At 45.3% G+C, this 144,179-nt stretch overlaps 1 protein-coding gene across 1 annotated transcript; it reads right to left on the minus strand.

Annotated features, from left to right (window-relative positions):
- Positions 1-2,313: 2,313 nt before the first annotated feature.
- GAK (cyclin G associated kinase) lies at positions 2,314-109,745 on the minus strand. Its single transcript, XM_040417606.1, has 28 exons — positions 109,475-109,745; positions 96,105-96,166; positions 94,233-94,292; positions 83,906-84,020; positions 83,660-83,802; positions 79,131-79,256; positions 78,594-78,683; positions 73,610-73,745; positions 72,766-72,878; positions 71,638-71,728; positions 58,237-58,360; positions 55,775-55,824; positions 53,043-53,191; positions 52,441-52,563; positions 51,238-51,371; positions 49,655-49,849; positions 48,888-49,005; positions 45,316-45,395; positions 44,733-44,926; positions 41,998-42,135; positions 33,553-34,044; positions 30,910-31,065; positions 30,439-30,573; positions 29,200-29,322; positions 17,974-18,174; positions 9,321-9,469; positions 7,962-8,138; positions 2,314-3,583 (listed from the first exon to the last, which is right to left on the minus strand). Exons 1-28 carry the CDS (start codon positions 109,614-109,616, stop codon positions 3,482-3,484), a joined length of 3,918 nt encoding a protein of 1,305 aa, XP_040273540.1. The 5' UTR covers positions 109,617-109,745; the 3' UTR covers positions 2,314-3,481.
- Positions 109,746-144,179: the final 34,434 nt, after the last annotated feature.

A 144,179-nucleotide genomic window follows, 5' to 3' on the forward strand; every position in this document is an offset into this window, starting at 1 on the left:
GATGGATCAGTGATTGATGGTGAATGGGAGAATGATAGATAACAGACAAATCAGTTTCTACATTTCAATAGTATCCACCCCTTTAGTGTGAAAACTGCTGTCCCTTAGGCTACTTTCACACTAGCGTTGTTTTAATCCGGCGTTCAATTCCGAACTGCCCGCCGGATCCGGAAAAACGTGTGAAAACGGATTACATTTGAATCCTGATCAGGATTTTGATCACAATGAAAAAATGCATTGGAAAAAACGGATCTGCCATTTATGGACTAACTTTTTTTTTACATTTTTCGGGTTTAACATGCAAAAGCCGGATCCGGTTTGACTGAACACACAGCGCCGGATCCGGTGTTAATGCAAGTCAATGGGAAAAAGACCGGATCCGGTGTTCAGGATTTTTGGCCGGAGGTAAAAATACAACATGCTACGTTTTTCTGAAAAGCCTGATCAGTCAAAAAGACTGAACTGAAGACATCCTGAACGGATTACTCTCCATTCAGAATGCATTAGGATAAAACTGATCAGTTATTTTCCGGATTTGAGCCCCTAGGACGGAACTCAGCACCGGAAAAGAAAAACGCTAGTGTGAAAGTACCCTTAAAGGGCATCTGTCAGCAGATTTGTACCTATGAAACTGGCTGATCTGTTACATGTGCGCTTGGCAGCTGAAGGCATCTCCTGCATTGCTGAGAAAAATTAAGTTTTAATATATGTAAATGAGCCTCTAGGAGCAACCGGGCCATTACTCCTAGAGGCTCAGCTCTCTCTGTAACTGCTGTGCCCTGGCCCCATCAAAGTGCAGAGGTACAAATCTGCTGACAGATGCCCTTTAAGGAGGACCAACAGAAGGTCATAATACAGTGATACCAATTTTTTGTTTTATAACTTTTGCACAAAAGAAAACACTTTTTTTTTGTGCTGCAGCTTATAAAACCCATAACATTTCTATTTATTTTTAGGGAGCTGCACGAGGACCCTTTTTATGGGATAAGCTGTCTTTTTATTCAGTTATTTTTTTAGGCAGGCAGAATAAAACAAAAGCAATTTTGTCATTTTTTAAAATGTATTTATTTTACAGAGTTCACAGTGTGGTTAAATAACTTTATAGTTTAAGCCATTAACTCATTACGGATGCAGGTAAACCAAATATGTGCAGTTTTTTTTACATTTTTTTATTTTTATATAATAAAGCAGGAAATGGGTGGTTTGTGTTTTTTTTCCCTTAAATGCTAAATGTTATATTATTTTTTTTTTTTTTTTTTTAGCCCTAATTGAGGACATGAACATGCAATTGGAACACTTCTCTACACTGTAATACTTCAGTATAAGGTGATGGGCATCCAATTAGGACCATGTTGGAGCAAAGTCTTAGGCCTCTTTCACACGGGCGTCCCGGATTTGCTCCGGATGCGTCAAGTGTGCATTGCGGGAAACTGGCGCAAGTGCGCACGCAATTTCAGTCAGTTTTGACTGCGATTGCGTTGTTTAGTTTTTATCGCGCGGGTGCAATGCGTTTTGCAAGCGCGTGATAAACTGAATGTGGTACCCAGACCTCTTCCATGAAGTTCGGGTTTAGGTTAGGTATTCTGTAGATTTTATTATTTTCCCTTATAACATGGTTATAAGGCAAAATAATAGCATTCTTAAAACAGAATGCTTACTAAAATGTTGATTGAGGGTTTAAAAAAAAATAAAAAATGAACTCACCTTATGCACTTGATCGCGCAAACGGCATAGTCTTCTTTCAGGACCTGCCAAAGGACCTTTGATGATGTAATCGCGCTCATCACGTGGTGAGAGTGGTGACGTCAGCGCAGGTCCAGCTGAATGAAGACAAAAGATCCTTCTATCTTCATTCAGCAGGACCTGCGCTGACGTCACCACGCGGTGAGCGCGATTAAGTCATCGTAGGTCCTTTGGCAGGTTCTGAAAGAAGAAAAAAAGAAGACGATGCCGGCTACACGATCAAATGAATAAGGTGAGTTAATTTATTTTTTAACCCCTCAATTGACATTTTAGTAAGCATTCTGTATGAAGAATGCTATTATTTTCCCTTATAACAAAGTTATAAGAGAAAAATAATACAGTGAATAGACTTTAATGGGGTCCCTCATCCCTACCATCTCCTAGAAACCATGCGTGAAAATCGCACCGCATCCGCACTTGCTTGCGGATGCTTGAGATTTTCATTCAGCCCCATTTATTTCTATGGGGCCTGCGTTGCGTGAAAAACGCAGAATATAGAACATGCTGCGATTTTCACGCAACGCACAAGTGATGCGTGAAAATCATCGCTCATCTGCACAGCCCCATTGAAGTGAATGGGTCCGGATTCAGTGCGAGTACAATGCGTTCACCTCACACATTGCACCCGCGCGGAATTCTCGCCCGTGTGAAAGGGGCCTTAGGCCTCTTTCACACGAGTGAGTTTTCCATCCGGGTGAAATGCGTGAAGCAAACGCATAGCATCCGAACTGAATCCTGACCCATTCATTTTAATAGGTCTGTGTACATGAACGTTGTTTTTCAAGCATTATTTCTGCGTTTAGGAAAAATCGCAGCATGTTCTATATTGTGCGTTTTTCAAGCAGCACTGGTTCCATGAAGTTAAAAAATGGACGGCATCCAGATGCAATGTGTTTTTTTTGATGATTGTTGCGAGGAGATGTAGATTGTATCCGCATCCAATCCAGACGGAAAAACTGCCAGTTTTTCCCTGAACAGACCCCGACACAATCCGTATCACTCGTGTGCAAGAGGTCTTATCTCTGTTCACACCACCATTGGCCATACATCTCCAGTAAATATCTGACAATGGAAAAATGTAGGCACGCTTCTATGTTCTATGGGAAAGACATATGGTAAAATCTGAACAATTGGATACAGTTCATTTTTTTTTTTTAACAGCATACTGTTACATTTATATAATTTGTTGGAAAAAAAACAACCGATTATTAATAATCAGCAGAAATGAAACAACCTCACACTAATATATACTGGCTGAAAAAGATGTGGTAGGAATTGAATGTTCATAAACAAAAATGCAATTTTGAAGAAAAGTGTTTAATTATGTACACAATGCAATGGTAATGATTACATATTTACTATAAGTGAAAAATTTACATCTAGCAGTTTTTAAACAAATGCATCAAGTACATTAGAGTCCATCACTGAAAGTAGTAGCAGGTTCCCGGGTTTGGTATGTGAACTGCAATTCACTGCTCACTGTCAGGCAAGTGTAACAGCTTGGTCTGAATGGTGGTATAAATAATGCCCTAAAACACATGGATCTGGAATGCAATTACATCATAGGATAAGGTGCCGGTCAGTAATGAGAAAAAATAGCACTTTGTAAACTATCCTACTTTATGTACAAATAGATTGTGTTCTGGAATTTGGAGAACAGCATAAAATCAGAGTGGAATAGTCTAAAACAAAGCAGACCAGGTACACAATGGATGCAGGTCTTTTAAGTGGTTCTATTTTAAAAAAGGGCTTTCGATCCTTGGTTTTCAAATTCTGACCAGGCATCATTCAGCTCCATGAATATCATTTTGGCATACTGTTCATAAGGTTGTCCTGTGGCCTACAAAGGAAAAAAATATATTTTTTTCTTATGATTCACTTGCATATCTGTATACATTACACATCCTAAGGCCCAAATTACAAGTGCAGGTTCCACACCAAAATCAGTGTCAAATCCAATGACAATGTGCATCTTTTCCATGAGAATGGGGTACAGAAAATATTTGTTTGCACTGTGAACATTCTGCATGGAAAAGCCAAGGATTCGCCAACTGACTGACCGTGTATAATCCTTGTGTGGATCTGCTGCACACCAGCAGCACATCCACAGCAGAAATCCAAGTGTAAGGCCTCATGCACACCACTGTTATGCCAGGGCTTGACAAATTTCCTTGGAATCTAGGAGCCAGCTAAAAAAGTTAGGAGCCAGGCGGAGTCGCGTCATAAAGCCCCCAGTAGGTGCCCCCCCCCCCCCCACTTTTCCATAAAGCCCCCCAATAATGCTGTATACCATGTTACATATACCACCGCTCTGTCCCCGGACCCTATTGACTATAATGGGGACGGGGGTGGAGCTCCGGCGCAGCACGGCAGTTCGCGGCCGCCGGACTAAAAAGTTGGACATGCAGTACTTTTAGTCCGGCAGCCTTTCACCATGCACTGCCGTGTTGCGCCAGAGCTCTGCCCCCATTACAGTCAATGGGGGACGGAGCGGTGGTCCGGCGAAACAGCGGAAGGACGGATCCGACAGGGTGAACAGCATGCCGGATCCGTCCTGCCGCAAGTGTGAAAGTAGCCTTAGTTATATAGCTACTGAATGAGACAGAAGAAGGGATGCCTTTAACATATATATGTCCTTGAGAAGCCAATTTGATCCTAAAGGGTTAATTCAAACTGTAATCTAAACTGTGTCCTGTCACTTTTATCTCTCTGCTCCTGTCCCTTAATCTTATCACTGCTGCAACAAAAGCATCAGCCTCAGTGTAAACTGTTCTAGAGTCTGACTCATGGTTCTTAACTCAAAGAATCGAATAAGTCTCTAACTAAGTCGGATCTTTGGATTCTTTCTAGACTCCCTCCTGTACTTGTGTCAGTGACCCAGAGCTGCTAGTGCTTGCATTGCCTCAGCTCTGATTGGTTGGTGGGCGGGGAGGGGAGGGGCTGGCAGAAGCAGCTTCCACTCTAGGATCAGATTACACTCCTCCCGAGTCCCTCCCCTCCCTGCTGCCAGCGTCTCACTCTCTGTGTGTGCTGTGACGGAGCTGACTCAGACTGAGGAGCTGTTTCAAACGGTGCTGCCTCCGGACGGCAGCTCCGCACCCATCGCCCGGGCACCTTTGAAAACGGGCTGACAAATACCCAAGCGCCAGGACTAAATTCCTGGTCGCCATGGCGACCTGGCACCTGGGATTTGTCGAGCCCTGTCTTATGCAGTGCGGAAATTGCAGATCCTCAAAACATGGATACCGGCCGTGTGCATTTAGCATTTTGCAGGAACAGAACGGCCGGCCCCTAATAGAACAGCCATATCCTTGTCCGTTATGTGGACAATAACAGGAGATTTTCTATTTTTGTTTGTGGAACGGCCATGTGGACACGGAATGCACACGGGGTCGTATATGTCAAAAAACATATATGATGCATTGAAGGGGGACGTTTAGACTGGCTCCCAACACGGCTGGCACCACCACAAGAAAGGTTTCATTTTTTCGTTGTGCTGCTATAAACATTTCTTTTTCCACGGAATGCACACGGGGTCATTTCCATTTTTCTGGCCCCATTGAAGTGAATAGAACGAAATGAACATAGGGAAAAAAGTTTGTGTGCATGAGCCCTAAACCACAGACTGCTGCTGAGGAAATACGCGCCAGAAATAAAGGGGTTATTCGCTATCAGGATAGGTCATCAATATCAGATCGGTGGGGGTTCGACTCCCAGCACCCCCGCTGATCAGCTGTTTGAAGAGAAAGCAGCGCTGGTACAAGAGCAACCTTCTCTGCTGTGTTTACCTGCTCACCGTAACAACTGCAGCAGCGAGCAATGTAATTAAACTATGGGATGGCTCCTGTCTGTTCATGTGAATATGACGGAGCTGTCCCAAAGTAGTGAATGGGGATGCCATAGTTGTAATTACACCGCTTGCTTCTGCAATTGCTGCACCGAGCAGGTAAAAAGAGCAGAGAAGGCATCGCTCGTACGAGTGCTGCCTTCTCTTCAAACAACTGATCGGCAGGGGTGCCTGGAGTTGGACCCCCCCAATCTGATATTGATATTATAAATATGTGGCACACGGAATATTCTTTTCAATTTAAAGGTAACTTTATTTAGTGATTTTCACAATAAGAGGTTTATTGATCCAGTTTATAGGAAATGAAATGCTGCGGAACCACTATCCATATATGAGTCGGACGTTTTGGTCCATAGGGACCTTCTTCAGCGGCTTGAATTTCTGTGGTCAGATATAAAGGGATATCTGGATCGCGATTTATACTATTGTTGGACGACCGTTGGGTCTTTGCTGGCACCAGGAAGAGTAAAACAGTGTGCGGTACTCCATTCTCTAATATAATCGGATATTGATGACCTATCCTGACGATAGGATAGGTCATCAATAGTAAAAAGCAGACAACCCCTTCAACAACTTGTGGACAAAGCCCAAGGCTACATTGACAAAATGGAAAAACTGTCAGTTTTTAACAGACATTTTTTTCACTGATGCCTTTCTGAGAAACGGACGTTAACATACATACAGTGAATATAAAAAGTCTACACACCCCTGTTAAAATGTCAGGTTTCTGTAATGTAAAAAAATGAGAAAGATAAATCATTTCAGAACTTTTTCCACCTTTAATGTGACCTATAAACTACCACTCAATTGAAAAACAGAGTAAAATATTTTAGGTGGCGGAAAGAAAAAATAGAAAAAGAAAATAATATGGTTGCATAAGTGTGCACACCCTTAAACTAATACTTTGTTGAAGCACCTTTTGATTTTATGACAGCACTTAGTCTTTTTGGGTATGAGTCTATCAGCATGGCACATTTTGACTTGGCAAGGTTTGCCCACTCTTTGCAAAAACACTCCAAATCTGTCAGATTGCGAGGGCATCTTCTGTGCACGGCCCTCTTCAGATCACCCCACAGATTTTCAATCGGATTCAGGTCTGGGCTCTGGCTGGGCCATTCCAAACCTTTTATCTTCCTCTGAAAGCCATTTCTTTTGTTGATTTGGATGTATGCTTTGGGTCGTTGTCATGCTGAAAGATGAAGTTCCTCTTCATGTTCAGCTTTCAATATTGACTGGTATTTGGAACGGTTCATAATTCCCTCGAGCTTAACTAAGGCCCAAGTTCCAGCTAAAGAAAAACAGCCCCAAAGCATCATGCTGCCACCACCATGCTTCACTGTGGGTATGGTGATCTTTTCGTGATGTGCAGTATTGTTTTTGTGCCAAACATATCTTTTGGAATTATGGCCAAAAAGTTCAACCTTGGTTTCTTCAGACCATAACACCTTTTCCCACATGCTTTTGGGAGACTTCAGATGTGTTTTTGCAAAATGTAGCGTGGCTTGGATGTTTTTCTTCGTAAGAAAAGGCTTTTGTCTTGCCACTCTACCCCATAGGCCAGACATATGAAAAATACGGGAGATTGTTGTCACATATACCACACAGCCAGTACTTGCCAGATATATCTAATGCCTTGGAAATTCTTTTGTACCTTCTCCTGACTGATACCTTTTAACAATGAGATCCCTCTGATGCTTTGGAAGCTCTCTGTGGACCGTGGCTTTTGCTGTGGGATGCGACTAAGAAAATTTCAGGAAAGACCAACTAGAGCAGCTGAACTTTATTTGGGGGTAATCAGAGGCACTTTAAATGATGGCAGGTGTATGCCGACTCCTATTTAACAGGATTTTGAATGTGATTGCTTAATTCTGAACACAGCTACATCCCCAGTTATAAGAGGATGTGCACACTTATGCAACCATATTATTTTAGTTTTTTTTTGTTTTCTTCCCTCCACCTAAAAGATTTCAGTTTGTTTTTCAATTGAGTGGTACAGTTTATAGGTCACATTAAAAGGTGGAAAAAGTTCTGAAATTATTTATCTTTGTCTAATTTTTTTACAGCACAGAAACCTGACATTTTAAACAGGGGTGTGTAGACTTTTTATATCCACTGTATATAACATGCTGCCCTTAATAGCACAGCATGTCTGAATAATGGAGGCACTTTAAAAGGATTGTCCCTTTAGGTCAACCTGTTTCCATATGTGGCTCTAGTGGACAAGGCAAATGGTTCCCCGTTTATTTTGACAGGAAATTACAGCTTTTCTTGGAATTATCTACTCGCACACTTTTCTTTAGCTGTAATCGCTGGCACGACTTCATTAAAAGAAGGGGTTACCCAAATGAGTCAAAGCCCTTTAAAGTCTTACCTTGTCAGGATGAACCACAAGAACTGCTCTCCGGTAGTACTTCTTCACTTGGTCTGGTGTCACCAACTCAGACATGTTCACTGGTTTCCATTTTGTTTCTCCTTCCCAAAGCACAGTGTGAAGTGTAGATATTAAAGCTCTTATATTTCTTTCTTTTCCTTCAATCCAGTCGAAAATCTAGGATAAAAAAAAAAATAAAAAAAAAAATCAATGTTTAATAAAAAGGTTGCCAAGAAAAACATGGCTGCCTTCTTCCAAAAACAGTTCCTGTCTACCAGCTGGGTGTTGTATTGCAGCTCAGCTCTATGCACTTCAATCAAACTGAGCTGTAATACCAGACAGCAACTGTCCGTGCGTTATGTGTTTGCTTTCTTCCAATGTTTTTCAGGTCCTTGGCAAAACCTTTAAACAGTGATTCCCATCTTATAAAGTGATGGCATAGTGCTAGGAAGCAGACGTGTTTTTCAATCATGTCTTTACAATCCCTTTAACCACCTGTTTTGCCCGAGTCCAGCTCGGGCAGTGGGAAAAGTAGCAGATTTCTCCTGAATGGTAGCAGCTAGAAACATGCAACTGGTCTTTTTTGAAAGCTGACATTCCAGGCTTTCATACAAGACCAAAGCAACAGAGGAGAAATCACTGTTAGAAATCGAGTCGGGAATATTAGAGGGAAAAACCTGCTTTTACTTCAACTTTCAGCTGCATTCACAGCATCACGATTTTTATCAGTGATATCTTCCCCTGTACTGAACATATTCCTGTCATTCTGGTATGGTCGTCTGAAAACCTGGGAATGTCAGCTTTCAAACAAGACCAGTTGCATGTTTCTAGCTGCTACCATTTAGGAGATAGCAGCATCTAAAGCAGCCCCCCCCCTCCAGTTAGCAATTTTTTTGGATCTGCTAGGGTGGTATAATGTGCTGCAATATGGTATTGCTGGCCCCACCTACTTGTATTGACCCCGACTTCTGTCAATTTGGGCCTAAAATAGAACTACTTTTAGTTTTATTCCAGGGCCACTTTAAGTTCCCAAGTCCACCCCTCCTGCTCCATGTGCAAACATTTAAAACATGGATTATTATGAATTGCATTACTGCTATACTTAATGTACATGAAAATTTGATCTTGTCAATGGTGGGTGGGCTCACATAACTGATTAAAAATGTGCACAAAGAGTTTCATATTCAAGAGCCCTGAGAGAAATCATGAGGTTGGCTCCAATGCTCCTATGAAAATTTACAAGGAGTTCAATAAAATGACTCCTTCCCTGTAAATCACCATTTTAGGCCAAGGAGAAAATTGATGTTGTGTTATTCACTGGGATGATGATAAAAAAAAAAAGCCTAGAAAAGTGCTTACTTTCAACTTTAGGGGATCCATGTCTCTAGTCATTTCTTGTCTTCTCATTTCAGCGATTGTCTTTGGACCCTTCCTGTCATTTTTTGCAGAAAATCCCTGGTTGGTGAGCAGATCCCCAAAGTCACTCTCTGTCACTTTTGGTTTTGGTCCTTTTAAAATTGATATAATAATTATTAAAATTTAAAGGGAACCTGTCACCTCCTAAATGCATGTAAACCCGCCAGCAGTACCTCACGGTAGCCCGCAGTGTGATACTAAGGGCTCTTTCACACTTGCGTTGTCCGGATCCGGCGTGCACTCCATTTGCCGGAGGTGCCCGCCGGATCCGGAAAAACGCAAGTGAACTGAAAGCATTTGAAGACGGATCCGTCTTCAAAATGCGTTCAGTGTTACTATGGCACCCAGGACGCTATTAAAGTCCTGGCTGCCATAGTAGTAGTGGGGAGCGGGGGAGCAGTATACTTACAGTCCGTGCGGCTCCCCGGGCGCTTCAGAGTGACGTCAGAGCGCCCCATGCGCATGGATGACGTGTCCATGTGATCACGTCATCCATGCGCGTGGGGCGCCCTGACGTCACTCTGGAGCGCCCGGGGAGCCGCACGGACGGTAAGTATACTGCTCCCCCGCTCCTCACTACACTTTACCATGGCTGCCAGGACTTTAGCGTCTTGGCAGCCATGGTAACCATTCAGAAAAAGCTAAACGTCGGATCCGGCGATGCACCGAAACAACGTTTAGCTTAAGGCCGGATCCGGATTAATGCCTTTCAATGGGCATTAATTCCGGATCCGGCCTTGCGGCAAGTGTTCAGGATTTTTGGCCGGAGCAAAAAGCGCAGCATGCTGCGGTGTTTTCTCCGGCCAAAAAACGTTCCGGTCCGGAACTGAAGACATCCTGATGCATCCTGAACGGATTTCACTCCATTCAGAATGCATTAGGATAAAACTGATCAGGATTCTTCCGGCATAGAGCCCCGACGACGGAACTCTATGCCGGAAGAAAAGAACGCAAGTGTGAAGGGGCCCTAAATTATACTTTTCATCCTGCAGTCCGTTTTTTGACCTTATGCAGCATCGATCTTTTATCCTCCGTCCGTGCTAATTTGCATGTCAGCTTGAAGTCAAGGGGGCAGCGGCCTCCTTGCTTCAAGTCAAGGTAACCACGCCCTCTCTTGCCTTTGAGTGACAGCCCGCAATTTGGCTTCGCTTTCCCAAGTCTTGCACGTGCGGTGCCCTCTATTGTACTGCGCAGTAAAACAGAGGGCACCGCACATGTGCGAGACTTGGGAAAGCGAAGCCGAATTGCGGGCTGTCACTCAAAGGCAAGAGAGGGCGTGGTTACCTTGACTTGAAGCAAGGAGACCGCTGCCCCCTTGACTTCAAGCTGACATGCAAATTAGCACGGACGGAGAATAAAACAAGATTTTTGTGAAACTCCCCTGTAAAAACGAGATTTTTGTATAACTTACCAGTAAAATCTCTTTCTCGCTCTTTCCTTGGGGGACACAGAAGACCTTGGGTATAGCTCATCTCCATAGGAGGCGTGACACTAAGTGAAAACTGTTAAGCCCCTCCTCCACAGCTATACCCTCAGCCTGGAGAGAGAGACTGCCAGTTGCGTGTCCAAGTAGTGAGAAAAGGCAAAGTCCAACAAGGAACCAACAAGCCAACTACTCAACGGGTAACAAAAACTCGGAAACCGTACAGAGAAAAACAATGAATGGGTGGGTGCTGTGTCCCCCAAGGAAAGAGCGAGAAAGAGATTTTACTGGTAAGTTATACAAAAATCTCGTTTTCTCGCCCAGTTTCCTTGGGGGACACAGAAGACCTTGGGACGTTCAAAAGCAGTCCAAAAGGGGGAGGGACCACAGCACCAAGGTGAAGCACCCGAAAGGCATCAATGAACCGCCACCTGCAAACCCAGGCGGGCCAAGGCAGCATCTGCCAAAGTCAGAGTATGCACCCTGTAGAACTCGGTAAGGAGTGCAAGGAAGACCTGTGGCCGCCTTGCCCAAATGCATGGCCGAAGCCCAATGCCTCCGGCCCAGGAGGCACCGACCGCTCTGGTGAAATGAACGGTGACACCAAAGACAGAATCCTGCCCTTGGTGCGGTAACCTCAGCAATAGCCAATCTGATCAAGCAGAGGAAAACCACCCTGGAGTCCGTCAACCCTATGCACGGACCTCCTGGAAACCCAATAGGCCGAACGTCGACAAGAGTCGGAGATCTCCAAGTAAAAACGGCAAGGCCCAAACAACGTCCAAATCGGTGAAGTGTTGAAGCGAAAGGCAAACACCACCTTCAGAAGGAACGAAGGAAGAAATGGGATGTAGAACAGCCCTGTCCTGGAAAAGACAGAAGGCTCGTAACAAAAAAGGGGCTATTCAGGCACCCGTCAGAGACACGAATGATACGGAAAACAACCGTACAGGACAGAAGGGGTAGAGAGAACTTCTGTAACGGCTCCAAGGACAAGATTGGAGCGCCGAGAGCTCAGTATATAGTCCCCAGGGCGGTACCGAAGGACAGTACAGAGGAACCAAAGAGCCACTCCGAGGAAGAAGGTCTTGACAGGCCCAGAGGGCCAGGGAACGCTGGAAGAGGAAGAACAGCGCCGACACTTGACACCTCAAGTAAAAGGAGTCCCAGTCCCAGGTCCAGGCCGGACTGGAAAAAAGACAGAACCATGGGGAGAGAAATTCAGAGTGGGGAATGCACAGCTTCCCACAGAACCCCAGACAAAAAACCCTAAGTCTTACGACAGATCCTGGACGAAACACAGCCAGGAGCGGACAGTAGCGAACCCGCTGGAGTCGCCTGGCAAGCGGGCGAAAACCCAATGTGATCAGGCGCAGACCAGTAACACGGGCAGAAGGGTCGACAAAACTAGTCCCGTCGGCCCTCGAGCAACGTTGTCCCATATCCATCCGAGTGGGGGAGCAGAAGGACAGACGGAAAGGAACCAAAGGATCCGCCAGATGCCAGGACAAGACAGGCTAAAGTCTATGCTGATGTAACCACGTTGTACAGTCCCGGTGTGGGAGATCAATGGACAATCTGGACCGAAAGGTAGTCCCCCCAAGTTACCGAGAAGGTAAGTCTACAGCAGGACCATTGTCTTAGAATGGACCACGCAATCTGCACTCAGCGGGAGGACAGAACGCGGTAGACTCGGTAAATAGGCACACAGCTAATACAGCCAGTGTGAACAAGGGAGACAGTACGAGGCCAAAAGGAACACCGGAACCATCCACATGAACAACCATGCTCTCCCCAGAGGGGAGGACAGTGAAAGAACAGCCTCTGAAGTCTGGCGGGAAGCCACATCGGAGTGATCTGTACCGAGCGGGAGCCAAACAAAGCCGGCGAGATAAGGTAGTCGAGACAGAGGCCGGCATAACACCCTCCACCGAAAGGAGGAGGAGTGGGCAACAGGGAAGCCATAGGACAGCTCAAAAGCAGAACCCGCTACACTGTGAGACGCCCGGTTCACTGCCTCGCAGAAGGCGAATACCCTGAAGAACCCAAGGCGGAGGTCCTCCGGACCTGGGTAATCGAGCACCCAAGAGAAGTTGGGTGACTTTCCCGAGAAGAGCGGCCCAATCCTGGTAGCAGATCAGACTGAAGCGTAGAGGCGCCAAGAGGAAGGACTCATACCACACTGCATCCGAAGTGGAGGAAATTGCAGCAGGAAAGGGAACCGCAGTCCTGCCAGAGCCAACGAAGAATTCGAGAGGCGCTGCAGACACAGCACTCTCGACCATGTGACCACTAGCGCAGGGAAGCAATGCCGCGGAAGGACAAATGGGCATGCATCTAGGACCCACGAACACTCCCTGGAATGAAAGGCCAACTAAATGAATGAGTACCACCCAGCTCGGTGCAGCAGAGAGCAATAGAGCCTGTCCGGTCAGGTGGACAGAATGAACTCCTTAGAGACGAGTGCAAGGCTTGCGGCAAGCATCGTATCCCAAGAAAACAAAAGTATGCCGCAGGAAGCAGGTGAGGTATACGTACGAGCAGCCCCGTAAGCAGTGAGAAGGCCAACCCACCTAGAAAAAGGGGGGCTCGCCCCAGAGTGCCACAGCATGTACGGAATTGCAAAGTGCAACCTGAAAGGGAGTTATGCACAAACCTAGTATAGCATGCGATGGAACGCAATCAGTCCGCCCCGAAAGGGGGGAAATTGTACCTGGCCAACTGCAGACGGCAAGAGTGCAAAGGCCCGTCCCAAAAGGGAGTGATGCCTAAGGCCGTACCTACTTCAGAGAAGCAGGACATACCCTATAATCCAGCAGGAATGCAGGAGGTCCACCTAGTGAAAGGGGAACATGCACAGGGGTATCCTAGCATTAAGTGAGTGTGCAATAATACACCCAACACTGAACTCAGCGAGAGTGCAACTACTCTGCCAATGAAGGGGGACATGTACAAGTCCAGCACAGCCATACAAGGACAGCCGTGAATCTCATGAGCGTGCCAAATTCTGCCCTTGAAATGAGGGGTGGTCACGCACAAGGCCAGCACCGTATCCAATGGAAGTGCAAGCGTTCCACCCATGTTAGAGGGCCATTCTCATGGCCAGCAATGTATCCGGTGAGAGTGTAGCATGCCGCCCAGAAAAAGGGGGGTAAAGCACATGGCCAGCATCTCATCCAGGGAGAGTGCGAGCACACCGCCATGTATGGGAGTCATACACATGGCCAGCAACGTACTGGCGAGAGACAAACACAGTCAGTAAGAATGTGTGTATGTCGCCTGAGGAAGGAAGGCATGCCCCTGGCTGGCAGCGAATCCAGCAAGAGTGCGTACACCGCCCACGGAAGAGGGGTCATGCATATGGCCGACAGCGGATCCAGCGAGAGTGCAAGCACCCTGCCATGTATGGGGTACATGCACATGGCCAGCAACGTACCTGCGAGGAAACAACCACAGACAGAGGGATGTATGTATGCTGCCTGAGGGAAGGAGGCATACCCAAGGCCGGCAGGGAATCCAATGAGAGTGCAGCATACCACCTATGAAATGGCCGGCAGCGAAACCAGTGAGAGTGCAGCATAGTAACATAGTACATAAGTACATCAGTGAGAGTGCAGCATTTCGCCTATGGAAGGGGGTCGTGCACATAGCCAGTACCGTATCCGGTGAGAGTGCAGTATTCCGCCTAAAAAAGGGGGTCATGCACATGATCGGCAACAGATCCAGTGAGAGTGCTGCGTTCCGCCCAGGAAGGGGGTCACGCACATGGCCGGCATCGAATCCAGTGAGTGCTGCGTTCCGCCCATGGAAGGGGGTCACGCACATGGCCGGCAGCAAATCCAGAGAGAGTGCAGCGTTCCGCTTATGGAAGGGGGTCGTGCACATGGCCAGCACCGTATCCGGTGAAGGTGCAGTATTCCGCCTAAGAAGGGGGTCATGCACATGGCCAGCCGGCAGCCAGGGAGAGTGCAGTATCCCGCCTAGGAGGGGGGGGGGGGGATGCACATGGCAGGCACCATAACTGGAGAGATGATGAATGCTGCCTACGGAAGGGCCGCATGCACTTGGCCAGCGCCGTATCCTGGAAGAGGCAAGAAAACCGCCTAAAAGGGGAAATGCCCTAGCAGCGACGCAGGCTGGGAGCGCAACACCATGCCGCCTGTGGAAAGAGGTCATGCAGCACTACTGATGAGGCTGCAGCGTCCTGCGCAGTCCAATAGAAATCAGTGATCTATTATTATTTATTTTATTATTATTTTTTTTTTTTTTTTTTTTTATTTTATTTTAAGCACAGCCTCTCTGAGGCTAAAGGGGAGCCACCATATAGGGGCACCTGAGAGACAGGAAAAAAGGGGGGCCAACTATACAGGCCCATTTGGGAGCCGGCCTGTACCCAAAGGGTTAACAGGGATCCGGCCTGGAGGGCGGCGTGCGATCCCCTGGGGGCGGAGGAACCTCCAGGCGGGAAGAATTCGCGCCTGGAGAAGTTCCCGCCCCCTCCACCAGAGACCGGAATATTGCGGCCTAGTAGGCCGCGAAGCCAGGGGCTAAATTTGCGGCGCCCGGCCCGTTATACCGCCGGGACCTGAGGCGGAATGGCGCTTCAAACCGGCCGCGGGAGCCCACCCCGCGGCCGGTCGGAATTGCGGCCCAGCAGGCCGCGAAGCTTGGGACCAAATTTGCGGAGCCCCGCCGACCGGCACCGACGGTCGGACGGGGCCTGCTGGGGCATAGTCAAGCCCAATGCCGGCCGCGGGAGCCCACCCCGCCGGCCGGAAGAGACAGGGACCCGGAATGGCGGCTTGCCGGCCGCGGGAGCCCACCCCGCCGGCCGGAAGAGTAAGGGGCCCGGAATGGCGGCTTGCCACCTCGAGCCCACCCCAAGCCGCGGAGCCTAAAATTTTTGCGGCGCCCGGCCGCACCGGAATATTAGTGCTGGCCGGAGGCGAGGCCTTACTCCACTGCAGCGTCCTGCACACTCCGGTAAGGCCCAATGTGATCAGGCGAGATGGGGGGGGGGGGGGGGACCCAGAGACGGGGTGCCCGAGAGGAGAAGGCAGGCGACGGCAAAAACTATGTCGCAGCTTCTGCAGCTAGCTGTGGGGAGACAGCCACTAGCTGCATGTCCTATGAGGGCCAGGAAAAAGGGGGGGGGGGGGAGGCAGGGAGCAGATTGCCGCTCTGCGGCACCCCAGGGGCCAGCCTAGGTCCAGCAGGGGAAGGGTCCAGAGGCCCAGTATGGGGGGTCAGGCACGCAGGAGACCATTGGGTGGGGGGGTGGGGGACGTAGGGCTGGAGAAGCCACTCTCTCACCATAGCCGTCTTCACCCTCGGTCCATTCCAGCAGGGTCGCCCCTTCAGCTACTGGCACCGTAGTGGCAGGACGCTGGAAGAGGGACTTGGCGTGCGGGCGACCCTTGCGCTGGCGGGATGTAGGGGAGCTAGGCTGCCCTGATCCACCTTGCCTTCTGTGGGGGAGGCAGCAGTGCGGGTGACCGGCACTGGCGCAGCTCAACCCCGGGAGAAACAGAGAGGTCTAGTGCGACTCTGTTGTCCCTGATGATCTGGAACAAAAAGAAAGAAAAAAGTAAAAATCTAAAATTTAAACAAGGAGAAAACAGCCCTGCAGAGCAGGGAGTGTCTTGCCTCCTTGGACACTAAGCAAAAACTGGCAGTCTCTCTCTCCAGGCTGAGGGTATAGCTGTGGAGGGGGGGCTTAACAGTTTTCACTTAGTGTCACGCCTCCTATGGAGATGAGCTATACCCAAGGTCTTCTGTGTCCCCCAAGGAAACTGGGCGAGAAATCTCTTCTTTCTCGCTTAGTTCATTGGGGGGACACAGGACCGTGGCTATAGTTGCTTGCTGCCACTAGGAGGCGACACTAGGCTGAAAAGTGATAACTCCTCCCCTGCCGGCTATACCCCCTTCAGCCCGGACGGAGCATATCAGTTTGTGCCCAAGCAATAGGAGTAGGAGAAAAAAAAACAAAAAAAAACAAAAACATACGGTAAACAAATAACTGACCAACGCCAGTCGGATCGAACCAGAACTGAGGGCCATACAGGCTCCGCAACCGCCATCATTTACGGCAAACAGAAGTTACTGGGTGGGAGCTGTGACCCCCAAGGAACTAAGCGAGTAAGAGATTTTACAGGTAAGTTTTCTAAGTCCTAAAGCAGTCCACGGGTGGGGAAACAAGCCACACGCCCATGGAGAAAAACACCCTCGAGGATGCGTAACTCACTGCCGCCTGCAAGACTTTGCTGCCTGGAGCAGTATCCGCCGATGCCTAGGAAGGCACCCAGTAAAACTTGGTGAACGTGTGCCCGGAAGACCAAGATACTGCCTTCCACACTGGAAAGCTACTGCATGACGGAGATGGACCCAAGAAGCGCCGACCGCTGGTCTGGTGGGCCAAGACTCAGCTGGGCGGTGTCTTAACCTGGGAGCGGAATGCCCGAGCAACTGTTGTACAGATATATCTGGAAAACATCCTTTGGAGACAGTCAGCTTTGACAAGGACCCCAGGAAAAAATTGGTAAAAGTCTGTACAGCGGTAAGCGCTAGTCATGGACAAGCAAACCTCAGAGGCCAAATCACATGGCCGAAGGAGAGCTCGGTCTGTATAATGCGAGGGAGAAAGAAAATAAATCCATGTCTGATGACGTGGAAGGGCGACAACCTTCTGCAAAGAAAGAGGATACTGGCGGAGCACTGCCTTATGTTCATGATAAAAGAAAAAAGTACGTACAAGAAGGCGTATCAACTCCGAAAAAAAAAAAAAAAAAAAAGATGAAAAAAGCCACCCTGCTTAGCAGGGAGGTCTGCCTCCTACGACACTAAGCTAAAAACTTATATGCTCTCTCCAGGCTGGAGGGGGTATAGCCGGCAGGGGAGGAGTTATCACTTTTCAGTCTAGTGTCGCCTCCTAGTGGCAGCAAGCAGCTATACCCACGGTCCTGTGTCCCCCAATGACACGAGCGAGAAAAGATTGTTTTCTGACCTTATGCAGCATCGGACTGCAGGATGAAAAGTAGGATTAGTTAGTATCACACTGCGGGCTACCCTGAGGTACTGCTGGCGGGTTTACATGCATTTAGGAGGTGACAGGTTCCCTTTAAAAAGGAAAAAAATATGAAAATGTAAAAAATAAAAAAATAACATTTTGCTTACCAAAACCTGGAGCCCTTATGCCTCTTTCTTCTCTGCCACCAATCACACTAAAATTTGCACCGTAATTAGGCTTAGATTGGAGGCCTGCTTTAGGCTGAGACTGCCATGATGTATTTGTGGTTTGTGGTTTGGGCGCTGGTTTGGAGTTGATTTTTTGAAATGACTTGTCATTGGAACGGGCAGAAAATTGTGAGGAGGATCCTAAAAAGAATTAGAGAATCAATTTATAGCTTTCAGACCCTCCAGGCTACACCTTACTAAAGGCCTCCATACACATTAGTGTATTGTCAGCCAAACCTGCCAGTTAATCTAAGGGACAGAAGGGTCTGTCCCCTACTAAACTGAACTTGTTTTTCTAGTCTTTCCCTCGTGAAAAAAAATGGGCTGAAGAGAATGTGTATACAATGCATTTGGAAAGTCTTCAGGCCCTTTCACTTTTCTCACATTGTTATGTTGCGGCCTTCTACTAAAATAAAACAAGTTTTTCTCATCATTCTGCACTCAATACCCCATAATGACAAAGTGAAAACAGAATTTTAACAAATTTGCAAACATTTCTATACAGGAAACAAACATTTTGCATGGACATAAGTATTCAGAGCTTTTGCTAGGACACTTGAAAATTGGCTCTGGGGGCCTGCCATTTCTCTAGATCATCTCTTAGATGTTTCTGCAACTTGACTGGAGTCCATCTGTGGTAAATTCAGTTGATTGGACATAATTTTGAAAGACACACTCCTGTCTACATAAGTTTTCACAGCTGACAATGCATATAAGATCAAAAAAAATTAAGCCATGAGCAGTAAAGAACTGACTGTAGAGCTCAGAGACAGGATTGTGTGGAGGTACAGATCTGGAGAAGGATATAAAAAAAATTCTTAAAGAGTAACTAAACATTTGAGTAAAATTTTAATAAGATGTCCCTAATAATAAAATTTCTAATATACTTTATTAATGGATTTTCTATTTTTATTAGACTTTTCTCTACCTAAAGCACACCATGCCGTGTGCGCTTAAAATTGACATTTCCGTACACCGCTGACTGCTCAACAGTGAACGGAGTACAGGCATGACATTTTTATGAATGGGGCCGCAGCAGCAGTGCGCAGTAGCAACATGCGCTCCTGCCCGTGCCCCCCTGAGGTTTACCCATTCCTGGCATAGCACATAGGTACCCTGTACCATGCCAGGATTAGCTGAGCAGAGTAGGCTCCTGCCTGTTTCACCAAGCCAAGAGCTGACATGCAGTTCTCTTAGCTTAGCGAAGCAGGCAGCGGTGTAAGGAAATGTCAGTTTTAGGTGCACAGGGAATTGTGCGCTTTAGGTAGGGAAAAGTCTGATAAAAATAGAAAATCCGTTAATAAAGTATATTAAAAAAAGTTTTATTAGGGCATTAGGGACATCTTATTAACATTTTAGTCAAAGGTTGAGTTACTCTTTAAATGAAAGAAGTTTGAAATAACCAGGACTCTGGCCACTCAACCAAACAGTAATCGGGGAGAAGGGCATTGTTAAGAGTTGAGCAAGAATCCAATGGTCACACTGGCTGAGCTTCAAAGATCCTGTGTGCATGATGGGAGAAACTTCTAGGTGGTCAACCGTCATTGCAGCAATCCACTAATCTGGGCTTTATGGCAGACTGGCCGGAAAGAAGCCTCTCAGTAAAAAATAAAATAATAATTACACAATAGCCCGCCTAGAGTTTGCACTGAAATGACTCTTAGGCTCCATTCACACGTCCGTGGTGTGTTGCGGACCCGGCAAATTGCGGATCCGCAAAACACACCCGCCAGGCACCCCTATAGAAATGCCTATTCTTGTCCGCAAGCTGCGGACAAGAATAGGACATGTTCTATCTTTTGCGGAGCTGCGGACCTGAAGATCGGGGCCGCGCTCCGCAAATGCGGATGCTGACAGCACACTGTATGCTGTCCGCATCCATTCCGTCCCCATAGAAAATGAATGGGTCCGCACCCGTTCCGCAAGATTGCGGAACGGATGCGGACCCATTTGCGGACGTGTAAATGGAGCCTTAGACTGTAAGAAACAAGATACTGTACTTTGGTCTGATGAAACAAAGATTTAACTTTTTGGCCTTAATTCTAAGCATCATGTCTGGATGAAATCAGGCACTGCTCATCACCATCCCTATAATGAAGCACGGTAATGGCAGCATTATGCTGTGGGGGTGTTTTTCAGTGGCTGGGACAGGGAGACGGGTCAAGGTTCAAGGAACACTGAATGGAGCAAAGTATAAAGATATTCTTAAAGGGGTTTTCTGAGATTTACCGTAAATACTGATGACTTGTTCTGTAGATAGTTCATCAGTATCTGATCGGTTGAGGTCTGACACTCGGGAACCCTGCTGATCAGCTGGCACCAGTGCACATGTGAGTGCTGTGGTCTTCTCACAGCTTTTCCTTGGCCAGTGACGACACTTTCATTGGGCACATGGCCTAGGAGCAGCTCAGCCCCACTGAAGTGAATGGGGCCGAGCTGCAATACCAAGCACAGTCGCTATACAATCTAGCAAATAAATATATAAAAAAGCTTTAGTACGTTGCCTCTGATGTCAGCGTTGCAGGTCCCAATAGTGAAGTGGGTACAGTTCACATACAAGAGTTGAGTGTTTGGTTGGACTGCGCTGCTTCAGGAGATCACTGAAGGAAATTTCTACTCCAGAACCATTCAGCAAAGTTGGATATGGGAAAGCCCCCAAGTCACACTAAGCCTCCCTTTCCCCTTCCACCGAGCTTCTGTGTAAAATCAAAGGTTGCAACAATAGTGAAGCACCTTCACAACAGTTGAGTTAAAAGGGTTTATTATACTCACAGATTTAGTTCGGTAACAAGCAGTGTAAAACATATATGTGTGCTTGTTACCGAACTGAGTCTGAGCATAATAAACCCTTTTAACTCAACTGTTGTGAAGGTGCTTCACTATTGTTGCAACCTTTGATTTTACACAGACGCTCGGTGGAAGGGGAAAGGGAGGCTTCGTGTGACTTGAGTGCTTTCCCATATCCAACTTTGTTGAATGGTTCTGGAGTAGAAATTCCCTTCAGTGATCTCCTGAAGCAGCGCAGTCCAACCAAAAACGCTATACAATCTAGGGCGCTGTGCTTGGTAAGCACGGAGAAGGCAGCGGCACTCACAGGAGAGCAAGTGCCATCTCAAACAGCTGATCGGCGGGGGTCCCAGACCTCACTGATCAGATACTGATGACCTATCCAGAGTATTTTTTTATTTTTTAAATCAGATCGTTTTTATTAAACAGATTTTCCAAAATTGTACAAACAATGATGACGCCATCTTTACAGATAGTAATACAGCCGATCATATAAATGACAGAGCCATTATTTAAACCCCACAAAACTAAAATAAATAAACCCTCCCAATCCACCCCACTGCCTACCGAAGAGACGGTCCACCATTTGTAATAACCGTATCGCATCTCATCATACTGTCCATCTGACAGTCCGTAAGAACATAACCCTTCCATGTGCGTGCGTAGAGCCTATCAATAATTATACCCAACTCTCAAATCACTCCTTAATCCCACCTGGCTCGATTCTTGTCATATCAGACTCCTACACAAATACTGATTTCCAGTCACTCATCCCAGCCTGCCCCCAACAACATAAGGGGAGTCTAGACAGACCCTGGGGGAGGAGGACTCGGCCCCAGTGGAGAACCACTTATACCATATTGCCGCAAATTTGGCTTCACACTTCCTCTTAACATATACCCCCCTTTCTAGACTGAGTATATTATTCATCCTGTTAAGGAATTCAACCACCGAGGAAGGCTGTGGGTAAATCCAGTATCGAGCTATCAGTTTCCGGACCTGGAATAATAGGCGTTGCACCCCAAGACGTACCTCATGATTCGCAATGTTTACCACCCCCAGTAGACAGGCCCTAGGAGTAAGCAGCTCCTCAATTCGGTATGCATCTTTAATACTTTTTAACACCTCTGCCCAGAAGCTCGAGAGCTCATCGCACTCCCAAAACATGTGTATTAGAGATGCAGGTCCTCGCTCACATCGTGGGCAGGAGTCCTCCATTCTAGCCCTAATTTTGTTCAGGAAGGATGGGGTTCTGTATACTCGATGGATCAGCAACAATTGGGACATGCAATGTACCTCACATACCGACAGTTGCGGTGTCAGAGCCAGTATCTCATTCCATTGTTCATTCGAAATAGGGCCAACATCCTCCTCCCACCTCCGCCTAACCGGGAATGTTCCCTCTCCTGGACTTTACAAAAAGATTCCTATATATTGAAGAGATCAGCTCCTTCGTAGAGGACCTAGTAAGAATCTGTTGCAGGAGTGGAACCCTCACACAGGTCACTGGGATAGATTAAGCCCGAGACTGGAACGAGTGTCTCAGCAGTAGAAATTGATAGAAGGCGGTACGAGGAAGAGAAAACTCCTCTCTAAACTGATCAAATGACTTAAATTCCCCATCTCTCTGCAGCTGATGTAAGAATGTCACTCCCTTCTCCCACGGGGAGAACCCTTCCAGGTGGAATCTCTCAGTCAATTGGGGTTTTTTCCAGAGCGGTGTAGCCTGGGTGAAGCCAGTTATGGACAGCAGCTCCCGGCACTTGTGCCAAACCCTACTGATTAAGTTAATTGTAGGCATTGGGAGGCCACCCTCTTCCAATACGACTATAGGGGATCTACACTTATAATGTGGGCCACTAATCTTGCCAACATGCTTCCTCCAGGAGCCTGTCCCCAGCCCCCCAGGTGTTGTATCTGCGAGGCGATAAAGTAAAGCCAAGGATTGGGAAGAGACAGTCCCCCCAGAGTCCTTTCCCCTCTGTAAAGGTTTCCAACTTTATTCTGGGAGATTTTTACGCCAGATCAAGCTCCTAAACAGGCCCCGTATTTAAAAAAAACATCCTCTGTGGGATCCACACCAGGGAATTGTGCAGAACATACATGACCTTCGGCATCAATATCATTTTAAGGAGATTACTCCTACCAGTCATATTTAGTGGCAGCTTACACCATGCAGTCATTTTATCTATAATACTTTTTAGCAGCGGTTCAATGTTGTCTTTGACATAATGACCGATATCAGAACAGACGGTAATACCTAGATATTTAAAGCTCTTAGTAACTTGCAGCCAGGTGGACAGAAGGGAAAAAAACAGGGGCAATCAGGTCCAATGGAAACAGAATGGATTTATCCCAGCTTATACGGAGACCCGATCTGTCACCAAAATCATGTATAGGGGACATTATGGGACCGAGCGACTCCTTTAAATCCCCAATATGGATTAGCATATCATCCGCATATAGTGAGACACGTTCTTCACCAATGCCCGCTAGAAACCCTACAATCCGTCTGGACGACCTCAGTAGACATGCGAACAGTTCAATTGCTATAGCAAAGAGAAGGGGAGAGAGGGGACAACCTTGTCGGGAGCCCCTTTCCAATTCAAAGAGCTCTGAGGTAGTACCATTGGCCTTAATGCACACCACTGGGCTTTGATATAGCAACTGTACCCAAGAAATAAAAGTATCCCTAAAGCCCATAGCCCTCAACACTCCCTATAAATACTGCCATTCAATGCTATCAAAGGCCTTAGCTGCATCCAAAAATAGTATTGCCAGACACCCGACCGCCTCTGATTGCCTCTGAATATTAAGAAACAGCCACCCAAGATTAACTGATGTTAATTTATCAGGCATAAAACCAGTTTGGTCCTCATGAATAATAGTAGTAATTACAGTTTGCAGCCTGGACCTTTGCTAGAATCTTAACGTCAGAGGTCAGTAAGGAAAAAGGTCTGTATAAAATCAGGACGAGACAGGTCTTTTCCAGGTTTTGGCAGAACCACGACTATTGCTTCCCTCACTGAATCAGGCAGTCTCCCTCTCCAAGGCCTCTATAAATACTTCCAAAAGCTGAGGTAGTAGGACAGTGCTATATTTTTTAAAGAGCTTGGCTGGTAAGCCATCTACATCATTCGGGAACGACTAGAGCGCCAACTCCAGCTCCTCCAAATCTAAGAGGCTGGTCCAGACAGATCGCATGCTCCCTCGAGAGCCTGGGGACAGAAATGCCAGTGAGGTATTGCGCTATGTCTTCTGGGCCCTTTGACAGTTTGGACTTGTATAGATGTTTGTAGTAAGAGTAAAATATTGACAGTATGTCAATATAAGCAGTGACCAATGAACCTTCAGCATTCTGGATAGCCAACACTCTGATGGTCCATCTTGCGCCCATAATATTCTAGCTAGCAACCTACCCGAGCCCTACCCAGCCTCAAAGTACTGTCTGAGAAAGAAGCGTTTATTATAAGCGGTATGCAGTAAATGTTCCTTTAAAGCTACTTGCTCTGCCAACCATAAAGTCTCATTCTCACAGATAGAAGACTCGACAAACCGCATTTCCGTCTCCACAACTGATTTTTGAAGCAGCTTTAAGGAGTTTCTAGACTTTATGTCGGCTACCCCACTGGATATACAGCCCCCTTAAGAATACCTTATAGGCATCCCATACAACTCCCTTAGGTGCCGATCCTACATTGGTAGCAAAGAATTCCTGTAATTCAACCTTGATTTCCTCTCCCCACTGTCCACCAGGTGCAGCCAAATAGTGTTGAGCTTCCATGTACCGAGACCAGAAGGGTTCCTGACACCCAGTTTGAGAACCAAGTGTATAGGGGAATGATCGGACAGGCTCCTGGGTAAATACGCAGCGTCCACCACAAAGGGCAAGAGATCTGACGACCCTATAGCCAAGTCAATCCTGGAGAGAAAGTGATGTGAATTAGAGAAGCAGGAGAATTGACGCGCCTCTGGGTTTCTCACCCGTCAGATATCAACAGATCTAACTCCTTTAAAAGCCTAGCAAATACAGTGTCACCATTCGCCCCTGCTGAGTCTGTCACCCCCAACCTACCCCGCCGCGGTGAGGGGCATGTGTCACCTATTAAAAGGAGCGGACATTCGCAACTATTTATCATACATAGGGTTTACAAAACTCCAGTGTTTTAACATCGTATTCATCAGAATGGATGCAAAATGTCCAAGATCGGCAGATTTATTACACCTGCTATGGCAGTGCTTAAGAATGGATAGTTTCTGGACGGGTGTACTAGAGTTAATTCAAAGAGCCTTCTTAATAAGAGTTCCTCGGGAGCCTAAAATATGTTTTCTGGGATATATGACTGAGATTGGAGTGGATGAGACAGATAGGATAGCAGTGGGACGGCTACTAAATGTAGCCAGGAAACTATTAGCATTACATTGGATCCAAGCATGTTCCCCAGGATTGGAAGAGTTCCGAAATAAAGTAAACACTATGCTGACGTATGAGAAAATAGTTTTCTTGAAGCGGGGTTGTCCTCAAAAATTTGAAAAGCTCTGGAACCGATGGCTGAGCAATATTGGTTGACCCTTAAATTGTCGGTCAATGCTGAAGTGTGGGGGTGGGGGGAGGGCGTTTGGGTATGTTGGGAGTTAAATCTCTTGCCTTGTTTGTGTACTTTTACATCAAGGAAGGTAATTTGTTCCTCCTTGATCTCCTGAGTGAACTTCAAACCAATTTCATTGACGTTCAGGGTATTAATTTGAGAAATTCATCCCTACTGCCCTTCCAAATCACAAAAATATTGTTGATATAGTGTGTCCAGAACAGAATCTTCTCATTCGACCAGGTGTGGTGGTCTGGAAACACGATATTGTCCTCCCACCAGCCCAGGAAGAGGTTGGCATAAGTGGGGGCACCCCTGAGCTGGTGGTAGAACCGCGAGTTAAATAGGAAGACGTTAGCGTAAAAATGAATTCCATTAATGTCAGAATAAAAGGATTATGTGCCCCATAGTGTGTGCCCCTGGTACTCAGATAATATGTTACCACGGCCAATCCCTTTTCATGCAGGATTTTACTGTAGAGTAACTCTACATTGATACTTGCAAGTATGCAACAGGGATCTACAGTAAGAGTCTCAATTTTATTCAATAGTGTAGATAGTGTAGAATGGAAGGATTGTCCCACCCATGGTCTGCTAAGCAGGCGGGTAGTGGCAGGCACCAAATGCGTCTCAGACAAGCAAATAATGGCCGGCTGACATTGCTGGAGTGAGATATATATTTCTGCGCGTTTCATTGCCTCCCCCAGTCCTCTAACATTTCATCCCACAACTGTAAGCTTTTCAGACATAATCTAGGTGTTGACATATTGCAACAGGATAGACACGCCATTAACAGTGTAGCATTAGCCACCACCGATCATTGGTCCAGATTGTTAGCCCAGCAGTCTCTTCGCTAGACCCTCCTAAACCCCCCAGGCAAACATAAATTATAAACATAACAGTATTTCTCAGGCATGCATGTATCCCATAAAAAAAAAAAAAGAAGTAATATAAATGAGGCAAAAAAGCTTCCTGAAGCCAAGTAGTGGCTAAGTAAGGAAATCAACAGCAAAAAACTCTAATCAGACATATAATAAGGTATCACCACTAGCCTACCTCCCAGAGAATAGATCCTGCAGTGGACATCATACAAAAAAAAAGCGCCAATATAGAAATAGGGCACCTAACCTGTGCTATATACACATTAGTACTCCTGTGCCAAACAACAAGATTACATTACCCCGCACATGAAGAGAACACTCAGTATAACATTCCAGTAAGTGGGGAAAATGAGAGTAGAAAAAAGCAGGAGAAAATAGAATATATATCATACAGTGAAGGGAGGCGAAAGAGGAAAAAGGAAAAAAATTAATAAAATATGTGACACTTATCCGGCGCATCCATTTAGCATTACGCCAGTTTTGTAAGTTTCCCGCCATGGTAGAGAGGTGTACATTTCATCCAGTGTTTTTTAATGCCTTGAGGGAGTGTTAGTTAGTCTCCAACCATTGCGCAGCATCCAAAGGAGTATCAAACATACAGACTTCTTCATGAGCAACCACTCTCAGCTTGGCAGGATATAGCATAGAGCAGGGAAGTTTAAACTCCCATGGGGGCATTTCACATCCTGGAACTTTGCCCTCTTTGCGTTGCACTTCAGCGGAAAAGTCCAGGAGGATGGATATTTTGTTCCCATTGATGAGGAGGTCAGGGTGATCCCTGGATTTCCTGAAGTGTAGAAGCTTTATCAAGACTGGACGCGGGAGGGCGCGGAATGGCACTCTATGTGCCTGTTCAATGGCAAATACATGAGATAATGAGTCCTTGCCAAACTTGTGTGTCGGCCAATCTTCAAAAAACAACACTAGGTCGGACCCCTCTGCCTTCTCAGGGACCCCCACCAATCAGATTATTTCTGCGCAACCTATTTTCGAGGTCATCAGTTTTGAACATCAGTAAAGACACATTATGTATAATCCTGCCAAGATCCCGTTTTACAGGGGGTAGTTGGTCCTCCACATTGTTTACTCTTTCCTCCACCTCTTTAATCCTCTCATTGACTTTTCTCAGAAACAGCCTGATAAGAGACATTTTCCTGTAGATTGCCCATGTGAGAGTTAAGGATGTTTAATGAGCTGCTGCAACACTGTACAGCAGCATATATGTCCTTTATAGTAGGCTTACCAGCAGGTATATGACCATTCCCAGTGGAAGCACCTTCAAGTATGCAGGATGGTGCGTGCAGGTTGATGGCGTTATCTGCCTGCAAGGTCGCCATTTTGGAGGCCACTTGCGCTTGGTCAGGGCCTGCAGGAGGGCCCACGGGCTCAGCCACCGTGTCTGTAGTGGCGGCAGTTATCGCAGCAGGCGTGGGGGAGCACTGAGGATGAATAGGCATATTTACCCAAGCGGGCCGCAACCTCCGCTGCCTGCGCTTCTGATGCGGCGCCATCCTGCCTTGGAGTGGCCGGAGACCCGGCGTCCTTCTGATCCTTCTCTCTCTTCCTTGTTCGCGTCATATCGACACAGGAGGTATCCGCTTGTTTGCCGGCGATGTCTGGTGGCACCCAGGACTGTTTTTGTCCAATGCAGGAGGAGGATGGAGGAGAATTGAAGGAGGTAGGACGGGAGCATCTCAGTGCTGCGTCCTCTTACATGCTCGGCCAGGCCACGCCCCCCAGAAAACCCTTTTAATGAAAACTTGATCCAGAGTGCTCTGGACGTCAGACTGGGCCAAAAGTTCACCGCCTTCTAACCAGGCAATAATCCTAAGGACAGAGCCAAGACAACACAGGAGTGGCTTACGGACAATTCTGTGAATGTCCTTGAGTGTCCCAGCTAGAGCCCTGACTGGAACCCAACTTAAACATTTCAGGAGAGACCTGAAAATGGCTGTCCACCGAAGTCCCCATCCAACCTGACTTAGTTTGAGAAGGTCTGCAGGGAAGAATGGCAGAAAACTCCCAAATCCAGATGTGAGGCTGTAATCACTGTCAAAGGTGCTTCAAATAAGTACTGAGTAAAGCGTCTGAATAAATCAATGCAAGGATTTTAGTTTTTCTTTTAAAATAAATTAGCAAAGATTTCTAACATACTATTTTCACTTTCTCATTATGTGGTATTGAGTGCAGAATGAGAAAGAAAAGCTTGGATTTATTAATTTTTTTTTCGCACAAGGCCACAACATAAAATGTGAAACCAAGCCTGAAGCCTGAACCAAGGATGAGACAGGTGGTGTGTCTCAGACTGCTAAAACTAGAATCAACAATCACAGCTTTGTATTAATGAAGCTGAGCATAAAGGGTTTGCCTGGCATTTTTTGATATACAGTAGATAGACCTCAGGATGGGTTATCTGTATCTGATCGGTGGGGGTCCAACTCCTGGGACATCTGCTGGTCAGCTGTTTCTGCTCTGGTGAGTGTCGCAGCCTCCTCACAGCATACCAAGCACAGTGCTGTACAATTTTTAGTGGCTGTGCTTGGTATTGCAGCTCAGGCCTATTCAGATGTATGAGGTGAGTGCTGCATGAGGTTAGTGCTGCGGCCTCTTCAGGCTGGTTGGCAGGGCTGCCAGGAGTCAGACTCCCCCAGCCCTCCGATCAGATACTGATGACTTATCCTGAAAATAGGTCAATGTCAAGCAGCAAGATCTCAGGAAAGAAAATAGCAGATAAGCATCCCCTTTAGGGTAATAACTTACAAATCTTTTTTAAGCTCCTGACTGGACAGGACTTAGAGGACATACATGATGGCTACTGAATGCTGGCCACCACTTGGATAAGTCAAGCTCAGCTCTTTCTTTGGACACATCTAAAAAACCCTGAAGTCTTACTAAAAAGCACCATATTACCTTTGTTCTGGAGTGAAGAACCAAGACTATTAAGATCAGCAAACGGATCAAAACTGGAGGACTTTGCTTGAACAAAGGATGAACTTGAAGACGTAGTCATCTGGCTAGATGTAAAGGCTAAACCTAAGACATCAATGAAGAACAATTGAAAACCAAATAGAGGAATTTACTAGTAACACGTTTTCTAGAAATTTAAATACCGTATATTGTATGTGTCTGAGGCTGCAGCTACACTTTAAAAACATGTATTACATGTAGTAAAGCCAGAAATCTTGTAAAGTGTTGGCTGCTTATTTCAGGCCTTTCCTGCACCATCAATGTAAATGTTCATTTTTCTTTGTAAGAGGAGTCAGCTGGCTCTTCCAATACACAAGGAATAAAACTACAATAAACCAGACAGACTGTCATTGCTTTCCTATTTGCTGCATCACTTAAGGCTACTTTCACATCTGCGCTTTCCCTTTCCTCTATTGAGATCTGTCACAGTAAAAAACGCTTCAGTTTTGTCCCCATTCATTGTCAATGGGGACAAAACTGAACTGAATGAAACGGAGTGCACCAGAATGCATTCAGTTCCGCATGGTTGCGCCCCCATCGCAGACAAAATTACACTGCAAGCAGTGTTTTTCTGTTCGTGATGTGGAGCAAGACAGATCCGTCCTGACACACAATGTAAGTCAATGGAGTTCATGATGGATCCGTCTTGGCTATGTTAAAGATAATACAACCAGATGCGTTCATAACAGATGCAGCCGGTTGTATTATCAGAACAGAAGCGTTTCTGCTGATCCATGACGGATCCAGCAAAAACACTGGTGTGAAAGTAGCCTTAGATGTATTTCGTCACTTTGAAGGTATATGAACATTCATAGGAACAGAGGGACTACAGGCTGCTAGAAGGCAAGAAAGATTTCTAAGGATGCGAGCACTGCTGCTTCTTCAAAAGTACCTGCGCGTTGTCTCCTTTGTAGAGGCTGTACAGTGTAATTACAACAGCTCCATCCCATTAAAATGAATGTATTGTAATTACACTGCGCCGCTGCTGCAAAGGAGACAACTTGCACAACTGCCGCAACCTCTACAAAGAGCTGATTGGTGGGGTGCCGTCAATCTGATATTCATGACCTATCCTGAGGATAGGTCATCAATATTGTAGCACTGCACAACCCTTTTAACTGACTGTTTTGTTATCTTGTATAGGTATATAATTTTACTAATATAAATAATATCACTGTATACCTTCATAGTCCGATTTGTTGGATTTTGGAAGAAACACATTGGGTTTAGCAGGTTCATCCCATGAATTCCATCCTCCCAAAAGGTCTGGATTGCTTGCAGAAGAAACTATTTTTGAGTGAGTTGCTGGGAAATTATCTTAAGAGAAAGAAATAAGTAAATTATAAAACAATACATGGAATACTATAGAACAACCATCAATGTGATTACACTGAAACCTGCATTCATAATATAGATTTTTTTATTTTTATTGACAGGGGGTACACTTTAAATGGAAAACGTGGTTACAAAGTTTAATATTTAAATCAAGTTTTTTATTTTAAACATTTTTGCAGAAATTGTGTAGCGACTTCACAGCAGTCACCTCATTATCATCACAGGAGGGATTACAACAAAAGAAGTCCAATAACACATGGCCACACCAGTGATATTGTTCTTGACGATAAGATATAAGCCCCATCAGGAATCACTTACCTAGGTTTAAGAAGTCCATGCTTGAAGCGGGAGATGGAGCACTTTGTGTGGAAGGATACACATTGGGAGTGGATGCAGAGTGTGGGCTGATTAGTCCTTCAAACAAATCTGGACTGCCTGACTTATTTTCAGTGGTTGCAAATGGGTCAAATGGATCTGTTGAAAATATTTGCAGGAATTGCAACATTAACACAGTTGTAACATACAATCAATAAAGGCCATGTACACTTTTGGGGCATTTATATATTATTGAATTGTACTCCTTTTGAGCTAAAAATAACTTTTTAAATTGGTCTATTAAAAATATGGCGTCCTTTTTTCTGTACAGAGCTGACATGCTGTAGTAGCACCCTTTGGATTTTCTCTCTTTTCCGTCAGACTAAGAGCAGATGGACTCCTTATCTCTGCTCTCTGACATTATAAACATTAAAGCTCAGTTCTTTTCTTACTGATCAGAATGTGGCTTAAATAAGTGTTCATGACCTCTCAGTAGTTTAGAGATGAGGTTTATTGGATGACCTGGCACAAAGTGAAAGAGTACCAGTCACCCAGCAAGAAAAACAGTGACAGAATAGCTCAATAATTTGAATAAAGGACAATTTAAAAAATTATTTTTAGCCAAAAATGAGTAACATCCAATCATAAAAAAAATTGCCTCCAAAAGGTGTACATGGCCTTTAAATCACTACAAGAACAGAACCCATCACTGTAGGTTCAATTAAATGGATCAGTAAACAAAGGAGGAAAATATTCAATATATAGGATGCAGAAATCTCTGTACAAGCCTCTGTAATAATAATCATAACCTGACTGAAGGAAACACATTTTGCACTCTTCTTTTAATACTGAAAGTTTTCTACTCCACTAAGGGTACTTTCACACTTGCGGCAGAGGACTCCGGCAAAACGTATGCAAACTGATGGCATTTCTCAGATGGATCAGGATCCTGATCCGTATGACAAATGCATTGAAATGCCGGATCCGTGTCTCTGGTGTAATCCGGAAAAAACGGATCCGGCATTTATTTTTTTCACATTTTTGAAAAGGTCATTGGGAAAAAATGCCGGCATGTGTTCCGGAATTTTGGACAGAGATAAAACTGCAGCATGCTGCGGTATTATCTCCGCCCTGAAAAGTCAAAAAGACGGAACTGAAGACGTCCTGAACGGATTGCTCTCCATTCAGAATGCATTAGGATAAAACTGATCAGTTATTTTCCACTATTTAGCCCGTGTGACGAAAATAAATACCAGAAAAGTTTACGCAAGTGTGAAAGTACCCTTAGCTACTTTCTCTTGCATTTGGACCAGAAAGCCTGGCAAATTAGCTACAAGGGAGCAGAGATCTGTCAGTATAAAGTGCAGAGTGCATGCTGGATGTAGGTAAAGCAGTAGGTTGGTTAAGTGAAGCCAATAGTTGCAGAGCATTGACGCATGTCAGAAAACAGGGTGTTGTGTAGGAACTTCTCTACAGCGCATTATCATGGGGCCATTGTATTATTTCCTGGGGTGTTAAGTACCTATATTATACAGGACACATGAGGGACCAAAGCGAAGGTATCTACATGTATTAAAGCAAATTTCTATTTAACACTGTGTGTGAATCTAGTCTCTAAGGGTACTCTAGCATAAAATCCACTTAAAGGGGTTATTTAATATCATTCAACAGTCGTCGTCGTTCCCCCCCCGGGCCCCTCAGAGGTAATATACCGGTACTTACCACACTCCCTGCGCTGCTCCTGGTCCCCACACCGCCGCTGTTGCTTCTCCCTGTACACAAATGAAAATATCCGGTGTCTGTGGCGGGCAGTTATGGAGCAGCCAATGGCAGGCGGGGATGCTCCATAACTGGATGGTTTCATCTGTGTACAGGGAGAAGCAGCAGAAGCGGTGTGTGGACCAGGAGCGGCGCAAGTATATTGAAGGGGCCGACACATGGGGGGGAATGTTGTATGATATTGGATAACCCCTTTAAAGAGAACCTGTCACCATGAAAAGCAGTACAATCTGCAGGCAGCATGTTAGATATTCCTTGGAGTGTTGAAACTACATCTTCAGTATAAGGTTATACACTCAGGCCTGGCATCCTCTGTTGCATCCAACCAGGAATGCCATGGATCTGATGGTAATGGTAAGCCGATTGTATTTTATGGCTGTAGCATATATATTTATTGGAGCATGTTATAGAAGCCATGTGTGCGATCCTACTCCGTGACTGACGGCTTTCTCTGTATGCACAAAGCATGGAAAGAACAGAGATACAAATAAATAATGAATATATAACTATATACCAATCTGCTCAGCTCCTCCTGCGCTATAACATGTTGCAGTGCAGTGTGCAGGCATTATCATGGTGACAGGTTTACATTACAATCAACGTCTGTCCAGATGATCATAAGCAATCCGCTCATAGATTAAAGGGCAGAGTAAAATGTAAGAAAACATGTTAGGGAAAGCCTCGCTCTCCTTTGTTGTCAAGCGCTGATCATGCATGTAAGAGCGGATCTTGTGAAGTGGATGGGAAATGGACCCAAAGCTCTACAGTATGATAACTGTATAGGAGATGAATTTCAGCAAAGGCCAACATGACAGTCTGTATAACATTTACAACTCTGGCTCTCTGCAAAGAAACTATATATATTACCAGAAGCGGAAAATGTGGTATTATACGATGATCCGGACCCTGCAGATGTTTGAGCTGTGCCACTGAAAAATAAATCCTCCCCAGTACCTAGTAAGTTTTCAGTTTTGCAATCATTAGTAAATGGGTTGTCTGAAAAGAGATTGTCTAATAAAACGGCATTGCTGGAAGAATTCTTCATTTGGGAAGGTATAGGACTGGTGTCTTTCATGGGTGATGAATTAAGTCCCAATAAATCTGCTTCTACTTCTTCATCTTTAGGTTTTGGAGTGTCTGCACCAGTTTCGGAATCAAATAAATTATCTGTAGATTCTGTTTCGTGCGATGCAATGCTTGTGCCTCTTTCTTCCATTTCAAGTGCACTGTGCACTTGACTAAATTCATAGAACTCCTCATCAGAAGGTTCACTTCTGTTATCATTTGTGCTTCCATTGTGCTCTTCCCTAGGGGAATGCTCCTGGACTCCAGCGTGAACTTCTCTTCCTTCCATTTGATCTAAACATCAAGAACAATAATGATCAATACTTTAATGTAATAAAATATTCAAACAAATGGAAAGAATCTGCTCTGTACAGGGTGCATTTTTTTTTTTACAAAAATGGGTGGATGTTTTTCTGGCTATAAAAGTATATTCTGCTTCCTGCCCCTCTTTAAATGGGTTGTCTCACCTCGTCACTTCTGCACTTCAGTCCAGGACTTCTGGCACTCTAGGGGGTGGGGGGGGGGGGGGGGGGGGGGGGGCCTTGTAGTATGACTGGGAGCTCAGTAATCCCATCCCACCCCATGTCTGTCCAGAGGCTGCTAATGATTCAATAGCAGCCTCGGTCTGCTCAGGAGAACAGTGGCAGCCTCAGTGCAGCACTGGTGTGGCTTCACATGCCTGCAGCCCTATTTTATTCTCTTGAACTGCTCCCAGGTTACTGCCATAGCCGGGTGAAGCTCACAGGTGGCCGGAACAGGGGGGAGCTACTGCGCACGAGTGGCTATGCGTGCTCGCTCCAGCGATCCCGGCCACCACAGACACAAAATCTCTTTACTACCAACTGAGCAGATGCAGCCACCCCTGACAGCAAGCACTCAAAAAAAAAAAAAAAAAAAAAACGACTATAAAATGACACTTTACCAGGAGTGGAGGCAATATTGTATAAAGAAGTATAATTAGTATGTTCTTTATTATTTCATTCTGTTTAACCTATAAATGTTCCAAGTTAGACAACCCCTTTAACTTCATTTTTGTCTCTACTTTTTCTTTATTATTGTATTCTACTTAGTCTTTATTATAATTTTCAACAGTTTGACAAACTCTATCTAGGAAGCCCCTGAATATATTAGAAAGCTTGTCTACAGGAACTGAAGACAAAAAGAAGACGTGTGATGCTGCAGGCTGTGCCCCAGCTCTTGTGGAAACTGATGCTGCGGGAGGAGACAGCTGTTTGGATATATTTACATGTGGCAGATTTGATGCAGAAATGAATGCCACTGGAAATCTGTTCCACTCATCTGAATGAAATTGTTTTGGTGGCAACAGTATCGGTTTCTACAAACCCCATTTACATGGATGGGACAGTAAGAGAAATTTCTGCTTCACGCTGGGTTCACAAGTGACAAAACAAAAAATCCAGCAGAAAAATCCACGGTGGTTTTTGCTGCAGAATATCCAGCAAAAAACGCATTGCAAAGGGTGAAATCCGCAGGAGACATCTGCAGTATAAATTGACATGCTGTAGATTTCAAACCCACAATGCTGCAACTTTTTCTCTGCATTTTTCAAGGAATGGGCGGATTTAAAAAAATAAGATGTTCTCCGCCACTTTGCTGGTACTGCACAATGCTGTGGATTCACTGGTATTCAGACACGTGTGAACCCAGCCTCACATGTCTGTATTTTGGCCAGTATTTTTTTTACATCAGAATTTGTAAACCAAAAGCCAGAAGTGGATCCAAAACACAGAAAATGCACAATTTCTCCAATACCTTTTTTGTTCCATTCCTAGTTTTGGGTTCCAAATACTGCTAGATGTCTGCAGAGGGGATGTCATGTATCTAGACAAGGAATTCCTCTGCTGGTTTTCCCGCCTGGAGTATCCTAACTGCGTCCAGAAGCATACTATGAGGATATATACATCACTCTTTGCTAAACCACCATTGGCTTACTTTTATTTTTAGGTTGTAAGGGTGACACCCAGGACTTTGCCAATACAGAGAGGCTTCTGCTGTTTGAAGTTGGAAGAGGTAGAAGACTCAAATACCACCATGAGTCATGTCTTCTCATTATTTTACCCCTAGACTAAAAGTTTAAGATTTAGATCCTTTGTTTAGGGACCATACACATTTTCTACCATGACAATACTAACCATATGCAAGCGTAGATTAGGCCTTATAAAACAGAAATGAGTGAATGGTATGGAAAAATGAGATTTTTGTGAAACTCACCTGTAAAATCTCTTTCTCGCTTAGTTCATTGGGGGACAAAGGACCGTGGGTATAGCTGCTTGCTGCCACTAGGAGGCGACACTAAGCTGAAAAGTGATAACTCCTCCCCTGCAGGCTAAACCCCCTTCAGCCTGGAGAGAGAGCATATCCGTTTGTGCCCAAGCAATAGGAGTAGGAGAAAAAAAAAAAACATACGGTAAACAACCAACTGACCAACGCCAGTCAGATCAAACCAGAACTGGGGGCCATACTGGCTCCACAACCGCCAACAATTATGGCAAACAGAAATTACTGGGTGGGAGCTCTGTCCCCCAATGAACTAAGCGAGAAAGAGATTTTACAGTTAAGTTTCAGGACCGTGGGACGTCCTAAAGCAGTCCACGGGAAGGGAACAAATCACATGCCCATGGAGAAAAACGCCCTTGAGGATGCGTAACTCACTGCCGCCTGCAAGACTTTGCTGCCTGGAACAGTATCCGCCGGTGCCTAGGAAGGCACCCGGTAAAACTTGATGAACGTGTGCCCGGAAGACCAAAATACTGCCTTCCACACTGGAAAGCTACTGCATGAAGGAGATGGACCCGAGAAGCGCCGACCGCTGGTCGGGTGGGCCAAGACTTAGCTGGGCGTTGCCTTACCCAGAGAGCGGAATGCCCGAGCAACTGTTGAACGGATATATCTGGAAAACATCCTTTGGAGGCAGTCAGCTTTGACAAGGACCCCAGGATAAAAATTGGTAGAAGTCCGTACGGCGGTAAGCGCTAGTCATGGACAAGCAAGCTCAGAGGCCAAATCACATGGCTGATGGAGAGCTTGGTCTGTGTAATGCGAGGGAGAAAGAAGAGAAACCCATGTCTGTGAGGGCGTGGAAAGGCGACCACCTTCAGCGAAGAAAGAGGATACTGGACGGAACACTGCCCTATGTTCATACTTAAAGAAAAAAAAAAAGTACGTACAAGAAGGCGTATCAACTCTGAAAAAAACGCCACCAAACAGCTGGCTCCTGGCCGCAACTGTGGAAGTAGAAATAAAAGGCCAAGTCCGCAGAATTCACCTCTGGTCAAGAGAACTCCCCCTAGGGAGCGGAATATTGGTAGACCAATGCCCTTATAGCCGTAGAGACTTGTGGTGAGATTTCTAGTGAGAGAAGCTGCCTGAAAAACCACCAAGAAACAAACGCCTGAGCCAGGCGTGCCCCACTGCAGGCCAAAGAATCAATACCGCGCGAGAAAGGTAAAGTAAAGCCAATGTGAGCACCACCATTGATGAGAAGCCCCGTCAGTGACCATATATTAACAAAGTGGCGACCCTGCCTGGAAGGGCAGATGATTGGAACAAAGATGAGAGAAATACTCTTGCCGGGTGAAGTTCGATTACAACGTCCAACTCCTGCACCGTACCCGAGGAACCCTGGGCCCGTGAAAAAATAGAGATGGGCTTCCAGAGTCGTACAACCCATGGCTACTGGTCAGCTAGACAGAAGGATAAGGTGATCAGTTATCCAACTCGAGGAGAGACCGGAAAGGAAAAGTGTGATCCGTTCCAGGGATGAAACCCCTACTAGCGGGGGACGTCGTGACAGACACCCGCTCTACCCGTCTTGGGAAGGCTCTCCGTCCACCCCCGGAATGAGCAGTGAAAGAACAACCACCATTGGCTTGAGGTGCCGTAGACATTACTAATATCTGAAGAGAGGTAGCACCGATGGCGTTATGGCATGACTAGTAGAATCCAAGTCCCGCTTAGAACGGCAATCTAGTGGTTGACGAGTGCCATAGGGACTGAGCTACCCAGTAGAACGCACTCGAAGGTAGGTGCTGATTAGCCATGGCAACTACGCCATCACCACGCCCGAGTCAACGACAGAAGGACAACAGTTGTCAGAGCCACGGACCCTTATCGGTAGTGTAAACCAGAAAGAGGCCAGAACTAAAGCCCATTCCCATCTGAGACTGGCGCTCTACAGAATCTAGTGGTAATGCGACACTCCGCCTGAAGATGAGGCCATACAAGGGAAGCCCCAAGAGTAATGCTCACGCCATACTCCAGCTGAGTAGGCCACACCGTAGAGGTCACTGATTCTCGTGTTAGAAGAATCTGTTACCTGACGAAAGAACTGTGCAGTAGGAACCTTAGCATGTAATGGTGACGCAAACACCCCTTGTGCGGTAGGAGCTACCGCATGCTCCGCCAGCGTGGACATGAGGGGAAGGCCTGAGGACATCCAGTAGAAGTCATGGTATCAAGCTGGCCCAGTTAGTAGAGCTAACCTTAAACCCTCCACCTGAAAAGGGCGATGAACAGGAGCAACTGCCGAAGTAGTACCAGGGTAGAACCCCTACCTGAGGGGGGCTGTCCCACTACAGCGATTACGAGCATCTAGCCCTAGCGTGAAGACTACCCTGCGAAGGAGAACCCGTTGTAGTAGTCACTGCAGGGTGCCAGCATAACACCCTCGCCTAGATAAGCATGAGTGGTGGACGAAGCATCCTGAGTCAGTGGAATATTCTGCTTGCTGGATCTTGATCACAGTATTCTGTGCAGTGTGACTGACCTGAACGGTGGAGGCTCATGGGGATGGGGGGTCTTTAGGAGACATAAGTCTGGGTGACCCCCCTGAGAGCACAAAGGTCGACATTTTTGTGTCCCCAATCATTGCTGGAAGAAAAGAGGGATACAATATGGGAGTATCCATAGTATCCAGTGGCAGTATCTATATGCCACTAGATGGAGAATATCATGCACCAGCGGGTACCGACTGTTGCCACGGACCACCTGTGAAGGAAGCCAAGGCATCTAGAGTCGTGGCGTAGTTGAAATACAGCATGCAAAGATGCATAGGGATTCCCCCGTTAATGGATCATTTGTAGAGGGTAATGCCACAGGAAGTATGTGATGGCAAATGAGAAATGGAATAGCAACCAATGGTAGTGCAATCCCCCGGTTAGGGAAGGGGGTAGCGCGATAGTCAGAACCGCAATCTACGGAAGTGTAATTACCCACTCAATGGTGGAGGGAAATGCCTACTGTAAGCACTGCGCTCAGTGGCAGTGCAATCACTCCACCTATTATAGGGAGTAACATATCCAGTAAGTACTGTAACCCGAGGTAGTGCAAATACATCACCCATCGAAGGGGGTAACGCACCCAGCAGGAACTTGCATATGACGAGTTCTGTACTCGATGGGAAGTGCAATTATCCCACCCCAGTAAGGGGGTAATGGGTACGTAAACACTGCGACAGCAGTGAGAATGCCATAATGCCACCTATAAAAGAGGTTAATGTATGCTGACAATACTGAGTGGAACTGCAATTCTGCGACTCACAGAACGAGGGACACCTATGGCTGGCATTGAGACCAATGCTAGTGCGGTCAGTCCACCTCAGGAAGGAGTTAATACCTAAAGTAAGCACTGTATATAGTAGAAGTGTAAATAGCGCCTAAGGAAGGGGGTAATGCATACACCAGAACCGGCTAGCACGGACGTAATCTTGGAAAAATGATCCGGATTCATGTCAGAGTCCGAATAACTGTCCTGCTTCGGCCCGCTCGTGCGCAATTCCACCTCTCAGCCTCTAGCCCATGGCTGTTGCAGGCTGTGCCGGTGTTGACATAACAACCAAACTACCCCAGAGGTGGAATGGAACTAAAGGTCTGCTTACCGGATTGCGCAGATGGTGCTCTATTAACCAAACGACCCAGGAGGGTGGATTGGTAACTTCCAGAGGTCCTCCTTTGTGTTGCGCAGGAGGAGAAATTTCAATCAGACGCCCCAGGAGGGTGGATGGGAAGTTTCAGTTGTCCTTAACCAGATTTGCGCAGTTGGAGCATTATCAACCAACCGGCTTCAGAGGGCGGATTGGGAATCCTTCAGATGTACTCCACTGGATTTGCGCAGTTGGAGCATTATCAACCAACCGGCCTCAGAGGGCGGATTGGGAATCCTTCGGATGTACTCCACTGGATTTACGCAGTTGGGGCATTATCAACCAAACGGCCCGGAGGGCGGATTGGGAATCCTTCAGATGTACTCCACTGGATTTACACAGTTGGAGCATTATCAACCAAACGGCCTCAGAGGGCGGATTGGGAAACCTTCGGATGTACTCCACTGGATTTACGCAGTTAGGGGAATTTTCAACCAACCGGCCTCAGAGGGCGGATTGGAATCCCTCAGATGCACTCCACTGGATTTGCGCAGGTGGAGCGTTATCCACCAACGGCCCCGGAGTGCGATTGGGAGAACTGAGAGAAATCCTCCACTGTCCGGGATGGGGTACAGGCCCAGTTGGTACACCAGACAGGGAGATCCTGCGGTGATGTGGGCTGAGGAGGGCAGGATCTGTATGGCGCATAATAATTTTTTTTTGGTGAGGACCTAGCCTCATATGGAGAGGAGGCAGGAAGGGCTGTATACTGCAATATTAAGGCACATTGTGCTTGCAGATAGAAACCTAGAGTAAACAGGGGCCTTAAAGAGGTGGCTGTGCAGCAAGGGTTAAGCCGCCCAAGGACCGGGGCGGAGCCAGTGGGCTCCCGGGGAGATTCGCGCTAGAAAAATGGACCCGCCCTCCCCATACCTGAGGGTGGAAGTTGCGGCCTAGAAGGTCGCAAAGCCGGGGGCTAAGTTATCACGCAGGCCGACCGGGACTCACCGCTAGTCAGAACACAGCGTACCAGGATCGATGTCCGGAATGCGGCTGCCTGTGTCCACTGACCGCGTAAGCCCATCGGAAGAGAAAATAGCGCGGCCGGAGGGAAAATAAAAAAAAATAAAAATCGGTAGGCCCGAATAAGCCGGGGCCTAGATTTTGCGGCGTCCGGCCGACTAGGGTATCTGTTCTGCCTGCTCTCCTGGGACGCCATTAGCGGGCGCCCGAGAAGGATCCGCTGAGAAGGTGCGTCGCTTGGCCGACCGGGAAGCCCACCCGGTCGGTCGGAGAGCGGGGGGTCCGGAATAGGGCGCAGAAGGCGCCTGTTTGTTGAGGAATCCCCTTGAATGTCCCCTGTCCTGATATGTCTAGATCGGGGAGGGGAGACAGAAAATAAGATGCCGCCGCCATGGAATGGGATTAACCCTTTCATTCTGAGATGAGATGGGCGACGGGTGGAGGATTCGCTACCCCCTTAAGAAGGGGGCCATGTGTGAGGGGGACATGGAGGGACAGTAATACTCACCTGTCTTCATCTGTGTTCTTCACCCTTAGTCTTGTACCAGCAGGGCCGCAAGGCTGCCCTGGTCTGCTTTGTCTTCTTGGGGGAGGCAGGGCGGTGGAACAAGCAACACCGGCCAGCCTCCCAGGGAGACAGAGACGGATGCGAATCTGTGCCCCTTAACCTAAAGAAATAAAATAAAATAAAAACAAAATTGTAAAAGAGCCACCCTGCTAAGCAGGGAGGTCTGCCTCCTACAACACTAAGCTAAAAACTGATATGCTCTCTAGGCTGAGGGGGGTATAGCCTGCAGGGGAGGAGTTATCACTTTTCAGCCTAGTGTCGCCTCCTAGTGGCAGCAAGCAGCTATATCCACGGTCCTGTGTCCCCCAATGAACTAAGCGAGAAATAGATTTTACAGCGAGAAAAAACATTATGCAGGTTATACACAACATCTAGGACTATTTTTTTAGTTATTCTTTAAAGACCTGTCACCTCTTCTGACATGTCTGTTTTAGTAATTACTTGCATTCCCCATATCCAAAAACAATTCTGGAGCATCGTTTCCTAGAACTGTATGTTGTGCTCACCCTCTATTATTCCTCCTGGATAAATGAGACTTCTTCCTGATGCTTTGGAGCTACCATGAAGAATCCAATGGTTCACAATAAATGTTAATCAGGAAAATTCAGTAGTCCCACAGATGCCAGATAATAGGAATTTACGGTATTAAGATTAAAAAGTAACTGTCATAGGCAATGTATTTAAGGGGAATTGAAAGACGTTCTGTGAGAAACATATGGTACTTATATAACTACAATGGCCTAATCGAATATAATATTTTTTACAGTATAACTACCTTGCCAGTCAAGAGTTTGAAAAAAGTTATTCTGCGTATGTTCATCGGAGCTTGGGGGTTCTGGGGAATGTTCTGCTGGGGAGACATCTGCTTCATACTGTGCTGTTGACCCTGGTTGCCTGGGTAATTCAGGTTTTCCTGCAAAACAAAAAAAAATAAATATTATATATACACACACAATATTGTGGCGTAAAAAAAAGTTGCACATTATGTCGCACACCATATATGTGCTGTAAGTTTTTAGGTTTCTTTTTCAGAAAAGTGGCGAGAAAAGGGAGTGGAGCTTCACAAAGCCCACCACATTTACTGTAACTTACGCCAGAAACTGGCGTAACTTCAGTTTCTGGCACACAGCAGGGCAGAGGCACCTAACTTAAGAGTTCCATGAGGTCTGCAAGAATAAATTCATATAAAATGATTAGAAGAATTTTCCTTCTACAGATTTAATTCACAACATCCTTTAGGCTGGGTTCAGACCTGAGCGTATTTGATATGCGCGTTTAACGCGCGTTTTTGTCGCGCGTTTTTAGCGTTTGACGCGCGTTTGTGTGATTGACTGCAGTGTCCTATGGCCACAAACGCGCGTCAAAACGCCCCAAAGAAGCGCAAGAACTTGTTTGAGCGTAGGGCGTTTTTCAGCGCGTTCAAACGCGCTGTAAAACGCTCAAGTGAGAACCAGGGCCATAGGGAAGCATTGGTTTTCATGTGTTGAGCGTTTTACAGCGCGTTTGAACGCGCTGTAAAACGCTCAAGTGTGAACCCAGCCTTAGTGTTCATATCCTATAGTGGCTTTGTCAGCAAGATCAATCCTATACAACTAAGAAAATATCCTGGTGGGGTTGATAAAGCTGATTAAAAGGATACCTTTCCTTTCTCTGTAGGAACCTGCGTTCTTGAGAAATTTGAACTTTGATTAATATGCAAATTAGCTATTGGAGCTCCAGGAGGCGGACTTATGCCGTTTCAGCACTGCTCCAGCGAAGCACCCGGTGCTCCATACTGATGCCCCTCCCCCCCTTTAGATTGACAGCACTAGACCAGAGGCGCATGCATGAGGTTGCTACTGTACACTGTGATTTGGGATGAACGAAGCAAGCTTCAGATCCTAAATCCGAAGTCGCTTCGCTCAAAACTTCTGGTTAATGCTGTACGGAGATCCGTCCCCGTGCAGCATTCAAATGTATGGCCTCTGACGAGACTTCGGTGAATAACTAAAGGTATCCGATTTTAAAACTGAAAAATCATTTTAAAACTTTGATCTGAACTCTGCTTCAGTTCCGAGGTACTAGGATAAATTAGGATCCAAGTTTTAAAATATATTATTTTTTTTTTCAGTTTAAAAACTAAATACCGAAGTTATTCACTAAAGTCTCGCAAGACTTCAGGAGTAACTGACTTAACCTAGTCGGTGGACGTACATTTTAATGCTGTACAGAGACTAATCTCCGTACAGCATTAAACCAAAGTTTTGAACGAAGCAACTTTGGATCTAGGATCCGAAGCTCACTTTGTTCATTTCTAATTGTGATATCATCGGCGGCAGTGTGCAATAGCCACACATCATGCATTGCGATCCTAATGCAGGATGTTGCTACTGTACTATGGTAAAGTTTTTTTTAATGCTCCCCGTTCTCATTGGTGGCAGTGGAGACTCAGGGGAAGAGACAGGGCTGGAAAGGGAGGCGAGAATACTCACCAGTTGATCCTCCCAGCAGAAAAACGACTCTGCTTCAGCTGAAGATGCATACTGCACATATGCCGTCACGTCACTGAAACCAGAAGTGGCGGCACGGTCGGCTTCAGCTGAAGCGGAGAAGCCTGGCTGCGGGGAGGATTGAATAGTAAATATTCTCACTTCTCTCTCCGCACCTATCTCTTCTACCTGAGCCTCCACTGCCACGAATAAGAATGGAGAGCAAAAAAAAAAAAAAAAAAAAAAAAAAAAGTTACCATACTGCAGTACCAACATCCTGCATTAGGATCGCATTGCATGATGTTGCTATTGCACACTGCCACCAATATCACAATGTACAGTAGCAACATCATGCATGAGGCTCTGGTCTAGCGCTGTCAATCTAGGGGGAAGGGGGGCCTGTTTTAAGGGAAAGGGGCATCAGTATGGAGCACCAGGGACATCGCTGGAGTAGTGCTCAAACCGCATAAGCCCGCCTCCTGGGGCTCCAATAGCTCATTTGGATATTACTAAAAGTTCAAATGTCTCATAAACACAGATTCCTACAAAGAAAAGTAATGTATCCTTTTAGCTTCATCAACCCCACCAGGCTATATGTGTGGTTGTATAGGGTTGAGCCTGGTGACAGAGCAGCTTTAGAAAGGGGTTGATATGGCCATTACTAAGGGAACATGGGACTAAGCCTTGGCCACCAAGTGGCCAGGGAACAGCAAGCAGGCTGGCGCTCTGCGGGTTTCAGTAGCTGCCATTGCAGAGCATGAGAGCTACAGACACAGCGTAGCACAGTAAGCTATGCAATTTCCGAATTATGGAAACAGCATAGCTTACTGTGCTGCGCTGTTTCCCTAGCTCCCGTGCACCAAAATGGGAGCTACTAAAACAGCAGACCATTGGCCTGCTCATTGTTTCCTGGCCACCTGGTGTTTAGGGATCAGTCCCATCTTCCCTTAGTAACAGCGAGATGAGACAACGCCTTTAACATGTCTGTATCCCAGCTGCCCCTCCCTCATGCTCCCACTTAAGCCTCAAGTAAAAGTATTACCAAATTTAGACAGCATTTCCTGTTGTTCTTCTCGGCTTGAAAAGAGAATCTTAGGAGTCAACCTCTTGGTGTTAAGATTTTCCCAGGGTGGAGTGATGTTTGCCGGCTTGTCTCGCGGAGAGACTTCCACCTCCAAGTTCACTTGAAATAAATCAGGGTATTTTTCTTGTATATCACATGCATCCAGATCATACCTAAAAGAGTGGTAAAGTGAAAATATCAAGTTTAGCTCTCGTTTCCATGTAATTATTTTTGCTCTCACTGCTTTTGCAGCTATATAGAGTACATGATTAATACAATGGCATAATCTGAAAAATATTCATACGCAAACAGTATTTCGGGTACATGAGGGAACAAAACAACAGGAAACAAGGCAGTCTGCAGAGAGCAGGGTCAGGAGTACATGCACAAAGTTAATGGAGGAAATATTTAAGCAGTACATGACTCCTAGGAGGGGGGGGGGGGAAGGTGCAGAAACATTCTGTCCACATTTTGCTGTAAAAGCACTTTTGTACATTCCTAACGAGAACTTAGCTTTAAGGCTTTATTAATATGAAATAATGCTGCATATTTAACTACATACTTCGCAAACTTCACAGTTGTGGCATTTCGGGGTACAAATCCAGTATGAAATTGTATTTGAAACATCTTCATTGAAGTCATCTGAAACAGAAATAATTTGACATATTAAAATGTCACTGTAGAAAATTATAATTAGGAATCAGGCTGGTCTTTTTCAGCTAGCAAAGTGGGTAATAACGTGGGTTTTTGATGGTGATTTAACCTGCACCATTGATACAAATGCTATTCGTTCAAGAAGGAAAAGACAACACTTTTGCCCAAGTGTTGTACGGGTTGTGTGGCTGCAGACAGGGAGCCAGCTTATGTGGGCTCTTGCTTAGGCTACAACTGAACTAGAACCATGATCTTGGTCTGGTCTTAAAACTGACATCCTAGGTTGTATCTCCTGTTTTATGGCAGCTAGTGCCACTGGAATAAAGGCTTAGATTGTCCGTTTTAAAAACAAGATGAAGACTGTAGCCCTATTGTAGCCTGAGATAATAAAGATTAAATCAACCCTCTCTCCTTGAGTTGGTTTTGATCTCAGGTAGCATGGAGTAGGAGAGGAGGGGCAAGAGGGGGACACGCAGACATATTCTCTCCCTCTTTGTAACTGTACTCGCCATTGGGAAAATGTAAAGTTACAACTTCACATGTCATCAGTCCCCTTACTCCATCAGAGATCATGACTGCTCTGTCACATATGAAAAGGGGGGGGTTTGTCATTCTTCTAGAAAAGGAATGAGAAGATGCTGCATCTTATTAAACCGTTTAATGATCGCATGAACCAGACATTTACCAGCATCATCAAATAAGTCACACCAAAAATATGTACCTCATGCTCCTCTATAAGAGCTTATTCAATAAAACCTGTTCACACAAGGCATCATTTTGGCTGCATTTTATTTGGAGTCTAATAGCCCCATGCTGAGCCGTGCCCCTATCACTCATGTAAACTTGGCCAGTATTTTTGCTGGGAAAGTTTGCAATCCTAGATACGCCCATCCAGAATGTCTCATACTAATAGAATATAAACTTAAAACATTGTTTATGGGTCACAAAATACACAGTAAAAAAAAAAAAAAATACAAAAAACAATACCAGAATCACTGTTCTACCGAAAACAGAATAAAAAGCAATCACAAATTATACCAAAAAAAAAAAAGTCCTCACATGTTATGCTGTTTAAGAATAATAATTTTCCGGACCGTAGAATGCAGCAGCCCAAAAACTAAATTAAGTTATTTTCCCTGATGAAGCCCTCTTCAGACTGTTTGAGACATCTGGAAAATTGATTGTCCGGAGAAGCTAAGGTGATCAGGACCATGAGTCTTGTGTGAAATTTTGGGTCCATGGCCAGGAAACCCCAAACCTCAATCCTATAGAGAACTTGTGATAAATCCTCAAAAAGCAGGTGGACAAACAAAAACCCAGAAATTCTGATAAACTCCAAGCACTAATTAGCAGGAATGGGTTGCCATAAGTCAGGATTTGGCCGATAAGCTGATATCCAGCATGCCAGGTTGAACTGCAGAAGTCTTGGAAAAGAAGGGTCAACTCTGTGAATATTGAGTCTTTACACAAACTTGATGTATTTGTCATTAAAAATAAAAAACGTATGAAACCCTTATAAAATTGTACTTAAAGAGGACCTTTCACCGATTATTACACTATGAACTAAGTATACAGACATGGAGAGCGGCGCCCGGGGATCTCCCTGCACTTACTATTATCCCTGGGCGCCGCTCCGTTCTCCTGCTATGCCCTCCGGTATCTCCGTTCCCTAAGTTATGGTAGGCGGAGTCTGCCCTTGTTCTTCTGTAGCGCTGGCCAATCGCATTGCAGAGCTCACAGCCTGGGAGAAAATAACCTCCCAGGCTGTGGGCTCTGCGCTGCGATTGGCCAGCACTAGAGCAGAACAAGGGCAGACTCCTCCTACCATAACTTAGGGACTGGAATCTCCGCCTACTATAACTTAGTGAGCGGAGATACCGGAGGGCATAGCGGAAAAACGGAGCGGCACCCGGGGATAATAGTAAGTGCACCTGACCATCACTTGACAAAGCCTTCGGCAAAACACATCAGATGTGGGTCAACTCGTGTCCAGTAATTTACTATGTCTGGCTAAGGTGCTTTGTTATTAAAATAGTTTAGTTTCTTTGCTTTTTGGTGGGTAGAATAGTTGACCATCAACATTTTTGATTATATGCTTGATATATGGATTGCATGCACCTATTGTGTGTTGCTGGCCACTATATGTCCCTCTTGTATTATGTGTGTTGCTGGCCACTAGATGTCCCTCTTGTATTATGTGTGTTGCTGGCCACTAGATGGCCCTCTTGTATTATGTGTGTTGCTGGCCACTAGATGGCCCTCTTGTATTATGTGTGTTGCTGGCCACTAGATGTCCCTCTTGTATTATGTGTGTTGCTGGCCACTAGATGTGCCTCTTGTATTATGTGTGTTGCTGGCCACTAGATGTCCCTCTTGTATTATGTGTGTTTCTGGCCACTAGATGTCCCTCTTGTATTATGTGTGTTGCTGGCCACTAGATGTCCCTCTTGTATTATGTGTGTTGCTGGCCACTAGATGTCCCTCTTGTATTATGTGTGTTTCTGGCCACTAGATGTCCCTCTTGTATTATGTGTGTTTCTGGCCACTAGATGTCCCTCTTGTATTATGTGTGTTTCTGGCCACTAGATGTCCCTCTTGTATTATGTGTGTTGCTGGCCACTAGATGTCCCTCTTGTATTATGTGTGTTGCTGGCCACTAGATGTGCCTCTTGTATTATGTGTGTTGCTGGCCACTAGATGTGCCTCTTGTATTATGTGTGTTGCTGGCCACTAGATGTGCCTCTTGTATTATGTGTGTTTCTGGCCACTAGATGTCCCTCTTGTATTATGTGTGTTGCTGGCCACTAGATGTCCCTCTTGTATTATGTGTGTTTCTGGCCACTAGATGTCCCTCTTGTATTATGTGTGTTGCTGGCCACTAGATGTCCCTCTTGTATTATGTGTGTTGCTGGCCACTAGATGTCCCTCTTGTATTATGTGTGTTGCTGGCCACTAGATGTGCCTCTTGTATTATGTGTGTTGCTGGCCACTAGATGTGCCTCTTGTATTATGTGTGTTGCTGGCCACTAGATGTGCCTCTTGTATTATGTGTGTTGCTGGCCACTAGATTTGCCTCTCGTATTATGTGGATCATTTTATAAGTATGCGTTTTTAATGTGACTATTAATAAAGTGCGGTCGTTTTATTGGATTTTTCTAACATGTGTCTGTGTTTATTGATGTTTACTAATTTGCATACAGATTAGAACATAAATTGCTCCACATTGAGGGAACGGATCTGGCAGCTAAAGTAATTGTATAATGACAAAAGTCATCCCTACCAGGATTTTGCTCAATTGGAAGTGCTGACAGTCTCACTTTATTAGGATGTTTGCCCTTCCTTACCCAAAGTGGCTCAGCATCATTGCTCATATTTGGAAGTGGCTCACAAGCTATAAAAGGTTAGAGGTTCACACAATGCTTCCAAACAATAGCTAACATGCCTGTAAATTGATTTTACAATAATCACACTATTCATTACCTTTGCCTGTAACCTGCCTCCTAATGTAGATCTAGCATGGTATATGACAATTAAGACATCGCCTTGCACTGTTACATCTAAAGGAATTTCAGCTTTGCCATCTTCATTTCTGAAATCCCTATAAAAACAAACAAAAAACAAGTGATATATTTCAGTAGCCATGAAAAGCAAACAGAGCAAGAGAGCTAGAAAAGGAGGCAAAGAAGAGTAATTGCTTTCAAATGCTGAGGATGGCAAACGATCTTCATTTAACAATTAGACTCTGTTCCCATCACGACTTACGAGGTATCTTTCCATATGCAAACAAAAACTCAAACTACAGCTTCATATAGTTGCATACATTGCCCACTCACTCCTATTAAGAGAAGAAAAAAAAAGTATCCCATATTGTACTTGTTTTTTTCAGAATGCCTCTGCACTAAAAAGCGAATTTGACTATGCTTTACAATCCAGTTTTTACTACGGTTAGCATGCACAAAACCCTTTGCTCGTGGCCTAGTGGCCCAAACCAGATGACAAGTTCTCTGTAAGAGCCCTAGAAATAAGTGTTCAGTTTACCTCTTATTGGTTATGTAGTGTGGCTGAACAGTTACATGTATGGCTGACTATATTTTAACCTTTCAGTTACAGTTTCTTTTTTGCAATCGAGATGGAGGACAAACCCTAAGCAAGTGCGCCCGGAAATGGAAAGCCCAAGGAATATGCCTCACAAGAAGAATACCTCTGGGAAACTACATGTATTTATTTAACTACAGTAACATGCTTACCTCATTTTATCGTATTCTTGAGATGTAGACGCCACTCTCTCGTCACCAACGTACACTTCACAGAAGGGCCGGCAGCCATTGCGCAGCTTGCTGAATAGTGGTACTGGAGTCATACCTATGGCCTTGATGAGAATTGGCTTACTATGGGGAATTATTGGCTCCTCTGCCATCATATCACACATGTATTCTATGTATCTGGAAGAGGAAATCAGAGCAGAGAATTTATCATGAGGGGATTTTTTGATACCCCTTTTGCAGTAATTTGCATTGATGTGATTTGCACAAAATGTATCAAACGCCTCATGATGTCGGATAAATATGGTGCATCTAATCTTACACTTATGTCTTGAGATGTTACTCCACTTTCTTCACTACCCCTTTACTGGAGTAAAATTGCAACAATTTTTGCAGCTTTTTAAGAAGTCACATTTGATAAATCTGGTTTAAGGGAACGTCTACACGCCAATATTTGTTGTGCGACAATAAATTGCGCGACAAAAGGGGACAACTGCACCGCGACGTTGCGACACATTTAAGTCACGTGACTTTTTTTTTTTAATGACAGTCTAAGGTGACTCACTGTGACATACTGCGTGCAAGAATGACAGTCGCACAAAAAATCCAACTTGGCTAGATCTTTATGCGACTGTTGTATCACAGTATGTCGCATAGACAGTCATCATAAAAAATGTTGCGCAACATTACTGCAACTTATTGTCGCACGACAAATGTCATCGTGTAGGCGTACCCTAAATCAGCTCGACAGGCTAACCATGCCCACATTAACATCTACTTTTCTAAATCAGAGTGGTGTCAAAATGGAAAATGTAGCAATATTTTGGCACAAATAAACTCAAAAAGTCACAAAGCCTTATTTCATGCAGTTTGCATTGTTAAATCTGTTGACAGATCCTTCAGCCACTCCCACTGCAAATATGTACATAAAATCAAGCACACAGCCATGCAGTCTCCATAGAGAACCATTAGTATGGATCAAACTGAAAAGCTCAGTGATTTAATCATAGCATTCCCAGAGGATGCCACCTTTGTAAACTTTCTGCTCTGCTAGATCTGCCTTGGTAAACTGCTATTATTGTGAAGTGGCATGTTCAGAGAATGCTACCTATTGGAATGCATCGTTTAAAGAGTAACTAAACCTTTATATAAACTTTGTCCCTAATAAAACTGTCTCTTATATACTTTATTAATCAATTTCCTATTTTTACTACACTTTTCCCTGCCTAAAGTGTACCATTTACTGCGCTTAAAAACTCAGTTCTCCATACACCGCTGACAACTCAGCAGTGTACGGAGGACACATTTTATGAATGGGGCCATTGCAGCGCTGTGAGTACGGGCAGGAGCGCATATTGCTGCTCCTGCCCGTGCTCCCTGGAGGATTACTAACTCCCGGCATAGCACATGGGTACCCTGTACCCATGTGCTATGCCAGGATTAGTTGAGCGGAGCGGGCTCCGGCCTGTACCTGCTCCGCTAAACTAAGAACTGCATGACAGCAAACCACATATAGCTGTGAAATAACCTGGAGCAGTCTCTCTATCACACATCATAGAAAAAGATACCTTTTATGAGACGGCCAGATGCCAGGCGGACATCTCTTCATGCTAAACATATACACAGCGGCTTCAGCTGTGGTAAAAAGGCGACAAAAGCACAGAAAGGAACACACCACAACGGCTGAAGCAGCTCGTCCATCCTAAAAGGCAAAAATATGGTACAGAACTTGACGCAATGAAGAAGAAACTTATCAAGGCTAGCATTTTTTAAGCTGATGTGAATTATGCCGGAGGTACATACCCCTAATTTATTAATGAATTTATAATTAATTTACCTCTGTGCTACAAAGTCAAAGCAAACTATAATTTACTGCAGTTTCTGATCTAATTTAAGTAATATGCCGCAGGAGACACTGGCCGCTTCCACTAAGCCCTGCACCATTTTCCCCAAGTGGAAAGCATGTCATAAATATGTGCTTGAAAAAATGGAAAGCACCAAAGTCTGAGACTTTTTTGCACTATAAAGGGACTTCATAAGTCCCTCCTATGATTTCCTGGGCAGGCCAAAACACAGCCCCCCTGCCCCAAAATAGAACGGATGCATGGATATAGAAAGAAGAACATGACAGGAAAATTACAGTATACTCCACTTCGATATCTGTTCTACCAGGTCATTTAAAAAATAAAAGACTAATAAACAGCAGAGAAGCCGTCTATATGAAAGATAAAGTATTGTGGTTTTACATTATACTTAGGCTGCATTCACACGTCCGTGTGTGTGGATCCGCAAAAAACGGACATCGACGATGTGCATTCCGCATTTTGCGGTCCGCACATCGCCAGCACTTAATAGAAAATGCCTATTCTTGTCCGCAAATGCGGACAAGAATAGGACATGTTCTATATTTTTCGGGAACGGAAATGCGGACCCGGAAGTGCGGATCCGCAATTCCAGGTCCCATAGAAATGAATGGGTCCGCAATTCCGTTCCGCAAAAAGCGGAACGAAAATGCGGACGTGTGAATGGAGCCTTACAAGAACTGTACATGTCAGAAGAAAGCTAAATCTAAAGTGAGAGGGATAGCTACTTCATTATTTATGCAGGATTCTACAGCTACAACCCCTAAAGTATCCCTGTGACATCAGCGTGTTGTCCTGCCAGAGACACCATAGGCCACCCTTTCATCTGTTGCGGGATACAAAGTTGCTAGTTATGAATTCTTAACTAATGTATAGCCCATCCCAGAAGTACAAAAAATATCAACTTACAAGACAGTGTACAATGCAGACATTCTTGGGATTTTGTTTCAGCCATAAGTGCATATTTTTACAGATGCTGTAGAGGTTCATGAGATTTGGGGCACGTCTTCCAGGCCACCCACACTCAGACACCTATTAATGGAAAATATGTCATTGAGATGCTTACATCTACTTTGAATAATGTCTTCAATGCACAGTTTCCACTAAGGATGGGTGTCCACAAGGTGGCCAACAACACCACTAATTCAAAAGGAATACCTCGGTTAACCCCAAAATGTGTGTGCCCATTGGCCATTGCAGGGGGTGAGGTTGCAGCCTGTGGAAACCCAAACTAAAGGATTCATAATATAAACCATGACATGACCACCATAAGGTGTGAAATAACTCCAGTTATGGCCCACATGACTATGATCATCATAGGTTCAGTATAGAACTGATTGGACATAGCAATAAATCACTGACTCCCCTTGACTGCTTTTCATATGGATACCAGCAAGGTCTTAGAGCGTTAACTTGGAGGTAGGTATTTTTAAGTTGTGTATTCCTTTAAGATGAGAATGGCGTTTTAAAACTCATGGTCCAATGCTAATCATATATTTGGTGCTTCTTACCCGGTTATGAAACCTGGAAGGCCGGTATTTCCTCAAACATAAATTATAAACAGCATAAGTCCCAGGATGTTTTGCATCCAGATACAAACGGACATCTTCAATGTTATTCTTTAAGGCAGATTCCACACCCTCAGCAGGAAAAGACATAACTAGGACATAAAAAGAAGAAAAATGTTTGCTACTGATTTAGGATTAAAAAAATAAATAAATTAACTTAACGGATTATATGAAGAATATGCCTATATTCATACTGTAATAATGGAGATACAACTCTACATTCCTGAATGTCCAAGACCTTCACAAGAGCAGAGGAAACCTCAGTATTAAGATGACCAAATGATTTCATCTGCACTTGTGCAGATCCTGGATGTCCAGAAAACTAGCTATCGCATGCATAGTGTTAAAATAGAGATTCTTGGTGGATGTGCCTCACCAACCTGTGCCATTTCCTGGACAGGAGGTAAAGGGTATATTAGACAGGCAGATTTTTTGCCAGATGACAGCTAACCAGTGCTCGTATGAACGCTCGTTAGCAATCATCTTGCAGTGTATTTATGCCGCCGATTGCACGATGAACGAGCAAACTTTCTAGAGTGAAAAAAAGACACAGAAATAATGGGTATATAACAAGCTGTATCGCTGCCTGCATTAGACGGTTCTGTACCAATAGTTGTTAAAACATTATGCAATTCATCCCATTAGTAGGAAACAGGCAAGAAACTAGGACTACTGCCTATACCAGCAATTAGGTGCTAAAAAAAGAAAGGAGCTTAATCCTGTTAAATGGAGACAGATCGGGCAGGTGCGCACAGCCATTTGAGCGCGTGTTAGATTGCACGCAACACGTGCAGCACCGCTCAATTCCTTTTAACTAGCTACAGTAACAATAGTGCCCATCTGTGTAAAGCTTCAGACGAGGCGTTTGTGATATGAGTGCACGAAACCCGTAGAGCTAGACGGGCCAGAGGGCTGCAACAGACAAGCAGCCACAGAGAAGCGGTGTTATTTGCCTCTCTGTATCCCAGACTTTTGCAGAAAGAGTACAGACGAGATTGACCAGGTGTCTGACAAGTATTACCCGATCGATGTAAAGGAAGGGAGATGCATTAGCCCTAGAGTAACTGTCTAGCATCAGGGACTATAGTGGTGAACATAGCTATTATTTCCCGTTACTGGTTGGACAGAAAGTTCCAATAGGTGTCTATAATATTTCCCCCCCCCCGCCCCCCCCTTTCTTGGAACCCTCTAGGACGAGGGTGTGCTTACCCTGCTCAAATAGACACCAAACAAGTCTTTGCAGTGGGCCACCCGACATACTTTGTGGGAGAATATATCTATACACTTCCACACCCATGCGTTATCTAGGTCTATCGGAAAGGGCACAGGGAGATCACGTTTGCCCCTAATAGATATACACCATTGCCAGCAATAGACAGAAGCGCTTCTCTCTTTTTTTAGCACCTAATTGCTGGTATAGGCAGTAGTCCTACTTTTTGCCTGTCTCCTACTAACCGGATGAATTGCATAATGTTAACATATTAATAAAGCTATTATTATTTTCTTTTTTTAACCGTTTATTGCAGGCAGTGATACATTTGAATTCATATAGACGGCAACAAGTCTATTTTCAGTTAGTGTATATAACAAGCTGGAAATAGTTCTGTTACCCACACATTTGCAAAGATTAAACCGAAGACGGCCATTCCCTTTAACATAGAATGTGTCGGCAGATAAGAACCATTTGGCCCATCTAGTCTGCCCAATATACTAAATACTATGGATAGCCCCTGGCTTTATCTTATATGAAGGATGGCCTTATGCCTATCCCATGCATGCTTAAACTCCTCCACTGTATTTGCAGCTGCCACTTCTGCAGGAAGGCTATTCCATGCATCCACTACTCTCTCAGTAAAGTAATACTTACCGTATATGCCGTCGTATAAGACGACTGGGCGTATAAGACGACCCCCAACTTTTACACTGAAAATATAGAGTTTGGGATATACTCGCCGTATAAGACTACCCCTTTTTCAACACAGCAGTACATTACTGCATCCCACCACCATCCCTGGGTACCTCTGCCATCCCTGCATCCCACCACCATCCCTAGGTACCACCGCCATCCAATGGTATCACCACCATCCCTGCATCCCACCACCTTCCTTGTCCTCCCTCCCTGCCTCCCAGACCCTAAACATGTGCCACCTATACCCTGAACATGTTTTTGTTATGTTATTCTTCATATTCACATTCACATATGCACATCTGCGCCGCACTTAGATACGCCGCACGGAGATCTCGCACATGCGCAGGAGCGAGATGCGAGCGGCCGTGAGGATCCTGTGTATCCACGCTCACCGCATGAAATCTCGCACATGCGTAGGAGCGAGATGCGAGCGGCCGGGAGGATGGCGGTACAAGGAGCATACAAGGTACAGAGCAGGGGGAGGCATACAAGGTACAGAGCAGGGGGCGGTATACAAGGTACAGAGCAGGGGGGGCATATGCCGTGGGTTACATCGCAGCTCTCAGCTGCTGGGGATACAAGGCAATAGCCCGGGCTCTCTCTGTTGATAATTCGGGCGTCCCGGCACTGCTGCGCCCGCCATACCCGGCGTATAAGACGACCCCCGACTTTTGAGAAGATTTTCATGTGTTAAAAAGTAGTCTTATACGCAGGAATATACAGTAAGTATTACGTATTAAGTATTATGATACAATTTGTGACATACCTGCAATTCTAGAAGTGATATAAGATAAATCCAGATCTCCTTTTGCATAACTGAAAAATCAGAAAAAAGTTTTAAACCAGTTAATATTCTTCTAGATTAAATCATTTTTAGCAAATTCATAAAAATATTAAATAAATAATTACGTTTAAATGTCTTTTTTTTTTTTATCTATACATTGTGGGAGCAATAAATGGATAAAGAATAAAAGGGTCTGTTTGAGGATTACTGTAACCATTAAGAAAAGTACCAAGCAACCTACTGTATCTATCATTATGTACTAAAGGGGTTTCCGAGACTTAAATACTGATGACCTATCTTCTGGATAGGGCATTAGAATGTGATCAGGGGGAATCCGACACCTGAAACCCTTTCCAATCCGCTGTTTGAGCAGGCACCATCGCTCGCAGTAGAGCCGTTGTCTTCTCGCTAGTTTCTCTAGGCCATGTGGAGTCGTATTCATCGGTCAGGTGGCGTAGGCGAAGCTCAGCCCTGTAGAAGTAAATGGGACTGAGCTCTGATACCAAGCACAGCGCTGTGCTTTGTGAGCTGAAAGAATGCCACGGAGCTACTGCAGCACCGGTGCCTTTTCAAACAGCTGTTCAGCGGGGGACCCCCGACTTGTCTTCAGTAAGATAAAAGATCCCCCCCACCCCTCAAAAAACACTGCAGACCGACTGTGGAGACAAGATTAGCTTAAGTTTATTATATCATTTTTTGTATGTTTAAAACTGGATGAATGTTGGTCGAACTCCAGATTTTGGTGGCTATGGCCAACCATCGAATGTATGGCCTCCTGATGCCAGATGTTGAGGTGGGAAAGAAGGAATGGGCAAGTTGGATTTCAATGCCCAATGCTTTTATAACTCAGAGATAAGTCGTCAGCAGGGCTTTTTGGCAGTGGCGTATTCCCCTCTCCAAGGGCCAAATTACCTAATGTGTATGGCATACTCAGGGTCAGATTTTCTGCCTGAAACGAGAGCTGTTCAAAAGATATAGCCAAATCTGCACTTGTTCAGCTCCATTTAATGGAGCAATCATGGGAACTCATACAATCACTCAGACACAGTTCCATGCTGCAAACAACCGATTATTAAAACATTTGCATAAAAGATATCAATGACAAATGAGCGTTTGACGAGTGGACAGTTTACACAGGTCAGTTGTTGGAAGCGAATGCTCATCTGTCAATCATTTTCCCCATGAAAAAGGACATTTAGTGTTCCCTTTACACAAATTCTGTTGTAAGACGACAACTTATTTCTGTATCTTCAGGCCCAATACAATAAGCTGCTTTGTCTAGGGCAGGGATGGCCAACCTGCGGCTCTCCAGCTGTTGCAAAACTACAACTCCCAGCATGCACAGACTGCCTACAGCTATTAGTCTACAGCAGGGCATGGTGGGAGTTGTAGTTTTACAACAGATGGAGAGCCACAGGTTGGCCATCCCTGGTCTAGGGTTTCAGTCACTAGGGAGAAACTGGTATAGAAAAAATTTGTGGAAAGTTCTTAGGATCCATTGACATGTGCAACATTTCTAGAAATCTTTTCAGAAAATGTCATCCCTAATTTGCCTGCTCTACCAGATTGCACATTTGAACTTTTAATGGATCCTAAGAACTATCATTACATTTTTTTAATACCGTTTCTCCCTAATGACTGAATGCTTAGACAAGGCGCTTGTTTTATTGGATATTAGACAGAAAGATCCAGAAATAAGTTGTCTGGTCACCAGAATCTTTTTGAAGCAGCACTTAAAGAATAACTGTCATATTTTTTTTGCTAAAGTGTAGGGCAAGATATAGGTAACAATTTTGCAATAGACTTTATTTAGCCAAAACATTTATTTTTGGTAGAAAACTGGGGCTGAAATGGCCCTTAGCTGCACTCTTCAAATGTGCGTTGCTAAGGGACATCCGTCTCCTATAAAAAAAAGGTGAGACAGGCTGTGCGGATGCTGTGCTTCTGCCTCGTGCTTCCCTGGGAGACAGAAGGCTCGGCACAGGAGTCTTAGGAGTTAAAATGACATTTATATTCCCTCTTTCTATGCAATCTAATGCTCCGTTACATTAACTGACCTGCGATCCCTGTGATAATAATTCATGACGGAGCCTCCGGAAGCAGAAGCACTGTGCGCAGTGAGCCGGCTGCTGCTTCATGAATTATTATCACAGGGATCGCAGGTCAGTGAATGTAACGGAGCATTAGACTCCTGTGGCTCTTTTGAAGAGTGCTGCTAAGGGCCATTTCAGCCCCAGTTTTCTACCAAAAATAAACGTTTTGGCTCAATAAAGTCTATTGCAAAATTGTTACCTATCACTTGCCCTACACTTTAGCAAAAAAATTAAATATGACAGTTATCCTTTAACATGGAGCGATGATCTGACGGATGGACATTTACATTTTACATTATAGATCATAAATAACATATAAACCATACATGCATTTAAAAGATGCTTTCTTACTTGGTAACTGATTGTATAACCTTTGAAGAAGTGTCTTTAATATTACTTAAGAATCGTTCTGTGCCTCCCTTCAAGATGTCAAAAAATCCTCCAGAAGTCTGGTCCTCATCTCCAGCAGTGAAACCTGTTTAATGCAAATGCTTATTCTTGTAATTCAAGGAGAAATGAGGGAGAAGACCGGAAAATAAACAGGTTTGTCATCTAGCCAGTCTGCCTTAACTGTGCAAAATGTAGTTCTTGAGGGGGAGGGGGATGTACTGATCAGGACTGGAATATTTGAAGTCCGAATTGACGTAATGTGCAACAAATTTATAGAAAATTGCACACCATTTGTGTGCATCTTTTCAAAGAACACTTTAGTCTTGTCATGTCACTGCAGGTTTTTTTGTATTGCTATTCCTACTGGAATAAGATTGCACTGTTTTATGAAAGTTTTAAAAAGTTGCAAATGATAAATCTGCTGAACACTTAATTAAGATGGCTAACCACATCCAAAGGGCAGAGAAAGGGGGTTTAGTAGGAGGGGTGGGCTTTGTACCATCAGCAAGATTTACTAAAGCTTTCGCCAGAAAGTAGCAGAAGTTATAGTTGAAGTCTACGTCAGCTGACTTCTGTATCTGACGGACAGGAAAGGCAGGGATGAGCCTAATTTATAATAAATCTTAATAAATTAGGTGCATCTCATGCCAGCTCAAGGAGATCAAGACTGGCGTATGGATACACCAGTCTTGATTAAAGTCCCTCATGGTGTCATCCAGTTGTTGCTGTTGCCCTATGCAATCTCTAATGGCTGCTCCATTACATTTTCAGACGGTACAACTAACTGCATTGCCTAGATACATCATAGGGTGCAGTATCTGGTGATAGGATAGGTACGGTAATTAGCCTGGCAAGAAGGCACTGTTGACCATGTAGTCATATGTGAAGTCCAAGTGGGTAAGATTAGAAAAACCAAGTAAGACCTCCAAAAAAGGATAGCAGATGACAAAATTGATGACCTTTGCTTTATATAAGTCAGAAATATCATTACAGGCACCCATGCCGATCAGCTGAGCAGGCTGCAGTATTAATCCTTTTACTACCTGAGGTTTTTTTCGTTTTCATTTTTCTTCCATATCTTCCTTGGGGCATAACTTTTTTATATTTCTGATCACATAGCTGTATGAGGGCTTATTTTTTGCAGGACAATTTGTACTTTCCAATGCCACCATTAATTATGGCATACAATGTAGTGGGAAGCAGTAAAAAGATTCCAAATGAGGTGGAATTGGAAAAATAAAACGCAATTTCTTCACCGTTTTACGGGTTTTGTTCCCACTGCATTTTGTTTGCGGCAAAACTGACCCATGCCCTTCATTCTCTGGGTCACTACGATTACAACGATACCCCATATGTATAGGTTTTGTTTTTGATGTCTAAATAGTGTAAAAATAAATTTCAACTTTGAAAAAAAAAAAAAAAGGTTTTTTTTATGGTTATGTCTACTGAGCTGCATAGGGGCTCAGTTTTTGCAGGACAATCTGTATTTTTTATTCATACCATTTTGGAGTGTGCGAGACAAAAAAAAAAAAAGGCAAATTAGCCATTTTGACCCTTTTTCAGTTACGCCATTCGCCATATTGGAAAAATATTTTTATATTTGATTAGTACGGGCGTTTTCATTCCGCGGTGATACCCATGATGTTTATATTTTCTGTTATTCAGGTAATAATTTTTTGATTATACAGAAAGGGGGGTGATTTAAGCGTTTATAGTTTTTTTTATATATTTAACATAAAAAAATAAAATAATTTTGTAATGATTTTAAAGCTCATATATTAGCCTATAAAATCTGTTTTTTAATTTTTAATTTTGAACCATCATGTATTTTTAAAATAAGCGGGCACCACGTTTGCCTATCGCTCCAGCGCCATACATGTACGGAGCTGGGCAGCGAGGGGTTACTGCATACATAGACTGTTGTTTCAGGGTTGTATTAAGGACGATGTCTTGTGCACATCAGTCCTGCAGTGTAGTCTGGACTGCTTGCTCGCAGTGACTAAAAAGCAACTAAGGGATTGGGCTAGATGTCCTGTCTTCCGCCATATACAGTACAAAGTAAGTCTGCAAACTAAGGGGATCCTTTACAAACTATATTTGACCACTGAACTACTCTTAACTGGCTGTGCTAGGGGTGTGTATACGGTATATGTGAGAATGCCGATGCAGTTAGCTTCATGAGATTGGTGTGTATCTGTGCAAGATATACAATAGAGCTCCCCATTTCATTGTGGGAAAACTACTCATCTGTAACTATAGCCAAGTGTCATTTCATTTATTACAGTGACTCTCCAGTTCAAGAAATGTTTTTTTTTTTTTTACATTAACCACCTCCGGACCGCCTAACGCAGGATCGCGTTCCGGAGGTGGCAGCCCTGCGCACAGTCACGCATATACGCGTCATCTCGCGAGACTTCCTGTGGACACAGGTAGCTCAGTAAAGTAGCACCAAGCACCACTACACTACACTACACCCCCCCCCCATCACTTATTAACCCCTTATTAGCCCCTGATCACCCCTAATCACCCCTGATCACCCCATATAGACTCCCTGATCACCCCCCTGTCATTGATTACCCCCCTGTCATTGATCAACCCCCTGTAAAGCTCCATTCAGACGTCCGCATGATTTTTACGGATCCACTGATAGATGGATCGGATCCGCAAAACGCATCCGGACGTCTGAATGAAGCCTTACAGGGGCGTGACCAATGACTGTGGTGATCACCCCATATAGACTCCCTGATCACCCCCCTGTCATTGATTACCCCCCTGTAAAGCTCCATTCAGACGTCCGCATGATTTTTACGGATCCACTGATAGATGGATCGGATCCGCAAAACGCATCCGGACGTCTGAATGAAGCCTTACAGGGGCATGATCAATGACTGTGGTGATCACCCCATATAGACTCCCTGATCACCCCCCTGTCATTGATTACCCCCCTGTAAAGCTCCATTCAGACGTCCGCATGATTTTTACGGATGCACTGATACATGGATCGGATCCGCAAAACGCATCCGGTCGTCTGAATGAAGCCTTACAGGGGCATGATCAATGACTGTGGTGATAACCCCCCTGTCATTGATTACCCCCCTGTAAAGCTCCATTCAGATGTCCGCATGATTTTTACGGATGCACTGATAGATGGATCGGATCCGCAAAACGCATCCGGACGTCTGAATGAAGCCTTACAGGGGCATGATCAATGACTGTGGTGATCACCCCATATAGACTCCCTGATCACCCCCCTGTCATTGATTACCCCCCTGTAAAGCTCCATTCAGACGTCCGCATGATTTTTACGGATGCACTGATAGATGGATCGGATCCGCAAAACGCATCCGGACGTCTGAATGAAGCCTTACAGGGGCATGATCAATGACTGTGGTGATCACCCCATATAGACTCCCTGATCACCCCCCTGTCATTGATTACCCCCCTGTCATTGATCAACCCCCCTGTCATTGATCAACCCCCCTGTCATTGATCACCCCTCTGTAAGGCTCCATTCAGATATTTTTTTGGCCCAAGTTAGCGGAATTTTTTTTTTTTTTTCTTACAAAGTCTCATATTCCACTAACTTGTGTCAAAAAATAAAATCTCACATGAACTCACCATACCCCTCACGGAATCCAAATGCGTAAAATTTTTTAGACATTTATATTCCAGACTTCTTCTCACGCTTTAGGGCCCCTAGAATGCCAGGGCAGTATAAATACCCCACATGTGACCCCATTTCGGAAAGAAGACACCCCCAGGTATTCCGTGAGGGGCATATTGAGTCCATGAAAGATTGAAATTTTTGTCCCAAGTTAGCGGAACGGGAGACTTTGTGAGAAAAAAATAAAAAATATCAATTTCCGCTAACTTGTGCCAAAAAAAAAAAATTTCTATGAACTCGCCATGCCCCTCATTGAATACCTTGGGGTGTCTTCTTTCCAAAATGGGGTCACATGTGGGGTATTTATACTGCCCTGGCATTCTAGGGGCCCCAAAGCGTGAGAAGAAGTCTGGTATCCAAATGTCTAAAAATGCCCTCCTAAAAGGAATTTGGGCACCTTTGCGCATCTAGGCTGCAAAAAAGTGTCACACATCTGGTATCGCCGTACTCAGGAGAAGTTGGGGAATGTGTTTTGGGGTGTCATTTTACATATACCCATGCTGGGTGAGAGAAATATCTTGGTCAAATGCCAACTTTGTATAAAAAAAATGGGAAAAGTTGTCTTTTGCCAAGATATTTCTCTCACCCAGCATGGGTATATGTAAAATGACACCCCAAAACACATTCCCCAACTTCTCCTGAATATGGCGATACCACATGTGTGACACTTTTTTGCAGCCTAGGTGGGCAAAGGGGCCCATATTCCAAAGAGCACCTTTAGGATTTCACAGGTCATTTACCTACTTACCACACATTAGGGCCCCTGGAAAATGCCAGGGCAGTATAACTACCCCACAAGTGACCCCATTTTGGAAAGAAGACACCCCAAGGTATTCCGTGAGGGGCATGGCGAGTTCCTAGAATTTTTTATTTTTTGTCACAAGTTAGTGGAAAATGCTTATTTTTTTTTTTTTTTTTTTTTTCATACAAAGTCTCATATTCCACTAACTTGTGACAAAAAATAAAAAGTTCCATGAACTCACTATGCCCATCAGCGAATACCTTGGGGTCTCTTCTTTCCAAAATGGGGTCACTTGTGGGGTAGTTATACTGCCCTGGCATTCTAGGGGCCCAAATGTGTGGTAAGGAGTTTGAAATCAAATTCTGTAAAAAATGACCTGTGAAATCCGAAAGGTGCTCTTTTGAATATGGGCCCCTTTGCCCACCTAGGCTGCAAAAAAGTGTCACACATCTGGTATCTCCGTAATCGGGAGAAGTTGGGGAATGTGTTTTGGGGTGTCATTTTACATATACCCATGCTGGGTGAGAGAAATATCTTGGCAAAAGACAACTTTTCCCATTTTTTTTATACAAAGTTGGCATTTGACCAAGATATTTATCTCACCCAGCATGGGTATATGTAAAAAGACACCCCAAAACACATTCCTCAACTTCTCCTGAATACAGAGATACCAGATGTGTGACACTTTTTTGCAGCCTAGGTGGGCAAAGGGGCCCACATTCCAAAGAGCACCTTTCGGATTTCACAGGTCATTTACCTACTTACCACACATTTGGGCCCCTAGAATGCCAGGGCAGTATAACTACCCCACAAGTGACCACATTTTGGAAAGAAGAGACCCCAAGGTATTCGCTGATGGGCATAGTGAGTTCATGGAAGTTTTTATTTTTTGTCACAAGTTTGTGGAATATGAGACTTTGTATGAAAAAAAAAATAAATAAAAAAATCATCATTTTCCACTAACTTGTGACAAAAAATTAAAAATTCTAGGAACTCGCCATGCCCCTCACGGAATACCTTGGGGTGTCTTCTTTCCAAAATGGGGTCACTTGTGGGGTAGTTATACTGCCCTGGTATTCTAGGGGACCAAATGTGTGGTAAGGAGTTTGAAATCAAATTCAGGAAAAAATGAGGAGTGAAATCCGAAAGGTGCTCTTTGGAATATGGGCCCCTTTGCCCACCTAGGCTGCAAAAAAGTGTCACACATCTGGTATCCCCGTACTCAGGAGAAGTTGAGGAATGTGTTTTGGGGTGTCTTTTTACATATACCCATGCTGGGTGAGATAAATATCTTGGTCAAATGACAACTTTGTATAAAAAAATGGGAAAAGTTGTCTTTTGCCAAGATATTTCTCTCACCCAGCATGGGTATATATAAAATGACACCCCAAAACACATTCCCCACCTTCTCCTGAGTACGGAGATACCAGATGTGTGACACTTTTTTGCAGCCTAGGTGGGCAAAGGGGCCCATATTCCAAAGAGCACCTTTCGGATTTCACAGGTCATTTTTTACAGAATTTGATTTCAAACTCCTTACCACACATTTGGGCCCCTAGAATGCCAGGGCAGTATAACTACCCCACAAGTGACCCCATTTTGGAAAGAAGAGACCCCAAGGTATTCGCTGATGGGCATAATGAGTTCATAGAACTTTTTATTTTTTGTCACAAGTTAGTGGAATATGAGACTTTGTAAGAAAAAAAATAAAATAAAAAAAAATCATCATTTTCCGCTAACTTGTGACAAAAAATAAAAAGTTCTATGAACTCACTATGCCCATCAGCGAATACCTTAGGGTGTGTACTTTCAGAAATGGGGTCATTTGTGGGGTGTTTGTACTGTCTGGGCATTGTAGAACCTCAGGAAACATGACAGGTGCTCAGAAAGTCAGAGCTGCTTCAAAAAGCGGAAATTCACATTTTTGTACCATAGTTTGTAAACGCTATAACTTTTACCCAAACCATTTTTTTTTTACCCAAACATTTTTTTTTTATCAAAGACATGTAGAACTATAAATTTAGAGCAAAATTTCTATATGGATGTCGTTTTTTTTTGCAAAATTTTACAACTGAAAGTGAAAAATGTCATTTTTTTGCAAAAAAATCGTTAAATTTCGATTAATAACAAAAAGGAGATTTTTGTGAAACTCACCTGTAAAATCTTTTTCTCGTAATTTCCATTGGGGGACACAGACCATGGGTATAGCTTAGAGATATTACTAGGAGGGACACTATGCAAAAAAAAAAAAGAAGCTCCTCCTCCTCGGGCTATACCCCCAGGCACCTCCAGGAGAACTTCAGTCGTTGCAAAAGCAGTAGGAGAAGGAGAACGGAAACAAAACATTATGGAAACCATCACACAGCACACCCTAAGGCGTAAACCAAAAAAGGGGGCGGGAGCTGTGTCCCCCAATGGAAATTACGAGAAAAAGATTTTACAGGTGAGTTTCACAAAAATCTCCTTTTCTCGTTCATTCCATTGGGGGACACAGACCATGGGACGTCCCAAAGCAGTCCATGGGGTGGGAAAAAAGAACAAATCCAACACCGCCAGGAATAAACGTCCAGTAGTCAAACCGGAACCACAGCCTGCAATACCCTGCGCCCAAGAGCAGCATCAGCCGAGGCCAGAGAGTGTAACTGATAAAACTTTGTGAAAGTATGTAAGGACGACCAAGTGGCCGCCTTACACAACTGGGAAACGGATGCGCGATTGCGTCTAGCCCAGGAAGCACCCACTGCCCTTGTGGAGTGAGCGGTAATCCGCGACGGCGGAACGTGGCCGCGAGCGCGATATGCCGCAGCAATAGCGGAACGGATCCACCGCGCCACGGTGACCTTGGAAGCCGCCAGGCCCCTACGGGACCCTTCAGGAATCACAAAGAGAGTCTGAACGCCGGAAGGAAGCGGTAGCCCCCAGGTACACCTTCAGGGCCCTGACGACGTCCAGGGAGTGGAGAGCACATTCTTTGGGGTTCACCGGAGAAGGACAAAAAGAGGGCAGGACAAGATCCTCGTTAAGGTGGAAGGGAGAAACCACCTTGGGCAAAAAAGAAGGCACCGGCCTGAGCACCACCTTATCCTGGTGAAAGACCAGAAAAGGTTCCCGGCAGGAAAGTGCGGCCAGCTCCGAAACTCGCCTGATGGAGGTTATGGCCACCAGAAAAACTACCTTCCAGGTGAGTAAAACCAGAGAGATCTCCCTCAGAGGTTCAAAAGGCGCCGCCTGAAGGGCGCGCAGAACCAAGTTGAGATCCCAGGGGGGCAAGGGAGGCACATACGGAGGAACCGAATGCGCCACCCCCTGCAGGAAGGTTTTTACAGGTCTCAAAAAGGCAATGGACCTCTGAAAAAAGATAGCCAAAGCAGAAACCTGACCCTTTAAAGAACTGAGCGACAGACCCATGTCGAGGCCGGACTGGAGAAAAGACAGCACCACTGGGACAGAGAAACGTAGGGGCGAGTAGCCCGATTTCTCACAAAACACCAGGAAGGCCTTCCAGGTGCGATAATAGATTCGTGAAGAAGCCGGCTTTCGAGCCCTGATCATGGTTCTTACCACCGCATCAGAGAAGCCTCTCTTCCTCAGGATGGCGGTCTCAACAGCCACGCCGTTAAACGCAGCTGCCGTGAATTCTGGTGGAAGAGCGGCCCCTGAGACAAGAGATCCTCTCTGTCGGGCAGAGGCCACGGGACGTCCGCCAACATACGAGCGACGCTGGAGAACCAGGCGCGACGAGGCCAATCCGGAGCGACGAGAATGGTTGGTATCCCCTCCGCCTCGATCTTGCGCAGCACCTTCGGCAACAGAGGAATCGGAGGGAAGACGTAAAGGAGGCTGAACCGCTGCCATGGAAATACCAGCGCGTCCACCCCGTCCGCCCGTGGGTCTCGAGCGCGGGCAAGATACACCGGCACCTTGTGGTTGAGCCGGGAAGCCATCAAATCTACGTCCGGACGGCCCCATCGGTGGCAGATGTCCTCGAACACCTCCGGATGGAGAGACCACTCTCCCGGATCCACCTTGGTGCGACTCAGAAAATCCGCCGTCCAATTGTCGACTCCCGGGATGTACACTGCCGACAATACTGGAACATGAGACTCCGCCCATAAGAGGATCCTCGCTACTTCCCGCATTACTGCCCGACTGCGAGTCCCGCCCTGATGGTTGACATAAGCCACAGCCGTGGCATTGTCCGACTGAACCCGCACCGGGCGGGTCGCCAGGAGAGGAGTCCAATGGGAGAGGGAGTGGAAAATCGCCCTCAATTCCAAAACGTTTATCGGGAGACGGGATTCCTCCGTCGACCAGACACCCTGAACTGTGAGGTTCCGGAGAACACCTCCCCAACCGATGAGGCTGGCGTCGGTGGTGACTATCGTCCAGGAGAACGGAAGGAAGGACTTTCCTGACGATAGGTTCAGGGGAGACTGCCACCAAGGGAGAGACGCTCGAACTTGCCGGGACAGACGAACAGGAGTGTCTAGACCCCGAGGGTTCTTGTTCCAGAGGGCAAGGATCATCTGTTGTAGCGGACGAGTGTGAAATTGGGCGTACGGAATCGCCTCGAAAGAGGAGACCATAAGGCCCAGCACCCGCATGCACTCCCGAATGGTGGGACGTGGAGAGCGTAGAAGGAGCACCATTGCCAGACGAATCTGGGAAGCCTTGGAATCTGGAAGAAACACCCGAGAAATCGAGGTGTCCAAGATCATCCCCAGGAACGAAAGTCTCTGGGAGGGGTGCAGAGAGGACTTGGGGAGATTGATCAGCCATCCGAACCGTTCCAGGGATTGAACCGTGATTCGGATGCTGTCCTCGGCCTGTGGAAGAGACGGAGCTTTTATCAAGATGTCGTCTAGGTATGGTAACAAAGAGATGCCCCTGGTGCGAAGAAGCGCCATGAGAGGCGCCAGAATCTTCGTAAAAACTCGAGGGGCGGTTGCCAACCCAAAAGGTAGGGCGACGAACTGGTAATGACGCCCCCCTATGGCAAAGCGCAGAAAGCGATGGTGGGACTCTGCAATAGGGACGTGCAAGTAGGCGTCTTGAATGTCCACAGACGCGAGAAATTCTCCTGGAAGCAGAGAAGCAATAACGGAGCGAAGGGACTCCATGCGAAACTTCCGCACCCGTAGAAACTTGTTGAGAAGTTTTAGATCCAAGATTGGACGCACTGACCCCTCTTTCTTTGGAACAACGAACAGGTTTGAGTAAAAACCTGTCCCTTGCTCTTCTGGGGGAACGGGGGAAATGACACCACGGTCCAGAAGAGAGGAGACCGCAAAAAAGAGGTCCGAGGCCCTGGCTGGATCCCCCGGAACGCGAGAAGGGAAAAAACGTTCCGGCGGGCTGGACGCGAACTCCAACTTGTAGCCGGACGTCACCACTTCCAGAGCCCAGGCGTCCTGAACGTGAGCCCTCCAGACCTGTTGAAAGGAGAGCAGACGGCCCCCCACCACGAGGGGTGGGGGCACCCCTTCATGCGGAGGGTTGCTTGGGAGCAGGAGGACGGGCTGACTGCGCCCGAGGCCGCCAAGAAGGCTGGGGCTTGAAGAAAGGCTTCTTGCGGGAGTCCTGGGACCCCCCTGCCGATGAGGATGACGGCGTCCTGGCAGTGGAGAAGCGACGAAAGGACTGGCCCCGGAAACCTGAAGGCCGAGACCGAAAGGGACGCTTGGTCCTGGGCTGGGGTAGATGAGTGCTCTTGCCCCCTGTTGCGGCAGAAATGAATTCATCTAGTTGAGCCCCAAAGAGCCTGGACCCTTCAAAGGGAAGGTTAGCGAGGGATCGCTTGGATGAGGCATCAGCATCCCACACCTTCAGCCAGACCTCCCTGCGCTGAATGACAGAGAGGGCCGAAATACGGGCAAAGAGGGAGCCGATGTCCATTGAAGCCTCACAGAGATATTTAGACGCTTGAGACATCTGGATGATAAAATCCAGAGTATCTGCAGAGGCGTCCTGCTCTGACAGATCCTGGTGGTGGCGCTGCAACCACGTTGTAAGGGCTCTGGCGACCCAAGCCGACGCAAAGGCCGGTCGCAGGGAAGCGCCCGCCAGCGAGAAGATGGACTTGGAAAGTGAATCCAAACGTCTGTCCACCGCATCCTGCAGAGAGGAACCGTCTAGGACGGGAAGGGCCGTGTTCTTGGCTAACCTGGCCACCGGAGGATCTACCTTAGGGGAAGAAGTCCACTTTTCCACTGTGTCAGCTGGAAAAGGATAAAGCGTATCCATACGCTTGGTGGCCGAAAATTTTTGATTAGGTCGATCCCAAGCTTTTGATAGGACCGCAGTGAATTCCTCGTGAATAGGGAACACGGCGGACTCCTGTTTCTTGGGTGGAAAAAGGGAGAACTCCCGACTAGTGGAGGGAGGAGAATCCCCTTGTATATTAAAAGTGTCACGGACAGCTGCCACCAACTCGGTTACCATGGTGGAAAGCTTAGGCAGGGGTTCCCGCTCCGTGACTTCGTCCGATCCGGACAATTCCCCATCGGATTTGCGCTCCCTGCGAGGGGGAGAGTCAACCGGGTATGCCTCAAGGCGAGGGGGAGAAGCGGAGTCATCCGAGGAGGAATGCTGCCGCTCACGCTGCCTTTTAGAAGTCAGACGCCCTCTGTGAGAGTCGCTGAGAGGGGATGGAGTGGTGGATGCCACTGGAGTAGTAGCCGCCATGCGCTCCATGAAGGACATGGCTGCCTTGGCAACTAAGGCCAGATCAGCTGCCGCATTAGACATGGCGGAGGCCCAGGCGGGTACCGCTGGATCCGCAGGGGCAGAGGGAGGACCGGGCTGAGCAAGAGAAGGAGGCTGATCCTGTCCGGGAGCAGGGCATGAGTCACAGGAACCAGTGACAGAAAAAGGCCTAAGGCATATTTTACATGACTCCAGTGGAGCCTGAGAGGAAGCCTTGGAAGGCTTAGGGGCCCCAGGTTTAGGCATGATGGTATTCCAAAAAAGATTTCCTACCAGGTTGCTGCAATTCCTACCACCCAGGCAACAGCAGAAGTCTCCGGTCACCGAGAACTGAGGAGCTGCACGGCCGCAATCCAGCAGAGTCTCCGGCGTAGGGAGAGACAGAGCTGGACGCCGAGGCTCCGCCCCCTTGGACGCGTCATTGCGGCGCGAAATAAGCGCGCGAAATAAGCGCGCGCGCGCGCGCGCATTTCAAATACACCCCTTCGCCAGAAACGGCGCAGCGGGGGTTAATATCGGGAGGAGCAGGCCGGCGGGAACTGCAGAGAGCGCAGCGGCCATAAGATAAAATACACTCCTTCAGTGCCAAGATTGCCGCCGATGCGGCCATAGTCTGAGCTGCAGGCAGGTATCAGTGGAATCACCAGCCCTCCCCAGAAAGGCCCCCTCCCAACGGGAAAAAATGCCCCCAGCCGGTCCTTCTCTAGCTCACCTCAGGTCACAGAGCGCCAGACAGACGACATGAAGGGGTGGGGGGAGGGGGGGGAAAGGAGGGAGATTGAAGCAGGCAATACTTATCTGCACAGCATGCTCCCTCGATGTCCAGACCAGCAGGGATTCACCTCTTCAGACGTCTGACTCCAATCAAGGAGAGCAGTGCTCTGGTGGAGGGTAGGCAGCAGGTGTCCCAGCAGCTGGTGGGATGCCAGAGCTAACATGTCGAGCCTGGATCCACTTTTCTTCTGTGGGGGAATGGGAGGTAGCCAGGAACCTTCAGAAGACCGTGGCAGACCCTCCACAGGGGCCAGGAAAGCGCAATGCTGACCTGCGTCCCCATCTGAAACCAGAAAAAAATAACAAACAGGAGAAGAATAAATGTCAACCTCCTTGAACGGACACTAAGCAAAGACTGAAGTTCTCCTGGAGGTGCCTGGGGGTATAGCCCGAGGAGGAGGAGCTTCTTTTTTTTTTTTGCATAGTGTCCCTCCTAGTAATATCTCTAAGCTATACCCATGGTCTGTGTCCCCCAATGGAATGAACGAGAAAAAAGTAAAAATGTCAGCAGCAATGAAATACCACCAAATGAAAGCTCTATTAGTGAGAAGAAAAGGAGGTAAAATTCATTTGGGTGGTAAGTTGCATGACCGAGCAATAAACGGTGAAAGTAGTGTAGGTCAGAAGTGTAAAAAGTGGCCTGGTCTTTCAGGGTGTTTAAGCACTGGGGGCTGAGGTGGTTAACCATCAAGTAGTCCGCTCCTCCACTGGGCATTTAATAGTCCAAAGCACTTCCTACTGAGTAGTGCTGGCCAATCCGGATGCAGGGCTAGATAAGCAGAGAGCGTCTTGGACTAACAAATGGATACTGTGCATCAAGTAGTCTGAAGCATTACGGCCATCTTGGATGACAGAACAAGAGCCTAGTAATCAGCAACTTTGCAGCAGAAAAGATAAAAAGAAGGTCACCAGGTAAGGGTTCTGTTTGCTCCCCAGTTGTTCATTTTTTATTGAACCAGAAAATTGATTTAAACCTCATTTTTATTTATATAATCTATGCTTGTAGTCATATAATTTTTTTTTTAAAAGTACACATACATTTAATCCCTTCAGGACCTCCGATGTATATGTATGGTGGAATATCAGGGAATTAAATATGGCTCCTTCTCAGAAGCTGAGTGGGTGCCATAGTGGTCAACTTGTCCCCCACCAACAACCCTTCATACGTCTATGTGAACAGAAAATGTAAAAAAAATATGTTTTTGAGAGGCAGGGATTAAAAAACAAAAAATGCAAAGTCATAGGGTAGAAACAAGAGTTTCACAGCCATGTCATAAGGGGTCTTAGAGGATGGCAATCTCCTAAATTTCTGATAGGACATTTAAATGCACAGTTCTCCATATCTAATAAACCAGCAAGGCAATACATGGCCTTTCAATTATCTTGGTCAAGCAGAAGTCATTCAGATTTCATTTGGCACCAGTCCTTGTTTGTACAATTTGGAATGAAGATAGTTTACAACTTATTTTATACAAACCTGAGGGACCCTGCGGCTTGGAGCCTTGTGGTATCACATTGAAAGGTTTCAGATTCACAGTATTGCCATAGCCACCATTTTGCTCTAGAAGCTAATAACATAAAATATTTGTTAAAGAGGACCTCTAACCTGTCCTGATATGTCTTTTTAGCAACTACTCACATCCCCCTTGTAATAATTTTGGAGCATCTATTCTTATGACTCTATGTTGTACCTTTCCTCTGTTATTCCTGGTAGAAGTCTATGAATAAAGGTCCAGATAGGTGTTGGGGAGGTGTCCTCCACAGTGACACCCCCCTCCCCCCCCCCCCCCCCCAACACCCATCTAGACCTTAATTGCAGAATGCTAGGAAAAATAACAAAGGAATTGCACAATATGGAGTCCTAGGACTACTTAAGAATTGTTATTATTTGGGGAATGCAAGTAGTTACTAAAACAGACATGTCAGGTGAGGTTACAAGTTCTACCAGTTGTTTTACATTATAGAATATACATTAAATCCAATTCCGTAACTTATCAAGGTAAGTTATATACAAGTATACTTTTAAGGCCATGCCCGTTACAACTCAACAGAACCACTTTGTTTTATAGTGTATAGCTGATAACGAATATGTGTTGTAATTGACTGTGAGAAATGATACACACCTTTAAAAAGCACAACTACTGAGAAATACATCTCTAACAGTAATAACTAAAACAACAAGGCACAACTGTTCAGAAAATACCGGCTCAGGTTGAGCTAGTACAGACGATTACTTGAAGGGGTTTTCCTGGGATGTACACTTTGATGACCTACCCTCAGTATAGGTCATCAATATCTGATAGACTTTTGGTCTGAGTCCCATCACACCTGCTGATTAGCTGTTCGAAAGGCCCACAGGACTCGTGCAATCATAGTGCCCTCTTTCTCGGCCTTTGATGTCACATCCATTGGTGACATGGCTTTTCTGCGGCAGCTATGTAATGTATGTCACTGATTGGTAGGGGTGGCAGGAGTCAGACCTTCACCAATCTAATAGCGATGACCTATTTTATATAGTCAATAAGTGATCGGCACACAGTCACAGCAAGTTTATTCTTTAACTGGGTAAAACAAATCATTAAACAGGTCCTTTAATACTATATACCTCAGTGATGGGAGATTTAGGATTCACATTTCTTGCTGCTGCAATGTCCTGTAGATGACTGACCACTTCTGTAATGGACAGTCTCTCCTCGGGATTCACCTTTAACATCGATTCTTTATTATAATAAAAAATATATATAATTAAGTCGATTTTACATTTAAACGCAACCTAGAAGTAGTAACTCACACACCTTCTACTAAAGCTGGCCATCCAGACACCACTCTGCAGGAACCCTGCTCTACAGCAGATGGTAATGATGCAATCCTGCCTATGATAAGCTGTCATGGCTGAGCAGCCTGAGACAAACGGGGAGCAGGATCCTTGCTCATGTCAGGCTGCTAAGCCATCACTACTTGCATAGGATTGCATCATTACCCCCTTTTGTACAGCAGAGTTCCTGCTGTACAATAGATATCAATGGAGCAAATCGAGCATGAGATACGCCATCAGGCTGAGCAGCCTGAAAGGAAAGCTCTGCAATGCAAAGTCAAGGCAGGCGCTGGTGAGCAGTGTATAGCAAGGTGCGGTTTCCCTTCACACTACCCCGGCAACTTTGCAAACAGACACAGCCCATCCTATTCACATACTAGAACAGGTTGCTGGAAGCTATGTTCTATAATTCCTGAAGAACCCACAAAAGCCCTTGCTTTATTTGTGCAGCACCACCAAAGAAGAAATTAAACATTATAACAGCAACTCAGGACAGGCTAGGTCCTCTGCTTTTTGCAGCCACCCTCAACTAAATCAGGGTTCCATAAAAACAGACAATACATTTAACCATTACTCTCCCAAATTGGTTGGAGGTAAACAGGCCATAAAAGTCTGGTGTAATTGGCTCACTTACTAATAAGGCTATGGAAAACCAGATATTTTGTATCATCTTCTGGTATTGAATATTTCCCATTGACAATACGAAGCTTGGCTCCATCTTCAAATGGATGTTGCTTGAAGCACAATAAGTACAGAATACAGCCAAGTGCCTGCGGTAAAGCAGAGGATCACAATTTAAAAACTGTCAAACAATACTACTACTTTTAGTAAATGATGAAGACCCTGGGATTTTCCATTTTTGCATTTTCGTTTTTCACTCATTTTTCGAGTCACATAGCCTTATGAGGGCTTATTCTTTGCGGGAAAAGTTGTACTTTCTAATGGCACCATTTACGGTTGCATACCATGTAGTAGGGAGTGGGAATTTTTTTCTCCAAACAGGGTAGAATTGGGAAAAAACGCAATTTTGATAAAGGTTATTATTTATTTTTTACACTGTACACTATGCGGTAAAATTGACCTGTTCTCTTCATGCTCCAGGTCAGTACGGTTCCAATGATACCACACTTGTATAATTTTTCTTGCGTTTTAATACAAAAAAATAAAAAATTAAACCCTTTGAGGAAATTTTTTTTTTTTTCATAACCATATTCCGCCCCCTATAACTTTCTTGTAGCTATGTGTAAAGGGCTGTGTGAGGGCTCGTTTTTTGTGGAACGATCTGTTCTTTTCAGTTATACCAATTTTAAGTGTGTGCGACTTTTTGATCAACTTTTTATTTAAAAAAATTATTGGGTAGTTGAAGTGACAAAAAAATTGCAAATTGCCATTTTCTTTTTTTCCCCGCTACGCCATTTGCCGTATGCCATTAATATTGTTATATTTTAATAGTATGGGCATTTTCGCACGCGGTGATGCCCATGATGTTTATTTTTTATTGGCTAAGTATTTTTATTTTAAGGAAAGGGGGGTTGATTTGAACTTTTAGTTATTTTAATTTTTTTTATATTTGTCACAATAACTGCCAATCATTTGATTGTCCATAGTATTCAGTAATGGCTAAATAGCCATCATTGAAGACTTCATTTGCACTATATCAATACAAGGATGCCACCTAGTGGCCTGTATTGATATATACATCTAATTGATTGAAGCCTGCTGTGAAGCGCAAGGTAACAGGTTCCCCGATCTCAGCCGGGGAAAGCTGTTACCGGAACAGAAGCGCGCGATATCCGGTTCCGGTCTGCACAGATGCTGTGGTCACATCTGAAGGGTAAGATGTATGAGATCAGCCTTATGGCTGATCGCATAACATGTGCCGCGGGTCTCTGCTATTAAAAAAAGCAGAAACCCCATGGCTAAGGCGCCCGCTGCACGTGCGAGCGGGTGCCATGTTTAGGGATCGCACCTATGACGTACAGCTACGTCATGGGTCCTTAAAGGGTTAAGATGAATTAGAGGGGTTGGCCACTTTGCAGTGTTTTTCTGTTACTCACAGTATTATATTTTGGGTGGTACTATCTCTCCTCGGCGTGAGGAGACTTATAGGCCATACATGCTCTTCTAGAATTCTGGGAAGAAAGGGATGCAAATGAGCTCTTAACAAGCTCTGCCTCTAATGCCACCAGATGCAGACAGCTGCTTCGGGGTGATTGGCCCTCATCAGTGCAGAGCAGAGAGTACTGGCTTAACTGGGTGAGAGATAGTACCCCCCAAATCCTGACTTACGCCTCTCACCCAGTTAAGCCAGTATTCTCTGCACTGCACTAATGAGGAGCAATCACCCCGAAACAGCTGTCTGCAGATGAGGTGCTGGCTTATTTAATATCCGAGTCATGTCTCAAGGCCTTTTTAACCCCTTAGGAACACATGACGTACCGGTACATCATGCGTTTAAAATGAGATTGCGGTGCGGGTAATCGGAACAGGATGCCCGCTGAAATCATTCAGCGGGCATCCTGTCACAACGCCGGGGGGGGGTCATGTGACACCCCCCCCCCCCCGTATCGGCGACCGCAGCAAACCGCAGGTCAATTCAGACCTGCGGTTTGCAGCGCTTTCTTCAGTTTCTGATCCCCGAGGTCCCCCCCCCCCTGCACCCCTGAATGATTTTATGCCGGCGGGTGGTGCAGGGGGGAGGTTGCAGGCGGTGCGGGAGGTGCGCAGCGATCCCACGCCCGCCTCCTCTTCAATATTCATTGGCGTCCAGTGGGTATACCAGAGTGTCAGCACATTGCTGACACTCTGGTATAAACGGTTGACATCTGTGCTGTGATGTCAGCCGTTTAACCCTTTCCATACCGCGGTCCGTACGGACCGCTGTATGGAAAAGGTTAACAGTCAAGGTTAACATTTATCACTGAATAAAAATTTAAAAAATAAAATACACTACACATTAGGTATCGCCGCGTCCGTAACGACCTGATCTATAAAACGGTCATGTTACTTTCCCCGCACGGTGAACGCCATAAAAATAAAAAAAAATAACTATGAGGAAATTGAAATTTTGCCCACCTTACTTCCCAAAAAAGGTAATAAAAGTGATCAAAAAAGTTGCATGTACGCCAAAATAGTACCAATAAAACAGTCACCTCATCCTGCAAAAAATTAGCCCCTACATGAAACAATGGCCAAAAAATTAAAAAAATTATGGGTCTCAGACTATGGAGACACTATAACATGATTTTTTATTTTGTTTCAAAAATGATATTATTGTGTAAAACTTACATAAATAAAATAAAAAAAAAAGTATACATATTAGGTATCGCCGCGTCCGTATCGACCGGCTCTATAAAAATATCACATAACCTAACCCCTCAGGTGAACACTGTAAAAAAAAAAAAAAAAAAAAACGGTGTAAAAAAAGCCATTTTTTGTCATCTTACATCACAAAAAGTGTAATAGCAAGCGATCAAAAAGTCATATGCACCCCAAAATAGTGCCAAACAGTCTTCTCATCCCACAAAAAATGAGACCCTACCTAAGATAATCGCCCAAAAACTGAAAAAACTATGGCTCTCAGACTACGGAGACACTAAAACATGATTTTTATGGTTTCAAAAATTAAATCATTGTGTACAACTTACATAAATAAAAAAATTGTATACATATTAGATATCGCCGCGTCCGTGACAACCTGCTCTATAAAATACCACATGATCTAACCTGTCAGATGAATGTTATAAATAACAAAAAAAAATTAAAAAGGTGCCAAAAAAGTTATTTCTTGTTACCTTGCCTCACAAAAAGTGTAATACAGAGCAACCAAAAATCATATGTACCCTAAACTAGTACCAACAAAACTTACACCCTATCCCGTAGTTTCTAAAATGGGGTCACTTTTTTGGAGTTTCTACTCTAGGGGTGCATCAGGGGGGCTTCAAATGGGACATGGTGTAAAAAAAAAAAAAAAAAACAAAAAAAAAAACTGTCTAGCAAAATCTGCATTCCAAAAACCGTATGGCATTCCTTTCCTTAAAAGCCCTGCCGTGTGCCCGTACAGCAGTTTACGACCACATATGGGGTGTTTCTGTAAACTACAGAATCAGGGCCATAAATAATGAGTTTTGTTTGGCTGCTAACCCTTGCTTTGTAACTGGAAAAAAAAAAAATATATAAAAAATGGAAAATCTGCCAAAAAAATGAAATTTTGAAATTGTATCTATTTTCCATTAATTCTTGTGGAACACCTAAAGGGTTAACAACGTTTGTAAAATCAATTTTGAATACCTTGAGGAGTGTAGTTTCTAGAATGGGGTCATTTTTGGGTGGTTTCTATCATGTAAGCTTCACAAAGTGACTTCAGACCTGAACTGGACCTTAAAAAGTTGGTTTTTGAAGATTTCTGAGAAATATCAATATTTACTTCTAAACTTCTAAGCCTTGTAACGTCCCCCAAAAATAAAATGTCATTCCCAAAATGATCCTAACACGAAAAAGACAAATGGGAAATGTAAAGTAATAATTTTTGTAGGTATTAATATGGATTATAGAAGTAGAGAAATTGAAACTTGGAAATTTGCTAATTTTTCCAAATTTTTGGCAAATTTTTTATTTTTTTATAAATAAAAATGACTTTTTTACTCCATTTTACCAGTGTCATGAAGTACAATATGTGACGAAAAAACAATCTCAGAATGGCCTGGATAAGTCAAAGCGTTTTAAAGTTATCACCACAAAGTGACACTGGTCAGATTTGCAAAAAATGGCCTGGTCCTGAAGGCGAAAATGAGCCAGGTCCTTAAGGGGTTAAAAGGTCAAACACGGACTTATAGGATAGCTGCCCTACATCTGGGGGCATTAGAGGTAGAGCTTGTTAATAGCATTTGCATCCCTTTCTTCACAGTATTATAGTCACTGTTCCTGATATGTTTAATAACTTCCATCCATATTCTGGATGGGAAAGAGCAATTCCGGCTGGACGGGAGAAGCCACACAGCCATTTTCAGTGATGTTATATGTAGGAGCCACAGCAGCAAACACACACTACAGGCGCACACACTATGATGTCTCTCATACACAGCCCACATAGAATAGAAGATGAGATCCTGCTCCCCTATCTCTCTAACACAAAAGCTACCCTACAAAGCAGCATGGAGGAGTTCTACAGCAATAATGAGCAGTGTAGCTGCGAATCAAACATTAATGTGAGATAAAACCTTTACTAGAACTAGCAGCAGTATCTATCAGTGCCTGTTTTTCATCTCTCAAAACAGATTTTAGCTTTGATTTGAGGGTGAATGATCGGCTCAGGAGGTGTAGGGAGAAGAAATGGATCATGAGTGGAGAGACATTTTCATCTAAGGTATATTATAAAGTTTCTTACAGTCACTTGTACTACTGATTCATGCTTTGGGAGTTCCAGCGCCTATCTAAAGTTTGAAATCATTACCAAATGAGTGTAAAATGAAAATAAAATATATATTAGATTAGCTATACGAGTACCACCTTTATCTACATCCAAACATACAGTATTATATTTAATTAATTTTATAATTAAAGTCAATATAAACATCACAAACAGATGAAGAGAATAATATTTTGTTTTTCAACATTACCCATATGTCTTGCTTTTCTCCAATTGGAAAATTTGAGTACAAGTCTATAATTTCTGGAGTCCTATACATTGGTGTTGTGTTTCTAATCATCTGAAAAATAACAATGGAACCAATGCTGTTAGTTTTATGCAAGAATCTAAAGTGACCAGTGCTGGCGATTCAAAGCCTCTGTACATGGGCTGACACAGGAGGCAATTATTGTGAACGAACCATTGGTTACCCATAATTGCCTGCTTGTTACAAGAGGTTAAAGCTGCATTTACATGCATTGGGATGGTTAATTGCTAGAGTGATCAGCTGTCCCCATACACATTCATTTTTACTGGCCAGCAGATGCCTGTTTAGAACAATGATTTAGGTAACTGCAACTGCTGAAGAAGCGCTTGCGCAACCATCTGCTGACTGAAAGCTAATTTTCACTTGGCCATTATCCGGAAGGAGCATCCCAACTAGGTCTATATGAAAACTCTTAATAAAACTAGGTCTATATGTAAACACTGAATAAAATCTTAGTGGGGTTTTCAATCCACTACTCACTTCATCTTCAACCAATGCTCTCCTCTGCGCAGTCCAGTTATAATCAGGGTAATGTGCTATTGTGGTTGCACTACCAAAGTCACACAGTTTAATAGTTCCTTGGTTACCTATCAGCAAATTTTCCACCTGTAAAACACAAAAATGTTTTAAAAAAATGTTAACACACTATAGATCTTTTGCAATTAGCTAATGCTGCATCTCCGTACCAAGTTGTTAAAGGTTAATTGTTACATACAGGTTACAAAAAACAGTACATTCATAGATCATTTATTTGTATGTCTATGTAAAAAGACCCTGAAGAGTAAGTATAAACCCACTCAGTGTACATAAATACACCAAATACCGAAAATGAACGGAGATTAAACGGAGGAAGGCATCGCCGAAACGCGCGTCGGTGTACACGGCTCTCCTGAGGTGGATATCCCCAATACAATGGGTATGCATTTATACTATGTCTTTGTGAGTTTTTAGGGATGTGGCTATCGGCCCTGGTCTTTGATTATACCTACTTAGGTCATTTTTAGTGGATGTTGCTACTGTGCCATGGCCATATAACTATGGATATGGAGTTTCAGTTGTTATCATGCACTTGCACTTTGCTGTGTTGTCTGTGACCATTTATTGATAAGGTGATCTATCTTTCATTACATTCTGTACATGCATTTGCACTTTACATCCTTTTGGATGTTCTATGTCTTTATACATACATATCAATTGGGGTCACGGATTTATACACAGCATTAAGTCAGCTGCTTTACTTTTTTGTCTCCATTCCTCTACTCCACTCCCTTATTCTCTTTGATTTACTAGTGCTGACATACCTCCTCAGGTGTAATCATTTTTTATCTGTTGTATCATGTTCTCATTTTATATATGTAATTTATATTCAATAAAGGATTTATTTTTTGATGGTATACCCATTTAATCTCAGTTCATTTTCAGTATTTCAAGTTGTTAAAGGGTTACTTACTTCAGCAAATGCCATCTATTACCCAATACAGGGGTGCACAACCCGGGGCCCGCATAAGGCCCCCAGAGCCAAGGTTTGCGGCTCCTGTCCTCCTGGACGTCCACGTGCGATCAGCTATGTTTCTGCCCACAGCGCCTGCACTGTAGCAGGAGCAGGACGGTCCCGGATGGTGAGAGCAGGGGAGCCGAGGAGAAGGCAGGGGAAATAGTTACAGTGGAAATAGTGCAAAAAAATTCTGTGTCCCCAAAGGTCTTTCATTGACCTCTTGGTGACAAATTATGTGGAAAAAATATATTAAAAAATAAGCTAAATTTTTTTTATAAAAAATAAATAAAATAAAAATATAATAAAACAAAAAAAAATAATAATATGATGTGGCAAAAAAATGGAAATTTATAAAAAAAATATAAAAATAAAATGAAATACAAATAAAAAAAAAATTGCAACATAGAGCGTTCACTGTCCCCTAACAGTCTTTTTATGATCCCTTGGAGGGACATTATGTGGTAAAAATATATAAAAAATAAAAAATTGAAATAAAAAATAAATCAAATACAAACAGAAAAAAAATATATAAAGTACAAAACAGTAGAATGTTGATTGTCCCGCAACAGTCTTTTTATGACCTCTTGGGGGGACTTATTATTTAAATATATTTTTGCCACATAATAAGTACACTGCTGACAGCAGGATGAAGAGGATCGCGATAGTGAGGAGAGGTAAGTGAGTTTTTTTATTTTATTTGTGCTGGGGGCCGATAAGATGGCCGACATATGGGGGCCAATAAGATGGCTGAAGGTTTGGGGGGTCGATCTGAGGCATTGGGGGTCTGATCTGAGGTCTTATTGAGGTCTTATTAACACTGATTGGGGCTGTAAGCTAAGGTCTGATTAACATTGGGGGTCTGATTGCTGGTCTGACCTGAGGTGTACTGGAAAAAAATTCTTTTTTATTGTTTTCCTCTAAAACCTAGGGGCGTCTTATGGGACGGTGCGTCTTATAGGGCAAAAAATACGGTAATTATAATAATTTATTTTGGTGTCAGTTTTTAAAAATGTTTTGTACAGTTTCCCCCAAATAAAACAAAAAAATATATTATAAGACCCTATGTGTCAAGTGAAAAATTGTTGCAAAAATTATTTTGGTAGTCAAAACACAAAAAAGTTACAACCGTTCGAATCACCACGTGCGCTAAATCACAAAAGAAAGTGTCAGTTCAGGCCTGGTTATTAAAGGGAACCCGTCATCAACTCTATGCTGATCTCACTGTGGGCAGTATAAAGTAGTGACAGAAATGCTGATTTCAGCGGTGGGTCACTCATGTGCTAAAAGTCAGTGGTTGCTGAGAACCAGCATCATAATCATTACAGCCCAGGCCTTGAGAAGAGTCAAATCTCCCTGAGAAGAGTCCTGGTTATTCCTAATCTCCTGCCCCTCTGCTGATGGTTGGCAGTTCTTTCCTAGAGAGAAAGGGAGAAAACTAGGTAGAAGACTGTCAGTCATCAGCAGGTGGGCAGGAGAGCAGGGATTCATGAATAACCAGGACTCTTCTCAGGTGGCCGGGACTCTTTTCCAGGCCCAGTCTGCGATGATTGTGATGTTGGTTCTCGGCAACCACTTACTTTTAACTTAGAAATGACAGACCGCTGAAATCAACTCACCTGTCTCTACTTTATTCTGCCGTTAGTATGGGCAGCATAATGTTGTTGACAGGTTCCCTTTAAGTGTTAACCAATAAGCGCTTCCCCCCCTAGTAAGGGAAAAATCTTACTATTTATTGCATGGCGTCTGTAACTGGCAGGAGGTGGTAATAACAAGTGAGCGCCATCCTCAGCAGTGAAGGAAATCGCTGATTTATGAATAGGTGGCAGGAAGGAAATGTCGCCACTTTTTCTGTAAAAATTACTTTTAACAAGTTCCCTGAAACAGAAGATTCATACTTACCTGCTTCATGCCGCCCTGGCCCCCTCTGCCTCCATCTTCTGGTCCCGGCACTGTTTACACCTGTCAATGCATGGACATGGTCACATACGCAGCTCCAGTCAATGACTGGCTTCAGCAGTGACACGCTGCTTGTGGCCACATCACTGCTGAAGCCAGTAATTGGCTGGAGAGTGCACGTGACCATAGCCATGCACTGCCAAGTAAAAACAGCGAGGGGAGCAGGTAAGTATAACTCTTCGGTTTCAGGGGCCATGCTGCAAGAACTTGTTAAAAATTCATTTTTACTAGGAAATCCCTTTAAGCCCCTATTACACTGCGAGATATTCAGGTCAATTACTGTTCATAAGAGCGCTCATTCATGATAACTGGCTGGTATGATCGTGCCGCACACCTCTCTGTGTAATCGGATGTGCTACTGATAATCAATATAACTAAATTATGGAGGAATGACTGTGATAGCGATCATTCCTCCCCAGTCACTTTACATTGGCCTGTGTAATAGGCTGATGCAAATGAGCGCCAATCAACTTTTTTATTTTTATTTGCGGCCCCTTGAAATAGAGCAATGTGACAATGCGGCCCTCAGACCAAAAAAGGTTGTGCACTCCTGACATATCATTAATATTCCCCCAACCAATCAGAGGGGATATGTCACCTCTGTCTATCAAAGGGTCGGGGTAAGGATTGGTTTCTGCACTTCTGGTGAAGATATGCATTTAGACATAGGAATAAAGTGGCATGTACAAACTCTGCACACGTTGATTTTTTATTTTTAGGAGACTTTGTGCATATCAGGCTTTTTGCAATGCAATGAACAGTTAACTGTATACATTTTAAGGGAATATCCCACAAACAGCAGTTATCACCTACACACAGGATAGGCGTTACATTTCAGGTCGCGGGCCGTCCAATTGATCAGATGACAGCATTTCCAAGAACAGGGTCCATAAGTGCACTGTATGAATGTCAGTCCAGCACTCCATTCACTTCTATGGGACTCATAAAACGTTATCTATGTCAGTCCCATAGACGTGTACAGAGTAGGTATTCATACTTTCTAAAACACATAGATAATGTACATGTGTCAGGCTCCGGTAAAGTATGTCAGTTACACTCGTGTAATATCTATCCCTTATCTAATATGTACAGGCCTGTTCCTGGAAACGTCAGAACAAAGGAGGGTAAAGTATAGAAAATGCAAGAGTGTTGACTGTAAAAGGTAATACATATATAATAGGTAATACATATAACAGCAATATTTTACAAACATCTTGGACTTTAATACCATCATGCAGCCACATGTTTGATATGTTTGGTTTACATATCTCTTCCAGTTTTATTTTGTACTCAATAGCAGAAATTGGGTACATTTTTGGTAACTAATTTACTCATGAGATTTTTTTCCTTTTATATGTGTTGCCTGTCCACAGTAGTCTGTTCCCCAACGAATAGGACATCACCCAACTAGTTTTTACAACATTGTAGAATAGACGACATGTAAAGGCCACTTACCTGATTTCAGCTATGGAGTATAAAACAAGGCAAAGAAATACATTACAATGTTCTGTAGAATAACTTGAAGGAACTGCATTATTATGACTGGCCATGTATTTACCTTGAGATCTCTGTGGATTATAGGAGGTTTCTGCTTATGCATATGCTGGACTGCTCGACAGGTTTGGTAAAAAATCTTCAATATAGTATCACATGACAAAGGACCTTTACTTTCAGCTTTGTTTAAGAATTCTACAAGTTGTCCTATAAAAAAAACACATAAAAAGAGTGAAACAAAAAGTGCTGCATGATGTACCGTGTTCTCCGCCAAATCCCCAGCACCCTTCTGATGGAGGGATGTTCTCACCTTTGCATAATTCTGTAAGAAGCAGAAATTCCCCTTGGCCTGTATCAGATTCCTCTTTTCCTATCGATGCAGCCGAGCAGAACTGGACGATGTTTGGGTGGCCAGATAACTTTTTCTATGCACAATATCTTAAGGAACATATATAGTGAATAAATGCACTTTTTTAGAGCCTCCCTATGACAGAAGACCTTAAAGGGCTAATATGGATAGGTTAAATTATTCCCCATTACATCGGTTGGGGCCCTACCACTGTACTTGGCTTTCTGTGGAACTCACATACGCCCATAGTATAAAAATATATTCCCCATATGGCAAACAGCAAAACTGAAAAAAGTGTCCAACTGACCGATTCGCAGTTTTTGATCGGTTCAATTGCTAAAAAAATTTATTTTTATAAAAAGTGATCAAAAAGTCATACACACCCCAGAATGGTAATAATGAAAAGTTCAGATTGCCACGCAAAAAATGAGCCCCCATACAGCTCCGTACACAATTACAAAAAAGTTATAGGGGTTAAAATATGGCAAAAAAAAAAAAAAAACAGATTTTTTTTCCCCCCACTTTAATTTTTTTATTACTATCAAAACGCAAGAAAAAAGGAGATTTTTTGTGAAACTCACCTGTAAAATCTTTTTCTCGTCTTTTCCATTGGGGGGACACAGACCATGGGTATAGCCTAGGTCATTACTAGGAGGAGACACTATGCAAATAGAAAAAGAAAGCTCCTCTCCCTGGACCCCAGTGCATGCAAAAGCAGTAGAAGGAGACCAAAGCCATAGAGACCAGAACAACGAAATACCGCCATCGGACCGAAAACCTTCAGGACCCGAAGAACTAAACCAACCCTTCCTACAACAGGTAAGAATGGGAGGGAGCTGTGTCCCCCAATGGAAAAGACGAGAAAAAGATTTTACAGGTGAGTTTCACAAAAAATCTCCTTTTCTCGCACATTCCATTGGGGGACACAGACCATGGGACGTCCTAGAGCAGACCATTGGGAGGGAAAAACCGGCACCTCCAGGAGAAAACGCCCAGCGGTCAAACAGGAACCACCGCCTGGAATACCTTGCGCCCAAGGACAGCATCAGCCGATGCAAAAGAGTGCAACTGGTAAAACTTTGTAAAGGTATGCAAGGAAGACCAGGTGGCCGCCTTACAAAGTTGAGATGCCGAGGCGCGATTACACGTAGCCCAGGAGGCCCCGGTGGAGTGCGCGGTAACCCCGGCTGGGGGAACCCTGCCACGGGCACGATAAGCCGTGGCAATAGCCGACCGAATCCATCGGGCTACGAGACCTTGGAAGCCGCCAGACCTTTACGAGGCCCTTCCGGAATCACGAAAAGGGAATCTGTATGGCGGAAAGAGGCAGTCACCGACAGGTACACACGCAGAGCCCGGACAACGTCAAGGGAATGGAGAGCGCGCTCCTTGCGGTTTGCTGGAGATGGACAAAAAGAGGGCAGGACTATTTCTTCATTAAGGTGGAAGGCGGAGACCACCTTGGGCAAAAATGAAGGGACCGGGCGCAGCACCGCCTTATCCTGATGGAAGACCAAAAAGGGCTCCCTACAGGAAAGCGCGGCCAGCTGCGATACCCTCCTGATCGAGGTGATCGCCACCAAAAAGACCACCTTCCAGGTGAGAAGATTCAAAGAAACCTCCCTCAAGGGTTCAAAGGGAGCCGCCTGGAGGGAAGACAGAACCAAGTTCAAGTCCCAGGGGGGCAGGGGAGGAACATACGGAGGGACCGAATGCGCCACCCCTTGTAGGAAGGTCCTCACTGGACCGAGCAGAGCCAGGGATCGCTGAAAGAAAATGGCCAGAGCAGAGACCTAACCCTTCAGAGAGCTCAACGACATTCCCATCTCAAGACCCGACTGGAGAAATGGAGATGACCACCGGAACCGAGAAACAGAGGGGAAAAACGCCCAGTTTCTCACAAAAGGCAAGAAAGGCCTTCCAGGTACGATAGTATATCCGGGATGAAACTGGTTTTCTGGCCTTGATCATGGTCTTCACCACAGAGTCCGAGAAGCCCCTCTTCTTCAGGATGGCGGTCTCAACAGCCACGCCGTTAAACGCAGTGACCGTAAATTCTGGTGGAAGAGCGGTCCTTGAGACAGTAGGTCCTCCCTGAGAGGAAGAGGCCACGGCACGTCTGCCAGCATCCAAGTGACGTCCGAGAACCAGGCGTGGCCAATCGGGGGCGATGAGAATGGTCGGAATTCCTTCCAACGTGATCTTGTGAAGGACCTTCGGTAGTAGAGGCAGAGGTGGAAAGACAAAGGAGAGGGAAGCCTCGCCACGGAGACACCACCGCGTCCACCCCGTACGCCTCCGGGTCGCGAGCACGGGCCAGATACGTGGGAACTTTGTTGTTGAGCCTGGACGCCATCAGGTCAACATCCTGGCGGCGACAGATGTCCTCGAAAACTTCCGGATTTAAGGACCACTCTCCTGGATCCACCGTGTTGCGGCTGAGAAAGTCCGCCTTCCAATTGTCGATCCCCGGGATGTACACTGCCGACAGTACTGGAAGGATCCTCTCCGCCTCCTGCATCACCGTCCGGCTGCAGGTCCCGCCCTGGTGGTTGACGTAAGCCACAGCAGTGGCATTGTCCGGCTGGACCCTTACCGGGAGACCTGTCAGGAGAGGAGTCCAGTCCATTGCTCTGAGCTCCAGCACGTTGATCGGAAGGCGGGCCTCTGCCGCCGACCAAAGCCCCTGCACCATCCGGGTCTGTAGAACACCACCCCAAACTTTGAGGCTGGAGTCGGTGGTGACGACTGTCCAGGAGATCGGAAGAAAGGACCTCCCTGAAATCAAGTTTTGGGGGGAAAGCCACCACAAGAGGTCCGCCCGAACCAGAGGAGGCTGACGGACTCGAGGCCAGACCGTGCGACGTCCTGTCCCAAAAGGACAGAATCGCCCGCTGTAGAGGCGAGTGTGAAAGTGGGCAAAGGGGACGGCCTCGAAGGAAGCCACCATCAGCCCCAGAACCCTCATGCACTCCCGGATAAAGAGTCGTCGAGAGCACAGTAGGAGAGATACCGACTCCTGAATTCGAGGGGACTTGGAACTCGGCAGGAATATCCGAGCTGCCGTGGTGTCCAGAACCATCCCTAGGAATGTCGACCTCTGTGAGGGGAGAAGAGATGACTTCTGGACATTGATCAGCCAGCCGAACTGCTCCAGAGTCTGAACAGTGATCTGGATGCTGTCCCTGGCCAGGGGAAGGGAGGAAGCCTTTATCAGTATGTCGTCCAGGTAGGGCAACAGAGATATGCCCCTGGTACGTATGCCCTGGTACGGAGGAGTGCCAAGAGCAGCGCCAAGATCTTCGTGAATACCCGAGGGGCCGTAGCCAGCCCAAAGGGCAGGGCGACAAACTGGTAATGCTGTCCGCCAACAGCGAAGCGTAGAAACCTGTGGCAAGATTCTGCTATAGGGACATGCAAATAGGCGTCTTGTATGTCCACCGACGCGAGGAATTTCCCCTGGAGGAAGAGAAGCAATAACGGATCGGAGGGACTCCATCCGGAACCTCAGGACCCGCAGAGACCTGTTTAACAGCTTCATATCTAGAACAGGACGCACCGATCCCTCCTTCTTTGGCACCACGAATAGGTTGGAGTAGAAACTTGCGCCTTGCTCCTCCAAGGGGACTGGGATAATCACTCCCCTGTCCAAAAGGGAAGAGACCGCCTGCAAAAGAGCCGAAGCCCTGACCGGATCCCCCGGAACCCGAGAAGAGAAGAAACGCTCCAGAGGCCTGGAAGCAAATTTTATTTTGTAACCAGATGTTACAATTTCCAGGGCCCAGGCGTCCTGGATATGATCTCTCCAAACCTGTTGAAAGGAGAGCAATCGCGCCCCCACCGTAAGAGGTGGGGGCGACCCTTCAGGCGGAAGACTGCTTGGGAGCAGCAGGGCGGGCTGACTGTGGACGCGGGCGCCAGGAAGGCTGGGGCTTAAAGGCAGGTTTCTTACGGGAGTCCTGAGAGCCACCCGGGAAGGGGGCCGCCGCAGATCTGGAAGAGGAGAAGCGACGAAAGGACTGGTTCCTAGAACCGGAGGACCGACCTCCAAAAGGTGCCCTTGGATCTAGATTGGGGCAGGTTGGTACTCTTGCCCCCCCGTCGCATCTGAGATGATCTCGTCCAGCTTAGCACCAAAAAGCCTGGAACCCGAAAAGGGGAGGTTAGTGAAGGAATGCTTAGAGGAAGCGTCAGCGTTCCAAACCTTTAACCAGACTTCTCTACGCTGTGTGACCGAAAGGGCCGAGATACGCGCAAAGAGAATGCTAACATCAAAAGGAAGCTTCGCAGAGAAACTTCATCGGCTGCGACATCTGGAGGACAAAATTCAAGGTGTCCGCAGAGGCATCCTGCTCCGCCAGGTCCTGATGGTGGCGCTGCAACCATACGGAAAGCGCTCTGGATACCCAGGCCGAGGCGAAAGCGGGCCGCAGGCCAGTGCCTGCCAGAGTGAAGATGGCTTTGGACAGAGAATCCAAACGCCTGTCCACTGCATCCCGTAGAGACGAACCGTCCAAGACAGGAATGGCCGCATTCTTAGCTAATCTGGCCACCGGCGGGTCAACCTTAGGAGGAGAAGAACCAGCTGGCACAGGGAGGGGCAGTGATCTGGAGGACGGCAGGAAGGTGACCCCGAATCTGGTAGACCGCCTGAGCTGCAGATCGAGCCCGGTTCCACTTAACTTCTGGGGGAGGGTGGGAGGTAGCCGGAGACGTCAATTCGACCCTGGCGCATGCTCCACCAAGAGACCAGGGAAGCAGAATTGCAACCCTGCGTCCACTGCAGAAAAAAAATAAACGGGAGTAGAGAGAATGTCATCCTCCTTATCCGACACTAAGCAAGAACTGGGGTCCTCCCGAAGGAACATGGGGGTATAGCCCAGGGAGGAGGAGCTTTCTTTTTCTATTTGCATAGTGTCTCCTCCTAGTAAGGACCTAGGCTATACCCATGGTCTGTGTCCCCCAATGGAATGTGCGAGAAACTATACATATAAAAAGGTATCGCCGGATTCGTACTGACCTGTAGAATAAAAGTAACTGGTCAGTTTTATCGCACATCGAACATCGTAAATAAAAAACCTGTAAAAATGTGGTGGAATTGCATTTTTTTTTGCAATTTTAACCCATTTGGAATTTTTTCCCCGCTTCCCACTACATCATATGCAATATTAAATGGTGGCATTGGAAAGTACAACTTGTCCCGCAAAAAATAAGCCCTCATATGGCTATGTGTACAGACAATAAAAAAAAAGTTATTGCAGGGAGAGCAAAAACGAAAATGCAATAATATATAAAATATATATATATATATATATATATATATATATATATATATATATATATATATGGAGTGCAGAATTATTAGGCAAGTTGTATTTTTGAGGATTAATTTTATTATTGAACAACCACCATGTTCTCAATGAACCCAAAAAACTCATTAATATCAAAGCTGAATATTTTTGGAAGTAGTTTTTAGTTTGTTTTTAGTTTTAGCTATTTTAGGGGGATATCTGTGTGTGCAGGTGACTAATACTGTGCATAATTATTAGGCAACTTAACAAAAAACAAATATATACCCATTTCAATTATTTATTTTTACCAGTGAAACCAATATAACATCTCAACATTCACAAATATACATTTCTGACATTCAAAAACAAATCAGTGACCAATATAGCCACCTTTCTTTGCAAGGACACTCAAAAGCCTGCCATCCATGGATTCTGTCAGTGTTTTGATCTTTTCACCATCAACATTGCGTGCAGCAGCAACCACAGCCTCCCAGACACTGTTCAGAGAGGTGTACTGTTTTCCCTCCTTGTAAATCTCACATTTGATGATGGACCACAGGTTCTCAATGGGGTTCAGATCAGGTGAACAAAGAGGCCATGTCATTAGATTTTCTTCTTTTATACCCTTTCTTGCCAGCCACGCTGTGGAGTACTTGGACGCGTGTGATGGAGCATTGTCCTGCATGAAAATCATGTTTTTCTTGAAGGATGCAGACTTCTTCCTGTACCACTGCTTGAAGAAGGTGTCTTCCAGAAACTGGCAGTAGGACTGGGAGTTGAGCTCGACTCCATCCTCAACCCGAAAAGGCCCCACAAGCTCATCTTTGATGATACCAGCCCAAACCAGTACTCCACCTCCACCTTGCTGGCGTCTGAGTCGGACTGGAGCTCTCTGCCCTTTACCAATCCAGCCACGGGCCCATCCATCTGGCCCTTCAAGACTCACTCTCATTTCATCAGTCCATAAAACCTTAGAAAAATCAGTCTTGAGATATTTCTTGGCCCAGTCTTGACGTTTCAGCTTGTGTGTCTTGTTCAGTGGTGGTCGTCTTTCAGCCTTTCTTACCTTGGCCATGTCTCTGAGTATTGCACACCTTGTGCTTTTGGGCACTCCAGTGATGTTGCAGCTCTGAAATATGGCCAAACTGGTGGCAAGTGGCATCTTGGCAGCTGCACGCTTGACTTTTCTCAGTTCATGGGCAGTTATTTTGCGCCTTGGTTTTTCCACACGCTTCTTGCGACCCTGTTGACTATTTTGAATGAAACGCTTGATTGTTCGATGATCACGCTTCAGAAGCTTTGCAATTTTAAGAGTGCTGCATCCCTCTGCAAGATATCTCTCACTATTTTTGATTTTCTGAGCCTGTCAAGTCCTTCTTTTGACCCATTTTGCCAAAGGAAAGGAAGTTGCCTAATAATTATGCACACCTAATATAGGGTGTTGATGTCATTAGACCACACCCCTTCTCATTACAGAGATGCACATTACCTAATATGCTTAATTGGTAGTAGGCTTTCGAGCCTATACAGCTTGGAGTAAGACAACATGCATAAAGAGGATGATGTGGTCAAAATACTCATTTGCCTAATAATTCTGCACGCAGTGTACACACACACACACACACATATATACACATACATACACACACACACACACACACACACACACCTAAAGAATTATTAGGAACACCATACTAAGGCTACATTCACACGTCAGTATTTTTCTATAATCCGATTTTCTGTCCGTTTTTTGCGGATCCGTTGTTCCTGAAAATGTTTCCGTATGTCATCCGTTTTTTGCGGATCCGCAAAAAACGGAAACATGTATAAATTTCAATAAGCAAATAAAGTTGTTTGGAAAGAAATAAAAAAAAAAATTAAAAATGTAATTTCCAGGAACGGATTCCGTATAAAACGGATGACATACGGAATGACATCCGTATGTCTTCCGTTTTTTGCGGATCCATTGACTTTGTATTGTACCAGGATCCGATTTTTCAGGAAAAGAATAGGACATGTTTTATATTTAAACGGACATGCGGAACGGAACAACGGAAACGGACAGCACACATTGTGCTGTCCGTTTTTTTTCCAGGACCCATTGAAAATGAATGGGTCCAGATCTGGTCCAGATCTGTTCCAAAAAAAACGGAACAGATCAGGAAAGAAAAAACGGACGTGTGAATGGACCCTAATACGGTGTTGGACCCCCTTTTGCCTTCAGAACTGCCTTAATTCTACGTGGCATTGATTCAACAAGGTGCTGATAGCATTCTTTAGAAATGTTGGCCCATATTGATAGGATAGCATCTTGCAGTTGATGGAGATTTGAGGGATGCAAATCCAGGGCACGAAGCTTCCGTTCCACCACATCCCAAAGATGCTCTATTGGGTTGAGATCTGGTGACTGTGGGGGCCATTTTAGTACAGTGAACTCATTGTCATGTTCAAGAAACCAAATTTGAAATGATTTGAGCTTTGTGACATGGTGCATTATCCTGCTGGAAGTAGCCATCAGAGGATGGGTACATGGTTGTCATGAAGGGATGGCCATGGTCAGAAACAATGCTCAGGTAGCCTGTGGCATTTTAACGATGCCCAATTGGCACTAAGGGGCCTAAAGTGTGCCCAGAAGACATCCCCCACACCATTACACCACCACCACCACCAGCCTGCACAGTGGTAACAAGGCATGATGGATACATGTTCTCATTCTGTTTACGCCAAATTCGGACTCTACCATTTCAATGTCTCAACAGAAATAGAGACTCATCAGACCAGGCAACATTTTTCCAGTCTTCAACAGTCCAATTTTGGTGAGCTCGTGCAAATTGTAGCCTCTTTTTCCTATTTGTAGTGGAGATGAGTGGTACCTGGTGGGGTCTTCTGCTGTTGTAGCCCATCCGCCTCAAGGTTGTGCGTGTTGTGGCTTCACAAATGCTTTGCTGCATACCTCGGTTGTAACGAGTGGTTATTTCAGTCAACGTTGGTCTTCTAGCAGCTTGAATCAGTCGGCCCATTCTCCTCTGACCTCTAGCATCCACAAGGCATTTTTGCCCACAGGACTGCCGCATACTGGATGTTTTTCCCTTTTCACACCATTCTTTGTAAACCCTAGAAATGGTTGTGCGTGAAAAATCCCAGTAACTGAGCAGATTGTGAAATACTCAGACCGGGCCGTCTGGCACCAACAACCATGTCACGCTCAAAATTGCTTAAATCACCTTTCTTTCCCATTCTGACATTCAGTTTGGAGTTCAGGAGATTGTCTTGACCAGGAGCACCCCCCTAAATGCATTGAAGCAACTACCTTGTGATTGGTTGACTAGATAATTGCATTAACGAGAAATAAAACATGTGTTCCTAATAATTCTTTAGGTGAGTATATATATATATATATATATATATATATATATATAATTTTATTTTTTTAAAGCCTCCAGGAGTGAAAGGGTTAAGGATAATGATCAGTTACAAAAAATATGCAAAATATGCTAAACATTTGACTTTCTGAAGAATAAAAAAATAAAACTAAAAAAAGTTAATGACTACAAGTCCGTAAGGCCATTTTTACAATTTTGACCCACATTGAGGGAGACTCATTATCTCTCTTCTCCAGTCCTCTGGTGAAAAAAAAAGTGCTTGCGACTTTTTAAAACACGACTGCGACCAATACTGTAGAACAGCCCTCAAAGTAGTGCAGAGATGCCAAGACAATAAGCAGCAAGTATGCACGGCACTGTAATTACCTCGAACTCCGCCAAGTGTAGAGAACGGGAATCAGCCCACGACAAGCTCAAACACTGATATCAGCAGAAGCCTCGGTGTGGTGAGAAACGGTTTGGCGCTGTGTATTGTATGTACTTTATTCCTACTGATTCTGATTGTCAGAGTGACCTGCTGCTGTATACAGACATCTGCGATTAGGATCGAATATTCCTAGCAAGAGCTTTGCAAATGGTCCATAAGGCTGCACATGATCCCTATGCAGTAAACCTTGGATGGTTGAACTCCGTGTGAACACAGGCATTTAATGACCGCAACAGCCCCTTAGACAGATTTTATTGTGCTATTATTTTGGACAGTTTTTATTGTATTTTTACAATATGAATATATCCTCCCTTATTGCATTTTGGCAGCAATAAAAGATTTAGATCTTTTTGGTGCTGTATACTTGAGAGCCATAGCCATTGTATAGGTTCACTGTAATCGTGCTTGTTTGTGTACCCAGAGACATTGTCCCCTGGTATCCGGCTGGACTGTTACAGTCCAGTGAGCTCCCTTTTTGCTATATTGTTAGTACCTTTTTTCATCCTTGCTTTCCAAAAGCCCCAATTTTTTTTTTATCTTACTTTCAACAGGGCTGTATCAGGCCTTTTTTTGCAAAGCGAGTTGTATTTTAAAATGCCACCATTTAATGCACCAAACTGTTCGGACATGCCACTCGGTGCACCGACAACTTATTTACATATTAAAGGGGTTGTCCGGGCTTTTACTATTGATCATCTATCCTTAGGATAGGTCATCAATATCAGATCTGTGGGGGTCCGGTCCGCTGCTATCTATGCCTATGGTGAACCCCTTAAATAAGAAGTTATTTTCTCAGGGACTGTGCAATGGTCATTTGATGCCCTGCAAAAATCCCCCAAACCTAGCAATACAACTCAAAAAGCATTAGAGGTGCCAGGTATTAAAAGGATATCATGCACGCCGTGGATTTGAACTCCCTCAGACACAGCCTGAAGAAGGGCACCAAAATTGGGCCCGAAACGTTGCAATAAATGTAAGAAATGTACCATTGGTGTTGAAATTTTAATGAATAAAAACTCAACTCTTAAATATCACTCCTTTGGCGTGCGGGCCCAAACGCAATAGGAACGATATATATATATATAGATTTCTGTGGTGGAAGGAATCAACTTGGGACGTGCACCCACAAAAGCCATTAGTGGATGAGTGCTGTGGTCTTACTTTGGTTCACAAGTTTAAAAGGATACCATGAAGCATATCTCCTGAATAATTGCTTTATTCTTTTCTTCTTCGTTGGACAGCAATCTCTGAAAATGAACAAGAAACATGACTCTCAGCTAAAGATAAATCAGGCTTGCACATGATTAAAGATTGGTAGAATATTTAGAATATATGATTTCTGAGGTCTGTACAATCCTGGATATACTGGAGACCATCACCAGTACTACCTGCGGTTGTAGAGCTCTACCTGCTTCTTGACACCACTCACCAGCAGCTCTAACCTTTCTGGGTTCACATCACGTTTTTACCCTATGTTCAACGTACGGTATACGTTTGGGGGGGAAAAAAAAGAAGGATGCAAAAGTGCAGTAAAGTATACTTTTCCATCCTGCAGAATCTGGCAATCTGTACATTATATGTTAACGTATACTTTTTTTCACAATGGAACTCTATGGTGATGGATGCCACTGTATCGCATCCGTTTTCTAGAACTCAAGTGGCAGCTGTGATAAAGTTAAGACTAATCTGGATTGGCAGGGTTCAGGTTTAACTATGGGCTGCAATTCAGGATTTTTCTTTAACAAACCCATTGCTAACAAGCAAGGCACTACCATTATGAAGAGATTCTCTAGTGACGGCGAACCTTTTCCAGACCGAGTGCCTAAACTGCAACCCAAAACCCACTTATTTATTGTAAAGTGCCAACACGGCAATTTACCCTGAATACTGCAGTCCAATCTAGTATATCTTCCATGTACTTTATCAATTAGCTATAATAACCTGCCTACATTCTATGTGCTGCCTGTGCTGCTCATACTGCGCCCTGCGCTGATGAATGGCAGGAAGAGTCTAAGGCATATTGGTACACCATAGACTTTTTACAGGAAGTGGGTGCCCACATAGATGACTGAGTGCCGCCTCTGGCACTGGTGCCATAGGTTCGCCATCACTGCTCTAGTACATCCCTACTTACAACCTTCCTGGAAGCAGAAGCACAATAAATGTGTCCCAAAGTTCATGGTAAACTGAACTGAAAAGACTAAGGGAGCATTCACACGACCATATTTTTGGTCTGCATCCGATCTGCATTTTTTTGCGGATCAGATGCGGAGCCATTAATTTCAATGGGGTCAAAGATGCGGACAGCGTATGTCCGTTCTGCAGCCCCGCCAAAAAATATTACATGTTCTTTTATTCTCCATTGTGCAGATATTGTAAGAATAGGCATTTCTACCCAAAGGCAGGACGTGCTGACCTGCAAAATGTGAAATGCATGTGGCCGGCATCTGTGTTTTGCGGATTCGCATTTTACGGACCACAAACCAGATACAGTCATGTGAATGCCACTTAACGGTGGTACCAACACGATCATATTTCCTGGTGTAGTTTTGGAAGCCAAAACCAGGAGTGAATTCAAAAATAGAGGAGAAGTTGTATGTGTCCTTTACACTTGCTCTCCTTTTATGATCCACTCCTGGTTTTGGCTTCTAAAACTGCATGCAGGAACCTGATCATGTGGCCGTACCCTTAGGGCTCATTCAGAAGGCTGTATGCTGTCCGCAAAAATGCGGATCCGTTATTTTTTGCGGACAGTTCAGCAAAAAAACAGATTGCATTCCGTTTTTTTGCTGATCCATAGACTTCAATAGGGCCATGTCCTGATTTTCACTGAAAAGTATAGGACAGGTTTCATTTTTTTGCTGAGCCCTGCAATGGAAGAAAAGGGCCCCACAGAAGTGAATGGGACAGCATCTTAACGCAAAAAAAAGATCCCTATTTTTACGGACAGCATACAGTACGTACGGCCGTCTGAATGAGTCCTTATAGTAGTTTCCAAAAAGAGCAATACTTCAACAGTGGCATCAAGTACAACAGTATGCAGTCAACACACTCATTACCTTCAGTGCATAGTCTTTCCCAGAGCCTAGATCCTGAGCTTCATAGACAAACGCAAATCCACCTTCAATAACAAATAAAAAAAATAAAAATAAAAAATCAACAAACTGTATGCACGCTTCGGTGACTCCAGCGTAACTGACACCATTTTTTAGTACTGTAGAACCCCTTTACCTCTTTCAGGACACCGTATTTTTTTTTTTTTTTACTTTTGTTTTTTCCTCCCCACCTTCCAAGACCCAAACTTTTTTTAATTTACATGACTGTCATCAATTTTTAGCAATATTTCTTTTATGTTAAATGGGTTATCCTCTGGATAGGTCATCAGTATCTGATCGGTGGGTGTCCAACACCAGGGAAACCCACACATCAGCTGTTTTAAGAAGGCAGCGGTGATCCTGTGAGCGCCATGGCCTTCTCCGTACTCACCAAGCACAGCGCCATACATTGTACAGCGACTGTGCTTGGTATCTAGCTCAGCCCCATTCACTTGAATGGAGCTGAGCTGCGCTGCGCCTAGGCCACGTGATCGATGAACCCGACGTCACTGGCCTAGGAAAAGCAGAGAGAGCACCGCTGCCTTCTCAAACAGCTGATTGGCGGAGATCCCGCCAGAAGATAGGTCATCAGTATTAAAGTCTCGGAAAACCCCTTTAAAAGGGGTTGTCCGGGTTCACATACCCTTATTTTCAACTTATTTTAACATTTACAGTTACTTTGTGGTATGCGTAATGTTTAAAGAGATTAGGGGGTTCTGGAATTATACAAGCAGCATTAAAGCACCAACACTTGTACTATTTACAAGAGACCTTTAAACATTGTAGTACAGAGATATGAGGAGGGACTCTGATTACATAGCCCTCAAGTGACCATAAGCTGGCGCCATTGCTGCAGGGTTTCTGCTGTTTTACACAGCAGACACCTGAAGGTAATGTCAGTGAACAGCGATAATGTCAAATTACGGACATTTAACCCCTCAGATGACATGGTCAACTGCGACCATGGCATCTCAGCAGGAAACCACAGCCAAGATCAAGGGAGCCGTTCAGTTGCTATGGCCACCTCAGGCTGCAGACATAACTACACTGCTCAAAAAAATAAAGGAAACACTTAAACAACACAATGTAACTCCAAGTCAATCACACTTCTGTGAAATCAAACTGTCCACTTAGGAAGCAACACTGAGTGACAATCAATTTCACATGCTGTTGTGCAAATGGGATAGACAACAGGTGGAAATTATAGGCAATTAGCAAGACACCCCCAATAAAGGAGTGGTTCTGCAGGTGGTGACCACAGACCATTTCTCAGTTCCTATACTTCCTGGCTGATGTTTTGGTCACTTTTGAATGCTGGCGGTGCTTTCACTCTAGTGGTAGCATGAGACGGAGTCTACAACCCACACAAGTGGCTCAGGTAGTGCAGCTTTTCCAGGATGGCACATCAATGCGAGCTGTGGCAAGAAGGTTTGCTGTGTCTGTCAGCGTAGTGTCCAGAGCATGGAGGCGCTACCAGGAGACAGGCCAGTACATCAGGAGAAGTGGAGGAGGCCGTAGGAGGGCAACAACCCAGCAGCAGGACCGCTACATCCGCCTTTGTGCAAGGAGGAACAGGAGGAGCACTGCCAGAGCCCTGCAAAATGACCTCCAGCAGGCCACAAATGTGCATGTGTCTGCTCAAACGGTCAGAAACAGACTCCATGAGGGTGATATGAGGGCCCGACGTCCACAGGTGGGGGTTGTGCTTACAGCCCAACACTGTGCAGGACGTTTGGCATTTGCCAGAGAACACCAAGATTGGCAAATTTGCCACTGGTGCCCTGTGCTCTTCACAGATGAAAGCAGGTTCACACTGAGCACATGTGACAGACGTGACAGAGTCTTGAGACGCCGTGGAGAACGTTCTGCTGCCTGCAACATCCTCCAGCATGACCGGTTTGGCATTGGGTCAGTAGTGGTGTGGGGTGGCATTTCTTTGGAGGGCCGCACAGCCCTCCATGTGCTCGCCAGAGGTAGCCTGACTGCCATTAGGTACCGAGATGAGATCCTCAGACCCCTTGTGAGACCATATGCTGGTGCGGTTGGCCCTGGGTTCCTCCTAATGCAAGACAATGCTAGACCTCATGTGGCTGGAGTGTGTCAGCAGTTCCTGCAAGACGAAGGCATTGATGCTATGGACTGGCCCGCCCGTTCCCCAGACCTGAATCCAATTGAGCACATCTGGGACATCATGTCTCGCTCTATCCACCAATGTCACGTTGCACCACAGACTGTCCAGGAGTTGGCAGATGCTTTAGTCCAGGTCTGGGAGGAGATCCCTCAGGAGACCGTCCGCCACCTCATCAGGAGCATGCACAGGCGTTGTAGGGAGGTCATACAGGCACGTGGAGGCCACACACACTACTGAGCCTCATTTTGACTTGTTTTAAAGGACATTACATCAAAGCCTGTAGTGTGTTTTTCCACTTTAATTTTGAGTGTGACTCCAAATCCAGACCTCCATGGGTTGAAAAATTTGATTCCCATTTTTTTATTTTTGTGTGATTTTGTTGTCAGCACATTCAACTATGTAAAGAACAAAGTATTTCAGAAGAATATTTAATTAATTCAGATCTATGATGTGTTATTTTTGTGTTCGCTTTATTTTTTTGAGCAGTCTATATAAAAAAACTTATGGGGGTTAGAATATGGAGATGCAAAAAAAAAAAAAATACATTTTTTCAGAAGTACTTTTTAAGTATTAAAACAAGAAAAGCTATATAAATTGGTATAGCTGTAGTTGTACTGACCCAGGAATGAGGGTAATAGGTCAGTTTTACTGCCTAGGGAACACTCTAAAAATGAAACCTACAAGACTGGCAGAATCATGTTTTTTTCCAATTCCATCCCATTTGAAAAAATATTCCAGCTTCCCACTAAATTGTTTGCAAAAGTAAACAGTGCCATTAGAAAGTACAACTTGTCCTGCAAAAAAGAAGCCCTCATAGGGCTGTGTGAACAGAAAAATAAAAAAAATGGAAAAATCGCAGGGTCCAAAGACAATAGGGCACTGCCTCTGGAGACAAAAAAGTTCAGATACCCTCCGCGACCAGGCTTCTTCCCCATAAGAACATAGCAGGAAAAGTGGACTGTTTCTAAAAAGGCTTAGCAACTGAGCAAGTGCAGAGACCCATCTTCTTGTGCATGCACCGCAGCAGTGGGTCCACTGCACAAGCGCCAAGACCGGGAGGCACAAGAAGAGAGGGCTAGATGAGGTGCTTCACGCTCAAAGTTCCAATAAATGTTGATAGTGCTGCCTATGAGTGTAGGGTTCCAATCCCAGATTCTTATTCCAAATGCGCAGTTGTTTCACCTTGTAGCCAAACAATCGGTTACCAGAGGCTGGTGCACTCACGTACACCTGCACCCTAGAGGGAAGTTATAACACAAATAGTGAAGTTCCACCAGGTAATTCCGCAAGGTTTTATTCTACTTACAAAAGGACATAAAATTTCAGCCTTAAAATCAATATGCTTTCATCAAAAGTGTGGAAATGGCCTGCCTGATCCACCTAGCAATATTCTGAGAAGAGGCAGCAGAACCCTTGCTAGCTCCCTGAAATAAAAGCAGCAGACGAGAGGAGGCCCTCCAAGGCTGAGTGACCTTCAGATATTGTAAAATACACCTCCTAACAGGCAATGGAACTCTGATTCTTTTTCATTCTGAGCGGAAGCACAAAAACAAGGTAACGCTATCTCCTGAGAACGGTGAAAATGAGAAGAGACTTTTGGTAAAAAAAGAAGGATCAGGAGAAATCACTACCCGATCCTCCAAGATAACCAAATAGGAGGGGGGGGGGGGGGGAATCAGCAGAGAGCGCAGTAATCTCACTAATACTTCTAGCCAAGGTAATGGCAAGTAGGAAAGCAAGCTTTAGGGAGAGCATCTTTGGGGACATATTATCAATCGGCTCAAAGGGGACAGAAGAGAGAGCAGAGAGGACCAAGTTTAAATCCCAAGGAGGGGTTTTAACTTTTGAGACCGGGGATAACTTGGACACAGCTGTAACAATCCTCTTGACCCAGGGATGTTCTGTTAGTCTAAACTTAAATAAGGCACCTAAAGCAGATATCTGGACCTTTAAAGTACTAAGCTTGAGTCTTTTCTTCCAACCTTCCTGTAAGAATTCTAGCACGAGTGCAATGTCAGGAACCTCTAACACATCCACAGGTCTATTGGCGAATCTGAAAAAGGCCTTCCAAACGCTCAGATAGATCTCAGAAGTAACCCTCTTTCGACTGGCCAACAGAGTGTTAGCCACCTCTTCAGAAAGACCTTTTTTTTTTTTTATCTCCCTCGGAAGCCACCTTGACGCCTGGTATATGGGCCCCGACACACGTTTGATCAAAAATGTGCACAAAGAGCTTCTATTTTTCCATTTATAGTAGCTATAATTAGGGTTGTTTCGGGTATCGAATTTTCGATACCTAATTGATACTTTTAGCCCGCTATCGATACGATACCGGGATTTGCCTTTTATCGATACTAGGCTGTGCTACTGCACAGCCCAGTATCAGAGAACATGGATCGCGTTGCTCTCAGCGAGGCCATGTTCATTCAGCAGCACAGGGAAGAAGGAAGCAGTCTCTCCCTCCCCCCTGTGCCACTGCCACCAATGATAACTAACTTTTGATACGTTACAAATACAGCCGGCGGCAGAAACACATTGCCGGCACCCGACCTCTGACAGGGCGCTGCGTCCGCAGCAATTAACCCCTCAGGTGCCGCACCTAAGGGTTTAACTGCCACTGATCGCAGCTCCCTGTCAGAGGTCGGGTGCCGGCAATGTTTCTGCCGCCGACTGTATTTGTATTAAAAGTTAATTATCATTGGTGGCGCAGTGCGCCCCCTCCCCAGTATTAAAAATATTGGTGGCGCAGTGCGCCCTCCCACTTCCCCCCAGTATTAAGTCATTGGTGGCGCAGTGCGCCCCCCCACCCCCCAGTATTAAAATCATTGGTGGCAGTGGCCACAGAGTCCCCTCACCTCCTCTCATTGGTGGTGCAGTGGCAGCTTCTGATCGGAGCCCCAGCAGTGTAATCCTGGGGCCCCGGTCGGTTACCATGGCAGCCAGGACGCTACTGAAGCCCTGGCTGCCATAGTCAGCTCCCTGCTGCTGTGTGCACTATGCACAGGGCAGCAGGGAGAGTGTGAATAATATTAGGGTGAATAGGACAAGGGATTAAAAGATCCCAGGTTCTAGCCCCTAAGGGGGGAAAATAGTTATTAAATAAAAAGTAAAAAAAATAAATTGAAAAAAAAACACCCCAAAATATTAAGTAGAAATTATCCCCTTTCCCAATTTTACATATAAAATATATAAACAATAAACAAACATATTACATATCGCCACGTCCGAAAAGTCCAAACTATTAAAATATTTAAAATCTGATCCACGTACTCCTCTTTGTAGATTCTCTAAATCCATCCACCACCTCAAGGAGCTCAGAGTCTGAGGTGATAGAGAGATTTCCGAGTCCAGAGAGAGAATACATCTGTCCCATTCCTGTAGAATCTAAAGCTGGAGAATTCTTGAATGATATTGGGCCCATTCTATCCCGGGAATCGCAGCCGTCATGAGACCCAACACAGACATGGCTTCTCTTAAGGTGACAGACGGGCGCGAGTGAATCCGTTGGACCCTGAACTTGATTAGTAAGGCCTTCTATAGGGGTAATAGACACCACTGGGATCTGGAGTCTAAAATCATCCCTAGGAAGCTGTACCTCTGGCTTGGACATAAACTGGACTTTTCTAGATTTATCTCCCAACCTAGCTTCTCTAGAACTTCCCTCAACCAGGCAATCTGTCTCTGAAGAGCCTGATCTGACAGACACAAGAAGAAAGTTGTCCAGGTAAGGTATAATGACTAATTCTTTCTACCTCACGTGGGCCATCATTTCTGAAACAATCTTCGCGAACACCCTCGGAGCCTGCGAAAGTCCAAAGGGTAAGGCCTGAAACTGAAGATGTAGAACTTCGTTCCCTAATTGGACTGCTACACTCAGAAACATCTGATGGCTGGGATGGATAGGGACATGGTAATATGCATCCCTCAAGTCCACTGTGGCCATAAAGCAGTCCGGGGAAAGATTGCTTACTGCTGACCTGATGGACTCCATATGAAACCTCTCGTACACCAGATACTGGTTTAAGCATTTTATGTTTATTATGGTCCGAAACAAGCCATTTGGTTTCTTGACAAGAAACAGGGGAAAGTAAAACCCTTTTGTCACCTCCTGCTCTAGGACCTTTATCAACACTCTCTTCTCTATTAGGGAAAAGACTTCTGCAATGATAGCCGACTGCTTTGTGGGATCTGACCGATAATCCGTGACCACAAATCTCCCCTCTGGAAAGCTTTGAAAGCTTAACCTGAGGCCTTTCCTTATTACAGAGTTTAGCCATCTGCTGTCAGAGATCTCCTTCCACCGATGGTGAAAAGAGACAGGCGACCTCCGACATGGGGCCTGGAGTCATTGGGACTGTTTCTTTGAGGCATCTGGTCCGGAAAAAAGAAACCCCTTATTTATTTTTTTTGGGACAACTGCTTTGCTCTCTCCTTTCCCTTTAATCTAGGACGGAAAGACCTCTTGGGGGGTTGACTAGTGGAGGGAAAGTTTTTTTTCTTGTTGGAGGCCTTTTCTAGAAGGTCGTCAAGGAGGGGACCAAACAAAAACTCACCCTGACACGGGATAGCGCAAAGCTTTGCCTTGGAGGAAGCGTTCCCATTCCAGCCCTTTAACCAAATAGCCCTACAGGCAGAGTTAGATAAGCCGAAGCCCTTGCAGAGATCCTTAAGGAGTCCGCAGAGGCATCAGCCAAGAAATCTAAGACATTGTTTATAATGGATAAGGAGGTAAGCAACTGTTCCCTAGGGGTACCTCCTTTAATGTGGGCCTCTAACTCCCTCATCCACACCTTTAAGGACCTAGCAACAGACGTAGCAGCAATAGCGGGTTCAAACCTGCTGCAGAGGCCTCCAAATTTTTCTTTAAATAAACCTTAGCCTTTCTGTCCATTAGGTCCTTAAGGGAACCCATAACTTCAAAGGGGAGTGCATTTTTTCTGGACATCTTAGCCACAGGAGCATCTATTTTTGGGGCCCTATCCCTGGGGTCAAAGACTTCTGCATCAAAAAATATTTCCGTTTAACAGAGTAAGGAACGAAAAACTTCCTATGAGGTCTTTTCCATTCTCTGGGGATTACCGCCCTTAATGTTCTTATGTATATCAAACACTTCCTAGGACCTAGGCCCTCAAACAGAGTCTTGCACTGATTGCTAAGGTCTTTGATCAACCAACCCCATAGTAGCTCTAACTTCCTTGACTAGGGAGTTAGTGTTCTCAGCATGAAACAACGGTTTCCCTGCGGCCTCTTCCTCAGAAGAACCGTCAGATGACAAACACTCTTCCTCCAAACCACAAAGGATATCGCTGTCACTGGAGGGGGAATCTTTAGATGCAGCAGCAGAAGTACCGGGCGGCATTTAATCAATCCGCTAACCAACTCTCTGACCTCATCCTGGATCATCTGTTTAATGCTGCTCATCAAATATGGAGCTTCCTACTCCATTAACTTGCTGACACATCCTTGACAAAGGGGTTTAGCCCACGCAGAGGTTAGCTTCTTTTTACAGACAGCACACCACCTTTCTTTAGCTGGGGAGGTCTTCCTGGAAGACTCCTTAGACACCTAGGCACAAACAAACATGACCCCATGAGCAATACTAAAAATAAAATCTGTCGGGATTGACCCCTCTTACCCCAACCTGGTACTGATGTATCATTGGTGGTCGCAGTGGTCTCAGCGCGCTGAACCTGCTCCATTAATTCACACAGCACAATCAGCCAGAATGGGAAACTGCCAGCTCTTCAGTTGGCATGGCAGTGAGCTGGCTGGGCTTTATCTCCTCGGCACGCGCTGCCGACTTCCTCCCCTTCCGGTCTGCAGCAATGGCTTCCTCCCACCGCTTGAACCTGATAGTAGATGGCGGCCGAACATGCGAACACGGCCGCAGAGGTTCGCAGGAATCCCAGAGAGGTCAAAACTCTCCAGGCACCCGGAAGGGGAGCAGAAGGTGAGGGACAAAGAATGGAGCCCAGACTTTAGCAGCGGCTCACCATGGAGACTTACGCTGCCCAGGGTAACCCTCCTCACCGCATCAATTGCCGGGGCCCCCGCAGCTCTAGAACAACTGCATACGGCGGTTCCGATTTCTCCTGTCTATTAGGACAGGAAACAGAACTGGAGGTAGAGGGGAGGATCCCTCTTTTAAAAGGTGATTCTGGTTTCTGTTTCCTGTCCGGAGGAGGAGGCGGTCTCTTCAGAGGTGCTGTCATAGGCGAAAGAGAAAATATTTCCTTTTCTCAGGATTGGGAAACCAAAAATACATAATCAAGGTATAATTTTTGTCAGCATGAGCCTGGCTATTGCTATTTCTCAGGCAATTTGCCTGGTTTAATAGGGCTGATCATGCGGATGTTGCTGCAATTTCACAGAAAAAGCTGTTGAAAATCTGCAACAACATCTGTAAAAAGAAGCTAACCTCTGCGTGGGCTAAACCCCTTTGTCAAGGATGTGTCAGCTGCGTATTTCACTATATACATGCTATGGGCGAAATCCATGGTGGAAATTCGTAGCATAAATTAACATGCTGCTGATTTCTTACACGACAGGTTTTTATTTTTTTTTAAATTGCACTGTTTGGCTTCTGCAGCTACTTTACTTCACACTATGTAGTAACTGCAGAAAGCTTCACTGAGAAATCTATCTGGCATTCGATGGCTCATTCTCTAGCCTCCTTCTGACCTCTGCTAAACTGTACGCTAGGATGATGTATGGCCAAATCAAGGCTGAATTTTAATTTGGGCACAAATCAGCTTAGTAGAGTGTTCAGAAGAGGTCAGAGGGGTAGTGGAGAGAAGCTCCCTGCAGCTGCTATATAGTGTGAGACACATCAGCTGTAGAAGCCAAACGGTACAAAAATTAAAAACGATAAAAAAAATGTTTGTTAGCCTCAAATATATGTAAATCAATAAAAAATGGCTCAGGAGGTGTGCATAGCCTTTACATCTCATCCACTTTGCTGTCACTGTGAAAGGCTGTGGATTTTGCAGATGCAGTTTAGGCCACACGTGGCTGTACCTGTATGTATACATGGGACAGATGCACTTGCTGCACATCTGCAGCAAATCCACAGCATTTTACACAACCAGCCAAGCGGATGCAATTTAAAGCCTCTTTTACATAAGCGATATGGAACGTGTCAGAGACTTTCTTTCTGCAATTGTGCCAAGTTTCAGCTTTTTCTGCCCAGATTGCATCTGTGTCTCATCACACTTAAATGCACGTAAAAAAATAAACGATGAAGATAGAACATGCTGAAGTTTTTCCTGAACAGATATTCAGTGGATGAGCATGTGCATTGTAATGAATGGGTCATATTCAATCCGGATGCTATCCATTGTAAGGGTACAGCTACATTGGTCGCGGCACATCACAGTGTAGCGGTGATCCCATAGAAATCAGCACGAGTTGCCGGTGTGCCACAACTGCGGGCCGTGAATCGCAAAAAACGCAAATTCAGCAAAGTTGGATACATTTCTATGGGATCACCGCTACACTGTGACCCTGGCTGCGACCATACCCTAAAAACAGATCACATCCGGACAGAAACATCGATGATGTGAAATTAGCCCAAAGAAATGTCATCCACACGCTACATAAGAAATCTGCAGCAGAATTTGACCTGCACATGGATTTGAGAGCAAACCTGTCGGCAGTAACCTCCCTATCAAACGGTTTGCATAGACACATAGCTGTGGGTCACCTGACTGAAACACTTTTTTCTTTTGTTGATCCAAGACTCCTGAGTTATACTTTATTATAGGCCTTTGGTGCAATGAGGGCGTCACCTGTGCTCTGGTTGTACCTAAGCTCCGCCCCTTTCTTTGGGTAGCCCCTCTCTGGCTGCTTTGATTGACAGGTCAAGGCAGTGAGGGAGTCGCTGGTCACAGAAATGAGGGGAGCTTGGGTGCAACAAGAGCATTGGTGATGTCCTCATTGCACCAAAGGCCTAGTTTGCATGTTCATAAAAATATCATAATTTGTGAACAGAACCTCAGATCAACAAAAGAAAAACTTCATTTTAATCAGGTGAACCACAGCTATGTGTCTATGCAAACAGTTTATAGGGAGGTCGCTGGGGACAGATTCCATTTAAATTCCAAACATGTCAATTTCCAACCCAGTAAATCTGCTGAGAAAATTCCACTCGTGGCATAGATGCTGCTGATTGAAAGACTGCAGCATTTTACACTGGCAGCACAGTGGATAAGAGTTACCCCAGGGGTGCACAACCTTTGACCTGGGGCCGTTCTGTGCGGGGCCCCTACAGGCATGCTACTTTGTCTGGTAGCTGCTCACGTGTTTTCCATGTGAGAGAGAAGAGTGGAAGCAGGGACGGGTAACGCTATGTGGTGGCCACCTCTGAGACGGACATACTATCAGAATGGAGGTCTTCTCTGTGCCCTGCAGATTATGGGAGTATACAAACACCGGGTTATTTCAGCAACTCATGTAGACTTCAGTGGGGAGAATCCCATGCCAGTGCGGGTGATGGGGACCCTATTCTCCCAATAGGTGGAACCACCATCTATCAGACATTCATGGAATGTGCTTCTGTTATGTCATTAACGTCTAAGATGGTGGCAGCCCTTTCATTTTTAGCGCATCTGACAATGTGGCCCTCGGACATGAAAAGGACACACAAATCTCGTCCACAGCAGCGCCGATTTCAGATCTCTAGCACGTCAGTTTATCCTGTGGATTTTACCCTTTTCAATGCGCAGCAAGAAATTTGCAGCCAAATCACTTTTGGAAGTTCTGCCATATTTGCCCATATCCCAAGCCACAGTTATTTCTTTCCTATACTATTCCGCCCTATCCTTGCCCGAAAAATACGGACCACCAAGCCATTGAAGTCAATGGATCTGCAAAAAAAAAAAAAAAATGCAGACTGCCCACGGACCACTACTGTATTTTGTGGACCGCAGTGGTGTGCATGAGGTAGGATGACTTTACAAGTGGTGCTCGAATCACATTTTGCCAGGCGGACTGGGTCCCCAGAGAGATCCACAGTGGCGCTCTGCTGTGACTAATAGGTGTCCAGGACGGGGGACCCTCCACTCCCTACAAATGGCTTAGAAAGTACTCTACAATGTGCACATGTTATTCAGTTTTAGGCTCTGTTCACACAAGCGCCAAGAAGTCAGGTTATGGCAGAACTATGACAGCTATGCCGGACCAGTTACCTGACAGACACTGGCGATTCCTGGCGGACCCCCCTGACCCGTATTAGGGTTCCTCAGGATTACGCTATTCTTGCTATCACATATATCAGAAATGACGGAGTGGTAAAAATAACATTTTGAAAAGAGACTAAAACAACTTGGTTATGAGGTAACAAAAAAAATTATGGAAATCATAACCTCAAGCTCCATAAGGCTATGTTCACACAGCAGAAAGATCACCAGCATGGACTAACCCTTGGCAATGCTGCGGATCGGCACAAGGATCAGCCCCATTGTCCTCCAACAGGCCTAATCCTGCGATGGAACCAAGACATTTCAGAAGGCTCATTATGTGCATGGGATGTGATGAACTAAGCATATATTACCATCAGTCACAGAGGGGGGTACTGATCTTATGGGGTCCTCAGGACTGGCGATGGGACATAACCCCAGCATATATTACCATCAGTCACAGAGGGGGTACGGATCTTACGGGGTCCTCAGGACTGGCGATGGGACATAACGCCAGCATATATTACCATCAGTCACAGAGGGGGTACTGATCTTACGGGGTCCTCAGGACTGGCGACGGGACATAACGCCAGCATATATTACCATCAGTCACAGAGGGGGTAGTAATCTTACGGGGTCCTCAGGACTGGCGATGGGACATAACGCCAGCATATATTACCATCAGTCACAGAGGGGGTAGTGATCTTACGGGGTCCTCAGGACTGGCGATGGGACATAACGCCAGCATATATTACCATCAGTCACAGAGGGGGTACTGATCTTACGGGGTCCTCAGGACTGGCGATGGGACATAACACCAGCATATATTACCATCAGTCACAGAGGGGGGTACTGATCTTACGGGGTCCTCAGGACTGGCGATGGGACATAACGCCAGCATATATTACCATCAGTCACAGAGGGGGTAGTGATCTTATGGGGTCCTCAGGACTGGCGATGGGACATAACGCCAGCATATATTACCATCAGTCACAGAGGGGGTACTGATCTTACGGGGTCCTCAGGACTGGCGATGGGACATAACGCCAGCATATATTACCATCAGTCACAGAGGGGGTACTGATCTTACGGGGTCCTCAGGACTGGCGATGGGACATAACGCCAGCATATATTACCATCAGTCACAGAGGGGGTACTGATCTTATGGGGTCCTCAGGGCTGGCGACGGGACATAACGCCAGCATATATTACCATCAGTCACAGAGGGGGTACTGATCTTATGGGGTCCTCAGGACTGGCGACGGGACATAACGCCAGCATATATTACCATCAGTCACAGAGGGGGTAGTGATCTTACGGGGTCCTCAGGACTGGCGACGGGACATAATGCCAGCATATATTACCATCAGTCACAGAGGGGGTACTGATCTTACGGGGTCCTCAGGACTGGCGATGGGACATAACGCCAGCATATATTACCATCAGTCACAGAGGGGGTACTGATCTTATGGGGTCCTCAGGACTGGCGATGGGACATAACGCCAGCATATATTACCATCAGTCACAGAGGGGGTACTGATCTTACGGGGTCCTCAGGACTGGCGATGTGACATAACACCAGCATATATTACCATCAGTCACAGAGGGGGTACTGATCTTATGGGGTCCTCAGGACTGGCGATGGGACATAACGCCAGCATATATTACCATCAGTCACAGAGGGGGTACTGATCTTACGGGGTCCTCAGGACTGGCGATGGGACATAACGCCAGCATATATTACCATCAGTCACAGAGGGGGTACTGATCTTATGGGGTCCTCAGGACTGGCGATGGGACATATCTTCTGGGCTGGCTGATAAAAGGGAGTGTATTAAAGGCAAGTTAGAACAGGCTCCTGACGTGGGACCTATCTGCCCTCCAGGACTGAGGGCCCCATAAGTACACAGCAATACAAAGCACGTCATAGCAGGTGCTGAGGGAATGCGAGGAATGGCCATGTCACAGGGCGGAGCTGCAGGTGAGCCCGGCAGGTGCACTGCCAATACAGACCTCCGCGTACTCACCCTCAGCGATCACCCGCTTCACCCGCAGCTTCATCTCCCCCAGCTCCACAGTCTGCCCCACAAAATCATGCTGGTCTCTGCCAGCGGCTCCCGAAGAGCCGGGCCCGGCCAGGAAATCAAGCGCGGACTGCAGGAGAGACATGCCCGCGACAGCGGGACGAGCACACGACAGCGGGCAGTCACAGGACGCTAACCCCAGGTAGGCAGATGTCAGTGCCCGGCTGTCTCTCAGTGCCCAACTTCCGGCCTCTGCCCTGCTTCCGCATCAGTGACGTCATCTGACGCCTGAGAGTCCCCCACTCCCCGCCTCCTTTCCGGTACAACTGGTAGGCAGTGGGGCGATGACGTGTACAGGGCGGCAGGATAGCACCTGCGTGGGGTGGGGCCGGCCCTGCACAGGTCAGGGCACACAAGGGATAGAAAGGCATTTATTTCATGCCAAATGTATTAATAAATCAAAATGCCAATTAAACATATAAAAATACAATTGGTCAAAAAATACAAAATTGAAGGGATTGTCCCACTTCAACAAATGACATTTATCATGTACAGAAAGTTAAGACACTTAGGCTTGTTTCACATCTGCGTTAAGGAACAGCCTGCCGGACGCAACCGGAATTCTGTCTGCATCTGGCGGTATTTGTCCGACTGCTCCTTGGGATATTTGCCGGGGTGCGGCCAGATCTATGCCATTTCCCAATATAGTGAATAGGGCTGGACGGAATTTCGGCAGCGTACTGTTGCACCCAGGAGGGACAGCCTGACGATCTGCTTAAAGGGAACCTGTCACCGGGATTTTGGGTATAGAGCTGAGGACATGGGTTGCTAGATTGCCGCTAGCACATCCGCAATACCCAGTCCCCATATCTCTGTGTGCTTTTATTGTGGGAAAAAACCGATTTGATCCATATGCAAATTAACCTTAGATGAGTCCTGTACGTGAGATGAGTCCAGGACTCATCTAAGGTTAATTTGCATATGGATCAAATCGTTTTTTTCCACAATAAAAGCACACAGAGCTATGGGGACTGGGTATTGTGGATGTGCTAGCAGCCATCTAGCAACCCATGTCCACAGCTCTATACACAAAATCCCGGTGCCAGGTTCCATTTAAAAGCAGATGTGAAACAGGCCTTACTAATGTATTGCATACCTCCCAACCGTCCCAGATCCAGCAGGCCAGTCCCGGATTTCAGTGGCTGAGATATGTCCTGCTCTTAGCGGACTGTACTGGTGAAGCAGGATCTGTCTGCTCCCCACTTCACCATTCCTCTCAGCAGCTGGCGCTCCCCAGCAGCACCATGATGCGGTCATACATTGCGCTGCTGGTCTATGTAGGGGAAGAGGACTCAGCCCGTAGACTCCTCCGACACAGAGAGTGCTGGTAGCTGAGCTGTGATCATCGGAGAAGCCAGGTGAGTATTTACTTTTAGTTTTTTTTAGTTCCTGTGAAGGGGACACATATCTTGGCATAACTACTGTGAAGGGGGCACATCTTGGCTTAACTACTGTGAAGGGGGCACATATTGGCTTAACTACTATGAAGGGTCACATATCTTGAGATATCTACTCTAAGGGGGCACATATTTTGGCATAACTACTGTGAGGAGGCACATTTTGGCATATCTACTATGAAGGTGGCACATATCTTGGTATGACTACTGTGAGGGGGCACATTTGGGCATAACTTCTATGAGGGGGCATATCTGGGAATAACGACTGTGAAGGGAGCACATGTGAGCATTACTACTGTGAAGGGCAGAATGTGGACATAACTAATGTGAAGGGTGCGCAATGTGGGCATAACTACTGTAAGGGGCACACTGTGGGCATTACTACTGTGAAGGGCACATATGGGCATAACTACTGTGAAGGGCACATATGGGCATAACTACTGTGAAGGGGGCACAATTGTCACGGTCACTCCCAGGCTAGGTGTTAGAAGGTCGGAGAGGCTGTCTGCATGTGATGTCATCTGACAGCCTCTTTTAATTTCACTTTGTTGTTGATGGTAATGACCACACCTCTAGTCAGGTGCAGCATAGTGGTCATTACTATTTAAGTCTGGCTACTCCCTTCACTCCTTGCGGTGTATAGCTTCATTTGGATGTGGAAGAGCTGGTGTGTGTTGTCTCCTTTGGTGTTCCTGCTCTTTCTTCTACTTTGTCTCATTCTTTTGTATTTGTTTTGTGTTGTTTCCCCTGGTATCTGGTCTGAGTCAAGACCCCTGTTCCATCTGCTAAAGGAACGGGTCGTCTTTGGGCCCTATCACTACCTCAGGGTAAGTCAGGCTTTAGGTTCCAGTGAATGAACGGTCCCACCACTGAGGTCCGTTCATTCGGTTAGCAGTCAGGGCTAGGTTTAGGATTCATTAGGTGGTGACCTTTTCCTCTCCCTACCTTCTAGGCCAGATACCTACCCCCCCCCCCCTCTTGTGTTTGGTGTGGTGTCCCCTCCCACACCTCGTCGTGACAACAATGTGGACATTACTACTGTATGCTGGCACAAAGGGGGAATAATTACTATGTGGGGGCATTAAAGGGACTGGCTGTGTATAGTTATGCTTTGGGCAAAGTTAGAGACGGGGCCTAGTATGAAAAAAAAATTTGCTACCTGTGCTTCACATATTGTGCCTCTTTACAATTTTCTAAAGTTGGGGGGTATGTATTGTGATTGTCCATATTGCTGCCTTTGCTTGTGGGATTCATTTTTCCATCACATTGTACACTTCCATGGTTATGACCACCCTGCACACTTCAGGAAAAAGCCTCAGGACCGCTGAAGGGCACATAGGCCGATGCGTTTTCCTATAGTGTGCTAGCACGACCACCGCTGCTGGATTGTAGTGGAGGCCATAATTTCCGGAAACAAGCAGTGTATTATGTGATAAAAAATGAATCCAGCCAGCAAAGAAAGCAATATGGATAATCACAATACATTAGTAAGTGCCTTGTATTTACTATCCCTACATCATAAATGCCACTTACTGAAATTACACAACCCCTTTTAACCCTCACCGTGGCCCTTAGTCAAACCTAACCACTAGGGTTATGTCTGATACGGGGCCACAGGACGATTTTAGTTTTTGTATTACTAATTTGATTCACTTCTAACTTTTAAAATGATTTAATGGTTTTGATCATAGATGGTAGAAGTAGATATAAAAAAATTAACCAAATCCAACAATACGTTGAAATAAATAATGCCAATAAATCGTATTGATTAAAGAGAAGCTGTCTCCACAAAATGCAGTGTTATCTGCAGGCAGCATGTTAGAGAGAAGGAGTAGCTGAGCAGATTGATGTATAGTTTTGTGGGAAAAGATTCAGTATAACCTGTAATTTATACATTTATGGTCAGGGCTAGAGATAGGGAGCCACGACCGCGGGTACGCCAAAAAAAGGGGGCATACCCAAAAGGTGAGAGTGAAAGAAAGGGGAGGGAGGGAGGGGCACGCCGCAGGAACGCCAGGCTGGAGTGAGGTAAGCGCGGGCTAAATACTACATGCCCCTCCCACAACTACAGGCTGAGCTTCAGCCTTAACTATTTATGGTCAGGGCTAGAGATAGCGAGAAGCGGGGGAGAGGGAACCCTAACCCTGAACCTAGTGGCTGGGGTGTGGCGGGAGCCACGACCACAGGTACGCCAAGAAAAGGGGCCAAAGACTCAGAATAGGTAAACCTAGATTTATTTGAACATTACAAAGCCAGTGTACAGAAAGCCTGATAAATTTCTGCCTGGGGGTCTGGTATATAACGGGCGAAACAAGACGAACGCCAACGCCCCATGCAGCGAATAACATGTGCGGGGACCTGATGCTTAGATGCTGCCGTCGCTGCCCCAATGCGGAAAGAATGACCTGAAATAGTACTGGGGTCGTGACCCAACCCCTGCATCAGAGACCGGACGAGGGACATGAATTTTGATGTGGTCAGTGGCTTACCTACGCAAGGCAGAAGAGGGGAGTCTAGTGGAGAGACCATGAAGCAGGACGACAACTGCCACAGAACCTTGACCGGGCACCATTGATTATTTGAAGGGAAAAACCTAATCTCAGTGGGTGGACCAGACTGGTTGGTTTTGGAGGACGGGATATAGAGGACAAAATGGTCTTTGTTCCAGACTAGGTGGCGTTTCTGGAGGAAGCTATGACGCCCGGGGCCAGACGTGAATTCGCCAGGCCTGAGAAAGCCGTAGAACCCGAGGTAAATAGCAGCCTTCAGAACCGTGCTAAGAGAGGGCCCAAAAGGACTGCCGTCTAAGGCCAAGGATAGGGCTCTGAACAATTCCCCTGACACTGGCTGTCTACGGGTGCGCGGACCCCACCCCTTTTTCTGCAGACTCCTGAGCGTTGCCTTGATGGCTTGTGTGGCAAGGATGGAACCCCCATCTGGCTTGACGATGATGCTGGAGCCCCGCTAAATATAGCTTGGTGGTGTTGAGATAAAGACAGGCGGGTGTGGCAAAATGCAATGAACGCCATGACATATGAGGTTTCCTCCAGCTGACCCCTTTGAAACTCAAGAAAACTTGCTGAATGCTGTGAACCCAGCCCGATAATTCCTGACTGTGTTGCGAGATAATGAACCCTTGACCAGTCTCTCTGCCTGGACCACCAAGGATGCTACTCCAGGATGAATAAGCTGAGCGGTGGGACCTGAGTGCCAGCACGATCCGCTTCGGGCATTTCCTGGAAAAAAGCGGAAAAACAGAAACGGGACAGGGCGTCAGCGGCAGTGTTGGATTCCCCTGGAATGTGAGCACACCGAACATGGAAGTTGTGGGTGAGGTATAGCCACACAAATTTTCGCAGCAGGGCCATGACCGTGTGATCTGGACCTGCCGGAATTGATGATATTGACCAGGGACTGGCTATCCGTGACGAACAGAACTGGCAAGTTGGACCAGGAGCTGCCCCAGACCAAGGCGGCAGCCACGATGGGATATAGTTCCAGGAGGGGAGAAGAACTAATGGCAGCTGGGTCCGCCCGGATTTCCGGAGGCCACCTGATCGCCAGCCAGTGGGACCTGAAGATTGCAGCAAAACCGATGGAACCGGCGGAGTCCGAGAAGATAATCGGGGAAGCCGAGTCCCAGCAGGGAACGAAGAGGGAAATGCCGTTCCAATCTGAAAGGAAGGTGTTCCACATGGCAAGGTCCGAGATGGCGTGGCAGTCCAGGTGGACCACAGAATCCTGGTCATGAACTGTGGAGAGAAGATGCAACAGGCTGGCCAGAAAAGACCGGCCCTGGGGCATGAGCTTCGTGGCATGATTCAGCAGACCCAGCAAGGACTGAAGCTCCGCCTTGGTCAGGGACCGAGCGCTGACCGCCCTAGAGATGGCAGAGCGGATCTTGGCCAACTTTTCTGGTGGCAGACTAGCCTCCATCTTAACGGAGTCTAACGTAATGCCCAGGAAGGTCACCCTGGTGGCTGGGCCCTCGGTCTTGGCGGAGGCCACAGGCACCTGGAGGAGGGAGAAGATTTCCAGAAGAGTGGCGGGAATTGAGGGGACCAGATGAGGGTGTTCAATGAGCAAAAAGTCGTCCAGGTAATGAATTACCATGGGAAGACCGCCGTGGTGCACCAGGATCCAATGGAGAGCCCTGGCAAATTGGTCGAACAGCCAGCGGCTGCGCTTGGACCCGAAGGTTAAAGAGGACCTTTCACTAGTTTAAAAACTAACTATATCAGTGGGCAGAGCGGCGCCCAGGGGTCCCCCTTCACTTACTAGTATGTCTGGGCGCCGCTCCGTTCGCCCGGTATAGGCTCCGGTGTGTGCACCTCCCTCTTTTGTATGGGGCAGAGTTTTTGTATTAGGGTTGTCCCTTGCTGCAGCGCTGGCCAATCGTAGCGCACAGCTCATAGCCTGGGAGTCCCGGGCTATGAGCTGTGCGCTACGATTGGCCAGCGCTGCAGCAAGGGACAACCCTAATACAAAAACTCTGCCCCGTACAAAAGAGGGAGCTGCACACACCGGAGCCTATACCGGGCGAACGGAGCGGCGCCCAGACATACTAGTAAGTGCAGGGGGACCCCTGGGCGCTGCTCTGCCCACTGATATAGTTAGTTTTTAGTTTTTAAACTAGTGAAAGGTCCTCTTTAAGCGATTGGCAAAATAAAACCTGTTCGACCAATTGATACCATAGTACCTCCAAAGATGCGGGTGGACTGGGAGAAGCTTAAAGGCGTCAGCTATATCTACTTTGGCAAGCCAAGACTTAACCCCCGACTGGAGGATGAGCTGAATTGCCTCCTCTACCGACGAGTATTGCATAGAATACTCCTCAGACGGAATGAGAGAATTCAGGCTTGGGGTGGATGACATATGAGGCGCTGACAGGTCGTAGATGAGGCGTTTTTTATTGGAAGATTGTTTTTCAACCAGCCCAATAGGGTTGATCCGCCAGGACTGAAACGGGATGTGGAGGAAAGGACCAATAATGAAACCCTTTTCGACTTCGGATCGAAGGAGGGCATCCACGGCCTCCGGGTCACTGAAGGCCGAACGCAAATTGGGACCTTCCCATGACCGTGAGGCAGGGTGATGAGCCCTGTATGGAAGCCCTCCCAGAACCCGGCCAAGAGGAAAGCCACAAAAAGACGGTCTGGGTGATCCTGCAGCAGAACAGCCAGAAGGTCTACATCAATGTCTGCTAGTCAGGAGTTCTTAGAAGATTTCCTGGTACAGGCCGAACGAGAATGAACCCAAAAGCACGCCGAGCAGATATGAAGAGCTCGACAGGCGTTAAAGGCACAACCTCCCGCATTGAAGTTGTTGCAGACCTGGCTGCTACCTAAATAGACAATTGGTCTGCCTAGTTTGTCTAGAGTTGCCGAGCTCTTGGCGGCCCCTGAAGTACTAGGAGCAGCTCCCGGCTGGGAAGGATGAGCCTGATCGGGACACCAGTCAGAGGAATGGAAGATAGACTGACAAGAGGCACAGGAGGGAGCTCTGAGACTGGCAAAATGACGGCAGAACAGCTCCATGTCGAGATCGGCCCAATTAGTCATGAACTGAAACTGCGACAGGGCTGCTGCCGCCTTGGCGGAAAAGGACCTGTGATAATCGTTGAACGCTGAGCCACCGTACTTGTGGCCCAGGTCCGAAACCCGATACAGGTAGGTATCAAGCTCCTCCCTCCTGGATGGATCGGCCGAACAGACAATGTCCCGATACAGGCTAAAAGCCAGGACAAACTCGGCAATTGACAGTTTGCGATTAAGTCTGGCGTCTTTGGCCTTCAAGACCACCGAAACCTCCCCGCAATTAATGATCCGATTCTCCGAGATGTCCTGGGAGGCGATGAGGATGGAGGCTAAATTCACATCCTTCCCAGCCAAGATGTCCTTTTTAATATGCTCGGGGATGAAATGAGACGGGGCAATTAGAGGACCAGGAGCTGGCCTACCTGCCACATCTGGAGGTGGGGAGGGTGCCACCACCGGAGAGGAGGGGGTTGCTGAGGGTCTGGCTTCGAGAGCTGCAACCCTGGCCTGAATGTCGAATATAGAACTGGCCAGCCCGCTAATAGAGGACTGAATCTGGGACAGGGCTTGCTGGATGGAAGGCGAGTTAGACTGAACTTCCACTAAACTTGGGGCCGTCATCGACAAGCGATATAATTCCGCCTTGCGGGCCGACGCGGGATAACGAATCCCCCTGCGGTTGAGCTCGGTGATCAGCCTAGGCACAGTCCAGCTCCTCAAGGAAGCGCTGCCGGAGTGACCAGAAGCCGATGTTCCAGGAAGGGAAATATTGTCTTCCATCTCTGACACGTGAGACATCCTTGACCTGCGGAAAAAATGTTAATGAGAGGGGGAACGAAGCTGCAGAAGCGAGCGAAAGAAACAGCCGAGAATGAAGATGAAAGGGGAGGGTAATGAGACAATTTAAGATACTTACCAGATGAAGCCTAATACCAAAGAACTGGAGATCTGAATCCGCTTACGGACCGGCAAGCTAGAGAAAAACCCAGACCTTCAGAAGAGGAGACAAAAAAATAAAATAAATGAGAAGAACACGGCCCTCAGAGGGACAGAGCATAACCTGAACTTACCTTAGAGAGGATTTAACCCTTGACTGAACGCGAGATGAAAAACGGACCGAACCTACGATCTGAAGATAACGCATATGAGGACTAGTTAACCGACAGCTGGGAAGAGAAATGGGAGGCGATCTCCCAAAGGAAGCAGCGACAGGTAAAGACACCGAAAAAGGATCATGTTGACCCTGCTGGCCCAGGGAGTGAACAAGCCTGGGACGTGACCTAGGGGCATAAGGGTCATGCTGACTGGAAACAAGAAGCATCGACAACCCGCACCCGTGTTTTACAGAGAGACCAGGCGGCCGAGGAAGCTGAAGACAGACCTGGGCGATCCAGGAGGAAGGAAGAACCCCAGGCGAACTAGGGAAAAGGACCTGGGCGATCCAGGAGAAAAGAAGAACCCTAGGCGAACTAGGGAAAGAGACCTGGGCGATCCAGGAGATAAATACATGAACCGGGCGAACCGGAGAGAGACGGCCCTGGGCGATCCAAGACCTGAGACAGGACGAACCCCATGAAGGAGAGAGAGCCCGGGCGATCCGGGAAAGACCAAGCAAACGACAGGTAATGTAGCGAGGATGCTGTGAGCCGGGAGAACTCGGAGGATCCGAGAACCGCGGTGTAGGAGAGGACAGACGACCTGAGGTGAGGCCCATGATGCATATATCAGTGACCGCGGAGACTGTCACACTCGGATGCACTGAATAAGGCTCCGCAGCAGATGAAGGAAGTAAACATTACTGCTATTTTCTATGAAATCAGTGTAAATATTTTATCCACACGCCCACCCGCAGGCTGATGAACAATACAGTTATCTGCAGGATTCAGCTTTATGATCAATTCGTCATCACACTGTGGGTAGATGTATAAGTGCAATGTGGAGAAGAAAAACGTACAGCAGTGAAATAGATTAGGACATCATATCTCAGGGTATATAGAAAGGCGGACCGATAGAAGGTTTGTCTAAAGGGGTTATGGTCAGCGATCTCGACAATACAGGTTTGGGGAATCCAGGAACCTGGAGGCCGAACCACCCAAGTAACGTGAGGTGACAAGCAGAACCTGAGCCTGAACGTACTGTGGTATCCTGAGAGACGCCGGGAGCGGAGGAGAGCCGAACGCTGGACTTGCCACAGGAGGAAGCAGAAGGGGCGGACCCAGAAGTGAGGTGGCTGCTGCTGATGACCGGACACTACTGCACGCCGCAGGAACGCCAGGCTGGAGTGAGGTAAGCGCGGGGCTAAATACTACATGCCCCTCCTACAACTACAGGCTGAGCTTCAGCCTTAATTATTTATATCTCAGCTTTTTCTACTTTCTGTGAATAACTATTGGTACAGGAGGGAGGTGTTATCAGTGACTGACAGCACTGTGTATAAGGCTAGGGCTACACAACCACATTTATTGTAATCGTAGTCTGTGGCACGGGTGCCAGACTGCACCCCGACGTACGTTTCGCCCAGCTTCTTCCTGGGGGTATGTCATATCTCCATTTCCCCTCATTTTTATACCTCAAATAACCAATCATAATTTGTAAGCACGTGTGTATTTTCTGATATATGTCCCCATAATACCTGAACTCCAATATGGAGCTTAAGCATTCCCACTTGCCTCATTCAGGTGGCGTTCAGGAACCGGCATATTCTTGTGAGATATAACCTAATCACTAATCCTTTTCCAAATAGTCAGACTGAGGCAGGCGGGAGGGATTAAGGGCCATATTGGAGTTCAGGTATTATGGGGACATATAATTTGTAAGCACATGTGTATTTTCTGATGTGATTGGTTATGTGCGGTATAAAAATGAGGGGAAATGGAGATATGACATACCCCCCGAAAAAAACTGGGCGAAACGTACATCGGGGTGCAGTCATCTCCCAAGGGTCAGAGTAGTACCTGTTAGGTATGTATATTTTATGACAATATTGGATTATGTACTTTTGTGATTTTGGTGCTTGTTATGGTGCTCATTAGGGCTAATCCCTAAAGATACAAGGTTGGATGCCGATTGGCACCAGAGATAGTAATATTGCATGTACATTATCGGACCCTGGGTGTTATGTTGTTCCATACGCTGCTTATACATGTTTTTTTTATTGCAATTTGATTTCTAACTATGTTTAAATAAAGATGAGATTATATATGATGTGCTGTCTTGCTCTTGTTTTTTTTTTTTGCATCATTGAATTGTTCACTATTCTATTTGTAGAATTGTGAAGTGACATTTTGTGTACTTCTAAAGCTCAGCTACATCAAGTTTGTTTCAGCTCTGCTTAATCACTGCGCCTGCTTGTTTCTTCTGGATTCTGTTTAATTCTTGGACTGTGGTCATACCTGCTTTGTGGTTGCTGTTGCATCCACCTAAGGTCTCTTGCCCACAACCGTATGCCCTCTGAGATATACGGTCCGTGAGCGAGCCATATGTCCTGGAGCGGCATAGATCGTGCGCACGGGAGCGCACAGGCGGCCTGATGCCCACAGTATCATAGCAACCTATGATGCTGTGCGCACGATGTATGCCGCTCTGGGACACATGGACATATGGCTTGGTCACAGACCGTATATCTCGGAGGGTATATGGTCGTGGGCAAGAGGCCTAAGGATCCACATTCTTGCCTAACAGTTGCTTATATCTGTACCTTCAGTTTGCAATAAAGTAACTTTGGAACCATAACAGCTGTTTGAGTGAACAGAGTTTTCCACCTTAATATGAGGTCTTTTGAAAGTTTTCATCTAGGGATGATTTACACACAACCTTTTTTTGAGAAGAGATTTGTTAGTAACTAGGCTTTATGTGCTTTTATCTTATGGGCAAATCATTTGTGAACCCAAAATCATCTCACTAAGGGCTCATGCACATGAACATATTTTCTTTCCGTGTCCGTTCTGTGTTCTTTTTTTTTTTTTTTTTTGCGGACCATATGCGGAACCATTCATTTCAATGGGTCCACAAAAAACAAACAAACGGAAGTTACTACATTTGCATTCCGTTTCCATACGTCCGTTTCCTCAAAAAAATAGAACATGTCCTGATATTGTCTGCATTACGGACAAAGATAGGACTGTTCTATTAGGGGCCAGCTGTTCCGTTCCGCAAAATACGGAATGCACATGGACGTCATCCTTATTTTTTTTCGGATCCGTTTTTTGTGGACCACAAAATACATAAAGTTGTGTACATGAGCCCTAAGGCTGCTTTCACATTAGCTCTATTATTTCTAATCAGACCATATTTTATTAGTAATCAATACAAAAATCCCAGTACGGCTACTGTGAGGGATACCACCCCTCGTGCCAGCTTGACGTCAACTACGGTATGAGACGCGGTATGGTCACTGGTTACCAAGACGGGATGTTACGCCCTCCCGGAGGAGCATGTAAGCTCAGCTTGGTACAGTTTACACAGACACCTCCTGTCCACGCGGGCACAGAGAGGCAACAAGCTGAGAGAGCCAGGTCACTGCCCCAGTGAAACAGTGCTTTCTCAGCCCGGGTATACTGCCACCAACTTCTCGTTCGATATAAGCCCGGTCCGCTAACGGGATTATATAGGGTGAGAAACCAACCCGCGGTAGCTTACAACTAGGCCGAAACACGGACGTGGGGAGTCGTGATAGAGATACAAGACAGCACAAGATTAAATTATATATTTAATCGCCTTAAGGGCACACTAGATAACACACTATACACAAATAATATATACAGTGGTCTGAGGTTACAAATACAGGTAGTATGGTACGAACAGGATTAAACAGAGTACAAGTCAGTTACTGGGTAGATGAATGTTCCTTTGGGTTATGATTAGTCCTTTGCTGTAGTCACATGGAGGGCAGTGATGTCAGCTGGTTGCAGGTCCCTCTAAACACATGGCACGATGTGACCCTCCTTCAAAGAAAGACGCCGCCCGCTGGCTTGCATGGGCTTTTGACCTGTAGCTGGTCCCTCCCCTTCCCGCCTCTGGGAAGGGTCCCCTCCTCCTCTTCTGGGCTGGCAGCTAAGGACCAACAAAACCCATTAGGGCCCATAGCTCCAGACCAGGAGGTCACAGGGAGATGGTTTCGGAACCAACATACCCACCTGGGTTCCGGCTACAATTAGAGTCCAAGCATGGTACCGTTATTGGGTTTCTGTGGGGAGATATGTATATCTCCCTTCCCTGGCCTCCCACCACCACACTAAGACCATGGGCCTGTTCATCGTGGCCACAGGGACACAAATATGTATCTGGTTTGTGCCTGTGATGGCCGGGCGATTCATAATTCCTTATAAATCGCCGCTTCCATGCTGTCTGCTAGATTTGATTGAACTGGGGAATGGCTTAGACCTCATGCTAAGATATTCTTCCTGTCACATCATCCTGGTTCTTGGCTGACTGGATGAGGTGTGAATTCGTACGCATGTGAAGCAAGAACCCCTGTGGAGTTCAATGCCTCCGCTATCTGACAAGCAGAGGGTTGAAGTGAGAACTTATTTTGCATGTACAGTCGTGGCCAAAAGTTTTGAGAATGACACAAATATTAGTTTTCACAAAGTTTGCTGCTAAACTGCTTTTAGATCTTTGTTTCAGTTGTTTCTGTGATGTAGTGAAATATAATTACACGCACATCATACGTTTCAAAGGCTTTTATCGACAATTACATGACCTTTATGCAAAGAGTCAGCATTTGCAGTGTTGCCCCTTCTTTTTCAAGACCTCTGCAATTCGACTGGGCATGCTCTCAATCAACTTCTGGGCCAATTCCTGACTGATAGCAACCCATTCTTTCATAATCACTTTTTGGAGTTTGTCAGAATTAGTGGGTTTTTGTTTGTCCACCCGCCTCTTGAGGATTGACCACAAGTTCTCAATGGGATTAAGATCTGGGAAGTTTCCAGGCCATGGACCCAAAATGTCAATGTTTTGGTCCCCGAGCCACTTGGTTATCACTTTTGCCTTATGGCACGGTGCTCCATCGTGCTGGAAAATGCATTGTTCTTCACCAAACTGTTGTTGGATTGTTGGAAGAAGTTGCTGTTGCAGGGTGTTTTGGTACCATTCTTTATTCATGGCTGTTTTTTTGGGCAAAATTGTGAGTGAGCCCACTCCCTTGGATGAGAAGCAACCCCACACATGAATGGTCTCAGGATACTTTACTGTTGGCATGACACAGGACTGATGGTAGCGCTCACCTTTTCTTCTCCGTACAAGCCTTTTTCCAGATGCCCCAAACAATCGGAAAGAGGCTTCATCGGAGAATATGACTTTGCCCCAGTCCTCAGCAGTCCATTCACCATACTTTCTGCAGAAGATCAATCTGTCCCTGATGTTTTTTTTTGGAGAGAAGTGGCTTCTTTGCTGGCCTTCTTGACACCAGGCCATCTTCCAAAAGTCTTCGCCTCACTGTGCGTGCAGATGCGCTCACACCTGCCTGCTGCCATTCCTGAGCAAGCTCTGCACTGGTGGCACTCCGATCCCGCAGCTGACTCCTCTTTAGGAGACGATCCTGGCGCTTGCTGGACTTTCTTGGACGCCCTGAAGCCTTCTTAACAAGAATTGAACCTCTTTCCTTGAAGTTCTTGATGATCCTATAAATTGTTGATTGAGGTGCAATCTTAGTAGCCACAATATCCTTGCCTGTGAAGCCATTTTTATGCAACGCAATGATGGCTGCACGCGTTTCTTGTCAGGTCACCATGGTTAACAATGGAAGAACAATGATTTCAAGCATCACCCTCCTTTTAACATGTCAAGTCTGCCATTTTAACCCAATCAGCCTGACATAATGATCTCCAGCCTTGTGCTCGTCAACATTCTCACCTGAGTTAACAAGACGATTACTGAAGTGATCTCAGCAGGTCCTTTAATGACAGCAATGAAATGCAGTGGAAAGGTTTTTTTGGGATTAAGTTAATTTTCATGGCAAAGAAGGACTATGCAATTCATCTGATTCTGATCACTCTTCATAACATTCTGGAGTATATGCAAATTGCTATTATAAAAACTTAAGCAGCAACTTTTCCAATTTCCAATATTTATGTAATTCTCAAAACTTTTGGCCACGACTGTACACTGACAAAGGTGAATCAGATGAAAATCATGGCTGCCAGTAAATAATGATCCATATTCCTCACAGCTACTTTCACATATACGCTTTGCATTCCGGTTTTGAGATCCGCCAGAGGATCTAAAAACCAGGGCAAACTGCTTCCTTTTGTCACCATTCATTGTCAATGGGGACAGAACAAACCAGATCAGGATCCATTCTGTCTTTTGACCAGACACAATCACACTGCAAGCTGCGGTTTTGTGCCCAGTCAAAAAACTGAACAAACCGGATCTGGCACAAAAAGAAATGTGAATCAATGGTGCCGGATCAGGTTTGTTCATTTTCAATTTAACACAATCGCATCTGAACGGAACGTATGCATCTGGATGTATTAAATTGAACAGAAACATTTTGCTCTGGTTTTGAGATCCTCTGCTGGATCTCAAAACTGGAATGCAAAACACAGATATGAAAGTAGTCTAATTCCAAAGGGTTCACATACTTTTCCTTGGAACTGTATGCAGAGAAACAGGAAAAAGCTGTGTCCACCACTCTCAAATACAAGGACCTCTGGCACACATATTGTTCGGCTCACACTGCACCTGATAAACTGTTAAAACATGCAGGTAAGTGACACTCCACTGTAATCGGACTGCGTGCACTACTTTGTGCTGTCCTCAGATAGCATAGAATAAACCTGGTGACAGATTAACTTTAAATAGGCACTTATGGGATGGGGCAACTACAGTACCCTGAAAGATTATCAAAATTAGGGTTATTCACTTTAGAAAAAAGACGACTGAGGGGAGATCTAAATAATATGTATAAATATATCAGGGGTCAGTACAGAGATCTCTCCCATCAGCTATTTATCCCCAGGACTGTGACTGTGACGAGGGGACATCCTCTGCGTCTGGAGGAAAGAAGGTTTGTACACAAACATAGAAGAGGATTCTTTACGGTAAGAGCAGTGAGACTATGAAACTCTCTGCCTGAGGAGGTGGTGATTGTGAGTACAATAAAAGAATTCAAGAGGGGCCTGGATGTATTTCTGGAGCGTAATAATATTACAGGCTATAGCTACTAGAGAGGGGTCGTTGATCCAGGGATTTATTCTGATTGGAGTCGGGAAGGAATTTTTCCCCCCTTAAAAGGGAACCTGTCCCCATAGCTCTCTGTGCTTTTATTGTGTTAAAAAAACATTTTGATCCACATGCAAATGAACCTGATATGAGTCCTGTGTCTGGAGATGAGTCCAGCGGAAAGGAGCCCAGCACCGCCCCACGTCCTCTGAATCTCCTCCTTGCTGGCTGACGTCACAGAGCTGGAGCGCCGAAATCTCGCGATGCGCGAGCTAGCGCATGCGTAGTTCGTTCCCTGTGCTGATGCCAGCACAGGGAATGAACATGATGCCGACACTGCACATGCGCTAGCTCGCGCATCGCGAGATTTCGGCACTCCAGCTCTGTGACGTCAGCCAGCAAGGCGGAGATTCGGAGGACGTGGGGCGGTGCTGCGCTCAGAAAATTGGACTTATCTCTGGACACAGGACTCATATCAGGTTTATTTGCATATGGATCAAAACGTTTTTTTTAACACAATAAAAGCACAGAGAGCTATGGGGACTGGGTATTGCAGATGTGCTAGCGGCCCATGTCCCCAGCTCTATGCACAAAATCCTGGTGACAGGTTCCCTTTAAGTGGGGAAAATTGACTTGTACCTCACAGTTTTTTTTTTTGCCTTCCTCTGGATCAACTTGCAGGATGACAGGCCGAACTGGATGGACAAATGTCTTTTTTCGGCCTTATGTACTATGTTATGTCTATCCGATCTCTATTGTCCTAAAGAGCAAAAATATACATTGCTTTATTTAACGAAAATGCTGTTTGACCCTACATTCACATCTGCATTGTGAAATCCGGCAGAGGAACAGCCTGCCGGAGTTCACTGTGTTCGGCATAGCTGGATAATGCCTCGAACCTCCAGATACCCATTGACTACAATGGGATGTTACAGCTTCCATTGCAATGAATGGTAACTGTATAAATTCCTATGCTACTTGTGGTGGCTTCAGCCAGACAGGTTTATAATACACTGTCTGGAGAGTCCCACAGGCATAGAGCATATCAATTTATATATGCCAGTTGTGTGGTATAAATACATGTGGTATTCAGAACGAGTACCATATTTGCAAAGCACCTGTTCCAATTTTTCTGACATAAAAGAATAAAGTGGTTGAGGTGGTGGGTGATTTATTATTTATTTTATTACAATTTTTTTAAATTCAATGTTTTAATTGGGGGGGGGGGGGGCCCTATGAGATCTCTGTACGGCCCTGGCACCGTGGCTTTTATCCTATGGTTTCTTCTCTGGATATAATATAGTATACCCACCAATTAAATACACCGGGGAAGAAGCCAGGTTGCTGGCGAAACAGCGTTGGGACAAGGAGACTGGGGGACCGGCGCACTAATATTGGGTACTTTTTCTGAGCTTGTCTTTATTTCAACACTGCCTATGTATATTTCTCATTGGATCCAACCATCCAGAGTTACTTTTTCTTTTCTTTTTCTGGCTATGTTGCGACGCTCCTTACTAACTTATGTGAGCCCATGTGTGTCGATCCCCCGGTCCTCCTCGGGTCTTTCCTCACTAAAACATACCTGTTTACTGCTGTTTTTATGACAATGTGATTGTGTTTATTTAATAAAGAGAATTTTTGTACTTATAATTGGAGCCGTAGTTCTATTGTTTGGTTATATAATATAGTATAGATACAGACATGTTTTGGACTTTACATATGTGATCTTTTGCTGGACACATATATTGGTTGGTAACTCAACTGGAAAAAACATTGTCCATAAGACAGATTACGTAGGATACACAGGGTTCATGAGTGCCAGCTCTCTCTAGAGTGGTGGGTCAGTGATCACTATGGGCACTAAGGCCAGACAAACTTCAGAGCTGTGGACATGCCCCCAGAACTCCAGTTCCAGAAAGGGTACTGCAGGAACAGGACTGTCAGACTAAAATGAGTTATTTTTTAAAAATAAAAAACATCATGGGCATCACCTCGTTCAAAAACGCCCGTACTATTAAAAAATATAAATATTTTTCCAATACGGCCAAAGGTGTAACGGAAAAAAGGGTCAAAATGGCCAATTTGCAATTTTTTCATTGCTTCTCTTACCCAAAGAAATGTAATAAAATGCGATCAAAAAGTCACACACTCCAAAATGGTATCAATAAAAACTACAAATTGTCCCTCAAAAAAATGAGCCCCCACACAGCTCAGTAGATAGTAACATAGTATATAAGGCCGAAAAAAATACATTTGTCCATCCAGTTCGGCCTGTTATCCTGCAAGTTGATCCAGCGGAAGGGGGGGAAAAAAAACTGAGGTAGAAGCCAATTTTCCCCACTTAAAAGGAACCTGTCATGTGGATATTTGATTATAATCTAACTAATTATATACAATCTAACTACTAAAAAGTACCTTAGATGTATTCACTTACTGGTGTAACAGATGGTTACCTCATAATATACACACAAAGATGCCGCATGCTAATGAGCTGATTGGAGTCCAGCGTGATGTCATTGAGTCCAGCGTATATTTAATTCAGAGCTATAGCCACTCCCCTGCCCACCTGCTGCTGATTCATATGGAAACAAACTGTCATTCAGCAGCAGGTGGGCGGGGAGAGTCAGAAGCTCATGAATATTCATGACTCATCATTATCAGCTGGAGCTTTTCAATACAAGATGTTGTCAGATTGACTGGGTCAATTCAAGAAAGTGACCCAGCATTTTGCTAAGAGAATCAGTCACTTATTTATGTTGCCCTTAGTTAGGACACCATAAAACTGATGACAGGTTCCCTTTAAGGGGAAATTTTTTTCTTCCTGACTCCAATCAGAATAACTCCCTGGATCAACGACCCCTCTCTAGTAGCTATAGCCTGTAATACATCCAGGTCCCTCTTGAATTCCTTTATTGTACTCACCACCTCCTCAGGCAGAGAGTTCCATAGTCTCACTGCTCTTACTGTAAAGAATCCTCTTCTATGTTTGTGGACAAAAAGTTATGGGGGTCAGAATATGGTCATGTAAAAAAATTTTTTTTTTCAAAGTTAACATTTATTTTTACACTATTTAGACATAAAAAACCTATACATATGTGGTATCGTTGTAATTGTACTGACCCAGAGAATGAAGGGCACGGGTTAGTTTTGCCGCCAAGGCAACACCATCGGAACAAAACCCGTAAAACAGTGGAGGAATTGTGGTTTTTGTTTTCAATTCCACCCCATTTGCATTTTTTGTCCCACTTCCCACTGCATTGTGTGCCATATTAAATGGTGGCATTGGAAAGTATAACTTGTCCCAAAAAAAATAAGACCTCATACAGCTATGTAACCATAAAAATTAAAAAAATTATGGCTCAAGGAAGATAGAGAAGAAAAAAGAAAAAAACCTCCTGTATCCTAAGGGTTAATGACCGTGATTGGCATTATTGCTATTGTTTCAAACAGCAGAGACCTGCCGGCCCTGACGCCCACTGAACGCGAGGGTGGGCGCCATGTATGCACTTCGCTCCAGCGCCGTACATGTACGGCGCTGGTAGCGAACGGGTTAAAAGACATATGGATGAAATAGAGGGGGTCCATTACTGTGGAGCAGAGAGGCACTAAAAAACACTCTGGAAGACTGGTTATCAATTAATTTAAACATACAGAAGATGTAATGAAAAGGGTTATCCCATGAATAATGTAAAAATGAAAATCCAATATTGTACATGACAATCTCTTCCTGTACCGCACATGGATCCAGAGATCTCCCCTTTCATTGCACTGCTAGATTTATTTCAAGCTGGCAGCACAGGGGGCAGGTTCTTTTGCAGCAGCTCGTGACAGTTGAAGGATGGAACTGAGCATGTGCTTCCTTCTCAATGAGCTGGAGAAAGTATTTTGAAAAAAGAACAAACAGCAGGTGGCGCTATGCACACACATTTTATTGAATAACTCACTGGCTATGCAAATTTTTCTTATTACATACAATTACAAAAGAATTCAGATCCAGGTGCTGGTTTGAAAAATGTAGAATATTTTTCGTGGGACAACCTCTTTAACCACCTCAGCCCCCAGTGCTTAAACACCCTGAAAGACCAGGCCACTTTTTACACTTCTGACCTACACTACTTTCACCGTTTATTGCTCGGTCATGCAACTTACCACCCAAATGAATTTTACCTCCTTTTCTTCTCACTAATAGAGATTTCATTTGGTGGTATTTCATTGCTGCTGACATTTTTACTTTTTTTGTTATTAATTGAAATTTAACGATTTTTTTGCAAAAAAATGACATTTTTCACTTTCAGTTGTAAAATTTTGCAAAAAAAACTACATCCATATATAAATTTTGCTCTAAATTTATTGTTCTACATGTCTTTGATAAAAAAAAAATGTTTGGGTAAAAAAAAAATGCTTTGGGTAAAAGTTATAGCGTTTACAAACTATGGTACAAAAATGTGAATTTCCGCTTTTTGAAGCAGCTCTGACTTTCTGAGCACCTGTCATGTTTCCTGAGGTTCTACAATGGCCAGACAGTACAAACACCCCACAAATGACCCCATTTCGGAAAGTAGACACCCTAAGGTATTCGCTTATGGGCATAGTGAGTTCATAGAACTTTTTATTTTTTGTCACAAGTTAGCGGAAAATTATGATTTTTTTTTTTTTTTTTTTCTTACAAAGTCTCATATTCCACTAACTTGTGACAAAAAATAAAAACTTCTATGAACTCACTATGCCCATCACGAAATACCTTGGGGTCTCTTCTTTCCAAAATGGGGTCACTTGTGGGGTAGTTATACTGCCCTGGCATTCTAGGGGCCCAAATGTGTGGTAAGGAGTTTGAAATCAAATTCTGTAAAAAATGACGAGTGAAATCCGAAAGGTGCTCTTTGGAATATGAGCCCCTTTGCCCACCTAGGCTGCAAAAAAGTGTCACACATCTGGTATCTCTGTATTCAGGAGGAGTTGAGGAATGTGTTTTGGGGTGTCATTTTACATATACCGATGCTGGGTGAGATAAATATCTTGGTCAAATGCCAACTTTGTATAAAAAAATGGGAAAAGTTGTCTTTTGCCAAGATATTTCTCTCACCCAGCATGGGTATATGTAAAATGACACCCCAAAACACATTCCCCAACTTCGCCTGAGTACGGAGATACCAGATGTGTGACATTTTTTGCAGCCTAGGTGGGCAAAGGGGCCCATATTCCAAAGAGCACCTTTCGGATTTCACAGGTCATTTTTTACAGAATTTGATTTCAAACTCCTTACCACACATTTGGGCCCCTAGAATGCCAGGGCAGTATAACTACCCCACAAGTGACCCCATTTTGGAAAGAAGACACCCCAAGGTATTCCGTGAGGGGCATGGCAAGTTCCTAGAATTTTTTATTTTTTGTCACAAGTTAGTGGAAAATGATGATTTTTTTTTTTTTCATACAAAGTCTCATATTCCACTAACTTGTGACAAAAAATAAAAACTTCCATGAACTAACTATGCCCATCAGCGAATACCTTGGGGTCTCTTCTTTCCAAAATGGGGTCACTTGTGGGGTAGTTATACTGCCCTGGCATTCTAGGGGCCAAAATGTGTGGTAAGGAGTTTGAAATCAAATTCTGTAAAAAATGACCTGTGAAATTCGAAAGGTGCTCTTTGGAATATGGGCCCCTTTGCCCACTTAGGCTGCAAAAAAAGTGGCACACATCTGGTATCTCTGTATTCAGGAGAAGTTGAGGAATGTGTTTTGGGGTGTCTTTTTACATATACCCATGCTGGGTGAGATAAATATCTTGGTCAAATGCCAACTTTGTATAAAAAAATGGGAAAAGTTGTCTTTTGCCAAGATATTTCTCTCACCCAGCATGGGTATATGTAAAATGATACCCCAAAACACATTCCACAACTTCTCCTGAGTACGGAGATACCAGATGTGTGACACTTTTTTGCAGCCTAGGTGGGCAAAGGGGCCCATATTCCAAAGAGCACCTTTCGGATTTCACTGGTCATTTTTTACAGAATTTGATTTCAAACTCCTTACCACACATTTGGGCCCCTAGAATGCCAGGGCAGTATAACTACCCCACAAGTGACCCCATTTTGGAAAGAAGAGACCCCAAGGTATTCGCTGATGGGCATAGTGAGTTCATGGAAGTTTTTATTTTTTGTCACAAGTTAGTGGAATATGAGACTTTGTATGAAAAAAAAAATAAAAAAAAAAAATCTGCATTTTCCACTAACTTGTGACAAAAAATAAAAATTTCTAGGAACTCGCCATGCCCCTCACGGAATACCTTGGGGTGTCTTCTTTCCAAAATGGGGTCACTTGTGGGGTAGTTATACTGCCCTGGCATTTTCCAGGGGCCCTAATGTGTGGTAAGTAGGTAAATGACCTGTGAAATCCTAAAGGTGCTCTTTGGAATATGGGCCCCTTTGCCCACCTAGGCTGCAAAAAAGTGTCACACATGTGGTATCGCCGTATTCAGGAGAAGTTGGGGAATGTGTTTTGGGGTGTCATTTTACATATACCCATGCTGGGTGAGAGAAATATCTTGGCAAAAGACAACTTTTCCCATTTTTTTATACAAAGTTGGCATTTGACCAAGATATTTCTCTCACCCAGCATGGGTATATGTAAAATGACACCCCAAAACACATTCCCCAACTTCTCCTGAGTACGGCGATACCAGATGTGTGACACTTTTTTGCAGCCTAGATGCGCAAAGGTGCCCAAAGTCCTTTTAGGAGGGCATTTTTAGACATTTGGATACCAGACTTCTTCTCACGCTTTGGGGCCCCTAGAATGCCAGGGCAGTATAAATACCCCACATGTGACCCCATTTTGGAAAGAAGACACCCCAAGGTATTCAATGAGGGGCATGGCGAGTTCATAGAAATTTTTTTTTTTTGGCACAAGTTAGCGGAAATTGATATTTTTAATTTTTTTCTCACAAAGTCTCCCGTTCCGCTAACTTGGGACAAAAATTTCAATCTTTCATGGACTCAATATGCCCCTCACGGAATACCTGGGGGTGTCTTCTTTCCGAAATGGGGTCACATGTGGGGTATTTATACTGCCCTGGCATTCTAGGGGCCCTAAAGCGTGAGAAGAAGTCTGGAATATAAATGTCTAAAAAAATTTACGCATTTGGATTCCGTGAGGGGTATGGTGAGTTCATGTGAGATTTTATTTTTTGACACAAGTTAGTGGAATATGAGACTTTGTAAGAAAAAAAAATTCTGCTAACTTGGGCCAAAAAAATGTCTGAATGGAGCCTTACAGGGGGGTGATCAATGACAGGGGGGGGTGATCAATGACAGGGGGGTGATTAATGACAGGGGGGGTGATCAATGACAGGGGGGGTGATCAATGACAGGGGGGGTGATCAATGACAGGGGGGTGATCAGGGAGTCTATATGGGGTGATCACCACAGTCATTGATCACTCCCCCTGGAAGGCTCCAGGGAGACGCCTGTATGTGTTTTGCAGATCCGATCCATCTATCAGTGGATCCGTAAAAATCATGCGGACATCTGAATGGAGCTTTACAGGGGGTTGATCAATGACAGGGGGGTGATCAGGGAGTCTATATGGGGTGATAACCACAGTCATTGATCACGCCCCTGTAAGGCTTCATTCAGACATCCGTATGCGTTTTGCGGATCCGATCCATCTATCAGTGCATCCGTAAAAATCATGCGGACATCTGAATGGAGCTTTACAGGGGGGTAATCAATGACAGGGGGGTGATCAGGGAGTCTATATGGGGTGATAACCACAGTCATTGATCATGCCCCTGTAAGGCTTCATTCAGACGTCCGGATGCGTTTTGCGGATCCGATCCATCTATCAGTGGATCCGTAAAAATCATGCGGACGTCTGAATGGAGCTTTACAGGGGGGTAATCAATGACAGGGGGGTAATCAATGACAGGGGGGTGATCAGGGAGTCTATATGGGGTGATCACCACAGTCATTGATCACGCCCCTGTAAGGCTTCATTCAGACGTCCGGATGCGTTTTGCGGATCCGATCCATCTATCAGTGCATCCGTAAAAATCATGCGGACATCTGAATGGAGCTTTACAGGGGGGTAATCAATGACAGGGGGGTGATCAGGGAGTCTATATGGGGTGATAACCACAGTCATTGATCATGCCCCTGTAAGGCTTCATTCAGACGTCCGGATGCGTTTTGCGGATCCGATCCATCTATCAGTGGATCCGTAAAAATCATGCGGACGTCTTATGGAGCTTTACAGGGGGTTGATCAATGACAGGGGGGGTGATCAATGACAGGGGGGTGATCAGGGAGTCTATATGGGGTGATCAGGGGTGATCAGGGGCTAATAAGGGGTTAATAAGTGACGGGGGGGGGGGGGTGTAGTGTAGTGTAGTGGTGCTTGGTGGGACTTTACTGAGCTACCTGTGTCCTCTGGTGGTCGATCCAAACAAAGGGGACCACCAGAGGACCAGGTAGCAGGTATATTAGACGCTGTTATCAAAACAGCGTCTAATATACCTGTTAGGGGTTAAAAAAAACACATCTCCAGCCTGCCAGCGAACGATCGCCGCTGGCAGGCTGGAGATCAACTCTCTTACCTTCCGTTCCTGTGAGCGCGCGCGCCTGTGTGCGCGCGTTCACAGGAAATCTCGCGTCTCGCGAGATGACGCATATATGCGTGACTGTGCGCAGGGCTGCCACCTCCGGAACGCGATCCTGCGTTAGGCGGTCCGGAGGTGGTTAAACCAACTTTAATAATTGATTGGGGTGGTGGTACTGGATAGCAAAGTTAATATTCCTCCTTGGGCTAGTATGCATTTCTAAAAGCAATATTGGCATCCCTTCTCACTGTCTACTGGACCACTGATAAGCCACTACTTACAACGGAATACAGGTTTTGGCATCTATTTCACAGCTATTAAAGAGAATTTCCCTTGGAGACTACATTATGTTTTGAGTATTTCCTGCTCCAGACTACCTCATCCATGGAGGTCACTTTAATATATATGGGATCTGCAGGGCCTCATGTCAGAGGACCTTTCTCTTTACAACAGGTTTTAGAAGATGTAACTGGACATGACATGAAGAGTGGCATAAGGTGTTTTTGTTCATACATAAGATGCCTATGGCCTATTAAGCCGATACACATGTCCATCTCCGTACTTTAAGGCTCATTGCCCACGAGTGTAATCGATCAATTCACTTGAGTGGGGACCGCGATCCGCATCAGACGGTCCGCACCGCAAATACATTTTTGCGGAACGGAACCCCACGAAAGCACTCTGTAGTGCTTCCGTTCCGTGGTTCCGTTCCACACCGCATCTCCGGACCTATTCAAGTGAATGGGTCTGCATCCGTGATGCGGAATGCACACAGCCGGTGCCCCGTGTATTGCGTATGCGGGCGGCAATATGGCCACAGCGGGGCAACGGTCGTGTGCATGAGCCCTAAATCTGTGAAAAGGTGGTCAGTGATGCCTCTGTGAAGATGTCCATGATGGATCTGTGTTTGGTCCGTGTGCCATACGTGTTTCACTGACACTGCACGGCTGAAAAATAATTTTCAAAGCATCTCTTCCTAATGATCCGTGAAACACGGAAGGCATCTGTGGTTTTCCCATACCTATAGACTATAATAGGCCTGATGGATCTGTGAACACTGACAAAATACAGCATGCTTCCTTGCTAAAAACACGGACGTGGTAAAAAACTGATGTGTGAATACATACATTAAAGTGGGTACTTGTTTTGTCCGTGGAGAACACATGTTAATGAGGCTTAACACACAGAAGAAAAAAGATTTGGTGCAGGTTATACCTGCTTTGTTACACACACATTCCCAATTAAATAAATCTCATTATACTACATATATGGTAGGAATGCTCATACTTCCACCCTTTTTAGATCTTGTGATCTTTGAGATCTACAGTCGTGGCCAAAAGTTTTGAGAATGACACAAATATTAGTTTTCACAAAGTTTGCTGCTAAACTGCTTTTAGATCTTTGTTTCAGTTGTTTCTGTGATGTAGTGAAATATAATTACATGCACTTCATACGTTTCAAAGGCTTTTATCGACAATTACATGACATTTATGCAAAGAGTCAGTATTTGCAGTGTTGGCCCTTCTTTTTCAGGACCTCTGCAATTCGACTGGGCATGCTCTCAATCAACTTCTGGGCCAATTCCTGACTGATAGCAACCCATTCTTTCATAATCACTTCTTGGAGTTTGTCAGAATTAGTGGGTTTTTGTTTGTCCACCCGCCTCTTGAGGATTGACCACAAGTTCTTAATGGGATTAAGATCTGGGGAGTTTCCAGGCCATGGACCCAAAATGTCAAAGTTTTGGTCCCCGAGCCACTTAGTTATCACTTTTGCCTTATGGCACGGTGCTCCATCGTGCTGGAAAATGCATTGTTCTTTACCAAACTGTTGTTGGAAGAAGTTGCTGTTGGAGGGTGTTTTGGTACCATTCTTTATTCATGGCTGTGTTTTTGGGCAAAATTGTGAGTGAGCCCACTCCCTTGGATGAGAAGCAACCCCACACATAAAAGGTCTCAGGATGCTTTACTGTTGGCATGACACAGGACTGATGGTAGCGCTCACCTTTTCTTCTCCGGACAAGCCTTTTTCCAGATGCCCCAAACAATCGCAAAGAGGCTTCATCGGAGAATATGACTTTGCCCCAGTCCTCAGCAATCCATTCACCATACTTTCTGCAGAAGATCAATCTGTCCCTGATGTTTTTTTTGGAGAGAAGTGGCTTCTTTGCTGGCCTTCTTGACACCAGGCCATCTTCCAAAAGTCTTCGCCTCACTGTGCGTGCAGATGCGCTCACACCTGCCTGCTGCCATTCCTGAGCAAGCTCTGCACTGGTGGCACTCCGATCCCGCAGCTGAATCCTCTTTAGGAGACGATCCTGGCGCTTGCTGGACTTTCTTGGACGCCCTGAAGCCTTCTTAACAAGAATTGAACCTCTTTCCTTGAAGTTCTTGATGATCCTATAAATTGTTGATTGAGGTGCAATCTTAGTAGCCACAATATCCTTGCCTGTGAAGCCATTTTTATGCAACGGAATGATGGCTGCACGCGTTTCTTTTCAGGTCACCATGGTTAACAATGGAAGAACAATGATTTCAAGCATCACCCTCCTTTTTAACATGTCAAGTCTGCCATTTTAACCCAATCAGCCTGACATAATGATATCCAGCCTTGTGCTCGTCAACATTCTCACCTGAGTTAACAAGACGATTAATGAAATGATCTGAGCAGGTCCTTTAATGACAGCAATGAAATGCAGTGGAAAGTTTTTTTTGGGATTAAGTTAATTTTCATGGCAAAGAAGGACTATGCAATTCATCTGATCACTCTTCATAACATTCTGGAGTATATGCAAATTGCTATTGTAAATACTTAAGCAGCAACTTTTCCAATATTTATGTAATTCTCAAAACTTTTGGCCACGACTGTACAATAATACTATGTTAAGCGCTATTGAGGGATCAAGAGAGGATAGATTAGACATTTCCATATTGCTGCCAAGACAGTGATTTCAAGAAGTTACCCTATGTATCTTCTCTGAGTGAGTGGATATCATAGATGACCATTAAATGCAGATAGCACAGATGGACCAATAAGATACTGTTAATTGTATAAGCCTCGTCTAGTCTCCTACACTGCATAATAGTCTTCACCATGCTGCCCATGCACTCCATTGTTTATAACCCAAACTTCCTGGTTGTGAGGGTAGTTGAGCAGCAGCCACAACCCAAAGTACTGTGTGCTGCAAAATCAGCCAGAAATGTAAACGCCTACTTCACCCTTCCCTGGGCCAAAAACTCTGCCCCCTATCATCCCCTTGCTGTCTCCTCCCTTTACATCCTCAATATGACAAGAAGTGGACTTCACCTACCCTGCCTGTGTATTGAGAGTGTTGATCAGCCTATTCCAAGATCACACAGGTCTGACATCACGACCATTTAGGTGGGGCTTCTGACAGTTGGGGATCATGGGAGCCCTGGTCATTGGAAATACAGTCTCCACAGAGGGGCACAGTCACACTCTCCCAATCTCTGGAGTGAGACAGAAAAAGTGGCGCAAATACACTAGTAAGTTGCTGGACCTGGTAGGGGAAGCTGTCACTCTCGTGTGTGGGAGAAAAACACCACACCGAGCATAGGAGGGAAAGGGAATACTGGAATAAGGCCTGGAAACTAGGGAAGGAAGATGGACACCTCCTAGAGAAAACCCTAACTCCAGTCCTGACAGACTACCAGTATGAACAGGCCCTAAAGGTAGGCAAGTTCATACACCAGATACCTAGAATCCTATCTCACACTATAGGACCCTGGAACTATAGTCAGGACTGAATTGGAACTAATGTGGATGGCACACACTATATCTGGACCATAGTAGAGGATAAAATATATTTATTAAGAATGAAAAAATTTCAAAAAGTGCAATCCTACAAAGAAGGATAAACCTATAAATAACTTGCAATATAGGTAATATAAAAGAAGAATTATTAATAAAAGTGGTGATGGTTAATCAGGGTCAGACAGAAAGCAGTATCAAAACTCTTGAGGTAGTTTATTTCTGATCCTGATTATGCCAATAACGCAGTATGGTTTAGGATACACTATAAATGAAAGTACCACATCAAAATAGATCTTGAGCACCACAGCCTTCTCCGTGCTTACCAAGCACAGCGACGTACATTGTATAGTGGCTGTGCTTGGTATCAAGAGCCTATGCCAGGGAAAGCTGCGAGAAGGCCTCGGCGCTACTGCAAACAGCTGACCAGCCTTATCAAACAGCTGACCAGCCTGGGTGCTGGGGGTCGGACCCCACCAATCAGATACTGATGACCTATTCTGAAGATAGAATAAAAGGAATTGTGACCAGCATCTTCTCTTTTCCGCAAGTTTTATTCCAGTTCACATATAACACAAGGCATGGCTTGAGAAAGGCTTGGTATAAGCCTGTTGTGCCTTTTCATAGGTAAATGCATTGATATCCAATTCATTCTAGTCAAGATGAATGTTCATTGCCTTTAAGAGCCATGCTCGACTATAGTTACAATTTTGTATGTCTTGAGTAGGCCGAAGTAAGGTCGCACAAAGGTTTCTGTGTAAAAAGCTTTCTACTCTTCAGTGTTATTCTTCTCATTAATGTACCAGTCTGAGAAGAGGCCTCTCCTTGTCTACTTATAAATTTATGACGGGAGATAAAGATAAGCTCTATTCAGCTGGTGATAATTATCTATACAATTAGGTATTTATTAATGAAGCAAAATATATAATATTCATGTATTCATTTAATGAGCCTTAGTCCTTAGCATAAGACAATCAGTAGGATATATATATATATATATATATATATATATATATATATATTTGTTTATATTATATTGTTATATGTTTTGAAGACAACAGGTATCCAATATATTATATATATTTCTCATTAGGAGAATATTCGTCTCTAAAAGAGTGTCTGTAAAGATGTGTGTTTTGTAACCATTAATTACATCTTTGGTATGACAAGAGGAGGTACTGATATCTCTGTGAGAAAACAAGGCTATTCATATCATTACGGTCCATAAATCAACAGTGTTAGAAACATTCAAAGAGACGCTTAGAGGTCTGTCTCTAATTGCTACAAGTGTCAGAATTAATCCCTATACCTTTGAATTAAAGCTTCTAAGGTCAAATGTATAGAATGTTTTATTCAGACTTACATAAGTTAACCCTTTATACTATGATGCAAATAGCTTACACAGCAATGCCACCTAGGTATGAGTAGGTGACATTACAACAGTAGCAAAAGTGCATTCTGGGTAATAATATGATGTATATGTATGGAAAGTTCCAAACTAGGAAGGTGTGTCTAACTGATAAGTTTGTGATCATAAACCACACACAAGAGGAGAGAAAAGGAGGAGGAGAGAGGAGACAAGTTGAGCTTTCTAGAGGGGTCTATCAAGATGAAAGCCATGGTGAGATGCGCTATGATGGACCACCCAGCCTTCCTGGGAGCAGAAGTGAGATTCCTACTAGGACTTGGTAAGAGACACAGAAAATTATACACTCACCTAAAGAATTATTATGAACACCATACTAATACGGTGTTGGACCCCCTTTTGCCTTCAGAAATGCCTTAATTCTACGTGGCATTGATTCAACAAGGTGCTGATAGCATTCTTTAGAAATGTTGGCCCATATTGATAGGATAGCATCTTGCAGTTGATGGAGATTTGAGGGATGCACATCCAGGGCACGAAGCTCCCGTTCCACCACATCCCAAAGATGCTCTATTGGGTTGAGATCTGGAGACTGTGGGGGCCATTTTAGTACAGTGAACTCATTGTCATGTTCAAGAAACCAATTTGAAATGATTCGAGCTTTGTGACATGGTGCATTATCCTGCTGGAAGTAGCCATCAGAGGATGGATACATGTTCTCATTCTGTTTACGCCAAATTCGGACTCTACCATTTGAATGTCTCAACAGAAATCGAGACTCATCAGACCAGGCAACATTTTTCCAGTCTTTAACAGTCCAATTTCGGTGAGCTCGTGCAAATTGTAGCCTCTTTTTCCTATTTGTAGTGGTGATGAGTGGTACCCGGTGGGGTCTTCTGCTGTTGTAGCCCATCCGCCTCAAGGTTGTGCGTGTTGTGGCTTCACAAATGCTTTGCTGCATACCTCTGTTGTAACGAGTGGTTATTTCAGTCAACGTTGCTCTTCTATCAGCTTGAATCAGTCGGCCCATTCTCCTCTGACGTCTAGCATCCACAAGGCATTTTTGCCCACAGGACTGCCGCATACTGGATGTTTTTCCCTTTTCACACCATTCTTAGTAAACCCTAGAAATGGTTGTGCGTGAAAATCCCAGTAACTGAGCAGATTGTGAAATACTCAGACCGGCCCGTCTGGCACCAACAACCATGCAACGCTCAAAATTGCTTAAATCACCTTTCTTTCCCATTCTGACATTCCGTTTGGAGTTCAGGAGATTGTCTTGACCAGGACCACCCCCCCTAAATGCATTGAAACAACTGCCATGTGATTGGTTGACTAGATAATTGCATTAATGAGAAATAGAACAGGTGTTCCTAATAATTCTTTAGGTGAGTGTATTTCAATATACCATCTAGATTGGCGAATAAATTAATTAATTGATCATCTCCATATTGAGATTTAGTCTTAGGATATTGTGAGGCTTCATTCTACCTGCAGAAGAATCATGACTCATAATTTAGCAAAGCATTAAATGATTGTGTAACAGTCACGTACACACACACACACACACACACGGGGAAGCATAGTGACCACTGCGCTCCACCCTCACCCCTGGCCTTGCCTACTTGCCTCACGAGTCCTGATGACAGGGGACAACTGGACGGCAGTCCCTAACTTAGGATACGTGCGGGAAGGACAGACAAGACAAAGAACGGATAGTGAACGGACCAGGTCAAAACCAAGAGGACAACGCAGTACAGAGGGATAAGCAAAGAATGGTCAGGAGAAGCCGGGGTCATAAATACCAGGAGAGTTGAGAAGTACCAAAGGAGTCCTCAAACAATAGTCAGGTGGAAGCTGAGGTCAAAATACCAGGAGGGATGCGCAGTACAGGAGGAGCAGGCAAAGGATCAGGTAAGTATACAGGTATCCAACAAACGCCAGGAACCTAAATTAACAGGCAACCTGTGGCCAGCAGGCTGCCTGTATTTATAGTGGGGAGTGAGGGTCATATGACGTGGCCAGCGTCACATGACCGACAGACCGACCAGTCGAGCACCGAGTGATCAGCTCGGCGCTCAAGGTAGACCTAGGAGCAGGGAGCCTCCCAGCTAGCAAAGCTGCCCTGGGAACGAGGTCAAACACAGATCCGAAGCTAAGCAGCAGGTCTGCGGCTGATGGGAGACCGAGTGCGCCTTTGGCACCCTGTTACAGTACCCCCTTCCTTTTACGAGGGGCCACCGGACCCAAGACTTCAGGCGATGGCCTTTCAGGGTGTTCTAAATTAGATTTTCGAACAAGTCTAGGAGCATGAACCTCCCTGGCAGGTACCCAAGATCTCTCTTCAGGTCCATACCCCTTCCAGTGAATCAGGTACTGCAAGGAATTACGCACCTTCCTGACATCCACTATTTTAGACACCACATACTCGACAGCATCATTAACAAGAGCAGGCAGAGGTGAGGCTTTCGATGGTACTACCGGTTCAAAATATTTTTGAAGTAGAGATTTATGGAACACATTATGAATATGGAATGACACGGGCAGCTCCAACCTAAATGATACCGGGTTAATCACCTCCGTGATCTTATATGGTCCAATAAAACGAGGAGCAAACTTTTTAGAATCTACCTTAAGAGAGAGATTCTTGGAGGACAACCATACCTTATCCCCAACCTGAAAATTCACCCCCCTTGAACGTCTATCATCGGCCTTGAGTTTCTGAGAACTTTGAGCCTTTTCTAAGTTTGATTGAACCCGGGCCCAAACTGTGCACAGTTCAGAGGAGAGCCTATCCGGCTCATGGTTAGAGGAGGAGACGGATGACCCAGAATAAAAACGGGGATGGAAACCATGGTTACAAAAGAAAGGTGAAACCCCAGCAGAAGAATTGACACAGTTATTCAAAGCAAATTCAGCCAGTGGAAGAAATTTAACCCATAATTGCTGGTCATCAGCAACATACAACCTCAAGAATTGTTCCACAGACTGATTAAGGCATTCAGTCTGCCCATTACTCTCAGGGTGGTAGGCAGAGGAAAAAGACAATGAAATTTGACATTTTTGACAGAAGGCCCTCCAGAATTTGGACACAAACTGCACACCCCTGTCGGAAACAATATTTTCCGGGATACCATGCAATCGAACAATTTCTTTCACAAAAATAGACGCCAGGGTTTTGGCATTCGGGAGTTTAGACAGGGGAATGAAATGGACCATCTTGCTAAACCTATCGACCACTACCCAAACCACAGTCTTACCCTCCGCCGGCGGTAGGTCAGTTATAAAGTCCATCGAGATATGGGACCAGGGTCTACTGGGAATGGGTAGGGGTCGTAGGTTACCAGCAGGGCGAGTCATAGGTGTCTTGGACCTGGCACAAACCTCACAGGCCGACACGTAGGACTTGACATCCCTAGTTAGAGTGGGCCACCAATAAGATCTAGAAACCAGATCCTTAGTGCCCTCAACACCCGGATGTCCACAAAAGGCAGAATTGTGACACTCACCCAACAGCTGGAGACGAAATTGTACGGGAACAAACAACTTATCTGTTGGGGTGGATACCGGTGCCAGATGTTGTTCAGACCTAATGCGAGCCGAGATATCCTGGGTTAGAGCTGCTATGAAGATTTTTGCTGGTAGGATGGATTCAGGTGGTACCTCAGTAGGTTGAAAAGCATGGAAGCTCCGAGATAATGCGTCCGCCTTCACATTTTTACTTCCCGGCCTGAACGTAATGGAAAAATCAAAACGCGTACAAAACAGAGCCCATCTGGCTTGACGGGGATTCAACCTCTTAGCAGACTCGAGAAACATCAGGTTTTTATGGTCAGTGACAACAGTTACACAATGCCTTGCCTACAGAAAATGCCTCCACTCCTCAAATGCCCATTTAATGGCCAGCAGCTCCCTATTCCCTATGTCGTAGTTTCTCTCCGTGGGAGAGAATTTCCTGGAGAAGAAGGCACACGGTCTCGGGTTAGTGAGGCTAGCAGGACCTTGTGAAAGGACTGCTCCTGCGCCGTCCTCAGACGCATCCACCTCCACAATAAAAGGTCTCTCCTGATCAGGCTGGATCAGAATGGGATCGCTACTAAATGCCTTTTTTAATTTTTCAAATGAAGAAATGGCCTCAGTAGACCAATTCTCCAAATCCGCCCCTTTCTTAGTAAGGTTGGTAAACGGTTTATCAATTACAGAAAAATTCATAATAAATTTACGATAGTAATTGGCGAAACCTAAGAACCGTTGTAAGGCCTTTAAGGATGAAGGTCTTACCCATTCCTTAATTGCTAGTACCTTACCAGGATCCATCTTGAAGGCGTGAGGAGTCAGAACATGCCCTAGAAACAGAATCTCCTGTACACCAAAGACACATTTCTCTTGCTTAGCGGATAGCTGATTCTCCCTCAACACCTCTAATACTTGTTTAGCATGAGACACATGGGATTCGAAGTCAGGAGAGAATATCAAAATGTCGTCAAGATAGACAATAACAAATTTACCTAAGAACTCCCTAAGAATGTCATTCATAAAGATTTGGAACACAGCTGGGGCATTGCTGAGTCCAAAAGGCATCACCTGATATTCAAAGTGTCCTGCCGGAGTATTGAACGCCGTCTTCCATTCGTCTCCCTCCTTGATTCGGATTAGATTGTATGCTCCTTTCAGGTCAATCTTGGAAAACCAGGTTGCCCCCAGAACCTGGTTAAATAAATCCGGAATCAATGGGAGGGAATATCTATTCTGGACAGTGATTTTATTTAATCTCCGGTAATCGATACATGGCCTAAGACCACCATCTTTTTTCTTAAAGAAAAACCCCGCCCCAATAGGAGAGACAGAAGGTCTAATATGCCTTTTACCAAGGCTCTCCTTAATATAATCTTCCATGGCCTTGCGTTCGGGCTTAGAAAGATTATAAATTCGCCCCTTAGGAAACTTTCACCCTCTACTAGCTCTATAGTACAATCATAAGGTCTATGGGGGGGGGGGGGAACCTCCGGGGTTGGTGATGAGAATACATCAGAATATTCCCTAACAACAGTGGGTAAAGTATCAGACTTTACTGAGACCCCAGCCTGTACCACGGACAAGCACGAGTCACACTTAGGCCCCCATCTCACCAACTCCCCCTTGGACCAATCTATAGTGGGGTTATGTAGTTGGAGCCAAGGCAACCCTAGTACCACCTCAACCGGTAGGTTCTCCAGGACTAAAAGGGAACATCTCTCTGAGTGGCACACACACACAGTTAGAGAAATCTCTGAGATAAATGAGCTCACCGTACCACCAATAAGAGGAGTAGCATCAATAGCCATGACATGGATAAGAGTTGGTAAAGCAAACATTGGAATACCCAATCTTACAGCATACTCAGAGTCAATAAAGCTGGCCGCTGAGCCAGAATCAATAAAGGCCTTACCCGGCCATTTATCTACCCCCAGAGAAATCGTAATGGGTACCAAAAGCTTACATTTAGAAAAATCAGGTTGTACCTGGTCTTTAGGTTGCCTTGCCTTAGGAGACTTGACAGAGAGGACCTTCTTAGGACACTGGTTGATCCAATAGTCACGATCTCCACAGTAAAAGCATTCTCCACGTCTGCGGCGAAGATTCCCTCGGGTCATGCCAACCTGCATGGGTTCCTCGGTGGAGACCTCAGCATTGTCTCTGAGATAGGCCTCTGGCTGGACCACCATCTGGGAAGAGAACGGTCGTTCCTGTCGTCTCTCTCTAACCCGTCGGTCAAGTCGGACAACAAGGGTCATCATCTCCTCTAAGGTCTCTGGAAGTTGATAACTGACCAGAAGAT

This window comes from Bufo bufo, chromosome 2, assembly GCF_905171765.1.
Source record: "Bufo bufo chromosome 2, aBufBuf1.1, whole genome shotgun sequence".
NCBI classification, from domain to species: Eukaryota; Metazoa; Chordata; class Amphibia; order Anura; family Bufonidae; genus Bufo; species Bufo bufo.

What these genes read in the sequence shown, in the direction of transcription:
- GAK (XM_040417606.1), bottom strand. Translation starts at nt 109,616, where the DNA reads ATGTCTCTCCTGCAGTCCGCGCTTGATTTCCTGGCCGGGCCCGGCTCT. An exon ending in GTTATACAATCAGTTACCAA is followed by an intron (nt 55,825 to 58,236) that starts GTAAGAAAGCAT and finishes CTGATTTTTCAG; the next exon opens with TTATGCAAAAGGAGATCTGG. An exon ending in ATCTGGCCGTCTCATAAAAG is followed by an intron (nt 49,850 to 51,237) that starts GTATCTTTTTCT and finishes TTCCTCTTCCAG; the next exon opens with ATACATAGAATACATGTGTG.